This window comes from Pyrus communis, chromosome 13 (genome assembly GCF_963583255.1).
Source record: "Pyrus communis chromosome 13, drPyrComm1.1, whole genome shotgun sequence".
NCBI lineage: Eukaryota > Viridiplantae > Streptophyta > Magnoliopsida > Rosales > Rosaceae > Pyrus > Pyrus communis.
In genome coordinates, this window is record NC_084815.1 from 24,154,051 (window position 1) to 24,284,509 (window position 130,459).

Here is a 130,459-nt window from a genome sequence, read left to right on the forward strand (position 1 = left end):
AAGTTTGCCAATGCACACTACGTCAAATTTCAACAATCTAAATCGTCTATTTTTTAAATTATACTTCATACTCATAAAATCATTTTTGTAAAAATTGGCCATATCGAAAAATATTTAAGTCATCTAATTGCGTTAAAAGAAATTCACGAACATTATGTTCTAATAAATCTTGAAATTTCATTCTAACAAGTAAATGGGCAAATGGTTTTAGATTAAATTAAATTTTTGAAATGATGATATATGAATCGAGACTTACAAAATAAACGTTTCAGATCGTTAACGTTCAATGTGAAGTAGGTCCCACAATTTCAAAAAGTGGGGATCGACTGTATATACATAGGGGATATGTATATATTGCATCAACCATTACTTTTTTATGGTTCTGTTTGGACCTAAAATTATTGGGTTGGGCCGAGTATGGAATTGTTCTCGGCCCAGAAACTCTGTTCGAGGATTTCTACAAACCAGCCGGTTCATGGACCGCTTAACTAAAAGTCGGCCAAGCCCTGTTTGGAAAAGAATATTCCAGATGAATAGGAAGTAAGTGGGCCCTATTGCAAAGTAGATGAATGAAGTGGTTAAGTCCTGATGTAGTAAGGATTCTCGGCCAGATAAGGATACTCGAAAGTGGAAGTGAATGTGGCCTAGTAAGATGTTGAATTCAAAATCCTAATAGAAGTGGGATTGGTCGAGATAAGATGGATTGGGGTAAGGAGTCCTAGTTCGAGTATGGTTAGGATTGGGTTTTGTTGCTATAAATAAAGAAATGAGGGTGCAATTCAAGGACATCCAATTCAACACACAATTGCTCTGCGCAAACCTCTCAAACAACTTGAGATTTTTTTTATTTTCTTTTTCCGCCGACACATCTTCAGTTTGGATAAACAACACTGTGGAGGCAACTGGCAAACACCTTCAATTTGGATAAATAGCACTGTTGCCGTAAAATCAGCCGACCGAGGAGTACCTTCAGTTTGGATAAACAGCACTACATCGAGGCCGACTGGTTACTTATCTAAGTCTTGGTCGAGAAGGGTTTCCGAATCCTTATTGGCAGAGGTTATCTTATTAGCCTTTTCAACGAAGTAAGGTGTTACGAGTTACGACATTCAGCGCATTAAACGCTGAGTGGTTTTATGATTGGATACTCCCATGTGAGTTTTAAAGTTCGGCATTCTAAGGGCTGAACGACATTTACCATCAAGACACACATTACCTTTGAATACTTGTGTCCATATAGTTTGGTGTCGATTCGACGTGCTTATACTTTCACGAATAAAATCACCGTGACCGAATCCGACGCCGACGACTCATGAACTTAGCATAACTAGCAGCCTTGTCTTCAGGCTCGAGAATCCAAAGGCTGACATTTGTTCCTTCCTCGGCCGCAGTCGCAAGATAAAGAAGTTAGCAACGTGCTCAACGCAACATCAACAAATTTTACTCCTCGGTTGAGCTCGGCCAACGAGTTAGCACGCCCTGCATTCAACCGAATGACGCAGTTAACTTATTAGTTACTCAGCCTGCCCGCCACATAGGCTTTGTAATTTTTAGGGTCAATAGGTTCCAAACTTCCAACCATACAAAATGAGGGCTAATCTACCATAATAATTCCGAAGATCGGCTTTAGTTTGAGTACTTGACGTTGCAGAACTTGGGCTAGCAATTCATATATTTATGGTGGAGAGTTATATTCCAACTGTGGGAAGAAATACAGAAGACTGTAGGAATCTAATTCAGAATGTCCCAAAAGAAGTATTTGTTTTAGCCTTTTAGAGCATTTCTAAAAGATATGTCAAATTTTAAGTATCAAAATGATATTTGACAGCTTATGTGGTAATTTGGCATTTTATACAATATTTTGCTCCATCCAATATATGAAATAATAATGTCCCTAAATAAAAATCTTTCTATGGGTTGGGTCCAATGATTGAGACAATCAATCAAATACTTGAAAAACATAACAACATTGATCATATATTATATTAATCAATTTAATAAATTTAACATCTGCTGTCAAATTTGATAGCAAAAGGCTTTGCTTTCAATTGACTCAGCGCCACGTAAGAAATTGAAGGCTTGGTTGGAGAAAGTTTGTTGCCATTTTTACTGTTGTATGTCTATGAGGCAGTTTTAACATTTCCTTTAGAGATGCTTTGAGGTGAGCAAATTTCATAAAACAAGAGTTCCTTGCTATATTGGAAATGAATGAGAAATCTGAAATCATACAAAGTGACGATAAAAAAGGGATTATGATCAGGGGCAGAACTAGGATTGAGGGATGTTTTCTTGAGTTGTTGGGATTGCGAGGGCTAATTTTGTTAGAGTAGAGCGGGTTCATTTTCGAAAAAAGGGGCGAACCTCGTAAATTTAGCACCAAAATCTATTTGTCCTAAACCACGTCTTCAAATGAAACAATGCTTGAGATAGAGGGAGAGTGGGGAGAAAATCTACTTTACTACTAAGTTGTATACAATTATGTATCTATTTTTATCATTACAAGGCCAGTCATGTCTCACGTGATGAAAAAGAAAGGCGCATGATTATGTACAACTCATCAATGACAGAGTCAGGAATCGAGGGTAGGAGGGGCTCTAAGCAGTATTAAAGAAATTGGACAAAAAAAATATAACTAATGGGAGAAAAATTGAAGGTTCATTTTTTATATTGGAATGAAAAAATTATAATCAAAAGAGTGTATGGAGTCACGAAAAAGAATTAACATTGAGATAGTTACATCAAGCATCAAACTTCTTTATAAGTTCCTACATTGAAGTTGAACAAAAAAATTAATAATCATGGCTCAAAATTGTAGCTGTGAAATTTTCCTTAAAGATAAATTCTTCATCTATTCCATATATGCATGTTTTCACTGTAGACAACATTGTGTCATGCAAAGTGGTGAACTAAATAAGGAAGGATAGTTGATATAGATAAGGTTTTGGTTTCATAACAATACTATTGTAAAACACATGTTTTGGTCATTCAGAATAAACATATTAAAGCTAGCTGAGAGAAAAAACATATAAGCCGATGAATGCAGAGTATCCACCAAAAGCACACAAACAGAAGCTACAAAGTGAAAAACTTCAGGATAGGCCTAGACCTCTTTTCATCCTCAAGTGACTCCGCCACTTCAACTCGTGACAACTAAAATTCCATCTGAGAGAGAATAAACAGATATTATATACGTAAAACCGGATGAAACCTAAAAATTCTGTCTAAGAGTAAGAAAGTACATTAAGAATCCATCAATAAAGTTGAAGATTTGGATTACTTTTCAGAAGACAAGAATTCCCCACAGGGATTCAAATTTTGAATAGAAAGTAGAACTTGTTCTGCGAAAAGTGCCAGAGTTCCAGTATTTTTAATTTCAAGTATATTGGCACTGTGAATATTAAGTTAGAATTAAACACTGTGGCTCTGTTTGATTTTTGGCTTTTGAGGTGTGTTTTTTGTTTCCTGGTAATTGGATGCATACCAACTTGAGGTATTCCCTAATTGGGGTTGACAGTGAGGTTAATTATATACTAATCACGATTATCATAGCATCTGTCGACACCTCATTGGTTTGGACATTTCTGCAACTACTCGAGACAAATATTCCCTCCCAGATCGTCATCCTGGCAGGATGTTAAACTACTAATCTAACCCTAAGATTTGCATGCTGTATGGATTTGGATCCATGTCAATGAATGTGTGCACCTACACCATTCATGTGGGAGACGTCCAAATCATCTTCAACCTTTTCTGATCTGCAACCAAAGCCTGGGAATCATGCTAGCTGCATATGGTGGCCGGTACTATTCCAGCACACATCACGTGGTGTTACTAATTTATGTTGCTTAAAAGTCACACTTAAGAATTTCTCCTATTGACGTTGAAGTTGACTAACTTATACAAGATCAACTTTCAATTACAAAATAAATATTTATAACCAAAATTTTAGATTTCTTTTTCACTCCAAATATGACAATACTGATGCTAATTCTTCACCTCAAAAACTCAAGAACTGACTAATTATTTGGAATTAAGCTTGCTTGCACCTATAGTCATTAGAAAAGAGAGAAAAAAAAAAAGACTTTATTTATACTAACTTATATAATCTGGTCAAGTACAATATAGGATGATTAGAAGAAAACAACATTAATGTTTATCAACTCTTCTCTTGACGTTTTCTAAAGTAAATGATTAACATTATTCATATTAATTACTTAATTAGTGTAACTCTTGACAACTGTTAATGTTAGTGAAAAAGAATTAAACCACTGAGAAAAAGCCCTTTAGCTATCATGCAATAACAATCGAGATCCTGAACTTCAATTGTTTTCAAATGTGATTGAGAGTTTTGATGAGCTTCTTTGTGAAGAACCTTATTCATTTTTTCCTTCTCTCCCCTTAATAAACAGGAACTTGCAATTATTCTTGGGACTCTGCATTCCCTGATTAATTAATACCTTAACATATGTTGACATATACTTTATAAACAAACCAACCCTAGATGAGACAACCAGCATGCCATGATCCCTGTCATCATTCTTACAGTACTCAACATATTACTATAATAACGCATAATTACATATGTCTTCTCTTTCAGCCAAATCCTAGAGTTATAACCCCAACCCTTGTGATCTCGAACTCTCATGGACTCATCCTCAGTGTCCCAACCTATCCAAACACAAACTTTCCAAGAAAACAAAAAGAAAACCATGAGAAAAGGTAACAAAAATGGAAAAAGGTTTCTGGGAGTGAGACAAAGACCATCAGGAAGATGGGTGGCTGAAATCAAGGACTCCTCGCAGAAGCTGAGGCTGTGGCTCGGGACTTTCGATCAGGCGGAGGAGGCGGCGTTGGCGTACGATAAGGCTGCTAGGCTCCTAAGAGGCAGGAATGCAAAAACCAACTTTCCCTCATGTCACATGTTGAACACACATGAAGAAAACTGCAGCATATTGAGAAAAAATCCAAGGCTTTATCAGCTCCTTCAGCATGCAATCATGAAGAACCATGCAAGATCCTCGTCTCTAAATAGAGCGAAAATTAATCCGTGGGATCGAAACCAAATTAGAGGAATCGATTTTGATATACTTGTCGAAGAAACTATAGTTTGTTCTTCGAGTGGTGCTGCTTCTACTTCAGGTCAATATCAAGGTGATCACGATGAGGATAGGAATAATAAGCTTTGTGCACTTTCATTTGGTAGTTGTAAAGTTTATTCTTCTGTGGTTGTAGCTCCTTCTTTCAGTGCTTCTTCTCAGTGCCAACAGGCGCATGATGAAGAAGAAAAAGGTTATCAAGAGGCCTAATATAGTCTCTTAATTTGTTATATGCAAATTTGGGTGGTTATTTTTGCAACAAATATGAGAAACAAGAAAATAATCAAAGATAATTAGCTAGAGATCCTTGTAATTAAACTGTGTTTTTATTTTCGACTTTGGAAAATGATTAGATTTGTGTGTGTGTCTGTATGTGGTTTCTGTTTAATGTGTTCTTCCAGCTTTTAGCCTTTCACCATCAATATTGAAATATGGAGGCTGGAAAATATATTTTGATAAGAAATTAAAATAGAGGTTTATTAGTAAGATAGGCACTTGCATATACAAGTAGTTAAGAGTCTGTTTGATAACTATTTGAGTTTTAGTTTTTTGTTTTCATTTTTGTGTCAGAGATAGAACAAAAATTTATGGAAGAAATGAAAGATATAGATGAATGAATGACGAATAGTGCATGAGAGAGAGATGTAGAAAGCGAAATGTTGCACAAAATGAAGACTAAAAACCTATAACCAAAACTATTTTAAGTTGTCTTCACTCTTCAAATTTTATTTTCATTTTGTGTTCTTACACCATCCTTCACTTTTAAGACTAAAAACGAACCCTAATTGTTTTCCGAAATTAGAATCATAAATGACCGGAGGTTTTCAAAACTCATCATTTTAGTTTTCTGCGCTCAAAACCGATCAAAAGGGTTACGAACTTTGAACATATGCAGATGCATGTCTTCATTATGATAATGTATCACAGTGTTGCATTCATTGCTATGCGAAAAAACCTTAGCTTTATTTTATAGAGAGAAGATGATGCAATATGCTTGTGCAAGTAGTAAAGCGATCTAATATCTTAGTGGATAAGGTATTGAGTTTTTATCCATGGGTCCCGGATTCAAAAATCATATCTCTTTTAAATTATTGTAATAATTTCGAACTTTCCCTCTTCCTCTAATAATAATAAAAATAAAAAATAAATATGCTTAGCAAAATATAAATTTCTTGATTTCACAATTGTGTTCACGTGGCTAAGCCTAGTTAGTTTTAACATCTTACGCAACAAGGACATGTTCGAATCATTAAAGAAAGAACAGGACAACAACAAGAATTATATTCTATTTGGTCAATTTTTTGTTAGCCTCCAACGAAGAAGTTGTAGGTGTGAAGAGAATTTTGTCTAAAATGATTCAAAAATTAGAAGAAAATTTGAATAATTAACTAGCTTTCAGTAGACTTTAAACTATAGGAACATGTCAGGACAAAGCATGCATGTAGTCACCATTGGTGCTGAAAGCCTATAATTGGCGACGGATTCAGGATTTAAATTTTTGAAAATTCTGATGTTAAATGTTAATTGTGACATCCCGTCCCGGGATTTTTGGAACGCACGTGTGAAATTTCAATTTTTACCCCTAGTTTGTTTTCGTTATGTTTTTGGTTGTTTTGTGTGGTGTTGGCAAGCTTAGGGCCACACACACACACACTGTCTCACTCTCACTGTCTCTCACTGTCTCTCTCTTTCTCTCTCTTTCTTTCCCCCGAGAACCCCATTCCTTCTTCTTCATTTTGAAAACGTACGGACACACACACCAAACCCACCAAATCCTAGCAGATCGAGGAAACCAAGGGTACTGTAGTGATCGTGAGGTTGAGAGGAGTCCAGTGGTACCATTTTCAGGTAAGGTTGTAGCTGTTTTCACGTCGATTCGACGAGGTCCGTTTTAGTTACTATTCATGCAAACTTATTCTAGCGTGTTTTTGGACTTTTGAAGCTTGTAGTTGTGTTCGTGAGGTCCCAAGGAGCCTCGGAGTGCTTCGTTGGACAAATTTGGACGTCGGGATCGTCCTGTTCTAAGTTGGCCGGTTTTGGAGAGTTTGCACAGGTATGATCTAGTGAGTTTTAGACCTTAAAACATGTTTGGTTGTGTTCTACTAGTTTAGGGCTTTAATTTGGTGCAAGAAACGTGAAGAATGGTGGAAAAATGAGCGAGAAAACCCAAGTTACAGGTTTTCCCAGTTTCTGGCGCCGGCGACGTCGCCGGAGATTGAACGAAGAAGGTGACGGAATATTCCGTCAATTCTGACGGAATATTCCTGACGCCGTTAACGGTATCCGGTTAATTCTAACGGAATATTCCAAATTTTAACGGAATATTCCTGACGGCGTCAATTGACGCCGTCAGTGTGCATGGCACGTGGCCGCGCGTGGGGGGCGCGTAGGTCCGTGCCTATTTCGGCGCGTGGGGGCGCGTGAGGGGTCCAAAAATTATTTTAAAAATATAGTTGTGATCCTGAGGTTGTGTAGAGCACGTTGATATATTCATTTGTCCAATTTGAGCAATGTATGAGGAGTTATTACGAGGAGTTGGTTATGTGCTTTAAAGTCAACGTTTTTATAGCTTTTTCGCATATAGGTGACACGTACCCCGAGGACGAGCGTGCACACGCGAGGCAGGGGGGCTACGACCCTTCTACATACCAGTGAGTGGGCTTTTGGTTTTCCGTATATACCTATATACTATATTTTCCCAGAACTTGAATAAATGTTTATTCATTATGCCATGCATTATATTATCGTTTTTCGTGCATCGTTGGGTACGTTATTAGTTGCATATATTTATACATATGCATATTGGGTGCTGTGGACGCACAGGTAAGTGCCAGGTAAGCGTTGTGCATGTTTATGTTTCAGTAATGCTTTGTGATAGTTAGAGAGCTCATAACCTGCACCCCCGGTGTTAGTGCTCCCGCCCGTGGCCAGGGCACAGTCCTTCACGTGATGTTCACCTCCCGCACCTTATACTTACCTTGGATTCAAGGTAGGTGCACAATCCTGTCGTACAGACCACTTTAGGTGGTTCCGACTCGTAGGTGACCCGCGATTATTCGCCCAGTCTTCACGTGATCGTAGCACTTGTTTACACCCAGGCCTGTCGTACAGACCACTTTAGGTGGTTCCGACTCGTGGGCAGGTTTAGATATTGAGATTGAGATTTGAGCTCTAGATGCAGCCGTACAGGTCACGTTAGGTGACTCCGGCTGCCAGATTACATGATATTGATATGTTTATACCTGGGCACTTGCATATCGTTATGAGATTTTGGCATGACATATTCTTGAGCATGATTGGCATATCTACACTTACGTACATATGTTTATTTTCTGGGATGTATACAGGTTTTACGGCGAGGGGTTAGAAAGTATTTTATAAATGGTTTTCGAAAGCTTTGTTTTTGCCCACTCACACTTTTGTTTTGCGCCCCTCCAGGTTCTAGTTGAGTAGCAGTTCCGGTGGTTTTCCAGAGGGCTTGTTCGACACTTCTGACAGACACCTATCATTGTAGGGTCACCTTCGGGTGAACTATTGTCGTATTTTTTTTTCTTTTGGACTGCTGTTGTCTGGCTCTGAATTTGTGATTCACACGCTAGCACTTATTTAGTACTTTGTATGCTAGTTTAGTTTTTAATTATTCGTACTTATATTACTACTTTATTAGCTTCCGCACGTGCACATGGCTACGTCACCTTAGTGTGACGGCCAGCACGCTCCGATCTCGGTCGGGGTGTGTCATTAATGTTCTAAAAGATGCTAGACGTTAGTTGGGCGGCGGGTTAGGGTCTAGCGTTTAGGCGGCTAGGGGGACCTAGACGGGGGCTTAGGCGGATTTAAGTAAATTTATTATATTGTATAAATAAATGTTTATTTATACTTTAAAACGCATAATTGTATTAGCATACATAAATTGCAAAATAAAATGACATATAGATTATAAAGTATTAAAACATGTTGAAAACATGGGGAACAAACATATAATAAGTGTTCATCTAAGTATTCAACAAGTCTTTACATTTTATTGACAAAATAATGCAAAAAGAAAATTATTGATTTTTTGTCCAAGTGAAAGGACATAGGCGGGTGCCTATGCGGGTTTAGGTGGGTTAGGCGGGCACCTGGCCTGCCAGGTGGACTTTCTTAATTTTCAAACGTCTAGAGATTAATCGGGGTGGTGACCAGTCGCCTAGCTTGCCTAAGCAGTTTTAGAACGGTGTTTAAGGTTCAAGTTTTTTATATTAAAAGCGCGGAAACAAATTTTAGTTTGTTCACGAAGGCATTTATCGTACACTTGGTGAGCTTGTTGTCATTAGCCAAACCATGTTACACATATGTCAATAGATACTGATGTTTTGGCAAAGCAATCTAATGAGTGTTATTGAGAGCATTTGCCGAGTGTTGTCGATGCAACTTGTCGAGTGCTGCCGAGATATGTCTAGCAAATATTATATCAAATACTTGATGACATAAAAAGAACTTGTACCATATTTTTGGAGGATCCCTGAAAACCCTTCACATGCTTGTTTCTCAGCCTCGGATGGTCCTAGGACCAACTTGGTCCCAATGTGCATAAGCTTTTACCTATAATATCTTTAAAGTTAGCTCAAATGATGACAATAGAACTCCAACTTATCATAACTGATAGAGATTTTACCACCTGCAAAGTAGGATAAAAACGCTTAAAATACTTATAATAGAACAAGGTTGTTGTAGTATAAACGGCTCAAGTAAGACTGTTTTCCGCAAAGATTTTTTAAAACAATTTTTGAAAAACCCCAATCCTAGTTAATTATTTGAAAATAAAGATTGGAAAAGTTTGATTTTGAATTTAAAAGTAATAAAAACGAATTTTAATAAAAGTAATTTAGGGAAAGCAACTAATACCCAATTAAAAAGGAAGCCAATCAAAGAGAAAAGATTTTGAGAAACAAATTTGGAAAAACACTAGGATTCCGCCATCACCCTAACAATCTTATTTAGTTCTTCTAATTCCTTATGAATTACACATGTGTATTTTGAAGGTTAGGTTTTCCTAAAGTATGCCCTACTTGGAACCCCCAATACAGAACGTATATCTAACATGCAACCCGTCCGTGGCGTCCAGATTGAATGTGAACATGCAAGAATCATTAAGTTTTGTGAAAATCTTTTGAAAAACCATATAACTCCTAAGATGTGTCATCCATCCTAAGTAGTTACACATATTAACCACAAGAAGCCTTAATCAATTTTAGGGACAGCCATTAGCCAAAATTGCATCAAATTATTTTTCTAAATATCCTAATGGTCACGAATCACTAAGACAAATAGATAGTTTAAAGCACAGTAATTAACAATCCAAAACTTGCATGCATAAATTCATAAGAAAATTAAAAAGAGACTACATATTCTTACTAAGGATCATGACCTCACCCTAGCAAAAAGGATTAGTTACACATATTCATAATTAAAATCAACATAATTGTATTAAACTAGAAAAAGAATGAAAACACCTGAAAGTATAAGTCTTGAAATCTCTTAAGCTTTTCCCAAAGTCTTCTCCCAAAAACTGCATACGTTCTACCCCAAAACCCTAGGTCTGCCAAAAGGCTTATTTATACTATTCTAATTAAAATCCTCCTAGTAAAAGGTCTTAGAATCAGATTAGGAAACTAAATAAATTGAAATAAAATAGGAAATATAATTTTAAATTGACTTAGCCCAAAGCAATGAGATTTAAAGATTGGATTATTCTGAACACTTCTCCAGGAGGCCACGAACTCATCTGAGGTCATCTTGGGCTCCAAAAACTCAATTTAAGCCCCGAAACATCACTTTCCAACAACGCGCACTCCTCCTTTATTTAATCACCAGAAAATAACTGCTTGGTAGAAAAATCTCAATTTTTGACACGAATAAGCCAAGAGACACACAAACATCCTTCAATTTGAATCACTCCAAAATTCGTCCGTTTGATCATGTTTTGCTTCAGAGGAATTCGAATGTCCTATATTGAAAATATAAAGTAAAGTATCAAAATTCTACCAAAATAATTACCAAATTATACTAAAAATAGGGTAAAATATATAATATAGTATTGATTCATCGATAACCATAGCACATAAACTTTTGAAGTCCATCGGTCAATGGTAGGATATGCATCTGAATTATGATAAATTTAAAGTTTGATTCCCTTCAACGCTTAGGAATCAAAATGTATTTACCATCTAACCAAATAAAGGTATACTTTGAACCTTCGGGTCGGGTCTTAGATTGAGTCATCATGAAATGAAATCGAAAAGAAAACATATGCGAAAGACTAAAGTTATTGGTGTGTAATTGTAATGGTGTGACGTCCCACTCCCACAATTGAAATGTCCATTTCAATTTTCATGCCCGAATGTGGGTTTAGGCCTCGTCCCCCACACACAACCTTCCGGCTTGTATTCTTTTATTTTCGCTTTCATTATTTAATCAATTACGGAGATAGAGAATAAAGGGATCGTTTTATCGGGGAGTTAGTCATTTCTCATCACTTTGGGCGAGATGGAAGTATCCGACTTTGTAGTTGATGGCTAACCCTAGGGTTTTGGTTTTTTCTAAAGGCCTTGTGTGAATTTAGAGAGTAAAACAACTATTGTAGTTTGACGAATAAGCCTTATGTGCAGTTTAATTCGCCTAATTCATTATCTTCTTTTCAATAAATAAAAATTGTGTTCATGGGAATAGCCTAAGATATATGAAACTAGTTGCATATTTGACAAATTGATTTTGATCTAGTGTATGCAACGAGAAATTATCTCTTACAACTAAGATATAATACTCGTGGCCGTAATTTGTTTAATAAAAGTTTGTTGTGTTTTGAAAAAGTCAACTACTCGTTCAATACACGACAATAGAGTATCTATCCTATGCAAAAGTCCTCATTTGTTTTCCTCTACGATTTACATGGCAAATTGGCAAATCCTTATCAGAATCAACATGCCTAATAACATGCCATGGTGATCACTTTCAATGGCACACAACACGTTACCCACATTGTCAACGTACGCCAACATCATCTTCTTTTGCTTCCTCTACGTAATTTAGATTCATAGCCACCGTCAATGTCCTTTTCATTATCCTCGCCACAAGACCATTTCGTCAAAGTAAGGCATTGTTTGTGGGGACTTGGTGACCTAATTGTGTTCACTAATTCAATAAATAAAATCGAACTTGCTTTATATTGGGTTATGCATGATACATGCGCTTTGCCTTCGTAGAATAAACTTACTGATCTGGTGTAATGTCACCGTCACACGAGGAGAGTGATAGATAACAAACCAAATTGTATATGAATCAGCTTGACAAACATACATTCAAGAAAACTAGGGTTTTCAGAATTTTGAAGTTATGGTTTGAAAGACGTCTCATGGTATTTATTTTTTGTTAGGTCAAATTAAAAACTGGAGATCTTGGGTTCGAAATCCGATTCTGGAATGGAAGCTAGACTTGTGGTCAGGGGAATACCAAAATGCCTCTACGAATCTTCCTGACCCCCAGAAAGGATGGATAATCGTGACTTATCATCAGTTGTCCCCTTTTTGAAAAGAAAAGGAAATCTTTGTAACTAACAACAACCATATCACTCCGATGCATGCCCACAAAGTTAAATCTCCTTTGTTTTTAATAACTCCTTACACATAAGAATTCAACGGTATTCTATGAACTTGGCTCACACCCTAATGTATTGGAGAATAGAAAGTTGGAGCAATGATCCATGAACTTGGCTCAATTAGAACTTTAGTCCCTGAATTAAAAATTTGAGCATTGGTTTCTTAACTTGTTATAATGTGGAGCAATAACTTTTTCGCCAACTTCATTATTCATTGATCCAAAATAAATAGTTTAAAGGAGCAAAAAATGAATAAAAGTTCTAGCAGAGTTGGCCAAAAGAATCATTGCTCCACATCATTACAAGTTCGGAAACCAATACTCACGAATTTTCGTCCAAAGATCAAAGCTCCATTTGAACTAAAATGGAAGGACCATAGCTCTAATGACCTCTCTATCGAAGAAAACCAGAAACATGCAACTAACTACTAACATTTGCTCATGTCAAATAAGTGGTTTCTCAAAAGTCGACCAAAAATGGCAAGGGAACACAAAACCCTAGCAATTTTCATTAAATTTCACAATCTGACATCACTTCGGTACAAGGAATTTGATACCAGGTTCTGCAAGTAAACATCAAACACAGAAGATTCTCTGGCAACTTGGTACTCCATGTAACTGCAGTTTCCTCACTTATATGCAGTCATGACGTTGTGTTTCCCAATTGCAAACTTTCTTTCAGAACACACTTTTTTACCATTAAAAGGGAAAGTAACATGTTCAAACTTTTAAACTACCTGCTCAACAAAATGACATATTTTGGAAGCCAATTAATTGCCCTATCATACATAAAGATTTTTGGCCGCTAAATCTTGGTTATTGGATTCTCGACCAAGAAACTAACGGCTAAAAACTCAGTGCAAAAGATATTTCGGAGCATACTACAAAATCTCCGTACATATATAGTTCCAGCAAACACAAAAGAGGGAAAAGAAATATTCCCCTTCTTTATTACAGCCAATCCTTCGGCTCGTTCACAGAAAAAGGGAAAAGAACTGTCAAGGGAACTCAAACAAGTATCAATTGCACAGGCAAAAGTAAAAGTTAGCGTATTAGAAAGATGATTAGGAAATAATCCAACGATTAAAAACATCGTGTAATACATTACAAGCGCGAATAGGGAAAATTAATTCCGTAATACAGAAGTAATGAACTTAAGAGGAAGCAACATGTTTTGAAGAACATAAAGTTGATAAACAAGGACATCAACTCCAGCAAAAGAGAAAGAACAAGAACATCACAAGACACCCAAAATTATTGTTCTAGGAAAAGAACAAGTTCGATCAGAACAACTGCGTAAGGTTGGTTACTTGAAAACAAAATTCAACCCACGAACAAAGACTTCTAACCAATTAATTCACCCCAAACATCTTACAGAAGAACGAGAAGAACATCCGTTTGGTATCCATTGAACTACAACAACAAAGTCTTATCTTACTAAGTGGGGTCAGCTGTATAAATCTAAGAACGCTTTGTGCCAAGTCTTTCGTTAGCTCCAAATACTCAATTTAACTACTAGATATAGAAATTCAATCATACTATCGGTTTCGCCATCATAATCACAATGATGAACACAATAAACTCAAAATTCTGCACCCGAAACGACTAAATCTGAACACAGAACCACATACACACTGTGTACTCCGCTTCGAATACACATAAGCTCATCTCGACAGGTAGATCTATACTCTAAAAATTCAATCATCCCAATTCTCATCACATATATTATCAAACACTAAACGTTATGTTAACCAACATGGAAAATATTAAATTTTCAACCAGTAATTAATAAGTTAAATAAAATATAAAGCTTCAAACTTTAGTAAAAACAAAAGCAGGTCATAGATCATAGATCATGTATGTTCAAGTTCGGAATTTAGGAAAGTAAAACCATAATCTAGATAAATAATTAATTCCCCATTTAATTCCCTGCAGTCAACCACCAATAGCACATACAAACAAAATAGCAAACGCAAATTACCCACAAAACTGGTTTTATTTACCTTCTAAAAAAATATAAACAAGCTTTTTGCCTTCCGGGTTCAGTTCAGAAGCTGGAAAAAAACCCCAAAAATTCAATCTTTGTTCAGTTCAGAAGCTGGAAAAAACCCCCCAAAAATTCAATCTTTCCCATATTTTCCCACACTTTCTCAGCAACCAAACAGAGCAGTTCAAAAATACCAGCAAGAAATTAAAAATAAATAAAGAGAAGAATGAGAGAGTGAGCGCTGGATGCAGAGGTTTATCGACCGATTCATGTTCTGTGTTTTTTTCACAACAAATCTCATAAACAGATCGATGAACCGCTGCCTCCAGTGCACTCCCACCCCACCCCAACAACCAATAATTATTTCATAAATTAAAAAAATTAAAAAGAAAAAACAAAGACAAAAATATGTCAATCACCAACCGTAGATCTAAGAAATGAGAGATCTCACAACAAAATCAGAGATCTCACAGCAACATTATATACAATAATAATAATATATACTTACATACATACGCTGATGCATGTATTTATAGGGTGTGAGAGAAACGGATTCAACCCAGGAATCTGGAGAATCGCATCACGCATACTCTCTCTCTCTCTCTCTCTCTTCTCTCTCATGAGTTTGTTAATAACTTAACAAGAAATGCTAAATACGCTCTCTCAAAAGTGTCTCAAAATCGGACTCTTGACTCTTTATCGCCTTTTATTTTTTACACAATATTTTATAACGTTGACAACGAAAATTAACGTTCAATTAGAAAGTGCATAAAATCATCTACTTTGAAAGAGTCTGACAACGAAAATTAACGTTAAACTAAAAAGTGCATAGAGCCGTTTTACTTTAAAAGAATGACATCGAAAATTAACGTTAAATTAAAAAGTGCATAGAATCGTTTTACTTTGAAAGAGTCTGGTTAACATTTCTCTGACTTAGTCACGGACCGGATGTAGTACAGTGTCTTTTCAAGGGGTATTTAAGGCAATGTAGATTTTGAACGAATTAATAAAGAGATCAAAATTATATTTAAGTTACAATTTGGTCTGAGAAACACCGAACTGCAAACCCTGTAGAACTCCTGTTCCCTCTCTCTCTCTCTCTCCCCACAGTTTGCATCTCATCGTCTCTCTCTTGGCAATGGCAAACTCATATGCCCTCTCCTCAACCGGACCACCTTCCCTCCTAAACCAAATTCCCCAGCAAACCACCACGACGCACCTGCTGTGCAAACTAAGGCGTTAACCAAAGCTTGAGACCTGTTTAACCCAAAGGAAAACGAACTTCAGACGGACAAGCATTAAAAAAATGGAGGCAAAGAGAAAGAGAGATGAAGTGGCGGGGGCTGGGTTTTAACGGAGAGAACGAGAGTGACGCCGGCGCCGGTGAGGGGCGCTGGGTTTGACCGATGGAGAAGAGAGAAAGGCAGATCGAAAGATCATTCTGATGGGTCACGATTTTTCGTCGTACAGCTTCAATTTTTAATTACAACCGTTCAGATTAATCCAATGGTTATTAAATAAAATGTATAAATAACATGTGTATTTACAGATGTACGCTACAGAAGCCCTCGTTCGGACTACTCCGTCCCCCAATCGTAAAAGCAATACGCAAGTGACAATTTACCACAGTGGTGGAAGATGTTGAATTTTTGCATGACAGTAATGTTGAGTCCTTACATAACGACGTGAGTTCAAACTTCATCGGTGGCTAATCTAACATCTAATTTAAAAAAATTTATCGTTTAAAAAAAAAAAAAAATCATACAACCAATACATCAAATAAATAGATAATAATTAAATGAGGTGAAAGATCTATGCCGTCCATTAATAGGTGAAAGAAGCCTAACGATCAAAGGATTCAAGCTATTGAAATTTGATCCAACGGTTACAATTATTATAACTTTTAAATGATCTCTTGTTTGTAGTTGTTGAATTAAATTTTAATTGTTCAGATCTTTTATTCAGAATACTCAATTTATTTGGATCTGGAAGGAATCTGGTTCCTACATCGAGGGACCCAACGCAGTCCACGGCTCAACTTCGTCTATGAGGATTGAGGACCAAAGCTCATACAGACCGATTGAGGACCAAAGTTCATACTGGAAAATAACTTACTTATATGTAGTGAATAGAGTCTTGTGCTCTTTTACTCGTCACGTGATTAGTGAGACTTTTAGTCTTTGACAAGGAATTTTACTCTTTCTATTGGGGCTACATATTATTTGGAGTTACTGTTTTTTTCTTCACTATTTGTTGTCATCTTAATTATAAAAATTGAACTACACTTCACAAATTTGACCTACTCAAATATTTTTCCAACTTCCACAACTACATTCTATGTTAAAGAATCGACGCAACAATTTACTCTTTTGCATTAAACTCAGAGACTTCTATTGTACAAAGTGGACAAAATAATCCCTTAATTTGATGAAATAACTGACAAATTAACGATCATAAGACATTTGAACGAATAGAAAGTTTAGAGAGGTTCAAAGCCAAATTAAAAATTCAGAGGACAAAGTGAAACAAGACCTAAATTCGTTAAATTCTTCCCAAACAACGAAAGAGACTTGTCATTTAGATTAATCATTAAGTTAAACTTGATGGACAAGAAATTTAAGCAATCTCAATACTAATTCATAAAAGGGTGATGTAAAGTCGGCTTTTATGGATGTGGCCATCTCTAAGCAAAGCAAAGCTAAAGTAAAACTCCACATCTTCAAAGTAAAAAAGAAGATTAAACAAAAAGATATGAAAAGAAAAGTCACTGCTTTTGCCACTTTCCATCATGTCTTCCACTCATACAAGCATACAGTGAAGCTATGGCCACCAAAAATCATACATTATCTTTGTACTATGTACATATATATACATATCTCTCTCTATATATTTTTGCATCTAAATGCAACTTGAATTGTCTGCTTCTAAAATTTCTATAGCCATGGAAGCAACATCACAAACACTGCCTGGTTCAGCAGGCGATCAAATCTTGGGTGGTGGTGGTAGCAGTAATAATATCCCCCAAGCAGTACCCTTAGTTTCTTCTTCTTCTTCGTCTTCGGGTTCCATTGGGCCATTCTTTGCAGTGATCTCCGTCCTAACGATCCTCGCAGTTCTCTCGTGCTTTTTGGGCCGGAGGCTGACTCGTGATCAGATGGTACCGACTCCGGTGGAGAGCATCAGGGATAGAATCGATTGTTTCGGGTGGTTGAAGCGCAAGTGCCGGCAGCTGCAGTGCATGGTTGCTCATCATGACCTCGAAGTTGGATCAAAGGTGATGGTCATGGATCTGAGTCAAGAAAAGAAAGGTGATGCTAGGGTTAAAGAAGGTGACCATGAAGTTCCTCCCCAGAAGGCTTGATTGTATATTTTGAAGATGTAATGTTCTAATTGGGAGATGGGTTAAATTGTTAAATGTTAGGGGGAAGGATATCAGTGAGAATTGAACATTATAATGCATAAGTATTATTGCTTTCTGCCATTGAGGTAAAACGTCATCTGCTAATCTATAGCATTCTTAAGGTTCTTGTATTTGGTCACATAATTAATAAGAAATTGATTGATATTATGTACAATATTAATCTTTTTTCCTAGGATGTATCATGTATAATATTTAGCATAAAATGTTGATTGACTTTACTTTAATTTTGATAGACACGGTTGCAGAAAATTATTCAAGAAATAACAAAAAATAAAGTCTGTTACAAATTTAAATGGAGCTCCAATTTAAAACCTCATCTTAATTCTGTGGTTTTATTGATCCATCAAATTATTTCGATTCTATTTAAAACAAATTTAAATTTATGTGGTATGATTTCTTTGTATTATTATTTGGTATGTATATTAATTGGATTGGAAGCACTGTTGAAGGCTTAGAGAGCAAGACACCTCAACTGAGCTGTACATGGGAATCATGGTTGAAAGTGTTACTAAGGATGAAGATTAGGTTTGACTTGCATGCATGGATCCAGCCTTGCACATCCTTAATTAATATTTTCCCTTAATTCGGCTGCTTTGATTCAACAATACCATAAAAATTTCAATTGAAACACGGTCACATTGTGTTATGCAAACTATAACATGTGTAGTTTTTTTATTTTATTTTATTTTATTTTTTAAATACACAATTTAAAAACGAGACATCAAAACTATATCGTCACTCGTATCATAATATACTTTAGAATTATACATCACGACAGATATTCTAAAGGAAGGGTGATTATCTCAGATCCCTTTGACCAAAAACCAAAAAAAAAAAAAAAAAAAACCCAAGAAAAAGGGCCCAAAATTTAGCTTCCTTCCTAGAAGCCTTCTAGTCATATGATTCCATATGCGTGTGACAAAAAAGGCAAAAAAGGAAACCACCGACTCATGTTCCTGTCCTTAGTTGTCTTCCCCCCACACCATATTTAGCCTTCAAATTCTGTTCACCACCCAAAAAACCATCTCTCTCTCTCTCTCTCTCTCTCTCTCTCTCTCTCTCTCTCAACACACCAAACCAAACCACCACCTTCATCTCCTCCGCCTCCACAACCACCTCCTAACACCAAATATTGCCACGTTGTGCTACAAACCATACGTTCCAATTAACTGTTGGCGCATTGTATCACATTTTTTGTTGTAACGATATTTATAACCCTAATGCCTGCACTACGAGTTGATCAAATCAACCAGCTAAGAAACATCTTTGCAAGATTCGACTTTGTCTCCGACGGCAGCCTCACCGTCTTGGAGCTTGCCACGCTCCTCTGCTCGACCTCAGGCCCTCCGGTGACCAAGTCCACGTCCTCCTAGCCAATATGGATGCAAACGGCAATGGCTCCGTGGAATTCGACGAGCTGGTTAGTGCCATATTGCCCGGAATGGACGAGGAGATTTTGGTAAACCAAAAGCAACTCTTGGAGGTTTTTCGCTCTTTTGAACATGACGGCAACGGTTACATAACTGCGGCAGAGCTGGCAGGGTCCATGGCGAAAATGGGGCAACCGTTGACGTATAAGGAGCTGAAGGAGATGATCAAAGAGGCTGATACGGATGGAGATGGTGTCATTAGTTTCAATGAATTTACTACAATAATGGCGAAATCGGCGTCGAGTTTTCTAGGCCTTGCTGCCTCATGACCTGAGGTATGATCTATAGAAATCTGATGGTACATGTTCTTCTCACCTGGTTATCGACTGACGTAGATTTTGCATCTTTGTTACGATTTTGTTTAATTTCTGACCAACAAACTGACAATCTAAGTACTTTTTTTTTCATTAATCGGTGAGTTTTGTTGCTCTTCGTTTTATGTATGCGTATGCAAGCGCTTTTCCGAAGCAGTCTCAAACATTCGCTAATCCTTTCTTTATTGAACATTGTGTGTTATGATACATCGGATACATCATACATGATACAATATTTTGACTATACTATTCTCTACATGAACATTAAAGCTAGATCCTTGGAGCTTTTGGAAACCGAACTATCCTAAGCGAAAAACTTGGAAGGACACGACTGCTTCAGGTTCGACTCAACCCTTCATCTCTGGGAAGACGCTCTTGAACCATTATGTAAAAGAGAAGAAACTTCTTACTGGTATAATGTACATTCTTTGGATAGGAATGTGAAAACATGGGCGCTGATTAATGACCCTCGAGCTTCTCTCCAAAGCGTCTAGATGTTGCTTCGATGCGGGCTGTGTAACCTACTGTTGTGCTTCTTAGGGACCTCTGCCGCACCATTTGACAGAACTCGGGGTCATCTGATTGCCCATCTGTTCTTATCCACTGTATCATCTGATGATACATTGGGAAAAACCGCATTTGGATGGCTGCGTAAATGAAGTATGGCAGGAGGGAAGAGACCAGAACAAACAGCGTGAGAAACCAATAAAATGGAGCCGGTGCGCAGGCTTCAATGAACACCTTATACGCAGTGGTCGATATGTTGGGGTCAAGGGCTCCATATGCCAACTGGAATATATACCAGAACACAATGCCACCCCAGATGAAGAGATGTTGTATGTAAGTGAAGTAGTTGATGGACAGCGCCATCTGACAGTTGACGACCCATACCACGCATGAGTACATTGTGGCACCAAAGATCTCCAAGCCAACCACTTGCCCGCCTTTACGAAAGGCTTGACTGCCCATTGCCACCATGCAGAAGAAGAAGACTAGGGTAGCAGTCACCACCCCATTCATTGCCCATCCAAGTATTCGGAGCCAACTAAATAAGACATTTTGTGTACCTTCTTGGTACAATAGCGGGAACTGTAAGAGAGAGAGAGAGAGAGAGAGAGAGAGAGAGTAAAGATCAGCAAAGGATCATATGCTATATTTCTGATTGCAAATAAGACTCATGAATTTCTCTCCAGTTATCTTTTCAAGTAAGGAGAACTTACCTTGAGACATAACTTGGCCGAGACATCTTGGTCAAAAACTCCCAAGGCAATCACTGGAAGTGACGTGAAGAAGACATTGTATAGTGACAGATACCAATCATTGTATGCAGTTTGGCCGGAGAATGAAGCATAGATCTGATAGAAGAAAATGGTGAAGCCAAAAGCAATGTTCTTGTAGAAGAAATAGCATATCTGTCAGACAAGAAAAGAAGCATGTCAACAACATATACTATAATTGTACATATAAATTCTAAATATAACAAGTCCGTATTTTCTTCTCTCCAAGTGCAGGATGGGACTGCGCGTGAGGTGGTGTATGTCAGCTTTCATATAACTAAAGTTTTTGACGTCTAATAGTTGCCTAACAAGAATGATGGAATCCAGAATAGCTTCTGAATGTATTACAGATTAATACAAAGAAAATGAGATAAAAAGATAAGCTATTATTTGAATTCTAGAAAGAAAAGAATTTACCATTGATGAGATTCTTCTGTAACACCAATGGCCATGTACAAGTAGCAGGCGCTCCAAAAATCGGAACTGTGCAATTGCAATGTCGCTTGACATGACTGCCTGAAATTTTTGATTGGCAGAAAGGATAAGTCAGAATTCATCATGCGGAAGAAATTTGAAATACAAGTAACAGATGATGAGTGCAATTTGTTAAGAATTTACCTGCATTCCCTCAACACCACTGATACCAACTCCGATATCTGCTTCTTGAAGCATTCCAACATCATTTGCCCCATCACCAACGGCCAGAGTTGTGTTGCCAGTTTTATCTTTTACCAGCCTTGTAACCTGCATTATTTCAAATAGAACTATTTAGGACTCAATTCTTTTCAAAACCATATATCTATGAAAATGATTTTATACTTTTGGAACTTATTTAGTGGCGGCAAAGGGGAAAAACTTACAAGTGCTTTCTGTTTGGGAGATGAACGACAGCATATAACAGATGCGCAGCCGATGGCAAGCTCTAGAAAGAGGTCCTTGACATCGTTCTCTAAGGCATAAGTGAGGGAATTCCCATCAATGATCAAAGCTAATGCCTCAGAGTTCTCTTCTGGTGCAGCAAGCAAGGCCTTCCCCTGACTTATTTGATGGACTACGCTTTCCTTCAATGCCTGTAGATCAGCACAGTTTCATTAAACTCTCACAGCATGACATTTTATCAGCCAAGAGAGAACAGTTTCGAACCCTAGCATGTTAAAAGTCCGATTTAAGCATCAATGCAATAACTAAAACACGAATCTATAATCCATTTACAGCACTACAGCCTGAATCACATATTACGCCATAAGATAGCTGAAGTGGAAGAAAGAAGAATATTGCATAAGAAATTTGGTTTACCTTGGTTACTGCCGTCTTATCCTCCACCTTCTCTAATGCTTTAGCTTCTGCAGTCTCGGAGCTTATTACTATTTGTTTCATTCCTTGTCTAAGCAAACTGCACGCATATCTGGAAAGAGAAAAAGCAAGCGAAAAGGTATGCAGTGATAAATATTTGTATACTGAAATCCATCTTCTCTTACAAAACTGTTCACTAATCATGTACCCAATATTAATCGCTGTCTCCATTTTATCTCCAGTCAAAACCCATATTTTAATTCCAGCCTGAGCAAGCTTGTCAATGCATTCGGGAACCTGTTCAACACAGAAAAGAACAAAAGGAAAAAAATGATATTTAGTCTTGAATGCTATACAAATCTCCAACAAAGTCATTACGAGCAGTACCAGGCTACCAGTAAAAATTAAAACGCACCCCATTTTGAAGTTTGTCTTCAACTGCAGTAGCACCGAGAAGAATCAAATCCCTCTCGATCTTCTCCGAAACTTCCTCGACAATTTCCTCCTGATCTGAACTCACCAACGTTTTGGCCACAGTGAATTCTTTGTTGAACTCATCATATTCTTCTTCGTCAAGTTCGCGATATGCAAGTACCAAAGTCCTCAAACCAGCATCAGCATACTCATTAATGTGTTCCCTAGTCTTCTCTTCAAACTCCCTTCCGTTATTTGCAAGTCTTTCAAACATGACACTGTTTGTGGAATAAGCACATTATATATAATGCGTGGAACAACAAACACAATTTCATTTGATCATCAAGAAACTCAATTAGACTAGCAAGGAGTAAGTTAACAGACCTGTCAGCGCCTTTGCACAGCAGTAGTATCTTACCCTCTTCATTTCTTACGATTACAGACATCCGCTTTCTTGAACTACTAAACTCCAATATGTTCAAAAGTTTATAAGTTCTGAAAAATGGAAAATCTACAGAGTTAAATATTTATTTATGAAAATTCGACAATATCTTGAGAATAACATATGTCATATAGCAGCTAAACTGAAATGCAAGAAGCATACCTTTCAATTTTTCTTCCGTAAATCGGATCTAACTCATGCAATGAGATGCTTCCTTGACTCCTTTCATAAAATTCAAACCCAAACTCTCTTGCTGCAATCACAAAAGCGGCCTCATCTGGTGATTCAGCTTCATATGATACTCTTCCCGTTTCTTCATCAACTTCAGGTATTGCAGTATGACAGATTGCAAGTAACTGCAGAAACTTCTGGATTACATCTGCGCGAGGCTCATTAACCCATTTGCCATTCATGATCCTTTCATCCATAAAATTAAAGCCTTTTATCAATGTGGCTTCACTCAATTCTTCAGCATGGATCTCTTCTTCTGTCAACTCCTCGCCTTTTCTCCTAGCTAAAGCTCTCTCAACTTCTGTAACTCCACGCCCGAAAGCAGTGCCAGCAATAGAACACTTGATAAATTCCATTGAGTTGCAAGTTAATGTTCCGGTTTTGTCTGAAAGTATAGTATCAACTTGGCCAAGTTCTTCATTCAAGTTTGAAGTGCGCGCTCGGGCTGGCTTGTCAGTTTCCTCGTAGTACATGTGCACATCCTGGTTTATGAAAGTACACTGAAGAACTTTGACAATTTCTATTGACACATACAAGGAAATGGGGATCAAATAACTATACAGCATAATGGCAGTTAAAAATTGCAAAACTGCTGCAAGCGGTGCCCTTGTCGGATCATAGTAAACTGTGGTATCATCTGGTCTGAGGTACCATCTGATCAATTTCCCATCATCCAGGTCTTTACTAGTATTAACCCCGAAGACAATTGCCCCAACAAAAGACATCAGAACTAAGAGGAAAAACAAGAAGTAGATAATCTTATCCATCCGCTTCTCAACTTTGCTTCTCTTAGAAGGAGGATCTGTTGAATTCTGCATAACTTTTGTATCGTGACCTGTAAAGATTACCACCCCATATACAAAATCCGTGTTTCGCAGCTTGGAGTCCCGAAGAAGAAGCTGCTGTGGCGTAAGAGGGTACGGTTGATCTTCAATCTCCATAGTGCCAACAAATGAGTACAAATTTGCATTTGGGTCTTCACATCTGATTACCGCCTTGAAATTCTCAAAGCTCGAGTCTTCGTGCAGATTAGAAGTTCCTTCCAGTGCTTGTTTTAGTTTCAAATTAGTCTCCCCATCAAGGTTGGTGGTCTCAACATAGCAAAGCGCTTCATCATAGCTTGATGAAAGTAAGATAAGATCAGCAGGAAAAAACTCGTCCTTTTCGACCTTCACTATATCCCCAACCTTCAAATCCCTCCATTTGGTATGCTCAAAAGTGTCCTCACCACGATGCACCTTAACTTTTCGGTTGTTCATTTCAATGTCCTGATCACAGTTTTACAAACTAGATTACAAAACTGTTTTACCATTACTAATAGCACTAAATATAGTCAAATCCAGGACGCCCTGTCCTTCTTAAAGACATGACACGTAGAAAACTTCTCTTCTACTCGATTTTCTTCAATTTTGGTCGCAGTTATTGACATGGTTGATTGTTTTAGCCTATACAGTCATTACTCTGAGCTTAGTCTTTTGGTTTCTAAACATGGATTAGTTCTAAATTTTGATACTCAGAAACTAAAATCGAAGATCTAAACGAACATTCTATACCCCGAACAATCAACCCTATTACTAAATGAGATCAAAGTTACAAAATTTAAGTCGAAATGAAGTTTTCTCAACATGTTATACGACATGAAAAATACACCAAACATGTTATTAACATAAAAAGTATACCTGTTTTTTCCTCCTCCAATCTTCAACAGCCTCCTTCCCCATCGTAACTCCGATCACGACGACGAGAGGGACGACGTTGCTGACGGCGGAGTAAGGTGAAAGCGGCGTAAAAGACAGAATTGCACAAATGAGGAAGTATACATTGGCAACCCTTCTGAACTGCTCGAACATTGCCTTGGGCAAGAATGTAGCGAGTGTATACTTTGTTGTTCTGACATAATTACCCTCGTAGTTCCGAACCGTGGCCTCCAAGCACTCAGGGTCATTACAGTAAACGACCCTCGAGAAACCAGGGCCGCCAATCCGTGAATGTTCGCCATTGAAGGAAGCTTTCCCACATGAAAAAGCATGGATTCTGCCAAAATGATGCCTTCTTCTTCTTCTACCCCCACCTCCCATTTTGCTCAGTCCACCACTTCAACGCATACACGGGTGCACACAGCCACCACAATCCCCCACCCAGTCAAACAATTTTCTCAATCCACCCAAGAACCGGTTTTTGAGAACAAATCTCGGAAACAGAAACTTACCCAATTCAGAAAACAGAATGATCTGCAAACCCAGCAGGAAAAAAACTTGCTGTGCCAAAATTCTGAAGTCCCAGAAGAAAAAGACTGAAACTTTGCAATCAAATTTCACAAAGTCTTCAACTTTATGAAAGAGGACAAGAAGGCATTGCTTCAACTGTGCTTTTCACCTTATTTTTCGGATTATTATTTTTTTATTTTTTTTCTTTTCCTTCTGTGTTTTTTGTGAAGCAGCTGAGCGATGGCTAGCTTGCCAGTTTTGACTTGTAGCTAGAGAAGCACCAAACTTTGAACGTAAGATAGGAGAGAGAGGGAGAGGGGGGAGAGAGAGAGAGAGAGGGGAAACTCAACTGCTGCGAGTTGTTAATTAATAATTGTATGAAAGGGAAACAGATTCAAAGAATGGTTTCAACCTTTAAAATGCTATGTGAAGCAAACTGCTGTATAAAAATTCAACAGCTCTACATCTTGGGCATTAATAAACGACTTTTTGTCAATTGCCAAAAACTATTAGTTGGAGAGAGAGACCTGGCCTACGGATCAAGCCTTCTAGAAGGTCTGTAAAGATATTTGTCTATAATTAATTAAGCTTAATTTTCTCACAATGTAAGATTGAATAAAAAATATGAAGCTTTAACGAAAAACTTACGATACTGTTCACTTTAACGAAAAATCATATTTTTACATTAAAAAGTCAATCATGGTACTATTTACTTTACCTTTTATTTTGTCCTTATTGTCAAAACTCAACGTTTTCAAGTCATTTTTATTAGTTTTCCTTTAAAATATTGACAAAAAAGAAAAATAAAACTCACATGAAAAATGACAAAAAAAGAAAAATAAAATTTTCTCACATGACAACGCATGTAATTTTTTCTTTTAAGAAGGATGTGTACGACAAATGACCAACTCTAAAAAGAAATTAACAATAGGGGACTTTTTGGCTTTTTAGCATTGGCTTAACTTCTCATTTGAGTATTTGACAATAAAAATCGATAGAAATGATACATGAGTTTGTTTTGGTCATTCCATGAAAAATTTGTAAATATTCTTGTTAAATTGTCATGTGAACGACCCCGTGATCACGTTTTTAAGGGTATTTTTGTCAAACCAACACCTCCAAAATGATTTATGGTAGGCAAACTTATAAACCACTTCTATCGATTTTCATTATTAGAGACAAAGGTGAAGAATTATGTCAATATCATAAATCATTTTAACTAAAAAGGCCAAAACATTTTCTCCTTTGCACATCTATGATCATTTATGTCATTTGATTCTTCTTTACTTTATTCAATTCAACAATTGAAAAATGAATAGTATGAATGAAAAAAATTTGTGAAAATCATTTCTAATTAATATTATTGTAATTTGCCACATAGTTCTACAGTCTAGTGGTTTTTCACTTGTAAGTGAGAGATTTTAGGTTCGATTTTTGCTAAATGTGATTTTGAACCACATTATTATTAGCCTATTATGAAATTAAACTCATCCATTCCTTATTAGTGTAAATAATAACGTTTGTTTCTGAAAGAAAAAAATATTATTGTAATTTGGGATCCTTTGAATAAAAATGAAGCTAAAATATTCCTGCAAATAAAAAATGTGATATGCAAGGAAAAGCTAGTGGTAGCTGACTGTGAAACGGAGCTATCGGTGGAAACAAGCAAAATAAAAAAAGGAAAAATGAGAGCGACCAAAAATAATTAAAAACGTCTGTCGTTAACATGCTCTTATATTTATCAAGAGTAAACTGCCGTTTAACTCCATGAATTATTATTTTAATGAAATTAACTCTTTGAATTATTTTTTTAGTAATATAACTTCTTAAACTATTAATAATTAGTTAATTAATTCTTATCTGATTAGATAAAATTTAATTCACTTTGTCGTTAAATACTGACACGTGAAAAGCACATGAATCACTATTGAGAGTACATTTATGCCAATAAAATTTTATCGAATCTAACTATATAAGAAGTTAATTGATTGATTTTAAATAATTTAAATGATTAATTTACAAAAAACATAATTCAGGCGGTCAATTCGAACTGAGATAATATTTGAGGAGTTGAAATAGCAAATTACCTTATATTAATTAATCAGTACAGGTTTGCCTGTTAAGTTTGACTAACAATTATAATTACTCTGTTTAAATGGACCGTATGGTAAATGACAAAGTCTTTTTCCCTTTCTCTTTCATTGAGAGATTTCTACTTTACCAAAAGTAAGAGAAGAAGATTCTCGAACGTAATCGACTAAAAATATCTTCAGTTCTCTGTCTCACCCGTGATGTCAGCATTTGATGAGTATGACAAAGAAATAAAAAGAGAATTTTAACAAAAAAAAAACTTCCGGTATTGTTTACTTTAACGAAAAATCATATTTTTACACTAAAAAAAATTAATCATATTATTATTCACTTTACCCTTTATTTTGCCTCTATAGTTAAAATTCAAAATTTTTAAACCATTTTCATTAATTTTCTTAAATAAGAACTAGGTAACGAGTTAAAGTGAGATAGAGATAGAGATATAACCGTCCACGAATCTTGTTTCTATGCACCTTGTTTTCTTTTGCTAAAGATTTGCTAAAGATATACCAACTTTTTCATTCTCTGGTTCGTGGGAGGGAGTAGGATTCTCTTCCCTCTTGTTCTCATCCCCTTTCCTCCCCTCATCTTACACATTATTTTTTTTGTCTTATTATCTCTATAAAAAAAATAATACAAGACGTTGACGTGGCTTAACCGTGACCATTTAAATAAGAAGGGAGGGAAGGGGTGAGAGATTAGGTGGGGAGAGAATCCTCCTCCCATGGGCTCTCCGAATCCCTTCCCCCTAATTCACCCAATCAGGAAATCTGTGCCATTGAAAATTGATCAAACGGCTAAAGTTATTATAACATTTAAAGTTGACCCCTATTTGTAGCAGATGAATCAAATTTCAATTGTACGAATTCCTGATTGGGTGGATTATGAGAAGGGGATCCGGCCCAAAGATAACATTACATCCAAACTGTAGTAATGTTTCAAACTCTTACATGCATTATGCATACAAGATGAATCCTACTCTCCAAGAACAATCTAATTTCAATTAGAAGTTTCCAAAGGCGAGCGCCAACGGAACATGGGCTGTCATACGGCCGCCATTCCATTCCTTGACCAAATAGTTCCACTGTTTAAGGAAGTAGTACGTCGCGTTCAATCTCGCCTTCTGTGCTTGTCCCTCCTGGATTCTGAACGTTCCTTCTCAGAGGAGTCTCTGCTTCGACGTTTATGATGCTTCGAGTGTTTTCTGCTACCACTGCTCTTTTCTCGAGAGGATCCTTTCTTCTTCCCCTTAGACCTAGAACGGTGACGGTCCTGATGATCGCTGCATGAATCGCTATCTGAATCGCTGTGTCTATGCCGATGTCCCCTAGAGCACTTTCTGCTCCTTTCATCTTCTGATGGTGAACCGCTGCCCACAATGTGGTGCTGCCTTGAGGGTGTTTTGTCCTTCCTATCATCTTGATGTGCTTTTCGGAATATAATCTTGTCAAACTGATTCCCCAAAGCACCCGTCTCTGCGCTTTTGCTATTACTTCTCGCTGAATTACCTGTCAAGTTACCATTGAAAGGTTCAGCAATGTCACGCGGAGCCTCTTGAGAAATTTCTGGTCTGCGTGGAATCTCATGAGTGGACGGCGGCTTATTATCAACTGGCAGGATACTGGAATATCCTGAACCGGCTCCTTTGGGAGGCGAAGAAGTTCTGGCTTTGTTCGTTGATGAGGGCAGCTCAGGGGGAACCTCTAGGCCTAGTTCTTTTCCTAAGGATTCCAAAAAGTCGCCTGCGATCAAACGGTTTAATGTTGTAGTGGCTGCTTCAACCTTCTTCTCTGGATTACCAACCCCGTTGGAAACAGAGGTATCCTCAGCATCATCCTCGTCATCAGAAAATATAGCCTGCACACAAATGAAGTCATATGTTACGTCTAGCGTATGCATGTAAAAACAAATCACTGAATTTTGTGTTTAAAGCACCTTGTAAAGGTCAACTGGCCTCTCGACGTTTTCAACTTCAACCTCAACTGCGCCTTCCTCGTCAACTACATCTTTGCTTTTTCCTTGGGCATTAGATTGAACAACAGGGATGTAGTCCCTCTTTACAATTACAGTTTCTTCTGCTTTTGTGTCTTTTCCAGAATCTGATGTAAAAATCAGAGTTTCCATTTTGCTCTTCATCCGTGGAGCTGGTGGTGGCTGCATGCGACAGTATCATATGTTTAAGGTATGGTGATAAGAAAAATGTTGAGAGAGAGAGGAGTTATAGAGAAGAGTATTCAACTGTACCTTCCCCATGAAAGGATCGATGAGATCAAAACGTTTGCATAAAATAGGTGAAGGACGCCACTGATATTCTGTGCGTTTTATGCGAACTTCCTTTTTTATCGAATTTTCAGTTTGAGTATCTTTGGCTTGCTGTTTTCAAAAATTAAGAAACCAAATAATTAATTATATAAAGAATATGAGTATACATTTACAAAACCAAAATCTGAAAAAGCACCAGCAGAACATACCGCTGATCCCCCAGGAGTAAACTGCATCGCTCCAGCGGATAAAAAATCCATGAACTGTGATGTGGAGAGTTTGCTTTCTTTACTCCACTTCCCTTTCTGTATTGCATCAGCTGCAGCCTCAAAGTCTAATCTCTCACGAGCACGAACTGCTTCTGACATATGACTAGCTCCACCAGACTCGGTAGATCGAAGTCCTCCTTGGTATTTCTCCTTGAGAAACCGCTCAAACCTTTCTTGCTTTGCAGGATCATCGTTGAAGGGTTTTGCAACTTCCAGCATCTCACCCTACATTCAACACATAAAACAAAGTGAGAAAATCTAAAACTTTCCTTGAGCAACACAAACTACCCATTTCTTTCATTCATTCATAAAAATATGAAAAACTATGGGTAGCTAAGGCAATGCTTAAGTAAACCAAGGACATTACAATCTGGATTCGCAAAAAACTTGGATACATAAAACATTTGAGAAAGCAGGCAAGCAAGATGTATTGTACTCACATCTAATGCAGGTTTAGTAAATGTATCTGAAAGGTTGTACTGAAGCTGAATGGCCTCTTCAGAAGCAACAGATGAACTTGACTCTTTGGAGCTTCGTTCCAAAGCCCTTTCCCCTAAAATTTTTCCACGGCTCTCTGCTGTCATCTTCTGCTTTCGTGGAGACAATTTACCATCCAATATCTCCTTGGTGTGATTGCCTCGCTTTTGCCGCTCCTCCCACAGTTTCCTTGCATAATAATCATGCCCATTCCCTCCAACTAGAAAACTAAACAAGGGATTTGACTGATTTTTCTCTCTAGAGAGATCCTCAAATAATTTACCACATCGAGCTACTAAAGTTGCGACCCCGTCAATTAAGAGTTTCAGATTACTATCCTCTGGAGGAGAGACTTCTGTGGGACCAGGATCTCCAAGCTTGCACCCACTATCAAGAGGCCCAGAAAATTTATGGTTGGGTACAAAATCTTTTGGTACTACAGGAGGATCAAATCTGGAACAAATCCCAGAGTAATAGTTAGCACATATGTAGTCAGAAATGAACAAGCGGAAGGATCACTCTTTTCTGCATACTCACATGCATATAAAACTAAAACCTCGGATTACCTCTCATGTTGGTAGTCCGAATTAGATGCAAGTCTAAATCCAGAGAGACCACCTGGTTCCTTTCGAACGTACTTTTGCTTGCTATCCATGATTGATCTTGAAGGCTCATCATCAATATCTTCAACATAAGTTTCCTCAAATCCATAACCTGAACGAGAAGTAAAATTGCAAAAACTTGAGCATTATAACGAATAATATTTAAACAAAAAGTTAATCTGGTTAGCACAAAATGAATCTGACTAACAGGTCTAATCACTATTGAACTATACCCCTTTACCCAGTAAATCACAAGCTGTAAGATATATCATGCAAAACGAAGAAAAATAATGCAATGGAGCAATCTGTGGTCCGAATGAAGGAGAAGGGAAAGCATAGATTAAATTAATCACATCTTCAGTAGTTTCTCCCAGAAAACATAACAGGAAAAGACCAGCACCAAAAACACAAAGCGATTCTATGCAATGACTCTATAATAGCTATAATTACTGCAAAGATTGATTATTCGTTACAATAACACTAACCAGAATTATAAACATCCTCATCTTCAGCATCAAGTTCTTCAAGTGCTCCAATTCCAAAACCAGGAGCAAACGTTCCTGCTAATGAATAACAAGATAAATCAATCATAAGTTGAGAAACCAATCCGTGCAATCAAATAAAAGCAATAAGAGGACAATACCTATAAAGCACGGATACCGTTATGGCAACGATACAATACTACACGGCAACATGACAAATTATTAAAAACTAGGATATATACGGCATGGACACGACAATTTAAATTATATATTAACATTTAGTAATTGTTATCATTACTATTGAAAGTATATATTACTAATTTATAAGATACAAGAAAAGCATATTATAGATAATTTATGGTATATTTACAGATATATAGGAGACCAAACAAATTGGAAAGGAATTGCATTTAATTTTTTTTAACCTTTACACGTGTGGTTGTGGTTGGGCTGAGTGGCAGTGGCCACTAACTGACTACAACACATGAAACTGAAACTGTAGCGTTTAGATGTGTGAAAATAAAGAGGATTATGAGATGCTACCGTCTTCTTCCTCGCGATATTCAACAGATCTGCTGATCTGCAATTGCGCAAGAAGGCTATAATTCAGTCCTTCTCAGCCTGATACGTAACCGTATCCCAAATGTTGGACACCCATATCCATTAGTCAAAAGACATATCAGTTCACCCCGATACGTATTGGAGGCGTATTGGTCGCGTATCGTATCCGATTAAGTATGGGATGGGGATACGCGACGACCAAGTTGCCATAATTATGCTTCTTAGGACAGAACCCTATATTATAACACCAAAAGGAATGCTTTTCATCTGGATCATAAATCTTACACTTGAAGCCAAAAAGATTATTGTCATTTGAACGGGCACTTATATATCCAATACCCCTATTCTCAGAGAGGCGTGATCTCTTCTTCTCTGAATATAAACAATAAAAAAATAGTGGTTAGGAAGCATTAGATTGCTCGTAATCACAGAAATATGACCCAGTTTTCTGTAAAAAGAAGAGAAAATCACTTACCCCTGAACTCAGGCGCATGCTTAAAAGGATCAAAACCTAATCCGTGAAGGTCCTGCTTTGGGTAGATTACATAAACCTGAAGGAAATATGTAAGGCACAGAGAGAATATTACAAATCATAATGATCAAAGAAAATGTTCTCAAGAACTCTTCGAGAAAAAGTGTACTGCCTAAAAAAGAAATTTGAAATACCTAAAGAATAATTTTAACAAGCTCCAAAACTCTGACTTAACTTATGAATTAAACAAATACGCAATAGAATTATCCATTACGGTCCAAATACTGAATCAAGAAATAAAACAAAACCAAATGAATGACTGACATAGAAAAGAAAATTTACTTACAGGTGTGCTTTGAGAAGATTGAATATCATCACTAGCAGGCAGCTCAATATGATCCTCCATGTCACCATGAACAGGCTCAGAGTCAGCAAGCTGTGTTTTTGCACCACTGGAAGAAAATGCTAAAAATGCTTTTCGCGCTTCCCTTCGAGCATCTGTACAAAGGACATGAAAAAGTTTAAGACTGTAAGTAATGAAAGAAAGACCTTAATCAAGAGCAATCAGATGAAACTGTATGTATTCTGGTAGTCCCGCACATGCTACATGTATTCTAGGTATGCCAAATCTAAATTTATAGCAAAGAACCTCACACTAATGTTCTAAATTCCAAGTCATAAAATAAATAATACTTGCACATCAACCCATACAAGAATAGTTGATTTCAGAACAATTTTGAATTTGCAAGCCACATATACCGTATGATGAATCAATATGTGAATCCTTGATTGAACGACCATGGCGCCATCCCATCTTCAGCAGCAACTTCACACCTAATCAAAAACAGCAAACAGGTATAAAGAGATGTGCAACTAATAATTAAAAAAAAAAAAAAAAAAAACTTTTTGAACAATCACCGACCCAAATTTTACTGGAACAAACCTATAGAATCTGTGGCTGGAAGAACTAATTCATCAGGAACTGGTCCAGGAATAGCTGATGGCCTAAAATACATGATAAACAAGATATCAACAAGTTAGAAAACAATGCATGACACTATTTTCAAGGACAAGGTTTTAAGAAAAATATGTCACGGTTATTAACATATAAAAAAGAAAATCTATGTTAAATATGACAATTAATCTTATTCATTTAACCAGAAAAATCATTTTAAAAATGCTATTATTCTACTCTCACCATAAATTTCCAAGAGAAAGTGGGATTAACACTTCAAACAACCTTATACCTGAAGAATTTAATTTTGTTCAGCAATGGTATGAAAGCATTACAACTCTCTAGAACCTAAAGGTTAGGGTACAGTGTACAACAAGGGGTAGCATTCAGAACCTTATCATTTTCATCCAAATGACTAACTTGTATTATCAACTTGGTTATTGATTCAACTAGAATTGCAATTGACCAACACCCTAACCTTTTCTGTTGTTCCTTCTCAGCTTGTTTACGAGCAAGTTCAGTAGCTGTAGATCCAAATGTATCAAACTGCATAGACGTCCCCAAAGATTGGCCTTCAAGTTCCTAAATGTTAAGAAGAAGAATCAGAAAACTGATTTAATTCTAAAGTAAAATCATTGGCAGTAGTCCTCATCATCTAGAAGAACTCCATGGTCATCGGATATGATATCTATAAGAACTCAACAACATAAATATACTATCATTTTTCAAGAGCTAGAGAACAGTCAACATTAGAAAAGAAAAAAAAAATACTCTATTTCCTACTTTTAATCTAGTTTTGGCTAGATGAGAATTTTCATATAATTGAAACTAACCATTGCAAAAGGTTGTATGGTTTTCCAACCAATAGGTTTTCACTCCCTTCGTTGTAAAGTTTATATTAGATAACTACAATAACTAAACATCAAATAAGCATAAACATACATAATTTACCAATTCTAAAAGGCGATGATTCCAACATTGACAGTTTGCAATATATTCCCAAAGTTGAAGAATGTAAATGAAATAGGTGTAATAGGTTAAAGCCAAGATCAAACTTACAGCTCTTTCATCTTCATCTAAAAAGTTCATAATGTCCTGCCGTTTGACTTCAGCTCTGTTCTTCCGCGATGACACAAAAGTCTGCGGTGTCCACCCTGCACGTTTGTTTCAGATGGCTTAAACCATTAGCTACCCTCGAATATTCTTAAGAAAAGGAATCACACATTTCTAGTTCAAAGGAAAGTGAGAAGATACCTTCTTTTGAGCCGACTGTATTGTAATAGCCGGCAGAAAACCCTCCACTAAATGCACCATGAAATCTCCTTCTCCCTTCTTCATCTCTAACCTGGAGACACAAAAGTCAACAGAAAAGTAAACCCAGACCGTTCATTTAAACATCAATCAGTGAGCAGCACAATTGAAATTTAATCAAAGCTTTAATGTCATGCATAATAAACTTTGTTTGATAAAGAAAACAAAACCGGCATCCCACATTAATCACTCAGCATAATTTTGCTATACAAGTTTGGCCAACTATCAACTTCCATGTTAAAATTCAAAATGGAAATCAACCCATTTCAATCTGCACCCAGTTCACCCAAACCAAGTCCGCATTTTCAAATTCCTTTTCAAACTTTCTCATCAACCAAACACATTACTACAACTACCAATTGCAAACTCTCTCTGATCACATTTCCCTATAAACCCAATCCTCCAATTACATACAACTTCTACGCTCAACACAACTGACATTAAAACTCAATTACCACACTCCACTAATTAACACTGAAATTTCTCCATTGTTTCTACTTTCTCGAGCTTTCTCAGGAACCAAACAAAAGATAAGAGAACATACGTACCTCTTGCTTCCAAGGAACTAGAGTACGCAAGTTACCAGAGGCCTCAGCAACGGACTTCTTCTTGCGACTGGTTAAATCTTCCTCCCGCTCAATCGGTGTTCCGTAGAACACGAAATCGTCTTCGTCTGAAGCCATTGCGTGATTAACTTCTTAATATCTTGAAGATTGAGAAGAAGCTGGGTAATCAAAATTAATTGAGGATTAGGGTTTCGTCAAGAGTGATGACTGCAGGGCGAGCCGGCGCGGCAAAGCCCTCCTTCGAGCAGAGACAGGAGGGAGGAGAGCGAGAGGTATAAAAAAGCCAGAGAACGTAGTCGTAACTTGTATTACTGGACCGGGAAAAAAAATGTAATTTGGGTTGGGTTGCTGGGTCGAATGGGCTCGGCAGTCGACCCACTAGAGTGTGGATCCGACCACTTTGGGCTGCCAGCCCAGATTAATTTGGTCTGGGCTGACATAACAAAATAAAATTAAAGCGAAGCCCACTACGAAAAGTATTTATACGTTTCCAACATTTTTTTGGGTTGGAAAAATGTAGTATTAATTACCTTTTTAGATTTTTTATTTTAGTACATCGATATTTTTACATTAAAGGAATAAAAGGTTCGGCTAAGCTAAACAATAGGTAGCATAATCTAGTATCGAATTTGCTATCCACGAGATTCAAACCTAAGACCTCTCACTTTCAAGTGAAGATGAATACTATCAGAGCGTAGTACTGAGTGACTTTAATTATCCTAAATTAGATTGCAAAGATGAGTTCATTTTAATTGTACTAAACCACAAACATTCAAAAGGTGTCGTTTAGTAGTATTCATTTTCATTTAAAAATGAGAGGTTTTAAGTTAGAACTTCGTGAACAACAAATTCAATAAAAAATTAGATTACACATTGTGCGGTTTAACCAAACTTTTTCTCTTTTAATGTAAAAATATATTAATGTACTAAAAAAAAAATCTCTAAGATTGTTAAATTTAAAATTTAAAAATTTAAAAAAATTAAAAAAAAAAGAAAAAAAAAGACTACTTTGCAAATAAAAAATACACACACTCTCATTGGTTCTTTCCAAACGCGCCAAAAGGCCATTGGCTCCTTTCCATGGAAGATGAGAGACAAGACCCTATCACTAACAAAACCCAACAATCCAAAAAACGACCACGCGTCCCCATTCCGCGTGCGCAGCACCCGCCAACCGCTCACCCCGCGAAACGCACGGCCGTCGAAAACTCCTCAACGACGCGCGTGGTGGACTCGTAAATCAACGCGCTTTTGGGGGAGAATTGTTTCGTTTGCCCTAATCGCCTGCGAGCGAGATCTGGCTCTCTTATCCTGAAGAACTCAACCCCCTTCCCCTGATAAATCCATATATTCAACACCATGTCTCCCTTCCGAATCGTGATCTTCCTGCAACTCGGATCTTCGTCGATCGGTTGATTCATTCGTCGTCTACGCGGTCAGATTCGCGCTTGCTCGCTCTCCGATTCAACTCGGTTATCAGGTGAGTCATCTCGGTTCTGCTGGAATTTTTAGATCTGTGATTTTTTTTTTTCCGTTTTGTATTTTTTCGGTGAATTTTGGAATATGTAGGTGCTGATTTTTGGGGCTTACGGTGTGCGCAGGTCCAGGATGGATCCGATGGACATCGTCGGGAAGTCAAAGGAAGATGCTTCGCTTCCGAAAGGTGGATTCGTAATTTTTGTATATTTTTTCGTTTAATTTTTGAGATTATTGTTGTTAGGTTTATCGATTTCATGATTTTTTTGGTTAATTTCGTGTAATTATCTCTGGATTTTGTAATTGAACGATTTCGACAAAATTAGTGCCCTAGGATTTGGGGGTTTGCTGCTGTTCTTTATTTTGAACTAATTGCTTACGTAAATTGATTAATTAAAGATTGGTTGAAAATATTGATTGACTAAATCTTGTATATTGAATTAAGGGTTTCAAGAAATTGATTTTTCGGATACGAATAGTGAGTGGGACTGTATAAACAAAGAAATCAGAATTAAAACTCCTAAAAATAAATTTCATTTGGATGGAAGGAGGTATGCATGATTTGCTTGCTGGTTAGGGGCCCCGAATTTGCTTGCGAAGTACTGCTTCCTGCATGTGATTAGAACAAGCATTAGGTTGGGTGCTAATTCATGTTTCCTCGTGTTGAGGCTAAGCCTTTACCAGGCGTGACAAACTTTTGTGCGATTACTTGTCTAGTAGTATGTCCTTGTAATCATTTATCTCTCTCACTGCATCATATGTGTCTATACTTTTATCATCTCTCTTTGTGCTCCTCATGGTTTCTTTGTGTTTGTGAATTCCCAGTAGGGGCATCTTATACTGTTTATTATACACGATATTGCCGCCAGATGTACGTGTAGCTTATGATTTAATATTCATGTTCAGCAACCATGACCAAAATCATTAAAGAGATGTTGCCGCCAGATGTACGTGTCGCAAGAGATGCTCAAGATCTTTTGATTGAGTGTTGCGTAGGTGAGAATATATAAGTAGTTTATCTTTAGTTTATGTTTTAAATTTGTACATTAATTCAAAATTGCTTTAGTTTTGCTACTGCTAATGCATCTATCTTACTCTTAGTATCTTGATCTCTGTATAGATTAAACCCTTATTCGTTTTGGCCAATAGCATGTTCTGCACGTCAAACCTAGTAGTTTCAGTTAATACACTAGATGCTTTTTTCGATTACAAATGTGACATGTTTTAGTCAATAAGCTTGAAGCAACATTAAAATAAAGTTAGTTTTCAGATTTTCTGGGATTTTTATAGGCTATAGCTGTTGGAATTGCTCCTAACTTATTTCTTTGCCCCATAACTTTGGGGTTTGAAGTGTTGTCTACTGCCTTAGTGCTTTGACGGATGTTTTATTTTTCTTTATTACTGAAGAAAAGCATTCAGACTTGCGTTATTGCGTTTGCAGAGTTTATAAATCTCATCTCATCAGAATCGAATGAAGTTTGTAGCAGAGAGGATAAAAGAACAATAGCTCCCGAGCATGTACTCAAGGCTTTACAGGTTTGTGAACAACCCAGTTGAACATGTTTTCAGTTTTATAAATTTGATTCTTCGTATGGTCTGATTTATTTTCCTAAATTGTTGTTGTCCATTGTGCGTCTGGTAGTTTAATAGTGTGGTATGTTAGTATGTCTATCAGTCTATGCATACGTATGTATATTTATACGTGCAGGCGTTATCTCTGTGTAGTTCATACTTCTATCATGATAGTTATTGTCATATTGATCTATGTGGATTCTCGAATGAGATGCATATTTGTGCATTAAGCTTAAATTGTAACCCCTAATTTGTGCTTATGAAGAGCAATTATATTCATATACCATGTGAGATGCTTACAATGGCTGCATCATGACATTTGTTCTCTTCTGTGTATCAGGTTCTTGGGTTTAGCGAGTACATTGAGGAAGTTTATTCAGCATATGAACAACACAAGCTTGAGACTATGGTAAGTGTTCATGATGCCTTCTATGTTCATTCAACTTATGCAAGACTGAAGTTGCCATAACTTAAAACAAGACATCAGTTATTCAGTGGAACGTTGAGAGTTAGGGATTGATCTTTTGTGCAGCTGGGTTTAACTGGCAGTACCTCTATACAAGCAAATGTCAAACTGGTGCCTGTTGTTGCACCAGGGGCCGTTGTGTTGGGTGCTAAAGCATGCAACTAGTCAACTAGTTCACATGTCTATAAATTGTCAAGCAGTCGTGAACTTGCAACATAAAACTATATACTGATGCAAGTGGTATTCCTTGCAGCATGACTTATCAAAAAGTGTCAAATGGGGGAACGGAGTGGAGATGACAGAGGAAGAAGCCTTGGCTGAGCAACAGAGGATGTTTGCCGAGGCACGTGCCAGAATGAATGGTGGAGCCACTGCGCCCAAGCAACCAGACCCTGAACAAAGTTTAGAGAGCTAACCTTAGGACCTTTTATTTTTCGTGAACCGTAGGCAAGTATCCTCGACTTATCCATTTGTGCTTCTCTTATATGTACAAAAGAAAGAAGAAGAAAAAACCCATTCAGTAGTGAGTGTGCTGGCCTATGTCCATACGCACGCGAAGTTGTATTTTCTTTATGGATCCTTGTCTATAAGTTCATGTAACTAGTAAGAGATTGTCTGACTCCTGGTGCCGCAACTGTATGTAATTATTTGGCTTTGTTTAGTTATTAGTTTGGAAAAGAGTTGTGTTCTTTTAGCGTCGTTTCTCGATAGAGACTGCATTTGCAAGATTACTCTGTTGCATTTGTGTTTTCTTTTTCCTTTCACAAAACATCCAACGGGATGCAGCAACTTACGAAAGAAAGTTCCTTTAGAGTTTTCTTACGCTTTCAGATCATCCTGCGGACCATTCCGATAGGTCACAAACGGAAGCGTTTTTCGTCGAAAAAATCATTCCTCATAAAACTCGTACAGCACCAAGAGATGTGGTAAGGCCACATTGAGAGGCTTACAAATAGATTCTAGTCGATGAGGAAAGCGATGCTTCAATGTTTCATTGGAAGAATAAGGGTTTGGTTTTTGGGTCCCCACAAACATTGAAGCGTCAGTTCGCAGGTAGGTGATGTGTAGACTCTGCACCCAACATAGCCCATGAGATAACAGTGTTCTAATGAGAACCCCCAACAAACAACACCACCACCACCTGGTGCACCTCTCAACTAGAAATGGACATGGGCATGGGTGTGGGCCATGGTGAGAAACTTACCAATCAAACACAACGACAGTGTTTCAGACCAATCACGCACTGTCATTTAAAATAGTTTGTGACAATATCTCAAATCAACGATACACTACAATACGTTTTGAATTCCTTGTAAGATAATATGCATGATTAGTTTGAGATACTGTTATAGTGATGTCGTTTCTCATAGTATTGGTATGGGTACACAAACCAATCAATCAATTGAATGCAACACCACGTGAACGTTAAGTATCTCACATGATAACGAATTGGTTTGGAATATCAGCATGATAATGTACTCGTTTCATGAAAGTTCTTTTCCTGAGTTATGGAAGGGTGTGTTGAGACTTGTGACTTGTGGTGAGCATGTCTGGTGGGAATAGTGATGGCTTTGGGTTTGTTTGGGCTTTGGTTGCCATCTCTTTGCTGTTTTGGGGATTTCAAGTCAAAAGAGTCAGTCAAGCAACATCCCTCTCCCTCTCCCTCTCCTCTCTACCCCACCAGAAAGTGAAATAACAAGGCACATTGTCTCCTCAGATTCCTTTCTTTTCTATTTTTCAAATCTCCCTCTCTCTCTCTCTCCCCCTCTCTCTCCTCAGTTCCTCATTCAGTTGGTGGGTCAGGCTGTGTTTCTTTTGTCAGGATTCTCTTTGGCTACAACAAAGGGCTAGAAACAAAGAATTAATGAAATGAAATCCCCCCACATATCAATAAAAGTGAAGGAAGGAATAGACCAGAATCCCCACTCTCTATCTCTCTCCTCTCTTTCTCTCTCTACCCACCAAACCATCTTTAAGGACTCCCCTCTTCCCACTGATTGCTTTCTCATATGAAATCAGTGAGCATGGCAAGGAGCTTGCAGGACTCCTCCTCCAAGAGACACTTCCTCTGGACAAACAAAGTTGGCAACGAAGAAGAAGAAGAAAATGATGTTGATCATGTAGTTCTTCCGAGCCTCAAATCCTCCTCCTCTGCGTCGAAACCAAAATCCGACGAGGAGGAGGAGAAGAAACAAGAGCATGATCATCATCAAAAACAACAGCATGGTCATGAGGCTCATCAACTTCCCAGGAGGAAACTGCAAGCGGCTGCAGTTTCCAGGTTGCGGTCTGTTCTTACCACTTTTGGTAAGAACCGATCTAGCCTACCACTTGGGCTGGGACCCCGAGTGGTAGGCACTCTTTTCGGCTCAAGGCGTGGCCACGTACATTTTGCACTCCAGAGAGACCCTAGCTCGCATCCGGCCTTCTTGATCGAGCTTGCAACGCCGATCAGCGGGTTGGTTAAAGAAATGGCGTCCGGCCTCGTCAGAATTGCGTTGGAGTGTGACAAGGATCACAAAGCAGATCTTCAAAAGAAGAAAGATCAGAAATCTCTGAGGCTGCTGGAAGAGCCAGTGTGGAGAACTTTTTGCAACGGTAAGAAATATGGTTTTGCTAGCAAAAGAGAATGTGGGGCCAAGGAGTGGAAGGTGTTGAAAGCTGTGGAGCCCATTTCAATGGGGGCTGGTGTGCTGCCGCCGTCTGCGGCGGTGGAAGGGAATGAAGCTGAAGCCGGGTCCGAATCCGAAGGCGAACTCATGTACATGAGGGCCAAGTTTGAGAGAATTGTTGGGTCTAGAGACTCTGAGGCCTTCTACATGATGAACCCTGATAGCAATGGAGCTCCTGAGCTCAGTATCTACTTGCTCCGAGTCTAATAAACCCGAAAAGCTGCACGAATTCGCATCTCCGCCGCTCGAATTTCCGATATGTACTTCAGTTTTAGCTCTGATCAATCTGGAAATTGGAATGTGGAAATGTAGCTAGTTCTCTGCAAGCAGTTTTTATTTTTTGTTTTAAATTTATTTTGTGTTTGGTATATTTGGAGAAAATGTTTAGTGGGGTTTATTGTATTTTTCATATTTTGTTTAGTTTAGGTGGTGGGGGGAAATACAATATAACATGATGGGGTAGGTGTGGAGGGTATATGTATAGCTTTTTCCAATCCTTAATGAAGTTATGATGAGACAAGGATGCTAATGCTTTAATCATGATTCATGATTTTCCTCTTTAATTTGCATTTTTTGTTAATGTTGTAAACTATTTTAATCCATTGATTTGATTACTCTACGATCTAAATAGAGGATTCTTTCCTCTCTAAATATCTTCTCCTCTTCTCTCATTCTCGCTCACTTTCCTCTGTCTTTCTCTTACGGTAAAGAAGTCAACACAAGATGTTAACGTGGTTCAATCGTGAACATTCAAATAGGAAGAGATTAGAGGAGATAATTTGGACCTGATCTAAAGTTCTCTTGAAGCTGACTATCATTAAAAACATTCAACCAACATCATATTCTTTTGAGAATGGGTGTGTTATTCACACACCCATTTTTACTGCTCACACACCCATTGTTAATTTATGTCCGATGATCTTCTTCAATTCATCTGATCTAACGGTCGAAAACTAAAAATGTGTGCGCGAGAAGTAAAAAGAGGTGTATGGACTGTTCAATCAAATTAAACTAATTTTGTAGCGAATGCATTGGCTTCTAAAGGTATATATTTCCTTGTATTAATGTTTACGTCTTTAAATCTACGAGGGAGAAATTTGAACTTAAGTTGCATGAGGGACGAGCACACTGCCTTAACCTACAATTACCTAATTAACCTCAAATTAATGCTAATTTTTCTCTCGCTAATTTAAAAAAGAGGCCAAACCCCTATAAAAGGAACTATACATATTATTTTTCTCCTTTTCCTCCAATCTGCATAACCAAAAATGTTTTAGGTAATTATACAAAACGTATGAGATCACAGGCTGCTTGAACTTTAGTACTCAAATCATAAGAAGGCTGCAAATGATGCATAGCAACCAAAATAAAATAATTAAGGATGAGCAAGTTCCTACCTTTGACATGGACTAACTATATCTTGACACGTGTTCATGTTTTTTATTTTTCTTTTTTTAATAAATCCAGATTATGAGTTTGAGCATGATTAGAAGTTTCTATAAATTATGGCTTTTTTGTTTTATTTTATTTTATTTTATTTTTTAGTACATCAATATTTTTACATTAGGGAGAGAGGGAGTTCGACTAAGCCACACAATGAGCAGCCTAATTTAGTATCGAATTCTCCATCCATGAGATTCGAACTTAAAACCTCTCACTTATAAGCAAAGAGGAATACCACCAAACCGTAGTACTGTGTGGCAGGGCGTCTTTGTTATTTGATTTTTCTTTTTAAAAGAATGAACACGTGTTAAGACATGATTGGTTCCTATCAAATGGAGGAACCAGCTCATCCTCTCAAGGAGGAGAAATTTTTCAATATGCCCAGAACACATGACGATACACCACATGTTATTACACAATTACAGAGAAGTTTTTATTTCAAGTATTCATCCGATTATATAATAACATATGTCGTTTTGTCAAATCTACTCCAGAGCACGTTGAAAAATCTCTCCTCGAAGGAACACAAGAATTATCCAATAACTAATGATGCAATTTTTCTCTTTATTTGCTGTGTGGGATGATCTTCAATGATATGTTTAGTGTCTAATTTTTTTGGTATACTATTTAATTTCCTTTCCCTGTTTAGGTTGGATCCTTGAGCAGTAGTGTTCTTTTTCTCACACAATCTTCCCATATGATTTAAGGCATTTGGTCCAAAAGTATTGGCTAATTCCAATTTCCAATCATTGCTTTTGATTATATAATTTTGTGTGACAAATGATCCCAATATAAAATTTTACCAAAGTAATCATAGAAGTCATCAAAAGCAAAAACAAATATTTAAAAGAGAAAAAATTCCAAATCCAATTCCTGACAGCAGAATTTTGGCTTTTCTTATGATTGACTGCTTTTGTTTTTCTTGTTTAATATCTTTTTTTTTCCTTGAATTTAATCTTGTTGACTGCTTTTCCAGTTTGGCATTTGATTCCCTGCTGAATTTAAATCATCCTTGTTACATTGTCCCCAGTAATGTGACCTTTTATGGTACAACGCATCAACTGTGGATATTTGCGGTGTCCGTATATGGCAGCATACTTAAAAAAAGACGAGATTCGATAGGAACTCATATGAGTGTGTTGGCCTGGACGGTCTAGGCGGATTTAAGAATTTATGGTGGAATGAATGGGGCAAGTATGCCTACATGCCCTAGTTTGAAGGCTTTCAAGTATGCCTTCTTTTTTCTTTCTTCTCTCTCTGCAGCTGCAATGAAAAAGAGTGGGGAGAGAGCCCTTTGGCTTTAACCTTTCAAAATGGTATGTGTTTACATCTCGACTAAAGCGGAAAATGATTTTTGCACATAATTTCCGCATTCTTTGTACTTCCCTATTTATTTAGGCATTAAATTGAACAAATTGAATGAGATCAAAGCGCATGATTTTCGTAAAACATAAAAAAGAGTGATGAAATCATTTTCCGGATCAAAACCTATCCCTCCTTCAGAGGATAAGGATTATCTTGTCACAGAAACCGAGGGTCGTTTTGATCATCCAGTCATCATTCTTTCAAAGGATACAAAAGTTGGTGGCTGGACCAAAAGTTGTCTAGGCTAGGCCATTGCTTTATACAATTATTATTCCAATAAATACGACCCAAGCTCTTTAGCACTCAGCACTCAGCACCTGAAATAATATTAAATAAAACCAAGAAAAAAACCTTGGATATTCATACATACGGAGGAAACGTCATATTTGTAGAACAAGAGTAATGTTGTGTACGATAGTCGATAGATATTATTTTTGCGACCCTCGCAAAGCACAAGCATAAGCCTTGTTGGCTTGGGGTATCTTCTTTCTTTATATAGACACAGTACAACATTTAATTGAATTCATTTCCATAGGGTCATTGTACAATTTTTGCGTGTTGCCCACAGCTGCATTACTGTATGCATTTGTACGTAGGCTGTGTTGAATGAGCATTGTACGATGACTATGAAGTAGGAGAAGGTCTTCAATGCGATGGATGATGGTATCTTAAGCCTTGCACACTGCCTCGTTGAAAACTTAAAACCGATGGTAGTGAATTGGTTTGGGATACCTCCACAAACCATTAGCATCGCCGTTGTAGATAAGTTTGCCGTTTAGTATGTAGAAAACAAATGAGAAACATTGATCACATGCAAAATGTTAGAAAGCATAATGATATATATGAATTTTAAACCATATATTTCTTTTCCGGAATTCTTATTAGCACTCTATGAAAGTCATCATGCATGCTGCTCTTAGTGTAACTAAACCCGTATCTCTTTTTATATTTGATCAATGCACGATGACTTATTTTCGAGGAAAGAGGGTTCTCTCCCCTTTTATTTTTGTTCCTTCCCATCCCTTCCTTGTTACTAACACCTGTATATTGCAAGTCCAAGGCCTACACTGTGATGAGTTTACAACTGTATCTCTCTTAATTAGGTGTACTCTGGCTTTTTTTAATTTGGCCCAGCTATTATCTTAATTAATTAAAATGATGAAGTGATTATTTGCTTAATCATTAAGTTGACAAAAATGAAGGCCTTGAAGGTGCTAAAGCACATTTAAGCTGAAACGCAGTTATGGGGTGGGACCAAATCAAGGCTCTGAGCCCCGTGCTTGAATAGCTGCTGAAACGCAGAAACAACTTTTCTTTGCGCACCCATATATATTTTACCTTAATTAGACAAGTGGATTATCTAGATTATGCTTGAAAGTTGAAATTAATGGAGGTTAATTAATATAATTAAGCAGAATTCGGGGCCGGATTATGAGAAGTGGATTGGCTTTTTGAGTCAAGTGGCCTTATTTGGGAGGGAGGAGGTTGGGGGGGGGGGGGGGGGGGGGGGGGGTGGTGTGGGTGGTGGTGTCGGGGTTGGATAATTATCATAGTTTTGGTCTTGATATGCACATCTAGGTCTGAGTTAGGGACACCCTTATATTGTGACGGTATCTCAGACCAATCAAGTCATGTTATGTGTTTTAACTTTTCTACCTGGCATGCTTCATTGTTTTAGGATATCGCCAGCGTCCCGTAATTACCTATATTACAAACCCTCTTACGAATCATGAACCAGGAACGCCAAGAAAAATAAGTTAAGTTTATGGTAATTAAGTTAAGTTTATAGAAGAAAAATAGCGGCGTCTAGAAAATAGCGACGCACAAGATATTTCATGCACTGTTGTAGATCGATGCTGGTAGATTTTCTTTTGGGGAAGGAACTGGAATGATCAGTTTTTGACATGAGAAAACCATTAAAATAAGTATTCATGCCGGTGTCGTTCAAAGTTTAGGGTATAGGGTTTAGGGTTCAGAGTTCGCAGTCCTCCTACAACACAATCCCCGACGTGAGAAAACCACTGACAGAATTAATGGAGGAGCCAGTAGACCAAACTACTCATCAATTTGTCCAAGACAAGGTAAGTTGGCCGATGGAGTATTTCTTGCCTGATGAAACTCTTGTTACTATATTTTCTTTCTTGCCGCTAAAGGAAGCAGTAGCCACCAGTGTCCTCTCCAAGGGATGGCGCCATGCCTGGGCCTGGTTTACTATGAATCTCGATTTTGATGCCGGTAAAACTTTGAGCGGCTTCAGGGACCTCCTTCCAAACATGCGGGAGCAAGAAAGGCATGCGTACGTCGATTGAGTCAATCATGTGGTTGAACAGCATACTCTCCCTAACATCGAACAATTCCGGGCTTGTTTTTTGCAGTTGCAATGGAAAAGGGTCCACTCTGAACCATAGATGAGATGATCGCTTCAGAAGATCCATAGATAATTGGATTCAATTGCAATGGAAAAGGGTCCGGTTTGAACCATAGCATTGGGTTTAAGTCCCTCAAACTTCTTTTTCTCAATAATGTTGATGTGACCGGAAAAGTTCTTGAGCACTTCGTTTCGCACAGTCCATTGCTTGAAACGATTATCCGTGTCTTGCACTGCACGTTTGGTTAACTTAAGAGTTGCCAGTTCATCGATTGGTTTGGTAATTAGAGCTAAAGAATTGCAGTAGGCTCGAACGTGTTGAGATTTGTGATACGAACCTTGTTTCGTTTATTAGCATTGACGATAAGATAGACTTGCTTCTCAGTAATGTACCTTTGCTGGTTGAGGTATCCATGGATTGTTTGACCATTGACGACGTTGGCGGCCTTAGTCTTGCCTTCACCCATCTCTCATGCTGTGTTTCTCAGCTAGAGATCTCACGATGAATATTTATAGAGGGGTTGGTATCTACCATTGATATGTTTGTTTTTTTACTTTTTAATTTTGTTGGATTATGCTGTTCGTCACTCTTTTGTTGTTTCTCAGGAATACATTAATGCTGATCCTGTCTTTCCTATTTACCAAAACTCAAGCATTTGAAGTTGGTGGTTTATGCAGATCACTGGTTGAGTCTTCGTCAATTATCTTCTTTCCTATTTACCAAAACTCAAGCATTTGGAGGAAGGAGAGGCAAAAGATCACGCTATGAACCAGCTCAAAAATAGAGTGCTTTTGAATATAGAATTTCATCCGGCGTGTTGTGTGACCGTTGTATGCCACTGAAGTTCAAGGAAAAATTTAATACGACGGAAATAAGGTTGTCAATGCTTTATGGCACGGAATGTTGGGCAGTGAAGCATCAATACGTACATAAAATGGGTGTAGCGGAGATGAGAATGCTTCGTTGGATGTATGGGCACACAAGAAATGATAAGATTAGGAATGAGGATATCCGAGATAAAGTAGGAGTAGCCGAAATTGAAGGAAAAATGAGAGAAAATCGGTTACGGTGGTTTGGACATATGAAACAAAGGTCTACTGACGCTCCGATTAGAAGATGCGATTACTGGACACAAGTTCAGGGTCGAAGGGGTAGAGGAAGACTTTGGAAGAGACTCTAAGAAAAGAATTAGAGTACTTGGATCTAACGGAAGATGTGACACAGAACTGAGCGCAATAACGTTCTAGGATTCATATAGCCGACCCCACTTAGTGAGAAAAGGCTTTGTTGTTGTTGTTGTTGTTATAGAAAGTGGCAGCGTAATCTATCCAGAGAGTAGAGGTTTGTGTCAAATCTCGTGTTCTAAACTATTTATTTCGTATAATGCAAATGTTATTTTGAACTTCTCTTCGATTGAGCGTTGTTATAAAAAATATATAATAGTTTGAAGGTTAAGTATGTTGTGCAAAACCTGCGTTTCTTTCCAGTTACACATCCTGTTACAAACCTGGAGCTACGTTGCAGCGTATAGTAATCAAGTTTTTACAAAGAAAGTAGCCGCGTTCAGTGAATATAGTGATGCAGATGCTGCTGGTAGATTTTCCTTTTTGCCAAGAGCAGCTGGTGTTTTGCATTTGGTTGAATCTTGTTCCCCAGTTCATTCAGGAATTGACATATAGGGCCCAAAGAATATGAAGCAAGAAATGATTACTGCGAATTTACAGACTGAAGTTTATTGATTTGGAATAAATAATGGACAACTCTGAAGATTGAAAACAACTAATGGAATATGTTCTGCTAACTCCACAAATGAAATCGTATGACGAAAGATGGCATACAAGTAACAGCAGCGCCACCTACAAAGTTACAATTTTTCTTCCATGTTGAACTACGGGTTCGATCCGTCAGAGAAAATATTGCTGGTAGGAAGTGCTTTTGCCAGAATGCCATCGTCTTTCCATCTTCCAGATTGACCTAAGTAGTTTTTTCTCTCTTTTCTTCTACCATCTCCCGTGTTACTTCAAACGCTCGGGCTTTTGTCGTGCAAAACCTGGCTGAATGGGGCACAATTGATGATGTGCGGTCCAAAAAATATCACAAACCAGAAACATGGATAGGCAAGCTGCATCAGTTGCAGAACTATGAAACTTATGCATAAAAGATTAAAAAGGTAGGAGAGGCCACGAGACTTTTGGGGGAAGGAGGCTTTGTTGTGAAGTTTCAGACACGCATGCGATTCTTTGCTACAATTTTCTTTTATCAGAAACAAGATGAAGGAAAGGAAGACGATGAGAACAATTAGATTACCTGAAGAAGCATGGAGGGAGCTGCAGCAGGTTCAGAAATGACATGGCTTCTAGTTTTTCTTCCATTTAATGTAGCAGCTGATGGGCTGTTTGCAGTTGTTATGTCCCAAAAGCTTCGTTTTTTAGCTGTTGGGACTGGTGACCTGAAACGGTGACTTGGGCTCTTCAATTCACCAATGCTTGGCTCCTGTTTTCTCATGCTAGCTCTTGTAACGATCCTCTTTGTGCTCGGCTCCTGCGGTCTCAAGCTAGTCCTTGTCACCGCCCTCTTTTCCCCACCCTCCCTCCCTGCTCCTGGTGTTTTCTCACTTTCCCTCAAAAGCTCACGAATGATATCATCTTTCTGCTTTAGCTGTGAAGTGTGATCTTTCTTCATCCTCTCTATTTCTGCCTCCAATGTCTTTACAGTCCGGCGAAGATCTCTAACTGCTTCCTCAGCCCCTCTTTTCTTGGACTCTGGTGTGAAGCAAGTCCGGGTCAAGAAAGAGGGTCTGGGTTTCCGCTTGTCATTTGCTTGGGCAGAAGTTGGAGGAGTCAAGAGGGATGTAACCGAAGAAGGCGTTGGAGAGGCATTTGCAGCAAAGGATTGTGCTTGGACAACTAATAGCTTCTGTTTCTGGTGTGCAAGTTGTACTCGCAGTTCACGATTCTCTTTCTGTAATTCAAGCAATAGCTTGGCTTGATCAGTATCAGTTTCCGGTAATTGCAGTGTCTCCTCGTTCACCTCGCACGCCTGCAATTGTGTAAAATGACAAGGAAAGAGACATTATCTAGAGTTGCCATGAAAGTATGAAATTTCAAGGACAATAGAAACCAATGTCTGCTGATTAGCAAGTAATGCAGCAAAACAAAACTGTCCAATAGCTTATGGCACTTAAAAGATTGGATAAGTTAGGAGGACTGACCTTAGTCCTGATTTCCTTTGCTCGATCTGCCCAATGAAGCGTGTTTTGGGTTTCACCAAAGGTGAGATTGCATGGGCTGATGTTCGCGATCATCACAGTGTTACAAGCTCCTCCTAAAGAATCCTTAAGAAGTTGGGTTAACTTTGAGTTCCTATAAGGTATGTGCTTCTTTCCTTCCACAAGAGCATTGATGCAGCTGCTCAGTGCTAAGAGTGACCGATTTATATTGGCACCCTCAAGAGATCTAGCTGTTCTCTGGTCCGTGGCAAGGGCTCTCTCTGACCCGGCAAGATCAATTAGTGAGAGCTTCCCTACTCGGTTGACCACATTCATAGAAGCATCTTTTACTCGGTATTCAATCACAACCTGGATATACAAGGAGATCAAGTTAGAAAGAAACAATCAAATTGAGTCATAATAATTGCAAGTTTTCAGAACTCAACAAGCCATATCTCAATTGTTACCTGCAAAATGGCATGGGACCGTGAGGAAGTTTCATTAGCGCGAGTTGGTTCAGTAGTTCGGTTTTGGTTTCCTTGCTGAAGTAATGCCATAACCTGCCACAAACCAAAAGAAAGACCGAACAACAGATTAACTTCTAAGCAAAGCATCTAACTTTTCAAAGCATCCAAAAAGGGACTAAGAAATTACTTCATCGGTGGAATAAGCTCTGTATTGTGTAAGACCGGCTGCCACTATTCCCTGCAATACATTTGAACACAAATTGATTTTCACTAACATCATTAAGAACTTCACCACATAATAAAAATAAGACGTAGGTGCGTTTGAGATACCCGTATAGAAACAGTATGTTCTAAGATTGGATTGGTCGAAATAATGCAGCTAGTTTCAATTTAAGAAACTACATAGCTCTTAGATTTTCCCTTGTACATGTTTTCGCATACACACAGCAAACACATACTATATATGACATTACTATTACTCTTACACAAATTCATTTCCTTGTGAGTTGCAAGCAAAGTAATGTGAGATGCAAGATACGAGGCAGACCTGTTTGTCTTCTCGAAGTACAAGAGGCCTTCCGGGGGAGAGCAGATCCCTCACGGTTTCGTTATAGACCTCAAGATAGGACAGATGAACCACATGGTTTCCATCACAGCTCCTCTGCCTTATCTTGGTGAAGAGGTCCTTGATTGCCAAAACCATCACTCCCGGATTATCCAGCGTGCCGAGCATTGTGTATGTTTTTCCAGCTCCAGTGGCACCATAGCAGAACACTGATCCATTCCTCCCCTGCAGAACTGCCTCCACAAGCTCTGCTGTACTGAAAAAACAGACGGCATACCGATTTTGTTAAAATTTAGACATTAAAATGGAAGAGATTACTGAGACAAACAACATTAACAGCACATCATTCACAATTCACAACATTGTTGGTTGCTTTTTCTGTTTGGTTACTGAGAAATTTTACGGGACACAAAAATTCGAAACTAACACTACCACTAGCATAGGCTGTAGAGTATTTTCCATTTCTTGGGATCTAATCCAGCGCAACAAGAACCATGGCTTTTCTCAGCAAACAAACACGAATATTGAATCAAACCAAACTCGATTACGACTGTAACGACGAATTCGAACATTTTTATATGCAAAGTTCCAAGATTTTTTCAAGCAGAAACCAAAACACCAATTATATCCAATCAATCACTGATTAATAATATCCAATTAAACCAAACTCACGTGGTGGAATAAACTTCTTGCTGAGAAGTGGAATCAGGGAAAGAAGCATCGAACATGAAATGCCGTCCCCGGAGCCTCTTCAGCCGCAGATAATCGTTCTCGTTCGCAAACTCCGTCAAGTAAACATCCCGCCGGTTCACAATTCGAACGCAGCATCTGGAACCCGCCTCCCTTTCCTTCTTGGCCATCGGCCTCAGCCTAACAAACACAAGAATCCGACTCGTGGGTGTCTCCGAAACCGAAGGGTTCTCCGATTCTTGCACATTCCTAGCCCCCTCCGCCACCCCACCCGACTCCCGCTGCGGGCCCGGCACGTGCTGCACGTGACCTCCCATTGACAGCCTCCTCGCCACCGGGGTTGAAGCCTTGGCCTTTCTTGGACACGAAGTAAAGCTGAGAATCCGGTCGTTTAATCCCGCAGCCGCCACATTCTCCTTGGCGTGGGTCGGCGGCGGCTGTGGCAGAACGTAAGTTCTGGTAACGGTGGAGTTGTGCATTGCGTTGCTGTTGTTCTCTCTCATCACGTGGTGGCTCCCCTGCTTCGGTTCTTCTCTCTCCTCCTTTTTACAAGAACCGAGAAGCTCGACGCTCGGGTGGCTCGCGAATCGGAGCTGCTCCGGATCGGATTTCGGATTCGGGTTCCTCAGCGCCGCCGCGGCCTGCTTCTGCTGCTCGTAGAGCAGCGTCAAAGCTCTCATCTTTTCCTTCAATCCATGATGTGGGTTCCTTAGCGGAAGATTCGCGTGGCTCGGTTCTTGATCTGGACCGGGTTTGCTTCTCTCCACTGAGTTGGTCTGGGACCGAGTCGACACAGGCATTCTGTAATTTTCTCGGCAATTTTCTCGCTATCCAAACATACCCAGAAGATTTTCCTGCCGACCCAATTGAAGAGACTGCTTAAATTGTCAGAAAGTACAAATCTTTTCGTTGGAAACCAATTGAATGTTCCTCCTGTTGAAGAAATGGAATTAGCGATCGACGATGACTTGGGTATTAATTTAAACCTTGGAGGGTTTTGACTTTTGAGCCGTTGGATTGAGGGAGATGAACGGTGGGTAGTGTCAGCTTTTGAAAGTAATTGTTACTTCCACTCCAGATTCTGCTTCTTGCTGGTCCAGATAAACTGATAAAGTAATTTGATTTGAATTTTTAGGGTAAATGGAGGTGAAGGAAGCAATCAATGTTTAAGGTTGTTGCTTTTGAAAATTTTGAATCGTGTATCGTAACGGTCAAAATATTGTCAGATTTTGTAGCCGGTAGGAAGAGAGACGTGGGGTCCACTTTTAGAAAATTTCATGGCAAGGAGAAGGCCTTCTCCTTTTTATATGGTAAAATCATAAAGATCTAATTTTTTATAAGTAAGGAAGGGGTAACAGAAGCATTATCTTTTTGTGTTTTGGTACAATCATCATAGAATATTTGATAGATCGAACGGTTCAAATGCCCCAAATAATAGATAATCAACATAAGATTAATGTGTAATCATCGACTAATAAAATGAAAAGAGGTCTAGGACTCAAGAGGATGCTTCGACTTCATATATTGCATATGGTGAAATGGTGAAATAATAATTTGCCAAATTATATTGCACATTGGTTGACAGATGCCAACAACTTTCAAATGAGTATGTCGATTGATGCAATAGGTTTCAAGTAAGCATGTTGCTAGATGTCAACATATGCCGACATATGCCAATAGCAACGCAAGCAAAGGCTTGAGGCCAGCAGTTAACCTGCCAAGTGCCCATAGAGGCAATTCGTCGAGCTGTTTGAGAAAAACTTTCAAAAACATGTCACATTTTCAAAGAGCAACACCCAGCTATTCCATAAAAGATTTCTAAACTTAGAGGGTTTTTAAAAAAAAAAAAAAACAAAATCCGGAAGCCCCACATGGAGGTTGGTTGGATAATGATAGATGAACTATATTTTTGTGTCAAAACCTAAAAAAAAACACAGTCCATGTACTTTGCCTTTTACTAAAAAGAGAGACAACATTATAAACTAGTAATAAATTTTTGTTCATACCCACATAAACTACTCTTACTTGAGATTTCCTAACTTTTAAGTCAAAAACTCTTGACATGGCATTGTCTTCTACCATTTTATAAAGCATTGAACCACTAAACTTCTACCATTGAATAATCAAATTAGGACAGAGATTGTGACAATGCTCCCGTGTCCATATTCTAGTCACCGGCACAATGACAAGTTATCAAGTTGAAGGATGATATGCCATAACAACTTCAATGAGTTACTTGTGTAGTAGAGGCGAAGTCATGAAGGGACCAAGATGGTTCCAGGTCCATTTTGATTTATTTTGGACAAAAAAAATTTAGTACTGTCCTTTTAAGGTTTTATCGTAGACTTCGACTCTTAATCCAACTTTTTAACTCTAATTTCGTTGCCTATGAGCTTTGAGGATGACTATGATCTGGAAATCAGTGGGAGGAGAGAAGAAGAAAGTTAGAGAGGCTTTGAATTTAGGTTTAAGAAAGAGGATGATGACGACAACACCATACCAGACCCAAACGATGATGGTCGGTTGCTTACCGCACGACGGAGTAATTTTTGTAAAATTAAGATAACGTTTTGAATTGAGACTTTTAAACCCTTTCTAGGCTAAAATTTTAACTCTCACTTGTACATAAAAGAAAGTTTGGATGCGAGTTTGATGTTTTCTCACAAGAGGCGGAACTCACATGCATGAATAATTCATTCTATGTGAAGGGACATATGTACTTGAAGTATGGTGTCCTCTCACAAAAATTGATACTCATACATACGCAGAGGTTCATTCTATGTGAGAGGAAAATGTACCAGTACAACAATATTTCTCCCGATCAAGATGTAGTGGGTGAGACTCGATGACAAGGGTCACTTCCTGTATATATTTGATGGACAGACGGCGGATCGACCACCTTTTGCTGCATAGTGAATACTTTCCGTTAATTTAGCTTTATAGTCAATGAAATTTTGGTACACATGTTTTAACGAGGATTTGGTGGAGTGAGTGGATCATAATTACACTCATGGAGTATGATTTTGTTACTATTAATTTCATAAAATCTGCCTTCCAAGGAAAGCCATCTCAGATCAAATCTTGTGCATTCATTTTGTTTTTTGTGATCTTTATTATTAATTGATTCGTGTTAAGTTTATGACAACAAAGTTGATGACATATAAATTTATTAACACGTGTTAACAAGGTTGAGGACGTTTAAGTTTATTCACACATGTCAAACAACAATAAAGACCACAGAGAAGCGATACACACAACGAGTACAGAAGATTTGAACTCAGAGCATCATGCAACTGAATTATGAAAATTCGTGAGTATATTAAAGTGGGAGTAGTAGGTCATAATCATATTTATATTTAGTAATTTGTGTGTAATTTGAATATAATAAAATGATTCCCTTGTGATTAAAGCATGGTTTGCTTTCAAACAAAGTACCATTATTTGGTGCGTTTTTGGTGCCACCACATCTTTCGTACATGCATTCAACTTTTCCCCACCAAATCATAAAATGGTATGGTATGTTATGAATGTGCTAATTAAGAACAAGAAAATGATTTTTAACACACTTTTTCTCACCTCGTACACATTCGGTAAGTTTTGTAATTGTTAATAAAATCAACAGTGAAGATTAATAGAAAATAGGCATAACATTAAAAAAAATAAAAAAAAGAAACTTTAACGAAAAGCTTCTGGTAATGTTCATGTTAACGAAAAACCACATTTTTACACTAAAAAGTCAATCCTAGTAATATTTACTTTAACCTTTATTTTGTCCTTATCGTTAAAACTCAAAGTTTTCAAACCATTTTCATTAGTTTTCCATAAATTTTTTTTATTGAAGTCACTATCCCGCATATTTTCTTTTTCACGAGTAAATTGTTGAGATGAATAAATCTCAGTTAGTTAAGAGCTTTCGTTGGGCCGTTTTGCTTCAAAACTTGGAAAGTTTAAACACCGAGTGAGGCCCAAATTACTAGTTCTATTAAGAGGCTGAGGCCTAGGGCTTTTGGGTTTGTGGCTGTTCGAGTTGAGCGAGTACAGTCGCAGCTAGGGTTTAACAAGTAACGCCCAAACCCTGCTGAAATCTCCACAGTTTCTCAACGTCTCTGTGCTGCGAGAGAAAGCTCGTCTTCTTCCTCTGCGCCCCCTGAAACTGTGGAACCCCAATTCAAACCCATATTCCTTGGAGAACCAGTCGGAATGACAGACCCAAACCTTCACGCGCCTTCGGAGGACGAGACGAAGAAGAAGAAGCGCAAGAGAAACAGAGCAAAGAAACCGTCGGAATTGGCGGGTGTAGAGCAACAAGAATATCTGGAGCCTCAAAACCCTAACGGCGAACCGGCTAAGGGCGAGAGTGAGAAGAAGAGGAAGAAGGTGAAGAAATTGAAGGGAGAGGAAGTTGAGGATCAAAGCCCCGTCGAGGACAAAGATGAAGAAGATGAGGAGAGGGAAGAAGCAATGGAGGAAGAGGAGGAGGAGGAGGAGAAGAAGAAGAAGAAGAAGAAGAAGGTGAATAGTGGCGGTGGAGGGACTGGGATTATGACCACAGAGTCGTTTGCTTCGTTGAACTTGTCTGAGAACACTTACAAGGCCATTGAAGAAATGAAGTTTCAGTATATGACTCAGGTAATTTGCCGTCTCGAATTTGATTTCGGTAACTTCTAGCCTAATTTTGTTTAAGAACGAAAATAACCATGATTGATCGAAAATATAGTTTTCCGTTAAAGTGAACGGTACTAGTAGTTTTTCGTTAAAGTTCCCTTTTGTTTATGGGATTTCTTATTATGAGTTACTTGATCGAAAAGTATGTTTTTTTTATACGAATTGAGAACTTACTAATTTCAGAGAATTTTAGGGTTTGTACTTGATGAGAAATGTGTGTGTTCGTTGAGATATCTTTCAGTTTTCAGTTCTAAAAAAGTTGTTGATGATTTGGGATGAATTGAATATACAATATATTACTAATGCAGATTCAAGCTAGAGCAATCCCACCGCTCTTGATTGGAAAAGATGTCCTCGGAGCTGCAAGGACAGGGTCCGGTAAAACTCTTGCTTTTCTAATACCAGCTGTGGAGCTGCTATATAACACACATTTTGCTCCTCGTAACGGAATGGGTGTTGTTGTGATTTGCCCAACACGGGAACTTGCAATACAGGTGAAAACCCCTGCATTTTGTTCTTTTTTGTAGCGACATGTTAAATTTTCTTCCAATATCATGATGGAGCTTGGTCCAGTTCAAGAGACTTTTTTATAACGTCGCATCGTGGGATTTACCATTGAACCCCTTTATTCGTCTCTGACTATTTTTCTTTTCCAATTAATTTAGACTCATGCTGTGGCAAAGGACCTTCTAAAGTATCACTCTCAGACTCTTGGCTTGGTTATTGGAGGTTCAGCTAGGAGAGGGGAAGCAGAACGTATTGTAAAAGGAGTAAATTTATTGGTTGCAACCCCTGGTCGACTTCTTGACCATCTCCAGAATACCAAGGGATTCATATATAAGAACTTGAAGGTGCTTCACATCTATTCGTCGGAAATATTGTTTTAGTTGTTCCAAAATGTTTTTCAGTGGTTATTTTCTGAAATGGTTCTGATGGGTACAGTTGACTTTCTGATTTGAAGCAAATTCTAACTACTGTTTCCTTGACTTCGGAATATTCTGCTGTTGTTGTTAATCTTTTTACTGAAATATTGAACCGTATTTTCTGATCCTACTGCAGTTTGTGTTGTTATGTTAGAGAAAAGAATTAGCTTCTTGATGTGGTTAAGCTAAATATCTTTGATTGAGATGTACCACATCATGACATCACAGAAATTTGTCAATCTTTGATTTCATTGTTGTCCTGGACTTGCAGTGCCTTGTGATTGATGAAGCTGACAGGTTATTGGAAGCAAACTTTGAGGAGGAAATGAAACAGATTGTCAAGATTCTGCCAAAGGTAAATTTATTTAGTTTTCTACCTCTTCTGTGACAAAGACTCGAGGGCTGCAATCCTTAGATGTAAAGCAACATATGCTTCTGTTTTTTTTTTTTTTAATTTTTTTAATTAAGAGGAGCTTGAAGTTTGGTTAGTTGAGTTTGATTTTATTCAGAAATTGGCCTGGATACATTAGTTTTATGGTTTAGGTGCCATTTCAAAATGAGTTTTACTTGGTAATATGCGTTGGCTAATCGAATTGCTAATGGATGTGCAGGATAGGCAAACAGCTTTATTTTCAGCAACCCAAACTAAGAAGGTTAGTGTATTGTATCCTTATTGGATATTATCCAATATCTTGCTTTCTGCCTTGTTTTTAAATGTTTTGGCTTAAACATAGTTAAATAGTTCTCTAACTTTTGTATCTTTGAGACAACAAATCTTTGTGCGCCCATTTGTTACACGAGTGCTTTGTGCTGATAAATCTTTTCTTGTTAAACCTATAGGTTGAAGATCTTGTTAAGTTGTCATTTCGAAAAGATCAGAAACCTATCTATGTTGATGTGGATGAGGGGAGGTCAAAGGTAGGAATCCAGTATGATTATGTTTTCCTCATTTTACATGCATTTAATGTTCATATCTGTTATGAATTAAAATTTACTTTGTACTCTCTCCAAATTTTTTATTTCTTGTGATTTAGCCCTAATCAGTGGAATGATGAGATTGTGTGAACTGTAGGTCACCAATGAAGGGCTGGAACAAGGCTATTGTGTTGTCCCAAGTGTTAAGAGATTTCTTCTCTTATATTCTTTCCTGACAAAGAATACGTCTAAGAAAGTTATGGTCTTCTTCTCGTCTTGTAACTCAGTGAAATTCCACTCCGAACTTCTTAGATACATTAATGTGGAATGCTTTGATATCCATGGAAAGCAAAAGCAGCAGAAGAGGACAACTACTTTTTTTGACTTCTGTAAAGCAGAGAAAGGAATCTTACTCTGTACTGATGTTGCTGCTCGTGGACTGGATATTCCTGCTGTGGTAAACTTCCTTTTCCTTTCTGTAACAGGAGTCAGGACAGGATTAAACTTACGAAAATTATGGTTATCATTAGTTTTTTTTTTTTTTTTTTTTAATCATTCAATTATTTTATGTACCACAACCAGTATGTTTATTCATTTCACATTGAGATATCAGCCCCTTCCCAGACATCTCCCTTGCCCACTCCTCTTTATCCTGTTAGCAATATTTACATTTACGAATGCTCATGGTAATCTTATGCTGCTTCTTTCTTTTCTTTTCTTTTCGTTGCTTGTAGGACTGGATTTTGCAGTTTGATCCTCCAGATGAACCGACGGTATTCATTATTCCTTCTTTCTAACAGATTTCTAGTAGTTTGAGTATCTAGCGATTCTTCGTCCGTGCTGAATAACAGCGTATCAAGGGATATGTACTTGCAGGAATATATCCATAGGGTTGGTCGAACAGCTCGAGGGGAAGGTGCAACAGGAAAGGCATTACTTTTCCTCATTCCCGAAGAGTTGCAATTCATTCGCTATTTGAAGGTATGATTTATAGCTAAAATGTTTTACAGAAGGTTGTAAGCAATATCTAGCTTTTGTTTAGGTTTTCTATCTGCTGTGTGATGCTTTTTCTCCATTTCAATTCATATTCATTTTTGTTTACAGGCTGCAAATGTGCCCGTTAAACCATACGATTTTAATGAAAAGAAGCTGAAGAATGTGCAGTCAAAACTGGTAATTTCGTGTTCGATTGTTTTCCATTATCATGCTATAACTAGGTCCATGGAAACTTATGCATTGCTTCGACTGATGCAGGAGCAGATGGTTCAAAAGAATCACTACCTGAATAATTCAGCAAAAGAGGCGTATACATCTTATTTATTAGCATACAATTCACACTCTATGAAGGACATCTTTAATGTACACCGGCTTGATCTGCAGGTACCCGTCTTTTTCTTGATATGAAGTTATTTATCTTTTCATCTAAACGTTTACTGTGTAAAGATAAAAGAGATTTTCGTAGGAAAACACGAATGCTATCCCATCCTGATATCTCAATGGTTGTTGGAATTGGGCAGGCGGTTGCGGCTTCTTTTTGTTTTTCTAATCCACCCAAGGTGCATTTGAACTTAGACAGCAGTAAATCAAAGTTCAGGAAGAAGACGCGTAAAGAAGGAAGTCGAAATGGATTCAGTGAGAGCAATCCTTACGGCAATCGAAAAGGCGGAGATGATAGACAATTCATAAGGCATTAGAGGAGCCTTGTGTGTGCAGCAATTCTGCTTCTTTCTTTTCTCTTGCAACAATTTTGTTATTTTCTACCAAGGTTTTGAAGCCGAAACCGAGACTGTAAAACGCAATTTTGATCGATGGCTTCAATGCGCTTCTTCTTCCCGAGTTATTACTTTGTAAATTAAAATTGATTTGTCTTTTGACGAGTTTTGATATATCAATTCGAATTGCAATCCCAAATCGTTTGACTTTTCTATGTGCTTTAAATTACAAGATTTCTGTTGCAAGGTTGCAAGTGTTGGATTGTGGCTTTTCTCACCGACTTGTCGAGTTTCGGGTTTAAACTCTCTTTCCTTTATCTAGCTTGGAAGAATAATGTCGTTTGTAATAAATTTTTGGGTAATCTCACTTTACCACTTATCTTGAAATCCACACTTTGCTTCTTTTAGTTATTTTTGTCTCAGTTTCATAGTTAAACTTTGATGTTTCTTGACAACAGCTAAACTTTTAGTTATTTTCGTCTTAGTTTCATAGCTAAACTTTGATGTTTCTTGACATTTTAATACTTCTGTTAAGTTTTCCGTTAAGTGACGACGTGGTGGCAAGCTTGGATTTTCAAGAGAATCTCTCATCACGTGACAAATATGATAGGCCAAAGTTATGTCACTTCATCACTTAATGTAGAACTTGGTGGAAAACATAACAGAAGTACTAAAGTGTCAGAAAAATCAAAGTTCAAGTATGAAACTGAGACGAAAAAAACAATATTCTAAAAAACGACCTAGGCGCTGAGCGCTGGTGACCCAAAGCGTTTTTTTGCAAATCGGTTGGGCTTTAGGCGGCCCTAGGAGGGCTGGCGGCTAGGAGGTTTTTTTTTTTTTTTTTTTTAATTAAAAAAATGTATCCAAATTACTATATTTCCTCATTTTCTCCTATTTTGCATTTTATGTGGTTTTAAATTGTGAACTTATTTACAAGATATACAAAAAATTTACCTAAATCCGCCTAGAGCCGCATAGGCGCTAGGCACTAGCTCACCACTTGACTAGCGTCTAGCGTTTTTTAGAACCTTGGAAAAAAATAAGGATATACTTGAGGTTAATAAGGTGAGAATCACTCTAATTTTTTTTGAAATTATGTGAGAACGATTGAGGCATCCATCAACATTTATCGTAATCTATGGAAAAATTATCATACTTCCAAAAAAAGACTAAAATTCATAAAGCCAAATTAGTTCAAGTCTACACTCTTCTAATCTCAAAAGACCAAAATCAGATTAGGGGTACGGAAAAACACAGATAATTAAAAACCATCACGTATCACTGCAACTAGAAGAAAAAGACCACAAAAAATGACACCATGCAGAACACAAGAGTTGCTGCAGAGGAGATGGCCTCCGTTGCAGCCGAACCATGCTTCGGCTGTGACGGGTCCGTTGCGTTCTGATCAGCGGATTGAGGCGGGCTTGCCGGCTCCAAGACCTTGATGATCATCTTCTGCCCTCTCTGGCAGTGCCCGGCAACTCCGCTGACGAAGTAGAACAAACCAGGCCGGTCCAGTGTGAACGTAGTTGCACCGTTGTTGGAGAAGAAGATGGGATGGGCAGAGTGGCATTTTTCGTACTCGTCCTTGGTCACCACCATCACCGAGTCTTTGGTGTAATTGAAGGCTAAGTCCATGAAGAAAGCATAGCAAAACGTTACTTAAAACAAATTAAATAGGAATCTTATCTTGGGCAAGAAGCTTTTGATTTCGATAGAAGAAAACCCGACCATAGCTAATAACATTAGTTGCGCAAAACGAGGTGGGTAAAAGGCACATCAATGATTGTTGTCTTCATATATACAATTCGCTTCTTTATCCATCTTATTATGTGCAATTAATGACAGTGACGATTGACATTTTTTCTTGACAAGCAAAACGTTACTTAAGACAGATTAAATAGGAATCTTATCTTAGGCAAGAAGCTTTTGATTTCAATAGAAGAAAACCTGACAATAGTTACTGACATTAGTTGTGCAAAACAAGTCGGTAAAAAGTGCATCAAGACTGATATGTCTTTATATATACCACCTTATTCCATGCAACTAATGACAGTAACTATCGTCATTTATTTGTGAAGAGTGACTTACAGAGAGCGTCGTCGACCTTGAACCGGTTTTTCGAAGCCCATTCGTTATACATTTGTTGGCCGTTCTTCGATTTCGGGATCTCCCATCCACTCTTGCCTCCAACTTCGAATTTGGTACAAGATACAAAAAGGACTTGGGATGTAGAAAGAAGAAAAAAGAAGAGAAATGCTTTGGAGGTTGCCATTTGGACTGTGCAGGGAGCTCACTCTTTTGCCTATCAAGAACAAAACGAGCCGTATAGTTTGATGGAATGTGGAAGGGAGCACTGCAATTTATACTGTGAGGGAGTTAAGAAGGGGTGAGGCTCGGTAAATGGATAATTAGTTTTTTACTGAGGGTGGGTAAAAAGTGAGGATTCTTGGGAGTAAAAAGTGGAGGTGCATGGATGTAGCGGTTTGAGTTCGAGAGGAAAACAAAACCCTTATCTCTCTATCTTTGACTTGGTACAAGTGTTTTTCAAATGGCAGCTGAGATGATGAGGCTGCTGAGTGAAACTAGCTTTCTTACCTTAATTCAAATTTCTGGATATATGGAATTGAATATTTTAGAAAGTCACCCATATTGAATATTTTAGAAAGTCACGCGTGACTTTCTGGCATTTCAATAATTTGAATCATTGGTTAAACGAAAACAAGTCAAATTAATGAATGATTCATTATGGTCAAAATAAACTGCAGAATGATTCATGAGTTGTGTTTTTGCCCCTAAATTTAAATATTAGCTTTTGGAGTCCGAAAGTTAACAAATATATTGCACACTTGCCCTATTCGTCAATTCGTGCAATACTTCAGAGATTATTTCTCCAATTACGTCTTTTTACTTCTTCAGTTCATCAACTTTGCCGTAGCCATCATGGCCCAAATCTTATTTAATTGGATCATGTTCTACCCGCCCAACCCAAACTCTCCTCGAGGCCCAACGAGTTAATTACCGCTAAAAAATTGCTACCGAAAAATAGATTGAAAATTATTATTAACATTCTAAAAAAATTTATTTGACATTATAAAAAAATTTAAGATTTTTAATGTGATCGGAACACGAGATGTTACATCATATGTCATTCTATAAATGGTAAGATATATGTATTAAAAAATTAATAACTTAAATAATAAAATTTCTCATCACTTACATAAAAACACGTAATATACCACTTTTATTCATGTTACAATAAAAAATTTCTTTAAAGAAACAAGTGAAACGATATCCATCATATTCACCCCCACAAGCAAACGACGTCGTATCGGAGCGCTTGCTGGGTTCTGAACTCTGAACCCTCTGAAACAAATTTCATAGCTTCTTCTGGAAAAAAGAAAGAGAGAAGAAATAAAAAAATGTCGAAAGATTCAGAGAAAAAGTTCCACTCGATCATGGACAAGCTATTTTTCGCTCCCAAATCTACGCCTAGTTCCGATTCCAGGTTCGTTTATATATGTATATATTATCTATAATTCTATATATACTTCTTTTCAATTTTGCTCTTAATTTTCTCGCTCGTTTTCCGTTTGTTTCCCGAGAAAATGCGCTGCAAATAGGGAATTTTTAATTTTTATACTTGTGTTATCAAGTGCTAGTTAAATCCCTGATTATTTCATATTAATCCAAGATATTGAATAAAATTACGATAAATCGAGTTTTCTGTTTCTTTTTCTTCAGATTTTATGGAAATTTTGATGTAATTAGTGGCCAAATCATGGAATTCTCGCCGTTTTTTTTTTTTGCTAACAGTTCATCTGGTGTACAAACTTCGAGAGGCAAAAAGCGAGCAAATCCCTCATCCGCATTGGCACTGGTGGAAGCGAAATCGAGAGGCGATAGAATGGAGGTCTCCCGGCATTTTTCAGCTCCAGCTGTGGCTACTCATGCTCCGCTGTGTAGGCCGTGGGACCGTGGGGATCTTATGAGGAGGGTAGCTACATTCAAGTCCATGACTTGGTTTGCCAAGCCTAAGGTTAGAATTCTGTCTTCCAATATGACATGTTTTGTAATGTTAGTGTTTACTTGTTAGTTTGCAAAAATAGCTCCGAATAGGCGAATACAAATGCGGTCTGGAAATTAGCCCCTGGTTAGTGAAAATTAGGGTAATGTTGAAACAGCTACAGTGGCTTTATTGAGTCGTTTGCAGTGGAGCCGTTGTTTAATACAAAGCTTTAATTTTTTTGGATGTACAAACAATAATTTGCCAGCTTTGAACAGGTGGTGAGTGCTTTAAATTGTGCCAGAAGAGGCTGGATCAATGTGGATGCAGATATATTAGCGTGTGAATCGTGCGGAGCACGCCTCTTATTTTCTACTCCGTCATCTTGGAATCAGCAGCAAGGCATGTTATGTCTCTCTTTATGTGAAATCTCCCTCCAATTAAACCCATGCTGTAAAATTAAGTAACAATATATTGTAATAATATATTCATAGTAAAGTAAACCGATTTCCTGTGTTTCCCAGTTGAGAAGGCAGCTTTGGTGTTTAGTTTAAGGCTCGACAATGGGCATAAGATACTCTGTCCGTGGATTGACAACGCATGTGATGAAACACTGGCAGAGTTTCCACCTACGCCACCTCCAGTTTTAGTTGATAAATTTAGAGAACACTGCTATGCTCTTTTAGAACTCTCAGTTCTCCCTGTGATTTCTTCTTCAGCCATTGAGTACATGAAGAGCCCTCAGCTAGAGCAATTTCTTGGACAGTCTTCAATGTTTTATGGCAATGGGTCTGGAGACATTTCTAGAACAGAACATTCTGACAATGAAGACAGTGCAGATTCTGCCAAGTTATATTATCAGGTATGTGCCTGTTTAGTTGCACGCCTGTTCATGTACATCTTCATTTGGATGTATTTGTGCATTGCTGTTTCATATCTTCTGACTTTAATTCTTAACACTTTTGGATTTGTTTTTTAGAAGTCTGTCTTATCAGTTTCTAGCATTCTTGCTTTCTTCATGTAGACCAATGACGTTTTAAAGCATTTTTTTTTTCAGGCACAAAAGCTCATAAGTTTATGCGGCTGGGAACCTCGTTTACTACCTTATGTTGTTGACTCTGAGAATAGACTGAATTATTCAGCTACCAACAGACGGAATCTGGGCATCAATATGCACTCTGCTAGTAATGATGAACTTATGAAGTCACACAATACCAGTATACAGGCTGAACACAATTCTGTTGTTTTAGACTGCAAGCTTTGTGGAGCCAGTGTTGGATTATGGGCATTCTCTACCGTTCCACGGCCTGTGGAATGTTTCAGATTAGTTGGATATGCAGAAGTAAACTCTGAAAGTCGTTCTGGAACCCATGATTCAAACACTGAAAGTCACTGCGACAGTAGGACAGATATTTTAAATGCTGGCATAGATGGTGCAACATTGCCAAGGGACAGATTCTCAAATTTAAATTTGACAATTGCAGGGGGTCCTCCACCTACAAATCAGAATTTCAAAGCAAAAATTTTGTTGCCTGTTATTGGTCGGAATTTAAGGGCTCGGATTTCATATGATACTGAATTGAGAGATTGTTTGTCTGTTGGCCAGGAAGGTATGCAATCTGATTCCCAGATGGAGAAAGAGGAAGATCACTACCAAGAAAATGCAGGGAATGGTGGACTGGAGAATTCAGAAGTGAATGGCCCTGGAACCCCTGATGCGAATGTCACACATTTAAATGGTGAAATGGACGAAAGTGACTCACTTGTGATGGTTTCTAGCAAGGGAGACTTGTTACATTCAGGAACCATTGTAGAGCACAGCGAAGAACGTGAGTCTCCTAGTCTTCCATCTAGCTTTGAAGCTAATGCAGATCTTAGCAGCCCCAGAAATGATCCCCAACCCACCTCAAACAAGGAGGCTAGTGAAGGCATAGTGCAGATTCCTGCAAACAATGAACTTGTGGCCTGCAGTAGTGGTAAGCAATATTTATTGCTTTCTTATTGAATGAAAACATTAACGTAAACTATATAGCTTTTGCATCTGTTATATTTGGTCCAACTATAGCCTCAAGCTGATGCCAGTTGGCTAATTGGTCTAGATTTTATAATAAAAAATGATGTTAGTAGCCTGTAATTCGTATGCAAACACGCCCTCCTACACTCTTGTCAGTGCTAGAATTCCCTTATGGTACCAAAATATGTTTTAATAATTTGCTTTGTCTATTCTTCCAGGGAAGGACCTAAAGCATGTAGTGCCTGATAGCAGGATGGAGTTTGATCCTATCAGGCAGCACAGATATTTCTGCCCTTGGATTGCATCAACGGGTAATGGGGCACCTGGATGGAAGCAAACGCTATCTGCTTTACAACGTCAGGAAGGCGGCTCTCCTTCATCAGCATCCATAATTAAGGTATTCTGCAGCCCACTTCTATTATCGTACTGATATGTTAAATAGTACCTTGTGTGCCTACATGGCTACACGTTGATGGAGATGGGCAGCGCCCTTCTCAGCCTATGTTTTGGAACTCATCTACCAGACTGGCACTTCTAGTTCCAGTTCCCATCATAGTGTAGCACACACTCGCATGCATTTGTGCACGATTGTAGCCTGTCTGTGTTCTTACACGTATATTTAGGTTTGCTTTCTGAAGAGAGTCATCATTTGATATTTGATCAATCATGCAGGTTGATGACCCTATCACTTCAATTAGAAATCTCTTCATGTCTCCATCTCCCAAAAGAATGAAGCCAACTGTTTTAACAACTCGAAGTTCGGATCAATAGATGGGTGATTTTTGGTTGCCTGTAAAATGGGACCCAAGCAGGTGCAGAATCGGTTGATATTAGAGAGGTTAGATTGTAATGTCTCCATTCGAAAGTCCCTCTCGTGGCATTAGTCCCACTCGAGAGCTTAAAAATGTCGTATTTACAAGATTAGAGTGTAAGTTCGTTACATTCCTTTATCGCTCGAGTGCAGCTCGTGCATTAAACTGTAACGTTCTTACAATTTTGATAAACATAGCATTTGAAATTTTGATGGATAGAATGGTGAAAGTCTCTTGTTACAAAAATGGAAAGAAAAAAAGAAATGCCGCGACGGAGATTCTGTTACTTTATCAAGCCGCAGTTTGTGACAATCACCTTCGCGTAAGGCCGGTTGAATCCTCTTTCTGCCACAACAGCTCTCTTATCTCCGATCAGCTTGGCCACCCTGCCAGCCACCGGAAGGGGATGGTTAGTGTATGTCATCACAAATCGGGAAAGGCAATATGTAACAATACAGAGGTGTAGTACTCACCTGAAATACGGTGAACTAGTGTTCTCCTGCACGGTTTTTACCTGCCCCAGCCTCTCCACGACCTCCTTACCTTCTAAGACTGTTCCGACCACCAAAGCTGAAGCATCGAGCTCAGGCGAATCCTTCGTAGTGATCACGAACTCCGTTCCATTCGGGGCTGTCCCAACCTCCTCCTGATCAATCTCCAGCTTCCCTTTCCGCGCAACCAGCTTTATCTTCGGGGGTGGTTTCAACGGGTCTCTCACGATAATGCTCACAGTTCCGGCCTTGTTCTTGATGCCCGGACACTTTTCGTTCAATCTCTCCCACTCTTCATTGAGACTATCAACTTCCAAATTGCTTCCTGTCTTCTTTGCGAGCTCAGCGTCTACACCGAAAGATCTCACTCCGCCATGCTGAACATAGTTGGGCATAATCTTAACGAACTCTTTCCTTCTGTAGCTAGTGCCAGCAGCTCCGCTGACAAGACTACCGAATCTAGCAGCGCCAACTGGAGCATCATCTTCATGTAGCCCAATTATAATCCGACCAACAGGTTCTCCGTCAATGGATATATCGAGAAATGCACGCTTTGTCGGGCTTCTATCAATGCAAGTGGCACTCGCAGTAGTGTGTGAAGTTTCTGCTGCTTGTTCATTGCTATTGGTGTCTTCCAAGTTCTCGGCTCGTGCTTTAGACGGCAACAAACCCTCTACGCTCTGCGAGCCGAGGAGGAGAAGTAACAGAGAATTGCTTCGAATCACGAGCTCTCTGCGCGATACTTTGCTGCACTGTTTGATGGAAGGAAAAGATGAGGAAGTGGATACGCCTTGGAGTTGTGGAATGGGCGGCGGAGGAGGCGGCGATGGTGTTGGAAGATGAAGGCATTGAGTGGAGGTCCTGGACGATTGCAAGAATTTCGGGCTTGGTAACATCTCTGTTTTGGAAGAAGAAATCTTCCTACAATTTTCTTTATTCTCTTTCTTTTGGACGTGGAGATTTTTCGTGGTTAAGAAAGACCCAAAGCTTATCCAAATGCATTGGAAGGTCCAAATTTTGTGGCCTCAACATACGACAACGGTCAATCCGAAATACCAATGTGGATTAGGCTAGTTCGTCGGGGAAATGTGCCCACCTTTTTTGCAACTATGTTCAGTCTCTTTATCCGTAAATTATAGTAGCTTAGAATTTCACCTTGTAAAGAGGATGCAATCTAAATTTGAGCATGCTGAAACAGATTGAAAAGAGAGCGAATTGTTGAATCGGATTGAGAAGTTTAACAGCCATATTTGGAACAAGAAATCTCAATCTCAGCTACTTGGGATGCAACAGAACGTTAATTACAAACGAAAGAATTGGTCTTTCGTCGAGCAGATCTGTGCCGCTTAAAGGTTAAAACAAAGCTTTTTAGTAGTAGCCAACACCTTTGAGCCCCCATTTTGGTGATTGCTCAGCACCATCACCTTTGCCCAAAAACACAAGGCGACCTGCGAATTACGGGCAAAAGAATGTATCAACAGATGAGAAGTATAACATATAGATATTCAGGTTGAGTATACAAAGCGTATCTTAGACAATGTAAATAGATAAGTACATACCGTTTCTGCGAATAGAAATCTCTCTAACTCGTCGAACAAGCCCACTAACCGGATCAGCGAAGATTTTGGTCTCCAGATTACCTTCCACATATATAATCGAACTGCAACATATCAAATTTCAATATGTCATCGCCAACTGCAGAAACGATTATCTCCAAATATCAAAACCAAAGTTCTGAACTTGAGGAAGGAGGCCATGATCACCATAAGAAAGAAGCAGCGGAGTTAAGTTATGACAAATTATTGCAAACGCAAAACAGACACATTCTTTGCAATGACAAACCAGAATGTTAGTAGAACGGCAACTTCAAACCTCAAGCCAAAGAATCTGTTATTTACTTTCCTTCATCACGTCCAGAATTACGGCAACTCAAACAACTCTTCTTCCATCAATTTGATGCATCACAAAAGACACTATTCCCCACTCCCTCTATACGTCTCTACCTGGTCACTATGTTACAATTTCGACTGATTCCAGCAAACCGTCCTTACTTCCTAATGTTCCATTTTGAATCAAATACCAAAAATTGCTCGTAACCCTTCCAACTTCTGCCGATATCAACAATTTTCCTAGTCTCCATTATACAAAAGCACTACCAAATCTTCCTAATCACACAAAAGCTAGTCCAAATCCATTTTACACACATTTGTACAAAAACAATTCATCCTTTTTTCAGAAAACACGATCTGTTTTACATAAAGATGGTCATATATCATACACAATCAGAAAAAGTAACGCAAATTAGAACATGATAACAAGCTGTAGAAAAAAACCTCTCACCCAGGCACAGCATTCTTCATGGCAATCATGCTAAGCCGGTCCGGATAAACGCACACGCGGTGCCACTGGACGTTGCAGCGGTTTGCATACTCCACCGGGTCCTCGTTATCCAACGGCCGCCGGTTGTTCCGAATCCCGCCGGTCCCAATTGAAAACATGGTCACGGATGCCCCGCTCTTCAGCCTCTTCTGCAAAGGACTCTGCCCCACCTGCCCCACCAAAATCGCCTGCACATATACACCCGCCGATGCACACAATTAAAACCCTAAATCCTTAAATTTTGAGACTATGAATCATCGGAACGGTGACACTGAATCGAAATGCACCTTATAAATGCCGGCGTCGAGGCCGTTCTCGAGCGGGCGATCGTAGATGAAGCTTCTTCGAATGGGTTCATCGGACGGAGGCGGCGGTTGGGAGGCGTCGCCCGAGGTTGACTCTGCCTCCGACTTGAGAGGGTTGGACTCGTCCGAGTCGGAGCTGTCACTGCTGGAGGAGGAGGTGCCGGTGGTGGTGGTAGTGGTGGTGTAGAAGCGCATGGAGAGTAAAGTCCTGGAGTTTGCTTGCATAGAACGAGAGAGCGTCCTCGAGAGCCTAGCCATGGAAGAGGAAGCCATTTTTGGTGAGAGGAAAATGGTTACGGTGGTTACTTCCCTTTTGATTTTTGAGGGTTTTTGGTTGGGCAGCTTAAACCCTTTGGGACTTCGGAGGAAGGAAGATTTTGGGTTCTAGATTTAAGCCCAAATACCAAGTTTAATAATGGGCCTACTTTTGTACCCAAATAAAAAAAACAAGAATGGTCCGGTCTGGGGATAATTTCCGTAAACACGGGTTTTTTTTAAACCCAATTATTGCTCGTCACTGAGTATATCCCTCATCACGTGATACTCAAGTGTTTCTCTATTCTCTTATCTGATAATGACATCACAGTATTATATCGTACGAGATTTGAGGATTGTATTCTCTATCAAGGGCTTCGGTTCCTCTTAATCGTTCTAGTGGGCAAAGGTAGGTTACAATAGTTGTTCAACGACTAAGCCCATCATGTATAGTTTGACTTGCCTAATCCTTCAAACCAATGCCTTTTTTTGTTCTTTAGTCCTCCACTTGCATTAGTTTTTCTTTTTTACAAACAATAGTGCTAGTGGGTTCAATTGTTAAATGTTAGGGGGAGGGAGTCAGTAAAGATCAAACCTGCATTAGGGTGCATAAATACAATTGTTTTTTGCCACTGCAATAGAGCGTCATGGCCTCTACTCATACTAGATCATTCTCCATGTTGACTAAAAGAAAGTGCACGATGTTACATAATACATGTCAATTCCTTAAGCTCTGGATACCATGTTGGAATTTAGTGTTTGGTTATGTTTTTAGTTTCTGGATTTGCAAAGAAATTGAAGAAGGAATAAAGGAATGAGGAAGAAAAACATTTCAGATAAGGGTGGACATAGTTTGGTTCAGTGCGGTTTTGAGTAAAACCAAAATTGAAATCAAAACTTTTTGCAGTTTGGTTCGGTGCAGTTTTGAAGCAAAAAAAAACCGAAATGAAACCAAACCGTTTAGTTCAGTTCGGTGTGGTTTTAAACGATTTTGGTTCGGTTTTTAAGAAAAAATATACAATTTAACATTTGCACCTATCTATGCATAAGATGGTTTCAAACGGTTTCAAACGGTTTCAAATAATGTTAGAGATGTGATGAGCCTTGGTGTTTAAAAAATTTCCTCTCTGTCCAATTGACTAAAGAATTCCTCTTCTGGTACTAGAGCTCCTACGTACGTACATTTTGGGTTGCAGAACATATGTCTACTCTGACCAAATATAGCCGGGTAGAGACCAGAAATTAAGATCCTTTACGTGTGGAATTTGGAATTCTATTTTTAACCACATTTATACACACTCACTATGAGGAGAATTAATCTTCTCACTCTTCTAGTTAATTTGATATTCTGACAGAGTTTTGAGAGAGAGACTGATGAGTGATGATATTCTAATGTGGTTAAGTTCATATTGAATGTATAGACTCTAACAAATAACAAATTAAAACATGACATCTAAAATTAAATGTTTATTAATATTTGTTGTGCGGTTTGGTTTTGGTGCGGTTTTCAAAAGCCAAAATTGAAACCAAACTATTTCCTACACTGTGATTCGGTTTCAAGACCACAACCGTTTCAAAACTGCAAAACCAAACTGTTTCGGTTTCAATTTTCAGTTCCAAGTGCCCACCCCCTATTTTCAGATATTTCTGTGTGTATTGCAAAAAGAAAGCGATCCAAATGCTCTTGCAGACCTCACATCAAAACATTCTCTTACATATTACACAATTTCCAATCCAAGCCATTCATACTAGGTCATCACTAATGGCATGACACTTGGCTATCATCTGAGACCTGTGAGTCATACAAAGATGGATTGAATCTAGACCGTACACTTTCTATTGGCTAAGTAGACTATGCAACTTAAATCAAGTAAAACCGAAGACAATTATGTGGTAGCAACATTTTAATGAATTAAAATTAGTACCAACTTCTAGGTTGAATTCCTAGAACATGACTAGGAAGCTTAAATCCAATATGTGACCCCTGAAGCTGCCAGCTTCCAATGATTGAGGTTCTTCCACCGGCGGCAAATGCAAGGCAGTACTTGTCGTCGCTCACAGCCATGACAACCTGACGAACGTCCAACTCCAACGGCGGATTCCTCACTGTAAACAAAAATTTAACATGTAGAACGGTAAATGAGTTAAAGTCAGTTTCGAAATCTAATTGAAAACCAATCAACGTAACTCTAAAAAAAAAAAAAAAAAAAAAAAAAAAAAAAAAAGATGACTCTAACTATTTAACCTTGGGAAGGAGGTCAGTCCACTCGTAGACACCTTTCACATAAAAACAAGTGTCTAACTGATCTTCGCCGGGCGCTCGAGGCAAACCCTGAGCGTTGCGGATGAAGTAGTCCTTGAATATGTCATAGGCCTTCTCGGGAAACTTGGTGATTGTAGTCCCTGTGTCAATAGTCACACCCCCAACACCATCGGAATCAAATTCCCAGAATTCAGGGGGAATTGGAATTGCTTCCTCGTTCATTTCTATCCCACTGAACAACAAATAATAACGGTCCATTCTGATGTCCAGAATTGCTGTACTCGAATGTTGAAACCGGAATTCATCGTAATAATTCAAGTCCAACGTTCCACCGTCGGTTGTATTGTAATAAGGCAGACAGAAGGTAAAATTGTTAGCTTGGAGTTGAGTCGGAAATGAATATCCACCTGGCACGAAGCCTAGGATTCCAGTCGCGGCCTCATTGAACATGTCTATACCTAATGAACGATCATGTTAAGTTTTATTCACCAAATGACGTGATAGTAGATTAATTCATTTGTAATCCGAGCGTTAAAGTTAATATATTATGTACCTGTAATACGACTTCCACATCCAAAAGAGAAATTGTTACTGAGATGCACACCCTCATCGGTAGATATGGTATCTGTGGCCATGATACCTTCGGAGACAGATCGATCTACAGAATGAACGCTGAAACGACACTGGTGCTCACCACGATGAACACAACCTTGTATGTAGAGCTGCTGTACATCACATGGTCCATTAAAGCAATCAGTCTGAGTGTACGTGGATGACATGCTCGCATCAAAAATATGGTGTGGTGTTGAGTAGCATTGTATGCACCCTGGTTGGCACTGCCACCATGTGAAGGGTGTGCCCATATCTACAAGAAGTTGCACTTTTTGTGGTGGATTTCCCACTTTCAAAACGGTCACGTACTCCCCGCCTTCCTCGAACACGTTGGTCTCATTGAAATCGACGTTTGGGCGTAGAAATGGAGCAGAATTCGAGTGCTGGAGGTGACGCCGATAAAGGAGTTTGAAGCGTGCCCTATCCCGGGCCAATCGAGCCTTGACGAGGGAGTGATGGTCCTTGAAATGTGATGCCATGAACTTTTCTCTATGGTATAGAAGAACCCTTGCGACGCCTTTGTCACTTAGGGCATGCGTGCCCAGGGAGATCAAAACTACAAGCACAAGAAAAATATTTGGGATTAGGGTTTTGGCCATTGTTGAAGATAAATTTGAACCAGCAGCAAGCATGTAAATTTAAAGAAAAATGAAATGGAGAAGGAGATGATTTCATAGATTATATATATATATATATATATATATATATATATAAATATGATTTCCAGATAAGTACATACAGATTTTTTTGTTTCGGATTCGGAAATTGAGTTTTATTTTTCTTGTTTTCTCCAAAGGCTTTCTGTACATACATAATCATATTACTTTGCAAATTTGCAAGATTTCCTTTCGATATATTTATATGTATATGGTAGTATGGATTTTCTTTTAGGTAATTAAGCGTCTGGTAAGTTTCCAAATAAGCACAACAGTACAGCAAAATGGATCCTATATACTTCGAGTAGTGCTACATTTACCAATTATTTGTATTATCATATATAACAATTTTTTTATATTCTCCTCGTCAAACTTAAAAGTTTATTCTTTTCGTCACCTTAGTTAAAAGTTTATTCAATGAATTTCTCATGGATTATCGCTAGCTTGCAATTGTACCATTTTTGTAGATATTAAAAAAGTTGAGTTTCAATTTCATGACTAATTTATATTTCACCTTCCCTTTGACAAAATAAGTAAATTTGTTTGCCGTCCAACATTCACTAAATCTAATAATTTATTAAAGGTTTTATAGCTAAAATAGTTTCTAAGATTTGCATAACTTTTCAATTTGGTCTCTAAAATTTGAAATCAATACGAGTGGTCCTTGAGGTTATCCACCATCAATCATTTTGGTCATTCCGTGAATAGTTATGTTAAATAAATATTAAAATGACAAAATTATCCTCAATTTAATAAACATTATATAGGCCAAAATGATTTGACAAAAATTAAGGATATTTTTGTCATTTTATCCTTATTCAATGGAGATTTTTCATGGAATGACCAAAATAATTGATTGTGGACAAACTTAGGAACCAAAATGAAGAGTTATGCAAATATCAGAGACCATTTTGGATAAAAAGCCTTTATTTAATTTAAGTCAATTCTAGACACCAAAAGAAACCTTTAAATTGTTCAACAAAATACGTGAAACTAAAATCGTATCTATTTTGCAAGTGGCATTTTATCACAATGGTAGAAAAGTGTTGAGTTCTTTCATGACAATGTGGGTTTCTATTAGCCAATCTAACATCTAATCTAATAAAATCTATCGTTTGACACAAAAAAAATTGTATCTATTTCGGTAGCTAATCATCATTGCTCATATACCTAACCTTAACCTAAATGAGCATTGTGTATAAGCCAGTTTTGGCATCTAAAATCATATCAATTTTGTTAGCTAATTCGGCTTCAGACACAAACCAGCTCATGAGTATATTGTGGTTATAAAATAATTTCTTCTTTGTATTTGGCTGAAATTACTCTAGGGAATAAAGACAGTGGTGATCCTAACAAGGATATGTGTGGGGCTAAATCAAAATGAATCTTCATATTAGTTATTAGTTAGCAAAAGGGAATTAATTAAAAATAAAAGATATAAAATGCTAAGTTAGTGGGATTTAAATAAAGTTAATTTGCTATTGTGGATTAAAAAATAATTTAATTTTTTTTTGGAGTTAACGCGTGAATGTTTACTCGAAAAGGACAAGAAGGTCCTTATTAATTTGACAAAGCCCACAAAGATTTCCATGTGCAGCTCAGTAGCTGACTACAACTTCATTAAGCTCTTTTCCCCATGACACGAAGGAAAAGTGAAAGACATTAAAAATAGTTTGACAAAAAAAAAAAAAAAGACATTAAAAATAGGACTTATTACTAAATCCTATCTTTAATACTCTCCAAATGGAATGACAACTCTATCAAAGAAGGAATCACAATCATATCCAATCAAAGATACTTCCGAGATAATTCCAATATGTTATTTATTGATTTGTAGAGATTCTATATAAAATTTTGATTCAATTCTCTCAAAATCTCATGGGGAGATGTGAGATTTGTGGATGCTTAAAATACACTACGAAATTTCTCCAATTCCCTCTAATTCCTCAACTTTCTCAAATTATTTATAATCAATTTCTAATTGAATACACCTGGAATGTTATAAACTTCTTTAAAATCCTAATTGAATACACCCGGATTTATAAGGATTTTAATAAACTATTTTAACATTCTAATTGAATACACCTTTTGTAACATCCCACATCGCCCAGGGGAGTGGATCATGTAAGCCTTATATGTATATTTTCATCTCTATCTAGCACGAGGCCTTTTGGGAGCTCACTGGCTTCGAGTTCCATCGAAACTTCGAAGTTAAGCGAGTTCGCGCGGAATCGAGCCCGGGATGTGGTGGGGGCCCAAGCCGGGATGTGACAATTTGGTATTAAAGCCAATCCCTGACTGGAAGTGTGCCGACGAGGACGTCGGGCACCTAAGGGGCATGGATTGTAACATCTCATATCGCCCATGAGAGTGGATCCTGTAAGCCTTATATGTATATTCTCATCTCTACCTAGCACGAGGCCTTTTGGGAGCTCACTGGCTTTGAGTTCCATTGGAACTCCGAAGTTAAGCGAGTTCGCGCGAAAGCAATCCCAAGATAGGTGACCCACGGGGAAGTTCTCCCAGAAATAAAACCATGAGGGTGTGATCGGGGCCCAAAGCGGACAATATCGTGCTATGGTGAAGTCGAACCCGGGATGTGATGGGGGCCCAGGCCAGGATGTGACACCTTTATTCAGAGAATCACTTAAAATCCTGATTGAATACCCCTAGATTCATTAAAAGAATTAAAATCTCTCAAAATCCCAATTGAATACACTCCCTTAATATTTTTGGGATTATTCTTTCTTCATCTATACTTCGGATGACTTACCTGGGCAATTGGAAAGCCACCATGTGTAGGGCAAAACCCTACCTCTTATGGGCGACCACCTCCCTATAAATAACTCATCTACACTAATTTCTGGTAATTAAGTTTTTGGTACGCACTTAAGCCTAAACTCTCTATTTTCAAAGAAATTGACTTAGGCATCAGAGATCAATTGGTCAAACCCCCCACCTCGTGGGCGTGTCCCAATTGAATACACCCCCTTAATATTTTTGGGATTATTCTTTCCTCATCCATACTTCGGATGACTCACCTGGGCAATTGGAAAGCCACCATGTGTAGGGCAAAACCCTACCTCTTATGGCCTACCACCTCCCTGTAAATAACTCATCTACACTAATTTCTGGTAATTAAGTTTTTGGTACGCACTTAAGCCTAAACTCTCTATTTTCAAAGAAATTGACTTAGGCATCGAAGATCAATTGGTCAAACCCCCCACCTCGTGGGCGTGTTGCTTTGTCACCCTTGATCAAATGTGTTTATTTGTTTTGTAGGTACAATTTCGTCAATATTGAAGATGACAGAAATTTACCTTGTACAAAAAGTTTTTCTGCCGGCAGTCGAACCTGCTATTTTAATTGAAGATTGCTACAGCGGATGTTAATATTATAGTTGGCGAAAAAATTCAAAGAACGAAATTCGTGAAAAATAAAACTTATAAAATGAAATGCTTTTCCGTCCCCAATTTCTTCATACTACCTAACATTTTTGACGCCTGGTTCTTAACTTAACACTGTTAAGTCTAATATTAACTCCTAATTAACAATATAGTCAGAAAGCCAAGAGAAAACGAAGAAAATTAACGAGTTGAATATGATTAGATGCAAAACATGAACTGATTTGGCAGTTTGCTGATATGGATTTCATTTTCTTTGTTTTTATACACATTTCTGCCTGCTAAGATGCAACTAGGGTTATGAATTTCATGCATATTTTAGGAAAGCAATTTTCACCACCCTACCTTAGTGCACTTGGAACCACAAAAACAGAAGAACCAAAACAAAGAGATAGATGCAAAAACACAGCGACAGAACAATAGAATCAACTCATGATACGACCCCTTTTTCCCATCGTTTTGTGATTAGAAAAGCAATGCGACGAAGCCCCCATGACTTCATTTCCAATTTATATAAATTTTTAATGTAAGTGGTGTATCAGCCAGAGGGAGATACTATTTTGATTTGTACTTTGTGTAGCTAAGCATCCATGAAGTGCGTTACAAAAATACTTTTTATTATTCTTTTCCATAAAATAATTCATATTATGTGGGATTAGGGTTCTTATTTGCCATGTAATTATATAAAATAATAGGTGAATTAGGTGGCAAATATTTTTTTTTTAAAATTTTCAGATATCCGAAAAAATTTGTCAATTCTGTTTTATCCCTTGGACAGATTTTTTGCCCGTATCCGAGTTTCTGTTTTTCAATCATTAATTTAATTTTTGAAATGTTGCTGGAAAAGTGGAGCCAATTTTCTAGGTTTCAGATTCCAAAAGCACTAACTGGCACGATCCATGCAGTTTCAAACTTCTAAAACAAATCAAGGTTAGTACTCAAAATCTCATCAAATCATGAAAAATAATCAGTCAAATAGTTAAGGGAATATGTAAGGCGGCTTGAAATAATATACTTATTTTTAAACTTGGAAAATAAATATTTAATTTGGCATCTGTTTCTAGAGAGATTAACAATATTCTTTTACTCATGAAAGCATAAACTCTAGGCGTGAGTTCAAACTCCGACGGTGACTAATCTAACAAAATCTATCGTTTGACAAAAAAAAAATAAAAATAAAATGAAAGCATAAACTTCCCGTATTTTGAAAATCATTACTGGAATTGAAAGTCACAACTATTGCACGATGTACAAATGGATATATTATGATTAAGTGGTTGACATAGTTATGTTTTATCGATTTGTGCATGGAATGTACTAATTAATAGTCATACGTGTTTGAATATAAATGTTTTGTTAACACAATATGAACGCATGACGATTACACTGAAAATTAATAAGCATTACATTGGTCCACATTTGTGACCTTTAACTCGTCAACCATCATAATTTATGTCATGTTAAATATAAATTGTTGAGAATATGTGAAAATTTATCTATATAGAATAAATATCAATAATAGATATGACTAAACGATCTATTTATGTCATCTTATAATTTGTGCACGAAAAAATAACCAAGGAATGTTGTACAATACCCTAATATAGTAATATTATTTGTCAAATTAAATATTGAGGTGAAGGAAGAAAGATGATTGACATGTATATCAAACTCATTTAAAAGAAGCCGAGAAAGAGATAAGTCATGAATGATCTGTGTTTAGAGAGTTTTGGCATCTATTTCTAGAGACACAGAGAGAGAGAGAGAGAGAGAGAGAGAGGAGGGAGGGAAGAGCAGGTGGGTGGCGGCCGGTAATGGATGTGAGGAGAATAGTGGTGGTAGTTGAAGACGTGGAAGTAGCAAGAACAGCTCTTCGATGGGCACTCCACAACCTGGTTAGGTTTGGAGACTGGATAACTCTGGTTCATGTTTTTCCAACCTCAAGATCCAGAAACAAGAACAAATCCAGGCTTCTCCGCTTGAAAGGCTTCCAGTTGACCCTCTCCTTCAAAGAAATCTGCAACACCTTCCCCAACGTACGTGTTTTATGTGTGTTATAATATAGGTGATCAACGTATTGAAAACTGATCATTTCAGGAATTCGAATTTGTAAAACGATCATTTCGACCAATTTTCCTTTATATATTAACTTTACATTAATCGTTTTTCTCAAGTATTAATTAACCTTTTTTTTTGTATATATGTGTGAGTTAATGTTGCTGATTATATATATGTATGTTCAAATTACCAGTGTATATGATGATGATTTACAGACCAAGGTTGAAATGATTGTCACAGAAGGTGATCAAGATGGGAAGAAGATTGCAGCTTTGGTCAGAGAGATTGGGGCTTCAGCTCTTGTTCTTGGACTCCATGATCACAGCTTTCTCTACAGGTAAGTTTGCTGAGATTATTGGTTTAATTAGAACATTGATTTTAATCTCTATGTAATTATGTGTTTGATTTTAATCATTGTGATGATCACGACGGGATTAAGTTCTTGATGATAATTTAAAGCATTTAATTTCGGAATTGAGAGATAGGTAACGTGAGTTTCATAGTAAGAAGAGAAACTTTGATAAAATAGCTCTCATGATGGCTGAAACTAATGTACTATTCGGTGTACTCAAAATACGAAACGTTTCATGCGTCTGTGAGAATTATCCTATGTCCATGTGCCGTACACAATTTTTTCTCCATTGGAGATGAAGGACCTGCAGAAGAGAAGAGTCAACTGGCAGATATGGGTATCCAATTATTCATTACCTCATCAACTCTTTTCTTTTACGCCTTATTTAATATGTAGCGTGTTAGAGCAAGCATGGCCGGAGTGGGTTGGGAATGGGACCATATATGGCTCAATATTTGAGTCAAGTATGACCAGTATGCTGCTATGCATGTGGCATGCTGGTGGAATAAAATAGCTAACCTGCGTTACATACACTCGTGTGGGACCCTATACTTTGGTGGCTGTCGTTTTTATTGTGTGTGATCAAACGGGTAATGTGTTATCTCCACCCGACTAATTAAAGAATTTCTCCTACAATAGGGGTAGATTTGGGGAAAGATTTCTGATGCAACGAGTTGTATATTACTTTGCGCATATTTCTCCTCATGTCCCCCTTAAACGAGATTAGTAAAAGAAGAGAGAGATGCACAAAAAAATCTAGTTTTTCTTTGTAGATTGCCTTTTTGGCTTTTGGTCATAATATGTGGTTCATCAAGAATCATTGGACAATGATTTAGAAAGACCATACCCACTTGTCCATCTTTTAGGCAGATAGTATATATTAGCCAAACATGATGTTTACATAATGCCAAGTTTTCAAATGTTAATTAATGAGAATATTTCTTGAGGAATTTGAATTGAATCCAACAACTCCTTGAGGAATTTGAATAATCTTATAATGTTAGATAGTTTTCAATGCCAAGTTTTCAAATGTTAATTAATGAGAATATTTCTTGAGCTAGGAATTTGAATTGAATCCAACAAGTCCTTGAGGAATTTGAATAATCTTATAATGTTAGATAGAGTTTTCAATTATATTATTTACAATTGCAGGTGTGGTCCTGAGTTTCCCTATCAGAATTTTTGGATGTTTCTTTTATTTGTTCTTCACAAATGATTCTTTCCTATTAATTTGAACTCATGATACACAAAATATTTCATCCATGAAATTATATAATTCAGAAAGAATATAACTTTTGGAATACTTTCGTTATATCCATTTCATTTTTTTATACTAAATTCTTTTAAACTACTGAAAAGAGAATTCAAGTTTATATGTAGAGGGAAGAACACATTCTTCTAGTCACGTATATATATATTGATAAATAGAGAAGTGCTAAGGAGACTCTCTCAAAAGTTAGACTTGACATGGAAATTGACATTAAACTGTGAGGTGACAGAGAACCTCACTTTAAGAGAGTCCCTTCACATTTCTCTTGATATATAATACATGCTAGGTTTGACTTTCTTGCTATGCTTCACTATCATAGCAACATTGTTTAATTCAAATTCCTTTCATATTAAAGTTGTCAATTTTCATGCACAATATATTATAAACATGATAGGTTGGATCATAATTGAGGTGATAGTGATTAATTTATAATTTGGTGTAATTGGTGTGTATATGTAGGTTGGCAATGTCCCACAGCAGTACTAGTGTTGCAAACAACTTGAATTGCAGAGTTCTGGCCATCAAGCAACCACCACCTCCCTCATCACCATTAAGTAGTAAGAGGACAAGTAGTAGTAATACCAGTGGAGCTGCCACACCAGCCCTCCTCGACAGTTCAACCAACAACATGGACTTTTCACAGATTGACATTGCTGGATTACAGTAAGAATATTTCAAACCTAAATTTTTTACCTGCTTCACACACACACACACATACAATATTACAATGTGGTTAATTACAATGTGGTTAATTACAATGCGGTTAACTGCATCTTTTCAAAACCCGGATACTGTATGTCGTGCATATGTGGTCCGCATGATATTGTTGATGCATTGACTTCACTTTACAGTTGCCGATTTTAAAGTGTAGTTAACCACATTGTAGAAAGACTGATTTTAGCGATTAATGGATATTTTGTTACATGAATAATATTGCAGTGTCCCTGATGTTCCTCAACCAAAAGTTCCATACAGAATCTGCCCAAACCCTTATGCAATCTTTTGGAAATCAAGGAAGTCAAGGAGAAAGAGAAATACATAATTCTTCAAAGGAAGCACAAATATATGTACACATTTCATTTCAAATGCACAGCAGCAGGTTCAGCTGATTAAGCGATTTTGGGCACAACACAATTGGGCATGGCATGGATTTTCCAACCTCGAAAATGTCCGATTTTGCAATTTTTTCTTGAATTCGAAAACATGATGGAGACTTACATGCACTCGTCGGGATGTTACAGTGGGATCTCAAGAGGTGCATGTAAGTTTTACCCCACCAACCGACCAACATATACAAATTTACAAACGAATTAGTTTTAATTGCAGCTGACATGATCTATGAAGCAAAATTTTATGGGTTTTAGAAAATCTATTAACGTCATTTTTCTTGTAATTACAAGGATTGTAATTATTGTCTACATCCCCTTCATTTACATTGCATGGGCAAGTGGGCAACCCGCGGTAGTACCTAAAGCTAGCCTCTCATTAAATCTAGTTCAAGTATTTGGTAAATCCACTTCACCAATTTCAGTGATATGTATCAATACATACCTAGTATGGCTTCAATGCTATGTTTCAGTTAATGGTATGAGTGTTTTAGCTGTTAGATTTGATTTTCACAAATATTTAGATCTTTTATTTTCAATCATTGGTATACAACATCGTGCACCTATTCATTTCTACATTTTTGAGCAATGCTATACTTATCGCATTTTTCGTGCTATGTAGAGCCTATCAACACATGTGAATTCCGTTTCTGTTAAAATGATAGTACAAATGTGGTATAAAAAAAAATGATAATCGTAGTATTTTTGTCGAGAACCATTGGCATAAGTGAGGGTAAAATGTACTATCATATTTTATATTATACTTTTCAAACATGATGGGTAACTTTTGAACAATCAAGTCATCATGGTGAGCAATTTTTTCCCCTCCATGATGATCCAACGAATGTTAGTTGAATTTAAAACGGTGATTTATAAGTATTATAAAATTAACAAGTTACAAAAAGACTGATCAAACGACTATAATAGTACGCCTCACATAAGCCTAAGTTTGAACTCTCCTCTTTCCTATTAGATTAGACTAAAATATCGTTCAAATAAATAAATAAAAATTGAACATTTAAGGGAATTACTATTGGCACTCCAAATTTCTCATTCTACACTCCAAATTTGCTATATTTAGAAAGAAAAATACACTTGTGAAGAGTGTATAATGAAATTTTTGGAGTGCCAATAACACTTCTCACGTTTAATTCCTTTCCAAAGAAAAAAAATAGAGAAAAAGTGAACGTTAAATTTGAAAATGGGCTGGTGGAGCCAGAAACTGAAGCCACAGATATATATAGCTTGGGCCTGGCCGCCTGGGGCTCAACAATTCCATATAATTCACTCAAAAGTTAGCCGCCGCAAGCCCACCGCAACCAAGCAGCCGAGCCCTCATCTCTCTCTCTCTACTGAGTCTGTGAGCGAGTGAGAGTGAGCGTTTACTTTTGGAAGCCGTCGAAGATGTTGAGATTTTAGATCTACGGCTCGGGCGTCGCTCGCGGTTCTGCAACTCCACAATCTTCGCTGTGTCTCTCTCCTCGCTCGGCTGCGATCCGGCTCACTCTTGGCGCCGTTCCGCTTCCAACTTCCATCTCCCTCCATTTTTTTCCCCCTCTCTCCTCAGTTCTGTCTCTCTCATCTTCTCTTCGATTCAACCTGCTGACCGATTCGCTCTTTTAACTCAGAGCCAGGTGACTGACCGAGTCACCGAGGGAGGGACTGTTTGGGCAGCTGCCCTACATCCAAAAGCCCAAAACTTTATCAATTTGTTGAATTTCAGGTTTGTTGGGCAGCTGCAAAAGCAGCATATCAATTGAACTGGGCTGCAAACAGCGGTTTCAAATCGCCAAATTTCGGTTTTTGCTGCTAAAGTCTCTCTTTCTGTATGTTGGATTGAGTTTCTGAGCTGAATTTCAAAAAAGTTCAAATTGAATTCAAAATTTTTTGTTAAATTTTGTCGTTGGATTGCAATGCCATGAGTTCATGAGCTGATTGCTGAAAGCACTTGCCGGATCAGATGAAAGTTTACGTTTTTCTTTTTGTTTTTCGATTCGAGATCAAAAGTGGTTTTGATTTGTTTCTTGGTGGATTAGAGGTGGAACCCAAACCAATGATGGACATGGCGATGATTCCAATCGTTGATCCGGTGGATATCGGTTTGGTCTCCTCGGACGGGGGAAATTGTACCCCTTCAACCAAACCCAGAAAGAAGACTATGACATCGGTTTAGCTCAAGTTTTTCGAGACGGCTTCTGACGGAAAAAAGCCGCCGGTGCAAGTTTTGTGGACAAAGCTATTCCATTGCAACTGCCACTGGTAAACTTCTTTGTCCCCTCAATGTAGTTGCTTTCGTTCTTGTTCTTGATGTGCAATTGCGGTATTGTACTATATGTTTGTGAATAGCTTATGCTACGGTTAAGGTTTCGGTTGTGGTGATTCATTTTTCCTTGTCGTTGAAGGTAATCTGGGAAGGCACCTAAGTAATCGCCATCCTGGTTATGATAAGTCCGGCGATGTTGTCACCAGTCCTGCACCACAACCTGCCACTGTAAACCGGAAACCTCAACTTCAATCTCAATCAAAAGCATCCCAAATGGATTACAACCATATAAATTGGTTGCTTGTTAAGTGGCTCATCTTAGCTTCTTTGGCTCCGGCAACATTGGAAGAGAAGTGGCTGGCAGACTCGTACAAATTTTTAAATCCATCCGTACGACTATGGTCAAGCGAGGAGTACAAAAGAACATTTTATGAAGTTTTCCAGAGTATGCAGGAAGTAGTAAGATCGTCGCTGGAACATGTTTCTTCGAAGGTCTCTATCGCGCTTGAATTCTGGACCTCCTATGAGGAACTTTGTTATATGAGCGTCACATGTCATTGGATCGACGAGAGTTGGTCTTTCCAAAAGATGATGCTCGATATCTGTCACATACCTTACCCGTGTGGTGGTGCCGAGATCTATCACTCCCTAGTGAAGGTTCTTAGGTCCTACAATATTGAGAATAGAGTCCTATCATGCACCTATGATAACAGTCAGAGTGCAATGCATGCTTACCTGGATGGTCAGAAAGTAGGGCCATTCTGTTACATCCCCTGCTCTGCTCATATTTTGAACTTGATCATAAATGATGGACTGAGAACTACAAAGCCGGTGATCGCAAAGATTCGAGAGTTTGCAATGGGGTTAAACGCGTCTGCAGAGATGGCAGAGGATTTTGCGGAATTCACAGCAGCTTACCAGGAACTTTGTTGGAAAATGCCGCTTGATACATCAACGCGGTGGAGTGGCAATTATCAGATGCTAGATATTGTGTGCAAGGTATGATATGAGGATGTTACATTGCTCTCTCTCTCTCTCTCTCTACACTTCCATTGCGGATTAAGTGACCGCGATGTATTTTTTATGCAGGCTTCGAATTCCATGGATGCTGTTATCAGGAAGTATGAGACACTAGACAGTAGGATGCTGCTGAGCTCTGCAGAGAAGAATGCAGTCAGTCATGTGCATCGATATCTCGAACCATTCTACAAAACCACAAACAACATGTGCACAGACAAGCTGCCCACTGTCGGGCTGGTTCTCTTCTTTATGGATCACATTTCCGAAACAATTGCTGCTTGCAGAGATTCTCACCTTTACCCAGAATCGTTAAGAAATGCCGCAAAAGAAATGGCCGAAAAGGTTAGAGGTTACAATAACCAGGTCTGCAACATAATGTTGTGCCTTGGCTGATTATCTTCACCAACATACAAACCCACAGTTGAATAGTTTAAAATACAAGAAATAAAGACACCGAGAAATTTACGAGGTTCGGCAAAAACCTGCCTACGTCCTCGGAGAGATATTGCTCTTCACTATGAGAAAAACAGTACAAGTTACACATGAGTTAAATCGACATAACCCAATCCCATATCCCTTGTACACCCACTCACAGAATTTTCCCAAGAGCCTCACTCTACCCCAAGAGTTCTTTAACAAGAGACCTTTCACTCTAGCTCTCTTGATTTCTCTCTGCAACTCTCTCTTCCTCTCTGCAAAAAAAACTCTTTCTTCTCCTTTTTTTTTCTTTCTGCAAAGGCAAATGAGCTCTCTTCTCTCTCTTTTTTCTCTTGCTCTCTACTACTCTCCTTTTTAAACCGAAATGAGCCCTCACGGGTGTTTAAGACACCAAAACTTTTTCCTTTTACTTTTCCCTTTTTTCTTCCCCAAAACAAGGAAATGTGTTCCAACTTTCTTTCTTTAGTCGAAAGTTATTTTGGACATTTGTCCACTTGGCCATAAACTCCAACAATCTCCACCTTGGCCAAGTTGTACCAAAGTCCATTGGCCTTACGTACCAGCATGCACACTCTGAATCAACCTCGTTGGTCCTGTTCCGATTCAGTCACTGCCAATGCATGTGCAGCTGCTGCAAGCAAAAAAAACATTTAGCTTCAGACAGGATCTCGACACATCCTCGTCTCCTCCAGCAGGTTTTCCTCCTCTTCATTGTCTGCAACTTGGAAACTTGTCAGTGCACCCATTTCCAGCAACATCCGTCGAGCCAGACAAACATTCCTCACACTTCTCATTCTTCAGGACCATCTCATCACCTGTGAATCCCATAGCTCCACCTGCTGCAAAACCCCTGCAACACTTGAGACTATACATCACCAGAAGATGTGTTGCTTCGAGTACCTAGAGGGCATACTTGAAGTCTTCCGCCACAAAATTGCTGCTACCTGGACCAAGATCATCCTTTCTTTTTCTCAAAGGACAATTTATCTTTTTATGCCCGAATTCTTTGCAGTCATAGCATTGTGGTCCCTTGCCTTTGGAGCTTGATTTGAACCTGCTATCTCTCTCAAATCCTCCTCCCAATTTTCTTCCATGATTCCAACCTTGAACAGCTAAAGCAGTCTCGTGCCCACCATCAACAATGGTCTTCCTCTTTTGTGTATCATAAGACACCAAAGAAGCCTGCACCTGCTCCAAACTTACTGTATCTTTTCCATGCAATAAGGTTGTCACAAGATTCTCATACGAATCTGGAAGTGAGGTAAGAAGTAAGAGGGCTTTATCTTCTTCCTCAACCTTAACATCAACTTTCCTCAATTGATCCAAGTATCCATTGAACACATTCATGTGGTCCATGAGATTCCCGCCTTTATCCATCTTCAGCTTGTACAGCTTCCTCTTCAGATGTAACTTGTTGGTCAAACTCTTAGCAATATAGAGTTTTTCCAACTTCTCCCACAGTGCAGGCGCAGAATCTTCATCCATAACATTGTTGATAATGTTATCAGCTATGCAGTGTCGAATCGTGCTAACACAACACGACTCCAGCTCCTCCCACTGGTCATCTGTCATTTCTTTAGGCTTCCCATCTTTTCCCTTCAAAGCTCTAACCAAGCCTTGTTGAGTCAAGACATCCTTTACTCTCATCTGCCAGAGAGTAAAACTGCCCTTCCCATTAAACTTCTCAACTGAAAACGACATGTTTGTAGTCATCATGGTGAATAATAAATCTGAACCTTCAATGAACCAAAGCTTCCAACAAAGCTCTGATACCAATTGTTGTGCCTTGGCTGATTATCTTCACCAACATACAAACCCACAGTTGAATAGTTTAAAATACAAGAAATAAAGATACCGAGAAATTTACGAGGTTCGGCAAAAACCTGCCTACGTCCTCGGAGAGATATTGCTCTTCACTATGAGAAAAACAGTACAAGTTACACATGAGTTAAATCGACATAACCCAATCCCATATCCCTTGTACACCCACTCACAGAATTTTCCCAAGAGCCTCACTCTACCCCAAGAGTTCTTTAACAAGAGACCTTTCACTCTAGCTCTCTTGATTTCTCTCTGCAACTCTCTCTTCCTCTCTGCAAAAAAAAACTCTTTCTTCTCCTTTTTTTTTCTTTCTGCAAAGGCAAATGAGCTCTCTTCTCTCTCTTTTTTCTCTTGCTCTCTACTACTCTCCTTTTTAAACCGAAATGAGCCCTCACGGGTGTTTAAGACACCAAAACTTTTTCCTTTTACTTTTCCCTTTTTTCTTCCCCAAAACAAGGAAATGTGTTCCAACTTTCTTTCTTTAGCCGAAAGTTATTTTGGACATTTGTCCACTTGGCCATAAACTCCAACACATAATCATATACATGACAGCGATTCTTGATCCTCGAATTAAAGGAGAGCTATTTCCCGAAAGCCTCAACTCAGATAATTTTCTTGACGAAGTGAGAGCTCATTTCATCAGAAACTATTCGACCAGCCATTTCCCATCCATGGCTGGCGGATATAGTGCTCAAGAAATGGAAGAGGGATGCAATGTCTCCTTTGCAGAGGAAATTGCACGAAAGAAACGAAGGGCAAGCATGAGCAGCGCAACGGATGAGCTCACTCAATATCTGTCGGACCCTCCAGCTCCACTAGCAACAGATGTTCTGGAGTGGTGGAAAGTCAATAGTATGCGCTATCCACGGCTTTCTCTGATGGCTCGGGATTTCTTAGCCGTGCAGGCGGTTTCAGTGGCACCGGAAGAACTGTTCTGTGGCGAAGGCGATGAAATTCACAAGCAAAGATTCTGTATGCCGCACGACAGCGCACAAACTCTCCTTTGCATAAGGTCATGGCTACATAGTGGGATGAAATTGAAGTACAAATCAAGTGAAATAGATTTTGAGCGGTTGATGGAATTGGCAACAAGTGCTGCTGCAGCTGATAATAGTACTCATGGCTCTGAGAGGAAACAGAAACATTGACGGGAACACATGGCAACACGTGATTGGCTTGGAATGCCATTAACTTGGTCATGGCAACTACAAATCCCACTTAAAAAAGGGGAAAATTGGCATCTTTAGGCATTTGAAATGCTTTGTTGTATGTTAGGCCTCAATTTCGTGTACAGTTTAAAATTATGGTACATACTAAATGTAATCCGATGATTTGAAAGAGTAAAAATTTGTTTTATTTCTACTTATATGAACAATTTTGCCCTCTATTTTTCCTCCATTACTGGTATAAAGTCATGCATTCGTATCGGTTTGCAATGTTCATGCTTACATCAGCATGCCGTTGGCATAAGGCCGGGCTTGAGAAGCACGAGCTTTAGGGCGGCCAGTGGTTGGCCCACCTCTTGTCCTTGCTTTGTTGTTCTGTTGGAGGGTAATATTGTTGTCTTTGTCATTGTCTTCTATCAACGGGTGAACATACTCTAAGTTTGGGTGCTCAAGAAATTAATTTGTTTAGAGCACTAAGTCCTTTGTTGTAATTTTGTATGAGATATATGTGATATTTGCTTAAGGTAAACAGCACAAATGGGAGGGTACCAAATTTACTGACAATTAATTCTTTTGGAAGAAATTATGGTAATTATGGTAATTATATATATATATAAGCCCTTTAACAAGAGGGATCCTCATTTAAAAAAAAAATGATGACTATCTATTGACCGTTAGATTGGCTTTAATGAAATTGTGAGGTTGAGATTAAATCACAAACCACATAATCTCAACCACATAATTTCATTAAAGTCAAATCTAACAGCCAAGAAGGTGATCCCATTTTTTTAGAAAAATGAGGATCCCTCTTGTTAAAGGATTCACACACACATATCCCCAAACCTAAGTAATATTATAAGGAGATCTTGAGGAAAAACAGCTCAATGCAAGAATGATGAAAAGCTTAACACCTCTTACTCTTATTACTTTTTCAATATGAAAATAAAATTTATAATGAAAGGCCGTCTTATTCAGAATCCCAATTCAATTATGAAATCCCTTCTCTCCCACTTCACAACTCAGGATGCAGTTGCACACTCTTATATAGATAGAGGCGCTTTCACATCTTCTTAACCAGAAACGGCTAGGGAAAGGAAAGGATATCCCCCAATTTTTTGTAATATCTAAAAAAGAAAGTAGGAGTTGAAGTTCCACCGTGCAACCATTGACAAAAGGTGTAAACTGTTACAATTCCAAACCCTTAAGCGGCGAACCTCGTGGGTCAATTTAACCAAGACGTGTGTGGCAGTATACCTTGCCATACAAGTTACTCTCAATACGCAAGGAAATTTTCATTAATTAAATTATCCCAAAAATTCAGGTTAAAAAGAAAATAACATATTCCCAAAAACATTTACATAGAAAATTTGTAGACAAAAATGAAGAATTACATGATACGAGAAAGCAAAACCCCCAAAACTGTCAGGAGAGGCTACAAAATGCACTCTTCACTGGGTTGTATTTACCAACAAAACATCATACCCTGCTGTTACCATCATGTCTTTAACATTTGCTTACCATTAACGTTTCGATTCGCAAAATCTCCCAATCAAATGTTCAAAAAATCGAGTTTTATTCTCTCGCGCTGGCAAGACAATCCTGCCATAGGACATGTGAATACTTTGTTCATACACCGTCGTCAGTCTACTTCGGAGTTCCCTATCACCACAAGTGCTCTCTCCCATATTCGCGGACAATGACGGGCACGCTTGTGGGTGGAATCTACAGTAACACCAAAAAACAATATGATGAAGACTGATCGTCAAGAAAACTCTTACGGATCCTTAACAACAAAAGAAAGGAGAGATTACAAAAGGAATAATAACTGAGTTTCTTGTTTCACGGTTTCAAGTAGGAGCGTAAAAATGACTTACCATGCCGTAATCTGTGACAATCATAGATATATAATCTGACGGAGTAGCATCATACCTGTTGCACATCCAGAAGCGTATTAAGAATCATTCCAACTGATGTTGTTTTGTATGGTGAACAATATGAAAACTTACATTAAATTCAGAAGTTGCAGATTTTCCTTGTTCGCCCAATTATCTAGATAGTTTACATCCGTTCTTCCAGAAATCTTCGCAATAGCATTTGGATCACCTGCAAGGATTATGACAATGCTACTTAATCACTTTCAGGGAAAAAAGAAAATGAAGTTAAGCAAATAAAAGAAACAAGATCAATACAAAAGCTCAGGGCCACGTAACCAACGTACCTAGTTCGTTAGAGCAAATTGAATCAAGCTGTACCCTTTCGTGAAACTTATAAGCTTCACAGCAGATCAAGACTGGAACACAAAATGCATGAGCAACCATAGCAACACATGCAGTTCCCACTCTCGAATATACAGTTCCATTAGACAATACTGAGGCGGCTCCCAAAAACACTCGTGTTACTTCGTGCATGATATAAGACACGGCATTTATATGAGTATATGTACAACTAAGGCCCTTTGCGACCAGCCTACGAAGTAAGGCTTGGCCTTCAAGCTTTGGACGTGAGTCTACTACCACAACACGAAACTTTTTTCCGAGTTCATGGGCATATAGCAAGATCATCTCAACAACACATGATGATCCGTACGTGAGAAGAACATCTCCGTCCCTAACCTTCGTAGAAGCATGCCCAACTATCACCTTATCAGCAAGTATTATCTTTTCATTTATAAAACGGTCAATTTCTGAACAAAGTGTAGATTTTGCGTCAGACTCGGAAAGATTTAAGGCGAGCTTGGCAATACGACTCTTCAGAAACCTTACTGCATTTCCCATGCTGATCGAAAGTGGCCTGCATTCAGTGAAAAATGAGACATAACTACTGAGTTTTGCAGTTAAATCTCTGACAAGAACTTTATTCGGCGGTGTTGAGTAGTCTCTAATGGCTTCTTGAAATGCTTGGAGCATTGCAATACAACGAGCATTACCCCCCGATACTTCTCCAGCCAAATACTTCAGTCCAACCTGACAAATGTCCATAATTGCATCTACGTTATTAGCCATGCAGATGATAATGTATAATGATACATTCATCACTCCTTTTAGTTTTGAAACATTCAGATAAATGTTATCAAATGTTCACTAGTAGAAAGATCTTTACCCTTGAAACGAGATAAATACTGGAACTCTTTCAAACGCATCTAGGACCATCTAGATGTGCTCATACTTGTACAAAATGCCTTGAAAAAAGTGTGTGCACAGAGGCAACACGTAAATGAAAAAAACATACAATGAAAGCTTTGTGATGCGTTTTATTTCTTAACAAAAGTTTGACAACAAAATTTATTCAAAACGTACGTGGTAGCTTACTTCTGTTGACCTTATTAGGAAAAGTTCCATTTAATCATAAATTGAAAAGTCACAGTTTGAATGACCAATTTGATTTTTTGCGACAAAAGCCTGACTGCATAAGCACAAACGATGAGCCAACAATAACTAGTTTCCTAAAAGGAAATACCTTATAAATGGCAGGATGCATTGGATCAAGTTGGAAAAATTTTGATTCAAGATCAGGAAGCTGAGTTCCTCGCTCATATTGAGGCAAATGCCGGAACAATTCAACTCTGTTTTTAGCTTCTGTTTGATGGACCACTGCACGCCTTTTTGCCTTCTCCACTCGGCTCTTATCATCAAACTGCATACGTGGAGGAGGAACATCTTTCTTCCTTTCCTTATCTGGTGGTCGATCACCCCCCTTTCTATCAGAAGCAGCCACCGAAGGCGCAACTTGAGAAGTATCCTTCTTTTGCACAGACTGCTTTGCAGACTTAGCTGCCTTACCAGTAGTGCCACCCCCAGTTACAGCAGCAGGTTTTTTCCCCTCACCTGTATTTTTACAAGGTTGGGGAACCATAAGAACGGTTAATACATGGACGGTATTGAGGGGAGCTCCAAACATACAAATAAACCAAATTGAAAGAGGTAAAGAAACAGATCAGTATTTCGTACTAAATACACAATTAGACTCGATTTTACTTAATCTTTGTTAAAATGTAAAACTTATAAATGATGTTTACAACATGTCTGTATGCAATTAACAAGTAATTCAGTCGCTCCCTTGAGAAGTCGTCAATTGAAATTGAGCAATCATTACACGTCAAACTGAGTGCGAGCCACAGTACAAATTACGGCATGTCTAGATTCACAAAACTCCTTTGTAAGTGACTTGATTTTTCTTCTAGAACACATTAATCAGGCAATAGCAGCTACACAACCAAAATACTGCGGGATTAAAAAGGATCACTTTCAAACCTCTAGCAGCGGCTTTTGCAGCACGTTGAGCCTCTTGCAAGGCACGCCTTTCCGCTTTTGTGGTCTTGGCTGTCAAAGGTTTTGAATTTGCCAGAAGTTTTTTCTGCGATTCCGCAACCGCCTCTCCACTCTTTTCTGCACAGAATTGCAAGCTTTAACTAATTAGCACAAACACTGTATTAAACTTTGCATTTGCAATACTTAACTAATTAACGAAAATATCAGCAAATAATTACACAATGCACTCGTACAAATATTCAAAATTTCAAATTGGCCCCAATGCAATAACTTCAATTCAATTTCTCAAAGCAATTAAATTACCAGGAACTTCAGCAGCCGTCTTCAATGCTGCGGATTCGAATCCTACGCCGGGCAAGCTCGAAGCCATCTTTCCGGAGCCGCTCCGCCGATACCAACGGGCCGAGGACTCATCGGAGAACTCGAGTCCATCCCCAACGCGACTCGAAGGCGAGGCTGACACCGGCGAGGTCCCTAACAACGACTCCGAGGGATTATAGCTGCCCACCGGCACGTCGCCGGATTCCGTGCGCCGCAACGCCGAATCCGGTACCGGCACGGCGGCCGTACGGATCACGACTGTGTCGGAAAGGTGACGCGACGGGGGGATCATGACGGGAGAGAGTGAGTTGATGGCCGGAGATTCGGAGAGAGGAGAAGGGACTGTGATTGCCGGGCCGGACTGGGTCCGACACGGTGGGGCTTCGGCGACGGGGGTGAAGAACCCGACTTGGCGGACCTTGGGGTCGATCACGGTACGGGAGACGCGACGCGCGTCCATGGAGCGTGAGAGAAAGCCTCTAGGGTACGGATTTTGGCGGTGGAGGGAGAAGGAGGTGGCTGTTAAATTGTTACCGGTGCAGGCGGAGGAGGATTGGATGCCGTGGAGAGTTTTTCTAACGTGGACTCCGGTTTCGTATTGGTCAAGTTTTAAAGCTTTGTTATTTTGACCAGTTGCTGATTAATAACTTGTGAAATTTTCTTCAAACCTTTTTTAATACCAGTGATATTATTATTTTAATTTATTATTCGTTCTATTCTGATTCAAATTTTATGACTCGTCGAGAAAAACAAGCTCTTTTTCATGTGGATGATAATTTGAAGTTTTGAATCCATATAAAAAAATTGACACTAAACATAATTGTGAATATTTTTGCGAATATATTTTTTGTCTCAAAAATGAGCTTTTTTTTAAAAAAAAAAATTTAACAAAAAAATCCCGGTATTATTCATTTTAACTAAAAATCACATTTTTACACTAAAAATTTAATCATGTTAATATTTACTTTACCTTTTATTTTGTACTTATCGTTAAAACTCAAAGTTTTCAAACATTTTTCATTAGTTTTTTTTTTTTTTTTTTAACGTTTTGAATCCGCATAAAAACAAGCTCTTTTGAAGAAAAAAAATATTTCCATAATTGTGTTCTCTTTTGAACACAATTTTCATTAAGCGACACTAATTATATTCGCATGAAAAATGGCACTATAAACATAATAATAATTTTCATTAAATGACACTAATTATATTCGCATAAAAAATGGCACTACAAACATAATAATGAAGAAAAAGGACACTGAAATATTTAAATAAAGTTACAAACATAATCAGTATTAGTGGTACCCAAAAGTACTTAACAGCTCACATGCAATTATTTGCAAATTCTTGACCAATTAGGATAAATGCATTTTTAGGTATATCTACAATGTGGTTACCTTTAATTATTTATTTATGGATCCTTTTTTAGTCACTCATCACTTACCAATCCATAGCAAGATAATATCCTTGTCTTCTACTACTACCTTTGATTTGATCTGATCTAATCCTCTGCTACCTGCTAAACACCATGGGACCAACAAATTAATTGGTGTTAACATATGGAAGACTTTGCGTGCAACTCCACGTCATATGACAGTATTTTAAGTCAATTATATACTGTCATGTGATTAAATTAAAACGCATGAAAATAACAGTATGTGATTAACTTATAAGAATGTTAGAATTGCGTTTAAGCATCTCGGTGTGGATAGGTTTCTCTCGTTAAGATGTATCATGTATGAACAATAAGTCATCTATCACATTCTTTCTATTTGTCCCCATCTCCAACAAGAAAAAAGAAGAAAAAAATCTCATGAATTAATTGTCCGGGACAAGATGAACCACTACATGCGGTCTTTACATATTTTGATGGTGAAATAAGACAAAAATTGCAGTGTTTCTGAGGATGTGCTAATCATATGCTAATCATAGTGAGCTTTCTGGCTGCAGCTACACTTGCAGCATTTGCAGTTTCTCGTAAAAACTGCAACTCCACCAGGAAGCAAGTGTGCTCTGCTGTCAATCCTCCAAGCACCATGTAAAGAGAAAACTGAACTTTTTGTTGTTCACATTGTTTGAACTTGTATACTTGTTCACACTGTTTGAACTTGTATAGTGTTCTAGTAGTTTAAACGAAAAGGCAGCGGAGATTTACATGCTCGATCAATGCTGCCATTGCTTGTTTGTAGGCTGAGAACCAGAGAGGTAGGTTCTTGCGGGAGATGTGAAGCAGTGTGGTTTGGTGAAGCAGCAGCTAGAGGCGGCCAAGAAAATGATAGCTGAAATGTAGAGGAAGATGGAATATTCCGGCGAGAGTGACGTGAAGGGGAGGTGGTTGGTGGTGGGAGAAGAAGTTTATAGGTTTCCCAAGGTGAAATGTGTATTAGACATGAAATAGTTGAGAAGAAGCTGAAAGGTGTGAAAAATGTTGACTTGGAAGTATTGAAGATGAAGAGGAGGAACAAAGAGCTTGAGCTAGAAAATAGGGAATTGGCAGTCAAATCGGTTTGTGCACAAACCAGAATCACTACTTTGTCTAGCATGAATCAGGTACATGATTGTTTAATTAGTTTATACAATAACTGCAAACATTAGTGAAGAAAACTTAAACTTCACCCCACCCCCCCCCCCCCCCCAACTATTACTCAAATATTGATTTATCTATTTTTTTTGTATATTTGTTTAATCTATGTTAAGTCTGTTAATCGATGATACACAATATTTTTGGCCTATTTTCACTTTGCTATCGAAATTTGTTTTGTTTCATTTTTGTAAACATAATTAGTTAAAGATTAACGAAAAAAATTAACGGATAGAATAACAAATGTATAGAAAAGTAGTATGATTAAAAATTAACGTAAGCGAGACGAGAAAAAAACTTTAGGTACGTAAAGTAGGAAATTGGGAAATTTAAAGGTAGGAAAATGAGAATTACTGCTATCTGATAAGCATGCCATAATAAAGGGCATTTTGAAAAATAAGCTTCATCCGTTCACCAGATGCCATCTGTTCATCTAATATTCACCAAAAAGATTTGGATCAACTAGATTTCATCAGCCATCCAACTGTCACAAATCCATGATATATATATATATATATGTGTGTGTGTGTGTGTTTGATGATGATGAACTAGTAATTAGTGTGATTAAAATTAGGAGGCAGATTGTCTACTTTTCCGTTTAGGAACTCTTCTCATCTCTTTTTATTTTATATTACGGTTAAATTATGTTAATATTTTATATTGATTTTTTTTATAAAAATAATAAAATATAAAATAATAAAAATATAAAATATAAAATATTAACGTGACTTAACTGTAATTGCATAAATAGAAGAGGATTAGAAAAGACAGACAATCTGCCTCCTTAAAATTGATCTAGCTTTCTACAGTTTACCTACACCACATAGAAATGGAGTCCTCCACGGAATTCCATGAGCTTTGTAACTAAAGAAAAGGTCAAGTAATCTCACACACACCACACTCATCTAGGTCTCACGAAAACTTGTTCCGCCCTCCACGTGTTCCCATGCATGTCCCCATACTCAAACCATCCCCACACCTGTCCCCCTCCACCCACCTTAACATCTCCCCCACTTCTCTCTCTCTCTCTAACACCACTCTCTCTCTCTCTCTCTCTCTCTCAGAGCATCCATGGCTGACCGTCACCAAAACCCTACACAAACCCAACAGCAGCAGCAGCCGCAGAGAGCTCCGAGACCCAGCCCTAACACCCCCACAAATTCCTCAATATTCCTACGTAAACTCCAAGGCCATGCACCCAACTCCACCCAGCTCGTCGGCTTTCTCACCCTCCTCGTCTCCGGCGCCATTCTCCTCCTCCTCACTGGTCTTACCGTCACCGCTACCGTCCTCGGCCTAATCATCTTCACCCCTATCATCATCATCTCCAGTCCCATATGGGTTCCCCTCGGCGCTGTCCTCGTCCTCACGGCCGGCTTCTTCGTGTCCATGTGCGGGTTTGGCGCCGCGGCCGTGGCTGGTTTGTCTTGGGTGTATAGGTATTTCAAGGGGATGCACCCGCTCGGTTCGGACCGGGTTGACTACGCCAGGAGCCGGATTTACGATACGGCGAGCCACGTCAAGGATTATGCTAGAGAGTACGGCGGGTATTTGCACAGTAAGGTCAAGGATGCAGCTCCCGGTGCTTAAACCAAAGATCAAGCTAGAGGATTTGGGTTTTTCTCACCGGTCCGGTTTATTGTTGAATGTTGAGCCTGCAGATATGTTGGGCCGGTTTTTTTTTTTCTCCTTTACGTTTCATGTCTCTGATATTTGGTTTGTTTCCTTTTTTCTTTTTTCTTTTTTAGTTTAAAAAAATTTATTTTTCATTTTGTGCTCTGATTTTAAAGGCTTCATCTAGTACATGGGCTTTTTTTTTTTTTTTTTTTTTTTTTTTTGTCAAATCTAGTACATGGTTTGGCCTTTGGCTCTTTGTTTTGGTTATGGTTTTTGGTGGTGGAAAGGAATCTACTTTTGCATGAACCCAAAAATATTCGACCTTTTCTTATCTTTTCCCTCACTTTGATTTAATGGAATTCATGAATTATTAATTTTTTTATTTTTTTGGTAACAAAAAGTTTTGGGGAGGGGAGCTACCCCAAGGCTAGAGCATACCACAGTTTTCTTTGAGGACTTACAGGGTTAGAGTATACACATTTCTTTTTGAGGACTTACCTGGTTAGAGTATACACAGTTCTTTTTAAGGAATTACAGAGGGGTCTTAGCTCTTTTAGATTTTTACATTCTACTTGAATTGGAAATGTGGAACAATAGAATAGTTTTGCTATAAGACCACAATCCACTTATGGTTGGTAGATACTAGACAAGCCCTGTACATAATTTGTGTGTCCAATAAAATAACAAAATTAGCAACCTTATAGGAAAACACTTTAAATTTAATACTAAATTTCGAAACAGATCCTGCAATAAATTAACTTGGTAAAATGGGGAAGTCCAATTTTTCTTCTGACATTGAAAATAAAATATTTAATAGCTAGGAGAATTAAATATAACAGCTAAAAGATTCGTAGTACTAGTACTACGTGGCATTGAAGTTAGGTTTAGCAAATTGGTCGTGTTTGTTATGTTAAGAATAGTTTTGAACCGTTCATCACTCCAATTAAGGATATGGATCGTGTGCTTAGGTTCGTTGGTGACCTTAAACAGTCTCTTCCTTACCTAGTTACACGATACATCCAAAAAAAAAAAAAAAAAGTTACCTGTTATCTTAACAGGTTACCAAATAATTCAATAATAACCCCATTCATTAACTACGCTATTTGGTCATATAAGAAATTGTTATACCTAATGGTTAGATTTGGCAAACCATATTTTTACCAGGCTTTTAACTGATGATCTTTATCGGGTTTTTAACCGGTGATAATAAAGACCTGACGTGTTAACGAGTTACCTAATAATTGCCGGATTAGTTAATGTTTTCGTATCGATTCAATTAGTTAATGTTTTCTCATAATGTTTTCGTATCGGGTTTCGGGTCGTAAAAAATTGTTAGCCTTAATTGAAGCCATACCCTGGAAAGTCATCAAAAGAAAATTCTCATAGTTCTTGTAAATTGAGGGGTTTTTTTAGAAATAAGCTATGGATTTGCATATTTCCGTTGAGCTATGGTATAATAAAAGTTGGAACTTACTCTGAATTGACCTTACGAGTCAAACCCAAGGACCTGGTCATTGATGTATGCTTGCTTCCTATCTTTTTTCATCAAGTGCCAAAAATCAAAGTCAAAGAGAGAACCAATTATCAGCATGTCGCGGGTGTGCATGGTACTAAGCATTCCATTTGAACAAAAGAAAACTAATGAAAATGATTAAAAACTTTGAGTTTTAATAAAAAATAAAAAAAAACAAAAATATGTTGTAAGTGAATAGTACTATGAGTGATTTTTTTAGAATAAAACTATCATTTTCGTTAAAAGTAAATAGTACCGGAAGTGTTTCGTTAAAACTCTCTTTGAACAAGCGAGAACATGACTTTATTCTCTTCTACAAATAACATGCATGTAATTCAATATTCAAAGAAACCATATTTTTCTTTGGAGATGTCGGCAGACCAAAGTCATTTTTTATATACATAATTAAAGAATAATTCATTAAGTTTTGAAAGTATTCATCAAATTTATCAAGGTTGACTTCAAATGATAAGTTTGTAAGAATCATGTATGTGATTTATATACAACCCTTGGGCAACTGGTGGAGCTAGTCTTTTGTGTCTGTGTTCCGAGTACTTTGTAGGGCTAAAACTTAGGTATTTTATGCCTCTTTATCTTTTCGTGTGACATTTCACATGAGAAGAGAGATCACATGGGGAAGAAATAGGTATGTAATGTGCCGCGTGCAAATTGTGAAGAGAAATAGGCATATGTGAAGAGAAACAGGCATATTGTGAAGAGAAACAAGCATAGAGTATACGTAGGAGAGAATTTGTCACGTTACGTTGCACATGAAAAAAGAGATAGGAGTACACGATATTTCACGTGAGAAAGAGATATCACGTGGGGAAGAAATAGGCATGTAATGTGCCTGCATGTACAAATTGTGAACAAACATAGGCATAGAAATTACGTATGAGAGAATCGGTCACGTAATGTTGCATGTGAAAAAAGATATAGAAGTACACCGATATTTCATGTGAGAAGAGATATCATGTGAGGAAGTAGGCATTTAACGTGCCATGTGCAAATTGGGAAGAAAAATAGGTATAGTGATTATGTAGGAGAGAATTTTGTCTTGTAACGTTGCACAAGAAAAAATAAATAGGAGTATGCACAAAAACGTTAAGTGTATTATGTGGTGAGAAGATACATAGGCTCTCAATTTGTAGGTAACTTGGTTTATATGGATTCTTTGTTCGCTTCAAAGGTCGGATTTGCATATGTTGTTTGTGTATAGGTTTTGGTAAAGGATTCTTGAGGGTATATATATGTTCCCCCTTGACATCACATTAGAGATTAGAGATGATCTTTTGACCTCTTCTAATGAATGATTATTTGTTGAATTAAATAATGTAGAATTAGAATATTGCACACTTAATTTAAAAAAAAAAAAAAAAAAGGAATTTGTAACATCAGTATTTCCTACTTGCCATCATCTTTTAAAAAGATAATATATTCTGAGAGAGATTGAGAAGCCACATGTGCACCATTAGTGGATCAAAATGAGGCCTAGCTATCTAGTGTTAGTGCCTCATTAGTCGATCACAATTTATTCCAAGTGCAGTTTTTGACAAGATTGTGTTTGTAATTTGTTGGTTTAGAGTTTAGACCACACATTCATTTGGTAAGAAAGCCAATAAAGGAGACAAGTAAGCTAGTGGTCTAGAGTAGTGGAATCTGTGCATCCAAATTCGAATTTCTCTACTCGGAAAAGAGTTGTAAATATTACATTAGAAACGAATGAAAATAAAATACAACGGGATACTATCTTAAAGATGACAAGGTCATACATTCGGAAAAAAAAAAACTTTAGTTAGATTACCTAACCAGCTAATTAATCTTAGTTTGATGAAATAATTTCACGTCATTAGTTATTTGTCTCATAGACTTCTAATGAAAAATCTCTTGATAGTATCAATAATTATGCAACTGTTGTATTGTCGATGTTAAATTATAAACGACATATACAATCAATAATGTGTCAATATTGAATAATCGAGTCAGCCAACTGATCAAGCGTGTTGATCAAATAATTAATAACTAAAAACCCACGAGCCTTTTTTTTATTAAAATTTAAATTCACCCACAAATTAAAGTGGTTGCAAAATCCAAATGTGCTCAATATGTACACTAGACTCCGACCCCTAAACACACGGGAGGGAGGAAGTTCGACTACCTATTTCCGACGCCAACGACGTCGTACGTTGACCGTGGCCCCAAAAACCCATACATGCGCCCACCAATAAGAATTCACATGCGTGACACGTCACGACACAACAGTTGCAAACCACGAAAACAAAACAAAAAACAAAAACAGACAAATTAACGCCGGAAAACATTTCGTTTTCTCCGACGAAACACTTGAAATTTATCAGCGCCGTCAGTTTCGGTTGACCCTTTCGAGGTACCCCGGCATCGGACTTGCACGTGGGGACCGGAGGGGAGCTCCGTTAAGTTTCTTCCCGTTACTATCGTAGTAAATTGCGCCCGAGAAATCCAACGGCTCGCACTTATCCCCCATCAGGATCGATCTCTGCCATACCCCACCGTCCCCCCACTCCTCCTCCACGGCGTGGGCCCTACCATCCGATTCCTCGCCGATCTTTTTCCGGTGCAGGAAGGTGATGGCCTTGTTGCTTATGGTCGACATCAGCTGCTTGGGCTTTCTCATCATCGGCGACTTATTCGGCGCGATATCCGAGTGGTTGTTGTTTTTTATCAGCTTGGAGTTGGCGGCTTTCAGCTTCCCCGAGAGGCGGCGGCCGATGGCAAGGAGTGCCGAGATGGAGACCAGCATACGGGCTTTGGACTTCAGGCGCATCGACGAGTCCGAGTCGGAATCGGCGCTTGCATGCAGATGACGAACCATGTTAGAGATTTTTCAGTGTGTCTGAAATACTAACGGAAGGAAAATCGGCGGGGAGGGAGTTGTTTGGAGGTATGACCGTATGGGGGTGTTTTGGTGGTGGTGGTGGTGGGTGCAATGAGAGAGGTGTTAAGTTTGGTGGTGGGTACAAATAGGGTGAAGAATGAGTTTAGGTGACCGGTTATTGCCGGTGGATTTTATTTTTTTCCATTTTTGGGTGGAAGAGTCAGGGGTGAACCGGTGGGTTTTTGGGTTGACTTCCAATAGGGTAAGAAGTTGGTATTGAACAACTATGAGAGCAATGATAGGGTGCAGTGTGACACATTGATATTTTGATGTACTTCTCATAAAAGCAAATAAATTTCCATATTCTCATAAAATTGTGTAAGTGCATTGTACTTGGATTTATGATTCTTTTCATATTTGTTGCATTTCCTTTTTTGGCTTTTGGTTTTTAATTTGGGTTGGAAATTAAGGAAATAAAATCTCAATTTTTGTTTCCAATAGTATGAAAAAATTACCAACTTTCCTTCGGTAGATGTTTCTTATGTCTTAATTATTGTTTACTTTTCTAAAGCATTAAAGAAAATTACAAACTTTCCTAAATGATATGAGTCGTTTATTCTTATCTAATAGATAGCAGATATCGGCAATGCTAGAAAAACCACAATTATAATCGCTTAATAATTAACAATCATATAATCTTCTTTTATTTTTTGTTGACAACGAAGCATAAGCCTGGAAGAAAAAGAAATATTACATAAAAATATCACGAAACTCCAGCTATATTTGCAATTAGCAACTAATGACAATAAGGAGGAGCTTACTAAAAAAAGAATGGACCCAAATTGCATGACCAACTCAAATGAGCCAAATCATCACCAACAAACTTCTTTTCACTGTAGATATGTCGAATTTCATAAGACCAACTTTGATCGCACAACAATTCATTGCCAAACTTTCCAAAGGGTGATTATCTACTATAGCATTTAAAATCAATTGTACAGTAAGTGCAGAATCCAATTCCACCATAATCTTCTTTATTATTTATTCTCAAAATCCACTTGTTTTCTTTCCTTTTATCTCATTACACAATTTTGTCCCTGTATCGCTAAATTTAAAGTTTATATTTATCTACAAAGATGTGTTTGGTATATAAACTTTTTTTGTTAACACAAGTGTGAGTTGTTTAAAGAAACTTTTCCGATGAACGTAAGGGAATATGTTCCAGGCACCTGAGAGCCACAGTAAATATGCTACGTAATCTTACTGAGTGCTGAGTCATAGTAATTAAAATCAAATTATCAAAAGTGTGCATCTTGCTTATGTAATATATCGAAGTGGACGGCCGGGATTGGATATATAATTACTACTTGTAAGTTGCAGATGAGATGGGGTTCCACTTCTAGGGTCGTGATTGGTCGGTGTAGATTGAGGGCCATTTTGTTTTGGTCTAAGTAGATTGGAAGACCTTTTACTTCTTGGCATTCAACTAGCTTAAGCTGACAAAGAGAAGTGGACCAAGTGGTTGTTGAGTCTGAGGGCCATTTTGTTTTGGTCTAAGTAGAATGGAAGACCTTTTACTTCTTGGCATTCGACTAGCTTAAGCTGAGAAAGAGAAGTGGACCAAGTGGTTGTTGAGTCAAATCGCATTGCAGAAGTTTGCAATTAAAGACATAGCCAAGTTTTATCTTTTAACTTATGGCGGAGAACGACCGACATGAAACAAAATTTCAAAGTGGCGGTCTTTTCATCAATTATGCAACTATATTTGAAAATTTAAAATACATGATGACGTGTTATTTGATTCAAAATACTATGATAATATTTTAAGAGTGTGAGCAAGTTCGTATCCTAATTGTGGTTGGAACTGAAAAATTATAGTGAGGCAGCAAAGGATCCTTAGCGGCAGCATGCCATGTCTGAGGAATCCTTGGTGAGGAATAGTTTGGGAAGGGAGCAAGACCAAGCCGAGCCACTAGGAAAGTAAGTGTAATGACCCGTCCTCAAATATTACGGTATTTATAATTTTAAAATATGAAATTACGAAATTGCTCTTCGAGGCAAATACATTGACTTTTGTTGACCACCTTGTCGTGTCACGTAATATCCGTTTTCTTGGTGTATTCCTATAGTACTAGTTGCTACGAATTCGTGGGCGCGAGCATAACGTAATTTGAAGTTATAACGAAAGAGGTATTAATGAATGAAGTTGAGGGCAAAATGGTCATTTGAACATAAATCTGGAAGGCTCCCAATTTTGTTGGAGCATCAATCTGGTGTTATTTGTGTGGTTGTGATGGAAAGAATAGGAGAGAAAGGAGGGGGTTGCTGCCCAATCGGGAAGGAGGTGTTGGATGCTGACCAATCAAAAAACATAACAAGGAGGGGAAATGAGGGAGGAGAGAATGAGGGGAACCCAGTCCCTTCCCTTTGACCCAGTTCCCCGACCTGATTCATACACACACCCCAATGCCTTTCACGACGTTTCTCCGACGAAATTTGTCGAACCACCACCAATAACCAACTCCATGACCTTCCTTCTTCATGTTTCACCCCAAAATCGAAGAAGTTTGGCCCTAGTTTCATGATGAACGGAACCCGTCGGTGTTAATGGGTGCACGACGGTGATCCGTTGTTTTGGCAACCCTCACCATTGAATACCACCACCAATCTACTCATCATAACCTCAAGAACAAAGCCCATGCATTGGTTAGGATGTCAGAGTTCATTTTGGCATCGAATCGAGAACACCCATTTCAGGGTTTCCGACGGATCAAGGGTGATTTGAGGTGTTTTCCGATTGAATTGGACTTCAGTCCAGGTATGAAAGTTGTTCCTCTCATTGAGATCTTCATTCCTGTCAAATTTGGAAATTTTTGGAGTTGTTAAATTTTTCGACGAGTCAGGGCTGTCAGGCTACTGCCTCGTGGTGGCTCGTGGGGGAAACCCGAGATCCATCCTTAGGTTTTTCAACATGCCGAATCCGAATTCACCGTCCATTTTCCAAATTCTATCATTTAGGTATAGTTTTACTAAATGGTCTCAAATTGTGGTTAGGTGCACTGACTCCATCCTCGCTAGCTCGAGCTTTTCCCGGGCAACAAAATATTTGTGAGTCGACCCCTTCTTAACTTATATGTTTCTATAAAATATTAGTTTAGCATGCATTTCATATTTCATGAATTGAGCATGTTTTATAATATGTTTTATGGAGAATTTATAATTTCTTTAAATTGCTTTTACAGAATATTTATGATTTATCGAATATTACGTTTTACAAATGATTATGAATTATTGGATTTGCTTATATGAATTTTTGTGGATTTCAATATGTCTTATTTTACGGATTTACGAATTTGAGATTCCATGGATTTACGGTTATGACTTACTATGGATTTATGAAATGAGGTTTTTAAGGTATGTTTTCGGTACTTATCTAGTGAGTTATCATATAGCACATCCACACAACACGGGTATGTAGATGTCTATGGCCATAGGACACAGTTGAGGATGTTATGCATAGATTTATTCTCCGGCGTAACCTAGAGTCGTACAGCTTCACCTTCGAGTGATGGGGCTTACCATGTTTCTTCACTAGCGTAACCCAATGCTGTACAACTTCATATTCGGATAATGGACAAATACTACCTTCAGGAAAATGAGGAGTTGATGATATTGATGATATACCCCCAACTTCATTGGCAAAACTAGTGTCAGACAGCTTCACTAGCCACGGCTAGTGTTAGTGTGTCATGTTATATGTTTCTTCTCCGGCGTAACCCGGAGTCGTACAGCTTCACATTCGGGTGATGGGGCCTACCATGTTTCTTCACTGGCGTAACCCAATGTCATACAACTTCACCTTCAGGTGATGGACAGGTACTGCCTTCGGGCGACTATGATACCTCTAGAGAGTACAATATGATGAGATTTACAGATTTGCCTTCGGGCGGTGATAGCACCATTATTGAGCAGTGTTTTTCACGTATTTGTTTTAAGAGAGTTTTCATTGCATGCTAGAGTTTTCAGAAAACTTACTATATGTAGTACTATATATGTTTTCAAAATAGAGGGTTAGTATGTTCAGAAATAAAATTGTTTTCTTATTATTAGTATTAATATAAACTTTGGTCCACTCACCTTTTCTATTTTTGCGCCCCTTCAAGAGTTAGAATTGAGGCACACGATCCCGGCATTATGGCACTTCCGCTTAGGCATCTTTGAGTAGTCTTCTTTGGGTAAGACTTATTCCTCGGTTTGTACTTTTTATTTTAATTCCTTCACATTATTATTTAGTCGTTGTATGTTCTGAACATGATTTTGCATTTGCGTATCTCTTTCTAATTACATGTTTTAGGTATATGCGTGTTTAAAATGGCTTCGTCACCTTCGGGTATCGGCCAGCACGTGCCTACCCTAATATTTGAGGAAATTGGGGTTGGGGGGTGTCAGTAAGCCCTTCCCGCGTGCCAAAATAACCGTAGAAATCAACCTGTGCCTTTGATTTCAGAATGCCGACGACGCCAACAAGCATTAGCTCTCCTTAAAAAGGAGGTTATCCAGCCGCACCTTCCAGTACGACTACCTTGTTATGACTTTACTTCAGTCACTAGTCCTGCCTTCGGCATCTCACCCTTGCAGTTAAGGTGACTTTGGGCATGGCTAACTCCCATAATTCGAATTGAAGATTGGTATAAAAAAAAAAAAAAAGGAAAAAAAAAGGGTCTATTTCCACGTCATATCCATAGGTAACTCATTCATCATGGTTAAAAGCAGAAGTTCCAGATACATTAGTGCTAAAGTCTTATGTTGGACTAATTATTGCAACTTGGAAATGTGTTTGCGTATCTTATTCATTTAGGAACCCACCAAATTGCGACCTGGCCTTGCACGGTCCCTTTCATACCTGTATTGACTTTTTTCTCGTATAATCTTCCGACATCATCTCCCAACCTCTAATTAAGTAGTACTAGTCATGAAGCATTAATCTTGCTCTCGTTTGGGTACCTCAAATATTAGCTCCCTCGACTTTCTAACATATATCTAACTACTCAAAGTCAGAAACTAAATAACTGGTCATCAGGAATTTAAAATTTAGTGGCCTCCATTACCTTACAAGCTAACTGGTTTTTTTTTTTTTTTTTTTTTTTTTAACAAATCGATAATCGATAAGGTTTGGACAAAATTCTAAGCAAGTCTCATTCGTCTCTTTATACTATCTATCAAGTACACAATTTATTAGCAAGACATTGTTGATTAAACTACACAAACCTACACCATGAAAGGAAAAATTGTATATAACAAATCTATTACTTGTTGGAGTTGTCTAATTTTGCGAGACAAAGCTAAGGGTTTTAGGGTGTAAATTTTTTTATAGGCTTTTAATCATTTTAGCTAAAATTTAACTTGAAAATTGAGATCATGATTAATTATGTTCTAGCACATTATAAATGCCATAAGATTATATTGGAGATTTAAAATTTAAGGGAGATTTAATTAAGTAAACATGGGGGGTATAGTAAAGTGTTTATCAAGTGCTCCTTCTCCACCTCCATTTCCATCCCATGGTTTAATCCACATGTCATCCTCCATCTCATGGTACAAGGACAAAATTTGATTTGTCTTAGCCCACAATGAAAAAGTTTAAAATATGGAGAGATTTTTCAATGTGTTCATAATACGGAGCGATACGTCCTATGTTATTATATACAAGTGGAGGAAGTTTTTCTTTTCAAGTGTCTATCCACTTATATAAAAACAAATGATGTATGTGTCTATGCTCCAAGCAAACTGAAAAATCTCTCCAAAATATGTGCACGAGCTAGGTTGGAATTAATAGAGAGAACAAAAAACTCACAGGCGGCCCATACAGTCTTTTGGTCCCTGATTTCCGCATACGTACATTTTTCATTTTAGGGTTTCATTAGTTTTCCTTTTGAATTATGATCAGCAGTAGGATTTAAAATTGGAAACCCTAATCTGAGCAGCATGAGGCAAATTTGGCAGACTGAAATCATGCATGAATACTTTGAAGGGGCATGTATAGTGGTAGGCCACCTTCCATCTCTAATATCTGTATGATGAATAATTAGCAATTTATAGAGTGGTTTATTAGGTCAGTAAGACTTATACGCTATAATATATATTATGGTCTATTTGATAATTATTTCGTTTTTAGATTTTTATTTTTGTGTGAGAAATAGAGAACAAATACATTAGAAAAAATGAGGGATATAAAAAAGCGGAGGAATGAAGAAGAAATGTGCAGAGAATGATCAAATAATAATTAATGAAAATTTAAAACCAAAGACTATTTAAAGTTATTTTCTCCCGACCATATACAACCCTTTTCCCTATAACCAAAATTAAGCTATTTAAAGTTGTTTTCTCCCGCCCACATACAACCTTTTCCCGGCCTGATACACTTTTCTCTTGTCTCAAACGAAAAAAATGAAAACTGAAAGCCTAAAAAATGAAATAGTAATTAAAAGTCTCATTTTATTCAGGTTCAAGCATATTTCATGCCAATATTAGTCAACTTAGGATATGAGATATACAAAGAACTAATTAAGCCACACTTTTGAGTGACATGTTAGTCCAAAGGGAAAATGTACCTCTCATACACAAGTCGTTATAATGGCCACTAAGTAAATTAAGTGGCATAATCACTTGCGATCGATGGCAGCAAAGTTGACATGAAAGAGAAGGATTAAATCAGATTATTTTAAACACTTAGATTTAGGCGAATATTTTCATTAATTCATAATCTTTTAGTGATCGCATAAATTATTTCTTTAATATAGTTTAGACTGATGTCACAGACTCACAAATATTCTAGGCTTCTGACCAACATATAGTAGGATATCAATTTTGATTTATAAACCACCATGAGGTGATTTAGTAGTTAGGGACAAATTTTAAGCACGTATTGCATATGAAACGTTCTAAGTTCGATTCCTGACGCATATGACCTACGCGATGTTAGTTAGGGAGAAACCGAAATGCCTTTTGTGAGTCTTTCGGCCCCCGGAAGAATAGACTGATGTGAGGATGGGAAGGTAAAAATGTCTCACATCGGTAAAATAATGAAAAACTTTGTAAGGGCTTATAAGAGATTGAGCTACTCTCTATATTGTCAATTGGTCTTATGGTGGAACCTCAACTTTCTTCATGGTATCAAAGCAGGTTAGTCCACGTGTGAAGCTCAACGGCCACACGTGCTCAACATCACCCAATTTGTGTTTTCCACGTGTTTGGCTTGAAAATTCGTCATACGTGAGGAGCGTGTGAGAATGTGAAGGTAAAAGAGTCTCACATCGGTAAAAGGAAAAACTTTACAAAAACTTATAAGAAATTGAGTTATTTCCTATATTACCAATTGGTTTTATGATTTGAGAATTCTATTACCACGGCATCTCAAATATATTATACATTATTTACATGCCAATGCGTGCGTGATTAGTTTATAATAAAATTTCAGGGGAGTTCTTCCAATAATTTGAGGCATGTATGACCAACAAGTTTCATAGGTTGCAAATAACGAAATGTATGCCCCATCCCCTAATGACATCTTTCCTCAGCGGCTTACCCTGGGCTATATGCCATAAGAACCATTTTCTTAGGTTTTTCAAGCCCAAGGTCTATTAGTTTGGGCCTAAATTTAACAGTTCCCACCCATTTATTAGTAGGCTTGTATTATGACAAACTTAGCTCATGCTTAAAATACATGAAAATTGATATCGAATTCGTTATTTAACGAGATTTAAATTTAAGATCTCTTACTTTACAAATGAAGATGAATATTGTTAGACCTTAGTACTAAGTTGAAAGTGAGCAAAGGTTTGGAATCCCTAATCTGAGTTTGAACTCCCACAAATGTATTTATTGAGGTCACCAACTCTATTTTAGCTTACCTTTTGACCTGGAAGTTAAATGTACATTGTCATCTCATGTGGTTCCGGAACTTCATGGAAAGGAGGATTAGTCTGCCCTTGATTTGTGATGGGATACCTCCATTAATTTAGATCCAACCAGGTGACAATGAGGTTGACAGTTGGTTCATATGGACATGTTATCCTCATTGTAGAAGCTTCATAAAATACAGTCTTGTCCGTTCGTTAAATTGGCTAGCCGGCCATTTTTTATTTTGATTAGTTGTTTATTTGTTTTTTGGTTTGTTTGGGATGTCACTTCATAAGATGATATCATATACGGAGGCAGATTGTCTGCCCTCCTGTTTGGGTGCCATTCATATCCCTTCTTATTTTGTGCAGTCATGTTTAAACCACGTCAACATTTTATATTGATTTTTTTTATAGAGATAATAAGACAAAAAATAATAGGAATATAAAATGTTGATGTGGCTTAACCGTGACTGTACAAATAGAAGATGATGAGAAGAGCACCCAAACAAAAGGGCAGACAATCTGCCTCCATCATGTACGAAACATAAAAGAATGTATCTTACTCTACACATTGCCGATCACTAGTACTCTTCTAATACAAATCGAGCTCACATACATATATAAAACATCAATAATATAATCAACAAATGTAATATTACAAGCAACGAAACTCTATTATCTGCACTTTTGTCGGTGGGATTCGCTACTGGTATTGGAGTAGATAAGTTATAATAGAAATAAAGTATACATAAATCATTTCTTAATTTCAGATTATATCCCTCATTTTTGGTGGTATGGCCACTAAAGATGAGAGAAGAGTCTATGATCCCAAGAAATGTATTTGTGGGAGTTCGAATTCAAATTAAGGATTCACAACCCAAAAGAGAAGAGGATCTTCTCCGGATCCACTTTGTAGGAAACCTAGAGATCCCCACATCCTAGTTGTTCATCGTATATCGTGCGATCAGTTTTCGTCAGATACTATTTGTGTTTAATTTTAAATAAAAAAAAAATCAAATAATTTTTTATCGCACGATACACGACGAATGACTAAAATGTGGGAATCTCCAAGATTCCCACTCCCCCAATTCACAACCTAAAAGAACACTTGCTACTTTTTTCTAATTTCACACAACAGTATAAATCACCATTCACCTAAACTTTCATATCACACATGATCAAAGGATGGGTCATTGGATGTCCTAAAGCCAAATGAGCGTTAATCACGTGTGAACTCCAGATTAGCCGCAAATAAGCCAAAGTCTAATGGGAGAAGACATGTGCGTTAAACATATTTTGACCTCCTTCTCAAATACCAAACCCCATGTTGAAAAATTTGAATCAAGATCATAAAGCTCACAAAAACAAGAGGGTCCTACCCAGAAACTGAAAGTTTGACGATCCAATCAATATTGGGCATGTGTTTGATGTCATTATTCAGTAAAAAAAAAACTTTATTGTTCTCGTTTCACTTATTCAGTAAAAAAAAACTTTAGAGTTTTCGTTTCACGTAACACTCAGGATTGTAGCTAGTGATGTTGGATGCATGATCGTCCGTCAACTCAACTCTTCAAAATTTATAGTCTTTAAATTAATTTGTGTCTTAAGTCAACCTTTTCTAGTAAGCCTTGCATCAGCCATGCATCAGGTAGTGCAAATTTAAAATCTGATTTATATATTTAATTTCGAAATGCTGTCTCAAGTCTCATCGTGCTGATTCATGGCAAAGCTCAACAATAAAATATGAATTCCTTTCTGTTGCTCATATTTTGATTGCCGTGAAAATTGACATGCCGTGCCTTCACAACCACTCTAGTTGCTTTCATTTTGCATACCTAAAATTAATTATTAATTAGAGTAAAGACAGCCAAGAAATCATGTATTTGAGTGAGATCGATTGACCTTTCCTCTATTTCTGGTCAGAATATTCAATGATCGGTCGATCAGCGCATTGTTTTTTTTTTGTCTTGTTAAAAAAGGACTAGTTGGTTGGTTTGTTAAGACAGTATAGTTTTTTAGTAGTTGGAAAGAGTATTTTAGCTTTTTTTTAGCCATCATCGTGTGTTTCATCAGTACTAGAAATTGAATTTAGAACGTGCCGTATGGAATACGTACTTAAAATTTCTCACCAATCACTATATCACTCATGATGGTTAGCATGTTCCACGGTGAAATCTTCGTAGTAAATTTTGAAATTTAGGTAATAAAACATTCAATAATACCAAAATAATGCAAAGGTTGGCTCAAAAAAAAAAAAATGTTAAACAAGTATTCGTTCACATTACAGTCAGACATGCACATGATGATCATATGAATGGTGAAAATTTTTCGAATAATTTGGAGGAGTTTTCACAAATAATACAAGTAAAAAAAAATTCAGAAATATTTCACTAGATATTATGAGATTTATTTTCCTTTTTGAAGTAATATTTGACTACAATTTCATGAATAATACACAAAAGCTTGTGGAAAAAAAAAAAAAACTAAAAAATGAGAAAACCTTGTCATCAATGGTGCAACGGGTTTGGACCGGTGGGAACAATGCGCATTTCGGAACCATCACGGCCGATCTCCGTTCGGTCCGGCTCCGGCCGCACAGGCACTTGTTTGTGAGAATTATGCTTCTGATGATGCCGGTGCCGGTGGACAAATGGGGAAAAGTCGAATTTAGAAGCCAGTAGTACTTTCCGGTTGCTCAAAGTGTAACGACGATCGGAGCTGCTAAGAGGATATGCTGCTGCTAGCGTAGGGTTTATGTGGTTATTGTTATTTTTGGAAACGAGATGAAACCAACCGTGGACGGACAAGAAGAGCAATGAGAGCCAAAGCATGAGACTAAGAAGCTTGGAAGCCATGGAAGGGGAGAGAGGGGATGAAAATTAGAGAGTAGTGCATGGGGAAAAAAGAAGATAGAGAATTTGATCTGAAAATTGAGGAATAAAGTGGCTAGGTTTTCTGTGTTTGAGAGAGAGAGAGAGAGAGAGGAATGGTGAGGGTTTTGAAGCTTGACAGCTCAAATGTGCTATAAAATGTAAACCAAAAAGCTATCCAGCATAAGAAATGCTAATGTATATTGTACGAATGCTTGATAATCTGGTTGAATATATCATTTTCTGGTATTTTGAGAGAGAGATAGAGAGATGGGTTTGTAAGGCAAGGCTAGTAGATGCGGGGAGGGGGGCAGGATTGTCGAGCATTCTTCTACCAATCAAACTTCCTTTGCGTTCAAGGAACCAATTAATAAGGTCAATTTTTTTTAGGAAATTGTTATTAATACTCTAAAAATCTTATTTTCTATATTAGACCTTGTTAGTTTTTTTATTTTTAATTTCTCTGTTAAATGCTGACATGACTTGAGGTAGGTTCACTCTCTAGTCCAGTTAGATTAAAAAATTAATTAAATATTCAAAAGGGAAGTGTTATTGGCACTCCAAAAATCTCATTTTACACTTCTAAAGTGTATTTTTCTTTCCTAATATAGAAAATTTTGAAGTGTAGAATGAGATTTTTGAATTGATAATAACAATTCTCTATCCACAAACTAAAACTAAAACTATTTAAATATTTTATTAATGAAGTGGGACCCACCCCCTACAAAAGAATCCCCTCACCCTTCTTCCCCCGTCGACCATCTCGGCCGCCGGTCTGTCGATTCCTTCGTCGCTGCTCAAATCTTCCCAGTCCGTCCAACCCATCTTCCCCACTCATCTTCTCCAGAATTCCTCCTCCAACTCTTGCTCCTCTTATTCTTCCTCCTTCTCCTTCTCTTCGTCTTTTTTTTTTTTTTTTTTCAGCGGGTCATATTGCATAGAAGGCAGGAAGACGTAGGAAATGGGAACAATGGGGATTAGGGACACTTGGGATTCCGTACGAAATGGGGATAAATTGCTTTTGGTTTTCTATCATTCCACCAAAAAGCTTAATGCTTTACCAACCATTTCAATGTCTTCCACCGCTCGGATTAGTTTACAATACAAAGCTACAAAATTGTTTCCAATCCCAAGTGTCAATCTCACTCCCTCAGAAACCCTAATAAAATACCCAAAGCAATTTATCCACAATCTCTACCGCTGCACCCTCACCGTCCTCTCCAAAGACGAGGTTGCCGGCGTCAAAATCTCGGGAATTCCATCGTTCGATCCACCATGAACGGCGGCCAAACAGCGTGAACTCTAGGTGGGTCCTGTTCGTGGTACCGAGAGCAGTGGAACGGTGGTGCTGGCAACGATGCTTGTCGCCAAAGTTCGCCGTCAATTCAACTGGGAAGCTCGCCCAAGAAACGGAGGTGGTGGAGATAGGTGGGCTGGGGAAGAAGAGTGAGGGGATGGGTTTGCAGGGGTGGGGTGGGTCTCAGTTCTTTAATAAAATATTTAAATATTTTTATTTTTATTTTTGAATATTTAATTAATTTTTTTAATCCAAATAGACTTAAGAGTGGGTCCGTCTCAAACCACAACAGCATTTAATAGAGAAATTAACAAAAAACAGATGGAGGTTTGACATTGCAACAAATTTTTAAGATGATGTATGATAATTTAATTTTTTGAAACATAAGATATGAGATTGTGATTCGACTTATAATTACAGTAGTTTTATATAATTTATCCTAACCTTTTTTTTATTTTAACTTTTAACACTATTTTCCTTTCAAATCACAAAGTTCAAACAAGTTGTTGGCCATCTCAAAGATTGGAAAATGGAAAAAGGATACTTGCCAAATCATTTTTCTGGGATCCTAAGGATCTCATAATCGTAATCGTTCATCGTAAATCGTACAATCAGTTTTATTAGGTACTATTTATATTTAATTTTAAATTTTAAAATAATTTATAACTACACAATATAAGATGAATAATCATGATCATGAAATTCCTATGATCTCCAAGAAAATGATCCGACAAGGATCGCTGCACTTGGAAAATGGTATTACCAACTTAAAATGAAATTTAAAAAGCAAGCTACCCACTGACAGTGAACTATGCTTTTCCTTCAAACCACACAAATTAAAAATTAAAAGAAATGAAAAAAAAAATTAATGAAAATGATTTGAAAATTTTAAGTTTTAACGATAAGGACAAAATAAAAGGTAAAGTGAATAGTACAAGGATTGATTTTTTAGTGTAAAAATATTATTTTTCTTTAAAATGAACAGTATCAGGAGTTTTTCGTTAAAGTTTCCTAAAAAAATTCCACCCAACATCTCTATGTTTTTATTTATTAATTACCTATCTATTTCCCATCACAGATAAATTGTCTTCGTCATCAGTGAAAATTAAATCCAAATTAAACTTCGAATTCGATTTACTAAAACTCCAAATTGAATCTCGAATTCGATTTACTTAAACTTACACAAAAACAGTAGAGGCACCAAATCCATCTCCTGGTTGGATATGTCAACGCCAACGGAAACCAAATTAATGGGAGATAAACAACTATGTCGTCTCTCTGGTTAACATTTTGATTTTTACTTTCTATCTTTTAATATAGAGGTGTGATATCCACATATCCCATTTTACTTCTCACACACCTTTTTAATTTTCGATCGTCGGATCGAATGAATTGAAGAAGATCAACAGACATAAATTATCCAAAGGTGTGAGAAGTAAAATGAGGTGTGTGAATAGAACACCCCTTAATACATAATGTTTCAATTTGATATCCTTTTTCTATATATTTATAAAAAAAAAATTCTTATTTAACAAAAAATTAACCTTTTCCTAAATTATAGGGTTAAATTAGCAAATCTATAAGCAGAATTTTACTCAAGGGGTTATATGAAAGGCTTGAGGGAGAGTGTAATCTCTCAAACGTAAGAGAATTTTGTGAAAACTCAACAAATCTCAAGAGGTGCTAGTGTAATTAACTCTTTAAAAAACACAAGAATGTCTACTATTTTCCCTAAATTTCACTTAACTCTGACGATATTTTCAATAAATTTACAAAAGTTAGTCCTAAATCCTAGCAAAACGAACATAAATTTCACAGCTTACAACTTCCTTCATAGGGCAATGAGTCAAACAACAGTGTGTGAACTCTCGCATTTGTCGCACTAAATCTGCCAGCAAAGACGAAGTAAAAATCAGCAGTACTCCACCTAATACACATGACAAGGGAAACTACACCAACGCTGCAGACCTAAGCGCTGCTTTTGGTTACTTCGAGCCTTTCAGATCCTCGAAATCCATACCGTTGGCTATATCATCCTCAATAGCATCAGCTTTGGCGTTCGAGTCATGTTCCTTAGCCTTCCTCCCAGTCTATATCGTCCTCATCGTCTGCTGTAGCATCAGCTTCAACGTTCAAGTCATTGACCTTATAATTTTCTGCATTACCTGTAGCGTGTATGGAGAAAAGATGTAAAAACGAGAAAGCTGTGCAGCATGGGAATATTCAAGCACATCAATGAAGACAATGCATTGCAAAATTTGAACTTCTATATAGAAATGAACTGCGAATCAAAAGCTTGAATATGACCACAAAATAAATCGACACATGTATTGGCTGCCTATAAGTGACCATCGAGTGCCATTCTCATTGTTCGTCAACATTAACTAGGGGACGGGAATACAAATTGAAGAACAATCGGAAATTGAACACTGATTGCCAAATAATAACATTTACCTGTAACTGGAGCCTCTTCCCAGTCTACGTTATCTTCTCCTTCATCCTCGCGCTTTGACTTCATGCCAACCTGACGATTAGGAGACACTGCAGAGGGACCATCAGAGATGCGTGTTTCCTGTTCTTTCTTTGCTTCTTCTTCTTGCTGTCTTTTTATTAGAGCAGCATAATATGCTTTTAAATACTCATCCTGTAAAACAATGAGGATACAATTACGTATTAACTCAAAATTTTAATTAATTTGTTTATTTATTTTGAAGGGGGATCTCAAAGCAAGAAATTATTGCAGACCTGTATATTTTTCTCATTATTTTCAGTACTGAATTTTTTGTCTTCTGAGAACTCTGGAGCTGCTACACTTCCACTGCCATCCATCTTTTGCTCCTGCTTGACCTCTCCACGTTGTTCTTTCGTAAGGTTCATGCCTTGCTTGATCATCCAAGGTGGCAAAACTTTCAGGCTTGTACCATCAGCTTCAGATTTTATATCCTTGCCCTTTCCTTCAACCCCAGAGAAATCAACTTCAACCTGCAAACCGAAGATATTTCAAATACTTACAGTTGATTATATTTTTACCATATAATCTTTACTGCCAAATCAAAAATAGTTATCCCAAACACACCTCAAGGCTGATAGACATGATTGGAAGTTTGGAGGGAGGGGGGGCAAGAATTACCTTTGTATCTCCAAGAAAGGGCATTGGCGTTCCACCGTATCCCATCCCATGCGAAGATTTGGAGGGATCCATGGCACTAGACTCACCATTCTCTGCACGTCTGGCAGCACTAGCTCGTGCTTCCCAAGCTTGGAGACTTCCAAATTCAGGAGGAGATAAGTCTTTAACTCTATTAATTTGTTCCATTAGAGGCTTCAGCTGTACCTGCATTCATTTCATTTAATTAACTCATAGAAGAATGACAACAGTAGAACTGTAGAATACACAAATACAATTAAGTGCAACAATTTATGTTAAACGTTAACTTGAATGATGCAGAAGCATAAACACAAACAATAAGGAGTGGTAATGCTAGCATAATAATATAGAATTAGCAATCAATAGTTGCCCAGTTGAAGACCGGCATATTCAGAGTTTACAAATGCAAAGAATGAATAAAACCCTACGCATGCCAAGAGATTACAATAATAGAATGAAGTAGAGACATACAAAACACTTAGGACAAGACCTTGCAACAACCCTCAGAAAATAAATTTCTTGAACTTTGACCACCAAAACCATGAGGTAAATTAGCCATGAACATCAGATTATTAACCCGTATAAATGTTCCCTTGCAATTTTCATATCCACCAATGTATGTCATAAGACAAAAACATATAAAAATCAAGAAAAAGAAATGGAAACCATAAAATTATAAGACATTTTACTATAAGAAAAAACAAAGCAAAAGCCAAACAAACCTCCATCTTTTGAAGTAAGTCTTTTAATTTTTCACGCCGCCGCCTCCTTGCATTGTCATCTCCATCTCCTACCACTTCTTGCGAAGCTAGCTTGTCACTCTCAGCCACAAGTTCTCCATTACAATTTTCACAATGGAAGTACTCATCCTCCATAGAAACCAGTTGCAGAGCATCTAAAGCGTTGTATCTAAATATTTGTGCTTGCAGGCATAATTCATGTATCAAAATGAGGAACACACAAAGAAACACACAGGGAAAAGAAGAAACAGTTGAGACCTTTTCCCACAGTTAGGGCACACATATTCCTGAACTGTGTTCTTGTCCTCCAACTCATCTTTTAGTTTTTTCCGCAGACGGTGCAGTCTGTACCTTACTACATCGTATATCTGAAACACATTCTAGTTTAGGCCTTAACCAAAAAATAGAAGCCAATATTTTATCAACAACTGAGAAATTATTCAATCAAGTCAAACCAGCAAAACTACTAACATCAGTTCACTCACCACCTAGTTATTGACCTAATTTTTTTTTTTACAATTACATAACTAAAACAAATAGATATATATACACACAAAATATACAAAAGCAACCTGTGCATAGTCCAGACAGCAGTAAGAGTGAGTGTGCATCTTAACTTTCTCTTCCCCTTCTTTTACAGGTGGCCCATCTCCTGTGGCAGCGACAGCAGCATTATGCATCTTCGCACCCTTAGCTGTCTGCAAAATTTTTGATATAATGAAAAAAATACATAAAGGATTACTATCCACATTGGCTGGCTTGTTAATCCATATCAATCAACAGCAAAAAGGAGCAAGATTTGTTCCATACAAATTACTAGACTTCATCCTTTATATCTAAGGGAAAGATTAATTCATCAAATAAAGCGCGATGGACTACTAGAACAACCACAATGCACGAACTAGCACGAACTATGAAACTTAATTGGAACGAGATAATCATCTAGTATAACCTAAAATGAAACTCACAAAAAGCAGTCCCTCATTACATCTTCAAACATAAGATTAAAGGTGCCAAAAGACCCTGAGTGTCCAATATATCAAAAAATAGTGTAAAACAAGAACCTAACATAAATACAGAGTAAATTTTATTTTTATAAGATAGTGTAAATGAAGAAGTGCTAATAACAAGGTGTTCTTGCAGGTTTAAGCAGGTTGTCAGTGAAAAAATTGATTCCCTGCCTTCACAACCATATCTAATTACTTTTTCTGAACCTGGTAAGGCATGGTATAATTGGTCCCTATAAACCTGATTAAACCCTTTATCTGAAAACTACAATAGCCTGGTACACCCAGGTTGACCTGCCTCAGGTGAATCAAATGCAGTCTAGTTCTTTCAGAAAAAAAAACAATACAACCAGTTCTTTTTTGACTCGTTTATACAAGGGCCTTTCTTCTTAGCTTCTGGAATTCAAGAAAGGAAATTCTCTTCGACACACACGTGCGCACACTGGTGTTTATCTCTTTCTCTTGTACCTCATATTTTAAGAGATGTCATTTCAGAGTTTATCTGGTCACTGTTCTAGTCACATGGATTGGACTTGGATCCCTCTTTATGCTTTTATCATATGGTTGGGCCGAAGTAACAGCTAAGAGCCTAAGACCATTCACATATAATCAGCAAACCCTTAAAGCCATTAGATAATTTGGACCGAGGGGCCTCGAAGCTCCACCATTGCTTTACAAAATCTTGGTTTATTCTATTTCTATTTGAAATGACTAATGTTACAAACTAGATTGAGCACTAGGATCACTTACAAGTGGCAGATATCTAAAAAATACAGATACCTACATTGTTAATATCATTCTTGGTTTAACCTTTCAAGCACGTTTCTTGCAAGAAACTTCTCTTTGTTTTCATATGTTAATAATCACAAAATGAATCAGAATGATACATAAAACTCATCAGATGGACCAAACCAAATAAAACACAATAACTAAGATCAAACAAATGACCTCTCTCCTATGATCTCTGGTGACCAGTTTTTCCTCCTCAAAGAATCGCAAAGTACGACGAAGTTGCTTCGAGTGCAGTTTCAAGTCCTTTGCCAAATCTTCTTCTCTTACCCATTGTCGCCTGGCATGAAAAAATCTAAACATTACTCACAAGCAAACAAATGACAAACTAAAAAATCTTGAGCACCTTCACCCTCACACACACATACACATACACAGAATCACCCAGGTAATACACAATAAAAATCCGCATAGCAAAGTCTAATGCTAAGTTTGTAGGGCCCGTTTGGGATTGCTTCTGGACCAGAATAACTAACGTGTTTTTAGATAACCAAAAGTACTTCTGACTACGAACTCATTTGGGGCTGCTTTTGTAGGAAGCAATTCTGCTCACAAGTGCTTTCGCTCAAAAGTTTAAAAATTCAAGAGCTTCTTGGAAAATCACTTCTACAACCCAAAAGAGCTTTTAAGTTTTTTTCCACCAAACGTAGTGAGAAGCGCTCTTGGTTGTCAAGATTCACTGTTAGTGCTTCTAGAAGAAATCCCAAACATGCCTATGTTTGACAGGAAAAAAATGTTTATGAGTCATGGAAGCGCTTTCTGGAAAGCAAGAAACACCAAGCATTTGCGAGTGCTTTTCAAGGAAGCACTTGGATTTTTAATAAATATTTAGGCATGTATATAGTAAAGGTACTACTAGCAAAAGCAGTAATAAGCAAAAATGATTCCTACAATACGAGCCCGTGGTATTTGGCATGATCAAGTAATCAAATTCACACACAAATTCAACCAAAGTAGTTGCTCATAGCTCACTTCACCAGCCCCAATTCACATTTCCCCTCTCAATTTACTCATTCAATAATCGTAGTTACCAATACTCTCACACTCCACATTTCTACGATTTCGGGTTTTCATCAAATTAAAAATTTCATCTTTCAATCTAAAAACGCTTCCTTTATCCAAAAAAAATACAATCAACTTCACAAACCTCGACAGAGCATCGAGCACCACCACCGCAATCCCCCGATTATCGCTCCGGCCGGTCTTGGGCTGATTCTCCCCTTTCGCCGGTATGTCATCGTAGAACGCCCTCGCTGTAAGCTTCACCAACCTGAATTCCGATTGGAAACACCAAAAAGATAATAAAAACCACCATTTAAATTTCTGTAGTTTTCATGCGATTGCAAATTGATCGAATTAATCACAGAAACCCTAGGGGGGTTGAATAGTACTTGTTAAACGGCTCGATGCTCATCGTCCACTAATCAATTTCCAGCGAATTTGATTCAATTTTGAATAATTCTCCCTCTCCCTCTCCCTCTCCCTCTGCCTCTGCCTCTGCTGTGCGCGCGGGTTCAGTCGGGCTACTGCTCGGAAGAGAGAGAGAGCGAGAGAGGTCTGAAGCTCTCTGGTAGGTTATGGAGGGACCTACGGTAATGCCATATGCAGTTGAATTTTCTTAAAAGGCCTTTGAGAATATGCGATTCACGAATGCGGTCGGCAGGTTTTTGAACTATTGTAATACAACCCACATCCAATGATCCAAACCATGGATTTTGTTCATTTACTTTCGTAAATTCATGGTAGGAGAATTTGAAATTGGAACATCTTTCGAGTAATGTTGATAGTAGTAAAATATTTGTTTGATTGACTAGTAAATTATATATATATGTTAAATATGTATGATGTAGCGCGTCAGCGTTCATATTATTTATTTATTGTTAGTAAATTTCTACCACTTGTTGGGTGATGTCTTTTCATTTAGTGAGCCCTATGTGATTGAATGATAAACTTTGCCAGCTTTTGCCTCTGACACTACCAACATCTTTCTCGATTCATAAGAAAGATTTGAAAGTGAGTGACAATGAAGCTCTATAAGTGTTCTAATTGGCATTACGGCTCTGAGACAAATTTTGTGCTTTGAGAGTTGTTGATAATTGATAATATACGTTATGTAGATACTACATTTCTCCTATTCGTAAAAGAGTTTGAGATCATTATAGATATAATAATTGAAACAATGAAACTTAAAGAGTTTTTTTGTTTTGAATCACTTAACTTGCTATAATAGCGAGAGATTTCAATCTAAGACACTATCTACATAAATGGGAATTATATTCATTTTCTATTAAATAAATATGCCCTTTAAGTTGCTAATTCAAATGTCGTTTGGTTTAAGTATTGATTCATAGTACTTTAAAAAATGTACACTACAAGTAGGAGCCTTAAAAAGTACAATCCACTATCATGTCAAACATATAAGATGAAATTTGTCATAATATCCACGCTATGTCAACTATTTAATAATTTTGTTAAAGAAATTGACAAAATAGGGTAAATTGAAACGCGAAACAAGAGTATATGCGGTAAGTGAGACACAATCGGCAAAGAGTATAATGGCCATTGCAAAAAATAAGCCTAAAAAGTATGATCCGCCACCACAAGTGGTAAATTAAGCATATAAGATGAAATATATGGGCATTTCATAATTTCCAAACTTTGTAGACCTCAAAAAACAAATTAGGCTTCTTTCGATTGTATGATGTGACGCAATGCAATTTAAATAAATAGTTTTGTCATCCCAAGGGTCCCACACATACAATCTGGAGCACACTTTGACTTCAACAAAGATCTTTCATCAGCCGTTAGATCAGTATCGAGAACACGTGTACGGTTCTGACGAGAAGAAAAGTGCAGTGGTCTAGCTCCTAACGATCCTTCTCTCTCTAACTCTCTCACTAGGCTTCCCTTACTTCTATGGCGAAGCCTCGAAAGCCCAAGAACGAAGACGCCAAGCCCGACAACTCCGGGCCCGTCGTCTGCCACCAGAAGCCTACCTCTCCATCGACGTCGATAAGCGTCGCATTTACGGGTTCGTCCCTACCCTCCATTAACACACAGACAAGGAAGAACACACTGTTGCATGTTCACTGAATTCGTGACGAATCTCTATCTATTTTGGGGAATATCGATTGGGTTTTGAGATTCGGGGAAATTGTGAAGTGGGCATTGTTTTGGTAAAAATTGATTGTAGATAAGCAGCTTTGGGAGCCAGAAATTGTTGTGATTCTGCATGCTTACTGTTAAAGTTGCTTAACTTTGTTCAATTTTGATGGGATTGTAGGTACACTTGAGTTGAAGATTGTGGTCTCAGAAATTGGGATTGTAGGGTTACACGCAGAGAATTTGGGGATTGAGAGTGTTTCAGTCGACGGTGAGCAGATTTAGTTCGAATACTACCCGCAGAGTAATCATAAAGATGAGGAGAGCGAGAGGAGCTGGAGCTGCGTCACGTCGCCAACCTCCGCTGCCAATGCGGCTGGGTCAACATATATATCGGCTCCTGAGAGAGAGCTGGTCCCGAATTTACTGATCAATTGCTGTAAGGCTTTCAAGGCCGGAAGTGAACTGCAGGAGCAACTGGTTGGGGATAATGAGGTGCAGCGTTCTTCTGGAGAAGTCAAGCAGGTTATGGTTTATTTTTGGAGTTGTGAGTTGAAAATATGTGGCGGGTTTTCAAAGTTCAGGATTGATCAATGTTAATGGTTAGGATGGCATTAATTTTTGTGTTTTGTATCGAATTTAGCTGGTAGGGATCATTATGTATGCGCATATGGACTTACTCGTTTATGCATTTATACTTGTACATATTGACTGACAAAGAAGAAAAAAGACTTACTTGTGTATGGTTCAGATTTTTGTTGCCCTGCAATTTTCTAGAATTTTCGTGGTGGGATTTTAGAGTTCACGATTAATCAATGTAAATGGTTTTGGTGGCATTACATTTCGTTTTTTGTATTGAATTTAGCTGGCAGGGATCATTACGCAGGCCCATATGCGTTTAAGCATTTATACTTGTACGTATTGACTGAAAAAGAAGTAAAAAGAATTACTTGCGTATGTTTCAGATCTTTGTTTCCCTGCCCTATGTAGAATCTTTCTGGTGTGTGTTCATAGCTTAATAGACGGCACATAGCTTAATAGACGGTGAATGTTGATTTTATTCCAATAGTTATTAGGAAACGATCAGTATCAGAGCTGGTCATTTTCTGGAGGGTTTGGTTGGCATGGTGTGTTGTGACTGTGTTTATCTTGTCTATGGCTTCTCATGTAGTTTTGTGTTGGTTCAGAATGCGAGGTTAGTTCGTATTGATTATTGGGTAGAAAAAGCAGAGACAGGAATTTGTTTTCATGATGCTGTTCTACATACTGATAACCAGATACGACGTGCACGGTGCTGGTTCCCTTGTATAGATGACAATTCAAAAAGTTGTTGGTACTTATTGTCTAATTGTGCTATTCTTTTGGTAGTTTTGCGTATTATTGACAACACTCGCTTATTCATAATGACTATTACATGTTCAGCTATGATCTGGAGTTCACTGTTGCACAAAATCTTGTGGCTGTTAGCACTAAACCAGGTGAGATCAACGATAGAACACGAATCTATTCATGTTTAAGTGCCAACATATTGTGTATTTTTCATGACAGAAGTGCATATGCCTGTGATGAGTACAATAACCAGTGTGTAAAATGTAATTGTACGACAAAAGTATCGCAGAATAAAATCTGAACTTAAGAGGCATATTCTGTGATTTTTATCCCTTAAAACAGTAGTTAGCAAACAATAGAAAAATAATGTTTGAAGTAAATACTTCTCATAGAAAAGTAAGGAAATTTGTCACAAAAAGAAAGAGTTATTCAGTAAGTAATTACCACTTTGTGTGATTAATTCCTTGCCATGATATAAACCAGGATTCGATTCCTGGTTGGTGCATTATTTGCGGGGATAGCTCAATTCGGAGAGCGTTAGACCGAAGATCTGAAGTCACGTGTTTGATCCACGCTCACCGCAGGCATCTAACTTGATCAACGCTCTGTTGAGTGGACCTTTAACAATTTTCAGAACTTAGTAGTCTAAACTAATTTTTATGCTTTTTGTAATAGCCACTTTCTAATTGAACTTCTAGTTTATTGCCAATTTGGTTATAATAATCAGCTTCCCTTAACAGTTTAACATCTGCAAGGGTTTTTGGGTGGTTCTTTAGTATCTTACCCAACTGAAGTGAGAATTTTCTTCAACTATTGAAATTGATTCGTTGACTCAGTGCTTTTGATAATCTTCGCTGCAACAGTAGCTTTTATATTTGCATTGCAATTCTTTGTTTAGTGTTTATATCTGTGTCTTGAGACTTCAACTTTTATGTTGGCATGTTCAGAATGGTGTTATTGTCTTGCAGGATACTGATTGGGCTGGCCTACTCCATTTAGTGAAATTTTATAAAAGCCGAAGGCTTGATGCAAACATCGGACTCCCCAAGTATGTTCTGTACATATGTGTTTGAACTCCAAGTGGTTGAGAGCTTCCTTTAACAATACCATTTAACAAAGATTTTTCTTGTTAATATTGCCAGGCCAAATGACTTCCATGACATTTCTGAGTACTTAAGTATCACCTGTTGTTTCAAAGAAGTTGCAATATAATGCTTCTGTTGATAGCCTTCATTGACTTGACACAAATTTGTCGACTAATTTCATTTTCTGTGCCTTTATGATACGTAACATTCTACCTTCACTCTCACCTGTAGTACAGTCTTATTTTGGTGTTTTGGATCTCAGATTTTCCTGACATAGGCATAGTGATACTGATATCATATGCATCTGAGTTCTGGATTAGCTGTCCTGAACACATTCAACTAGTGTCATTCATGCGTTTGATAGTTAAATCTATGGTTGTATCATGCTACTTATATCATCAACATCACCATCATGTTTAATGATGGTCATGTATTTCATCTGTTAAGAACCATCTGTATATTATATTGTTTTTATAATATCTTGCAGGCCATTCCTCATGCTATTGCTATGGTCACAGCTGCAGACAAGAAAAGTCCAAGGGAGGCTGTGGAGTTTGTTTTACAACTTTTGAAGGTAGTATTGTCGTGGACATTTCTCATATAGCATCAACTGAAAAAGTTATGGTGACAAGAATAACAATATTTTTCAGTTGGCATAGATTTAGTCCTCTAAACTTGAGAGCTAAAGAAATAGTTGTGCAAAATTATTCTGTCTTGATTCGGTGCTATGCATGACCATTGTCTAACAGTAAACAATCTGGATTTTGTATATTAATCTGATTTGAAGTTTGAACTCCCCTGAGACCACACTCTGAACATCAATTCTAAATGTTGTCTTTAACTTTGTGACAGTACAATGACAACAATGGGAACCCTTACTCTGATGTCTTCTGGCTTGCTGCATCAATCAAGTCTGTTGGAGAACTTGAAATCGGGCAACAGGTTTGTTTTATATGATAATTCTCGGTGGTTCTGTTGAGGCTTCCATGTCTGTCTTTGGCTATGAGCCTATGATGAACAATGCGTTGGTTTACCTTAAGAAGCACGTAAGACTAGATTTTGGATTAGCCTACGTAAGACTATATTAAATAGGCCTATGTAATATGCACTTCCGTCCTGGTGTAATCCATTTCGGAGTTGCTTTTACATGAATACTGTTTTTACCCCGGACTCTCAAGGGTATAACTGTATAACCTCTGAAAAAAAATATGTCATCCAACTTTTTACGTGGGTATCAGATTGGATAACCCCATAATTGTCAAATATGAAGTTCATAATCATGTGATCCCTTTACTCCATTTCAGAGTATTCTCCTGTTATCGTCTCTTCTGAAGCGCATTGATCACCTCTTGCAATTTGACAGGTGTGTTAACTCATTTCATACTGAATTCAATGTTTTATATCAAGTAATAGATTTAATTGATTGTCTCTGTAAGTGGCATGTTGCAGGTTGATGCCTAGCTACAATGGTATCTTGTCAGTCGGCTGTATTAGGGCCCTGACTCAGGTTGCCCTAAAACTGTTGGGATTTGTTCCTCTGGTGAGTAATTTCTCACCTATGCTTTGCTTTTTAAACTACATGTAGTGTTGGGGACTTCATCTAGCTCTTTGACTTGCTACAGGATTGCGTGTTTGAACTTGTAAAACCCTTTTGGGATATCAAAGCTGAATGGCAAGTTCGGGCTGAAGCAAGCAGAGCACTCCTTGATTTTGAATTCCATTGCAAAGGCATTGATGCAGCTTTGCAACTGTTTATCAAATATTTAGATGAAGAGATGTCCTTCAGAGGTTCTTGTCACTACTTTCCCCATGAATGTTGGAAATCTCATTGCTTCATTACCAGGGTGCATTTTCATTATTGTATATATTTCTTGATTGCAGGGCAGGTGAAGCTGGCCGTGCATGCTATGAGGTTATGCCAGATTAGAGGTGGATCTGATCTTGCCGACAACATCAGGAGCGAAACTCTTGTGGCTTTGCTTCGTCTACTTGAAGGTCAGATGGCTTTTAATAATATCTTTCTTCGTCGTCACTTATTCTGCATCCTACAAATCCTTGCAGGAAGGTCGGAACACCGTTTTCCCCTATTTATTCTTTTGCTGTTTTTACATATAGAAAAGTTTTTACTTGATTATGATTACTGATCATAAACCATTTCATTTAGGTGAAGCGGAAAGCTTCCGAGAGCAGAAAAACATCTTTGCTGCTTTCATCCCAGAAAGTAAATATGTGGAACCACCTTCCGAATCTCCAAACCTTTCACATGGTGATTTAACTGTTCCTGAAACTTCCAGCAATGGGTTTGCCTTTCCAGCAGCTTCCAAGGACGATTTGGGTGCTCCAGAACCTACAACTGATGGTTTTGGTGCTCCAGAACTTCCCAGTGGTGGTCTTGGTGATCCAGAACCTTCCATTGGTGGTTTTGGTGCTCCAGAACCTCCGATTGGTAGTTTTGATGGCTTAGCGGTTTCAGAACCTTCTGTTGTGAGCCCTAGCAATCAAAATCTCGAGGAAGTTAACACTTGGCATGATCTTGGATCCCGGATGACTGCCAGCATTGGTAGCGCAAAACTTGCTAGTGATGTGGATGATAGAGGAAAGGAATTACAATGCACTGCCGTTTCTAGCAAAGTTTCTGCGCTGCCTCGGCCCGAAGATCCATCACCTAGCCTTATCCAAGATAACCGAGATGCAGAAGTACAGAAGTATGCAAGTCTCCAAGCTCTTTCGGTTCCTAGGAACGATATTATTGGTGGTTCAGCTGGAATGTTGGATTCTCTTCCTCGCGGGAAAGAGAAGGAGAAAAAGAAAGACGAGAAATGAAAGAGGGATGGCCATAAGGGCCACCGAGATGATCCTGAGTATTTGGAGCGGAAGCGTATAAAGAAGGTGAAGAAGCAGAAGGAGAAAGAAATGGCGAAGCTGTTGAATGAGCGCGCGAAAGTACCTTCCGCGGAGTTACCAAGTCCGCAACTGTGCAACTCAAACTGGTCGAGCCCAGTGGATCCAACAAGTTAGTGATCACAGGGGTTGAAACCACCAGGCCTGCGCCATCCGAAGGTACTACTTCCGCCACTCCGAAGTTTCGTATTAAAACAAAGATCCGAACACCGAACAATCCGTGACGAGGGTGGTTTTCCCTCATCGTAAATTTTCGAAGCCGGCGAGGGTGGTTGGTTTAAATTTTTGTATCGTATTTTGTTTTGTATCCGGCAAGGCAGTGGTTTGGGTGTGTATAGTGGTAAATGGGAGACTAGCTGACACTAGAATTAATATTCTTTACAATTTTGTTTTTATTTTTACTGCCTTTAATTTAATTTTTGCGAAGTTAATTCTTTTAATAATGTAATTGTAACTATTTATTTTCTCACGTTTGCATCTGTCGATGTCATTTATGAGATAAGGATTTGTTGTTATTTACTTTGCGTCCCCCCAATCAGTTTGCTCGGCTTTTCAATGCACACAATGGTGTGCAAGTAATATTCTAATTTTCGTTCTTAGTCAAGAATTTAAAAAATTAAATCTCAATTGGATACACCTCAATGTCAATAGATTTTGAAAGTGGGAAAGGTGCGCTTAATGCTTAGGGGTGCTAAACCTAGGTGCTGTTTACAGTTATTAGAGTGGTGGTTTTCTTATTGGGCTCATGGAGTATGCTCTTTCAACAGGTGAGCTGCATTTGGTATGTGAAAATGAATTCATAGAATTTTTGTAGGGGGACGGAATGCAAAATTTCGTTAACATGTTTGCAGTGGTGGATCCAGGATTTCAAGATCGGGAGGTGTGACATCCCACACCGTCCAGGGGAGTGATCCTTATATGTATATTCCTATCCTTACCTAGCACGAGGCCTTTTGGGAGCTCACTGGCTTCGGGTTCCGTAGGAACTCCGAAGTTAAGCGAGAAGGGGGCTAGAGCAATCCCATGATAGGTGACCCACTGGGAAGTTGCTCGTGAGTTCCCAAAAACAAAACCGTGAGGGAATGGTAAACCCAAAGCGGACAATATCGTGCTACGGTAGTGGAGTTGGGCCCGGGAAGTGGTCCGCCCCGGGCCGGGATGTGACAGTTTGGTATCAGAGCCTAACCTTGGTCGCGTGTGTGCCGACGAGGACGTCGGACCCCTAAGGGGGGTGGATTGTGACATCCCACACCGCCCAGGGGAGTGATCCTTATATGTATATTCCTATCCTTACCTAGCACGAGGCCTTTTGGGAGCTCACTGGCTTCGGGTTCCGTAGGAACTCCGAAGTTAAGCGAGAAGAGGGCTAGAGCAATCCCATGATGGGTGACCCACTGGGAAGTTGCTCGTGAGTTCCCAAAAACAAAACCGTGAGGGAATGGTAAGCCCAAAGCGGACAATATCGTGCTATGGTGGTGAAGCGGGCCCGAGAAGCGATCCGCCCCGGGCCGGGATGTGACAATTTGGCATCATAGCCTGACCCTGGCCGTGGTGTGCCGACGAAGACGTCGAGCCCCTAAGTGGGGTAGATTGTGACATCTCACATCACCCAGGGGAGTGATCCTTATATGTATATTCCTATCTCTACCTAGCACGAGGCCTTTTGGGAGCTCACTGGCTTCGGGTTCCGTAGGAACTCCGAAGTTAAGCGAGAAGAGGGCTAGAGCACTCCCAGGATGGGTGACCCACTGGGAAGTTGCTCGTGAGTTCCCAAAAACAAAACCGTGAGGGAATGGTAAGCCCAAAGCGGACAATATCGTGCTACGGTAGTGATAGGAATATACATATAAGGATCACTCCCCTGGGTGATGTGAGATGTCACAATCCACCCCACTTAGGGGCTCGACGTCTTCGTCGGCACACCACGGCCAGGGTCAGGCTATGATGCCAAATTGTCACATCCCGGCCCGGGGCGGATCGATTCCCGGGCCCGCTTCACCACCATAGCACGATATTGTCCGCTTTGGGCTTACCATTCCCTCACGGTTTTGTTTTTGGGAACTCACGAGCAACTTCCCAGTGGGTCACCCATCATGGGATTGCTCTAGCCCCCTTCTCGCTTAACTTCGGAGTTCCTACGGAACC

At 38.1% G+C, this 130,459-nt stretch overlaps 17 protein-coding genes and 2 pseudogenes across 18 annotated transcripts; 9 read left to right on the forward strand and 10 right to left on the reverse strand.

Moving 5' to 3' along the window:
- Positions 1-4,643: 4,643 nt before the first annotated feature.
- LOC137712591 (ethylene-responsive transcription factor RAP2-11-like) lies at positions 4,644-5,306 on the forward strand. Its single transcript, XM_068451689.1, has one exon. It carries the CDS (start codon positions 4,644-4,646, stop codon positions 5,304-5,306), a length of 663 nt encoding a protein of 220 aa, XP_068307790.1.
- A 14,053-nt stretch (positions 5,307-19,359) lies between these two features.
- On the forward strand, positions 19,360-19,920 carry LOC137712537 (probable calcium-binding protein CML15; annotated as a pseudogene).
- Positions 19,921-20,048: 128 nt separating this feature from the next.
- LOC137712536 (putative phospholipid-transporting ATPase 9) lies at positions 20,049-26,083 on the reverse strand. Its single transcript, XM_068451616.1, has 11 exons — positions 25,220-26,083; positions 23,472-24,808; positions 23,252-23,362; positions 22,869-23,145; positions 22,662-22,750; positions 22,457-22,565; positions 22,021-22,230; positions 21,779-21,904; positions 21,578-21,676; positions 21,104-21,295; positions 20,049-20,972 (listed from the first exon to the last, which is right to left on the reverse strand). Exons 1-11 carry the CDS (start codon positions 25,616-25,618, stop codon positions 20,343-20,345), a joined length of 3,579 nt encoding a protein of 1,192 aa, XP_068307717.1. The 5' UTR covers positions 25,619-26,083; the 3' UTR covers positions 20,049-20,342.
- A 2,335-nt stretch (positions 26,084-28,418) lies between these two features.
- On the reverse strand, positions 28,419-36,064 carry LOC137712857 (G patch domain-containing protein TGH-like). Its single transcript, XM_068452031.1, has 16 exons — positions 35,778-36,064; positions 35,173-35,263; positions 34,978-35,072; positions 34,397-34,500; positions 33,907-33,968; positions 33,723-33,797; positions 33,310-33,461; positions 32,967-33,042; positions 32,777-32,863; positions 31,934-32,011; positions 31,413-31,560; positions 30,810-31,299; positions 30,310-30,594; positions 30,083-30,211; positions 29,774-29,992; positions 28,419-29,695 (listed from the first exon to the last, which is right to left on the reverse strand). Exons 1-16 carry the CDS (start codon positions 35,910-35,912, stop codon positions 28,949-28,951), a joined length of 2,973 nt encoding a protein of 990 aa, XP_068308132.1. The 5' UTR covers positions 35,913-36,064; the 3' UTR covers positions 28,419-28,948.
- A 1,075-nt stretch (positions 36,065-37,139) lies between these two features.
- On the forward strand, positions 37,140-39,998 carry LOC137713401 (protein Dr1 homolog). Of its 2 annotated transcripts, none has more exons than XM_068452695.1 (6): positions 37,140-37,275; positions 37,365-37,458; positions 38,178-38,267; positions 38,713-38,807; positions 39,184-39,252; positions 39,563-39,998. In XM_068452695.1, exons 2-6 carry the CDS (start codon positions 37,404-37,406, stop codon positions 39,722-39,724), a joined length of 471 nt encoding a protein of 156 aa, XP_068308796.1. In that variant the 5' UTR covers positions 37,140-37,275; positions 37,365-37,403; the 3' UTR covers positions 39,725-39,998. The 2 variants fall into 2 exon arrangements, with proteins under 2 accessions (XP_068308796.1, XP_068308795.1); XM_068452694.1 differs by having other exon boundaries at positions 37,142-37,275; positions 37,397-37,458.
- Positions 39,999-41,190: 1,192 nt separating this feature from the next.
- On the forward strand, positions 41,191-42,496 carry LOC137713653 (protein MIZU-KUSSEI 1-like). The gene has a single exon (XM_068452978.1). The coding sequence runs from the start codon at positions 41,319-41,321 to the stop codon at positions 42,186-42,188; it is 870 nt and encodes a 289-aa protein (XP_068309079.1). The 5' UTR covers positions 41,191-41,318; the 3' UTR covers positions 42,189-42,496.
- Positions 42,497-48,876: 6,380 nt separating this feature from the next.
- Positions 48,877-53,076, reverse strand: LOC137713723 (kinesin-like protein KIN-8A). The gene is made up of 7 exons (XM_068453066.1): positions 52,071-53,076; positions 51,381-51,654; positions 51,021-51,071; positions 50,834-50,926; positions 50,370-50,735; positions 49,466-50,197; positions 48,877-49,212 (listed from the first exon to the last, which is right to left on the reverse strand). The coding sequence occupies exons 1-7, from the start codon at positions 52,886-52,888 to the stop codon at positions 49,174-49,176; spliced, it is 2,373 nt and encodes a 790-aa protein (XP_068309167.1). The 5' UTR covers positions 52,889-53,076; the 3' UTR covers positions 48,877-49,173.
- A 3,047-nt stretch (positions 53,077-56,123) lies between these two features.
- Positions 56,124-60,481, forward strand: LOC137713276 (DEAD-box ATP-dependent RNA helicase 51-like). Its single transcript, XM_068452566.1, has 12 exons — positions 56,124-56,717; positions 57,062-57,247; positions 57,419-57,604; positions 57,948-58,031; positions 58,288-58,329; positions 58,517-58,594; positions 58,749-59,048; positions 59,326-59,364; positions 59,468-59,572; positions 59,696-59,764; positions 59,846-59,971; positions 60,109-60,481. Exons 1-12 carry the CDS (start codon positions 56,289-56,291, stop codon positions 60,283-60,285), a joined length of 1,821 nt encoding a protein of 606 aa, XP_068308667.1. The 5' UTR covers positions 56,124-56,288; the 3' UTR covers positions 60,286-60,481.
- Positions 60,482-61,590: 1,109 nt separating this feature from the next.
- LOC137712032 (early nodulin-like protein 6) lies at positions 61,591-62,578 on the reverse strand. Its single transcript, XM_068451180.1, has 2 exons — positions 62,395-62,578; positions 61,591-61,931 (listed from the first exon to the last, which is right to left on the reverse strand). The coding sequence occupies exons 1-2, from the start codon at positions 62,576-62,578 to the stop codon at positions 61,591-61,593; spliced, it is 525 nt and encodes a 174-aa protein (XP_068307281.1).
- Positions 62,579-63,641: 1,063 nt separating this feature from the next.
- LOC137713107 (uncharacterized) lies at positions 63,642-67,345 on the forward strand. The gene is made up of 7 exons (XM_068452363.1): positions 63,642-63,811; positions 64,120-64,342; positions 64,588-64,711; positions 64,834-65,171; positions 65,367-66,285; positions 66,542-66,720; positions 66,996-67,345. Exons 1-7 carry the CDS (start codon positions 63,726-63,728, stop codon positions 67,092-67,094), a joined length of 1,968 nt encoding a protein of 655 aa, XP_068308464.1. The 5' UTR covers positions 63,642-63,725; the 3' UTR covers positions 67,095-67,345.
- LOC137713108 (peptidyl-prolyl cis-trans isomerase CYP26-2, chloroplastic) lies at positions 67,326-68,707 on the reverse strand. Its single transcript, XM_068452364.1, has 2 exons — positions 67,609-68,707; positions 67,326-67,521 (listed from the first exon to the last, which is right to left on the reverse strand). The coding sequence occupies exons 1-2, from the start codon at positions 68,520-68,522 to the stop codon at positions 67,419-67,421; spliced, it is 1,017 nt and encodes a 338-aa protein (XP_068308465.1). The 5' UTR covers positions 68,523-68,707; the 3' UTR covers positions 67,326-67,418.
- Positions 68,708-68,833: 126 nt separating this feature from the next.
- LOC137713109 (single-stranded DNA-binding protein, mitochondrial-like) lies at positions 68,834-70,655 on the reverse strand. Its single transcript, XM_068452365.1, has 4 exons — positions 70,293-70,655; positions 69,967-70,193; positions 69,186-69,286; positions 68,834-69,074 (listed from the first exon to the last, which is right to left on the reverse strand). The coding sequence occupies exons 1-4, from the start codon at positions 70,581-70,583 to the stop codon at positions 68,995-68,997; spliced, it is 699 nt and encodes a 232-aa protein (XP_068308466.1). The 5' UTR covers positions 70,584-70,655; the 3' UTR covers positions 68,834-68,994.
- Positions 70,656-72,483: 1,828 nt separating this feature from the next.
- LOC137712405 (protein ASPARTIC PROTEASE IN GUARD CELL 2-like) lies at positions 72,484-74,039 on the reverse strand. Its single transcript, XM_068451490.1, has 3 exons — positions 73,382-74,039; positions 72,843-73,286; positions 72,484-72,671 (listed from the first exon to the last, which is right to left on the reverse strand). Exons 1-3 carry the CDS (start codon positions 74,037-74,039, stop codon positions 72,484-72,486), a joined length of 1,290 nt encoding a protein of 429 aa, XP_068307591.1.
- Positions 74,040-79,281: 5,242 nt separating this feature from the next.
- Positions 79,282-82,691, forward strand: LOC137711923 (uncharacterized). Its single transcript, XM_068451076.1, has 4 exons — positions 79,282-79,536; positions 79,774-79,895; positions 81,640-81,843; positions 82,120-82,691. Exons 1-4 carry the CDS (start codon positions 79,315-79,317, stop codon positions 82,220-82,222), a joined length of 651 nt encoding a protein of 216 aa, XP_068307177.1. The 5' UTR covers positions 79,282-79,314; the 3' UTR covers positions 82,223-82,691.
- Positions 82,692-90,232: 7,541 nt separating this feature from the next.
- Positions 90,233-94,207, reverse strand: LOC137713184 (uncharacterized). Its single transcript, XM_068452451.1, has 7 exons — positions 93,566-94,207; positions 93,245-93,379; positions 92,451-92,818; positions 91,213-91,957; positions 91,001-91,097; positions 90,869-90,923; positions 90,233-90,716 (listed from the first exon to the last, which is right to left on the reverse strand). Exons 1-7 carry the CDS (start codon positions 94,041-94,043, stop codon positions 90,657-90,659), a joined length of 1,938 nt encoding a protein of 645 aa, XP_068308552.1. The 5' UTR covers positions 94,044-94,207; the 3' UTR covers positions 90,233-90,656.
- A 2,997-nt stretch (positions 94,208-97,204) lies between these two features.
- LOC137713947 (oleosin G-like) lies at positions 97,205-97,964 on the forward strand. Its single transcript, XM_068453308.1, has one exon. The coding sequence runs from the start codon at positions 97,233-97,235 to the stop codon at positions 97,749-97,751; it is 519 nt and encodes a 172-aa protein (XP_068309409.1). The 5' UTR covers positions 97,205-97,232; the 3' UTR covers positions 97,752-97,964.
- A 3,346-nt stretch (positions 97,965-101,310) lies between these two features.
- Positions 101,311-102,248, reverse strand: LOC137713945 (uncharacterized). The gene has a single exon (XM_068453306.1). It carries the CDS (start codon positions 102,140-102,142, stop codon positions 101,654-101,656), a length of 489 nt encoding a protein of 162 aa, XP_068309407.1. The 5' UTR covers positions 102,143-102,248; the 3' UTR covers positions 101,311-101,653.
- A 13,681-nt stretch (positions 102,249-115,929) lies between these two features.
- On the reverse strand, positions 115,930-121,450 carry LOC137712843 (uncharacterized). Its single transcript, XM_068452015.1, has 10 exons — positions 121,289-121,450; positions 121,045-121,167; positions 120,057-120,177; positions 118,674-118,799; positions 118,360-118,469; positions 118,084-118,270; positions 117,344-117,547; positions 116,959-117,195; positions 116,668-116,857; positions 115,930-116,378 (listed from the first exon to the last, which is right to left on the reverse strand). Exons 1-10 carry the CDS (start codon positions 121,309-121,311, stop codon positions 116,287-116,289), a joined length of 1,413 nt encoding a protein of 470 aa, XP_068308116.1. The 5' UTR covers positions 121,312-121,450; the 3' UTR covers positions 115,930-116,286.
- A 1,363-nt stretch (positions 121,451-122,813) lies between these two features.
- LOC137712406 (transcription initiation factor TFIID subunit 2-like) lies at positions 122,814-128,709 on the forward strand (annotated as a pseudogene).
- The last annotated feature ends 1,750 nt before the right edge of the window (positions 128,710-130,459 follow it).

Excerpts from the sequence above, each read along its gene's own strand:
- LOC137713184 (XM_068452451.1), bottom strand. The coding sequence starts at position 94,043 with ATGGACGCGCGTCGCGTCTCCCGTACCGTGATCGACCCCAAGGTCCGC. Across the intron at positions 92,819-93,244 it reads TGCAAAAGCCGCTGCTAGAG|GTGAGGGGAAAAAACCTGCT; the intron begins GTTTGAAAGTGA and ends GTAAAAATACAG. Across the intron at positions 91,958-92,450 it reads TGCATCCTGCCATTTATAAG|GTTGGACTGAAGTATTTGGC; the intron begins GTATTTCCTTTT and ends GACATTTGTCAG.
- LOC137713401 (XM_068452695.1), top strand. The coding sequence starts at position 37,404 with ATGGATCCGATGGACATCGTCGGGAAGTCAAAGGAAGATGCTTCGCTT. Across the intron at positions 38,808-39,183 it reads ATGTACTCAAGGCTTTACAG|GTTCTTGGGTTTAGCGAGTA; the intron begins GTTTGTGAACAA and ends TCTGTGTATCAG. Across the intron at positions 39,253-39,562 it reads AACACAAGCTTGAGACTATG|CATGACTTATCAAAAAGTGT; the intron begins GTAAGTGTTCAT and ends TATTCCTTGCAG.
- LOC137712843 (XM_068452015.1), bottom strand. The coding sequence starts at position 121,311 with ATGAGCATCGAGCCGTTTAACAA. Across the intron at positions 118,800-120,056 it reads CCAGAGATCATAGGAGAGAG|ACAGCTAAGGGTGCGAAGAT; the intron begins GTCATTTGTTTG and ends AAAATTTTGCAG. Across the intron at positions 116,858-116,958 it reads ATAATGAGAAAAATATACAG|GATGAGTATTTAAAAGCATA; the intron begins GTCTGCAATAAT and ends ATTGTTTTACAG.
- LOC137712536 (XM_068451616.1), bottom strand. The coding sequence starts at position 25,618 with ATGGGAGGTGGGGGTAGAAGAAGAAGAAGGCATCATTTTGGCAGAATC. Across the intron at positions 23,146-23,251 it reads CTGTGCAAAGGCGCTGACAG|TGTCATGTTTGAAAGACTTG; the intron begins GTCTGTTAACTT and ends TTCCACAAACAG. Across the intron at positions 22,566-22,661 it reads GAGACAGCGATTAATATTGG|ATATGCGTGCAGTTTGCTTA; the intron begins GTACATGATTAG and ends TTCTCTTTCCAG.
- LOC137712032 (XM_068451180.1), bottom strand. The coding sequence starts at position 62,578 with ATGGCAACCTCCAAAGCATTTCTCTTCTTTTTTCTTCTTTCTACATCC. Across the intron at positions 61,932-62,394 it reads CAAGGTCGACGACGCTCTCT|CCTTCAATTACACCAAAGAC; the intron begins GTAAGTCACTCT and ends TCATGGACTTAG.
- LOC137713107 (XM_068452363.1), top strand. The coding sequence starts at position 63,726 with ATGTCGAAAGATTCAGAGAAAAAGTTCCACTCGATCATGGACAAGCTA. Across the intron at positions 64,712-64,833 it reads ATCTTGGAATCAGCAGCAAG|TTGAGAAGGCAGCTTTGGTG; the intron begins GCATGTTATGTC and ends TGTGTTTCCCAG. Across the intron at positions 66,721-66,995 it reads CATCAGCATCCATAATTAAG|GTTGATGACCCTATCACTTC; the intron begins GTATTCTGCAGC and ends TCAATCATGCAG.
- LOC137713945 (XM_068453306.1), bottom strand. The coding sequence starts at position 102,142 with ATGGTTCGTCATCTGCATGCAAGCGCCGATTCCGACTCGGACTCGTCG.
- LOC137712405 (XM_068451490.1), bottom strand. The coding sequence starts at position 74,039 with ATGGCCAAAACCCTAATCCCAAATATTTTTCTTGTGCTTGTAGTTTTG. Across the intron at positions 73,287-73,381 it reads ATGTGGAAGTCGTATTACAG|GTATAGACATGTTCAATGAG; the intron begins GTACATAATATA and ends ATCGTTCATTAG. Across the intron at positions 72,672-72,842 it reads CACTTGTTTTTATGTGAAAG|TGAGGAATCCGCCGTTGGAG; the intron begins GTGTCTACGAGT and ends TTTTGTTTACAG.
- LOC137711923 (XM_068451076.1), top strand. The coding sequence starts at position 79,315 with ATGGATGTGAGGAGAATAGTGGTGGTAGTTGAAGACGTGGAAGTAGCA. Across the intron at positions 79,896-81,639 it reads GATCACAGCTTTCTCTACAG|GTTGGCAATGTCCCACAGCA; the intron begins GTAAGTTTGCTG and ends GTGTATATGTAG. Across the intron at positions 81,844-82,119 it reads ATTGACATTGCTGGATTACA|TGTCCCTGATGTTCCTCAAC; the intron begins GTAAGAATATTT and ends ATAATATTGCAG.
- LOC137712857 (XM_068452031.1), bottom strand. The coding sequence starts at position 35,912 with ATGGCTTCAGACGAAGACGATTTCGTGTTCTACGGAACACCGATTGAG. Across the intron at positions 33,043-33,309 it reads AATCTTCTCAAAGCACACCT|GTTTATGTAATCTACCCAAA; the intron begins GTAAGTAAATTT and ends TATTTCCTTCAG. Across the intron at positions 29,696-29,773 it reads GGCCAGTTGACCTTTACAAG|GCTATATTTTCTGATGACGA; the intron begins GTGCTTTAAACA and ends ATTTGTGTGCAG.
- LOC137713276 (XM_068452566.1), top strand. The coding sequence starts at position 56,289 with ATGACAGACCCAAACCTTCACGCGCCTTCGGAGGACGAGACGAAGAAG. Across the intron at positions 57,248-57,418 it reads CACGGGAACTTGCAATACAG|ACTCATGCTGTGGCAAAGGA; the intron begins GTGAAAACCCCT and ends CAATTAATTTAG. Across the intron at positions 58,330-58,516 it reads CAGCAACCCAAACTAAGAAG|GTTGAAGATCTTGTTAAGTT; the intron begins GTTAGTGTATTG and ends TTAAACCTATAG.
- LOC137712591 (XM_068451689.1), top strand. The coding sequence starts at position 4,644 with ATGGACTCATCCTCAGTGTCCCAACCTATCCAAACACAAACTTTCCAA.
- LOC137713723 (XM_068453066.1), bottom strand. The coding sequence starts at position 52,888 with ATGCCTGTGTCGACTCGGTCCCAGACCAACTCAGTGGAGAGAAGCAAA. Across the intron at positions 51,072-51,380 it reads TACTTCGAGAAGACAAACAG|GGAATAGTGGCAGCCGGTCT; the intron begins GTCTGCCTCGTA and ends AATGTATTGCAG. Across the intron at positions 49,213-49,465 it reads CTCCCTCCATGCTTCTTCAG|CCAGGTTTTGCACGACAAAA; the intron begins GTAATCTAATTG and ends TGCCCCATTCAG.
- LOC137713653 (XM_068452978.1), top strand. The coding sequence starts at position 41,319 with ATGAAATCAGTGAGCATGGCAAGGAGCTTGCAGGACTCCTCCTCCAAG.
- LOC137713947 (XM_068453308.1), top strand. The coding sequence starts at position 97,233 with ATGGCTGACCGTCACCAAAACCCTACACAAACCCAACAGCAGCAGCAG.
- LOC137713108 (XM_068452364.1), bottom strand. The coding sequence starts at position 68,522 with ATGTTACCAAGCCCGAAATTCTTGCAATCGTCCAGGACCTCCACTCAA. Across the intron at positions 67,522-67,608 it reads ACTAGTTCACCGTATTTCAG|GGTGGCCAAGCTGATCGGAG; the intron begins GTGAGTACTACA and ends GGTGGCTGGCAG.
- LOC137713109 (XM_068452365.1), bottom strand. The coding sequence starts at position 70,583 with ATGGCTTCCTCTTCCATGGCTAGGCTCTCGAGGACGCTCTCTCGTTCT. Across the intron at positions 70,194-70,292 it reads TCGACGCCGGCATTTATAAG|GCGATTTTGGTGGGGCAGGT; the intron begins GTGCATTTCGAT and ends GTATATGTGCAG. Across the intron at positions 69,287-69,966 it reads ATGAAGAATGCTGTGCCTGG|TTCGATTATATATGTGGAAG; the intron begins GTGAGAGGTTTT and ends GATATGTTGCAG.